The sequence below is a fragment of the Gordionus sp. m RMFG-2023 genome, chromosome 1 (genome assembly GCF_954871325.1).
Source record: "Gordionus sp. m RMFG-2023 chromosome 1, tfGorSpeb1-WG-v2, whole genome shotgun sequence".
Lineage (NCBI taxonomy): Eukaryota > Metazoa > Nematomorpha > Gordioida > Chordodea > Parachordodidae > Gordionus > Gordionus sp. m RMFG-2023.
Window position 1 is genome coordinate 38,278,113 of NC_088775.1, and position 144,179 is coordinate 38,422,291.

At 27.6% G+C, this 144,179-nt stretch overlaps 2 protein-coding genes across 3 annotated transcripts; one reads left to right on the forward strand and one right to left on the reverse strand.

The window, feature by feature from the left end:
• Positions 1-294: 294 nt before the first annotated feature.
• On the forward strand, positions 295-26,676 carry LOC135922766 (ATP-binding cassette sub-family F member 1-like). 2 transcript variants are annotated; one of them, XM_065457227.1, is made up of 19 exons: positions 295-870; positions 939-1,057; positions 5,917-6,036; positions 6,411-6,511; positions 11,274-11,359; positions 12,118-12,260; positions 15,079-15,227; positions 15,804-15,887; positions 16,178-16,302; positions 16,845-16,904; positions 18,942-19,054; positions 20,628-20,817; positions 21,373-21,447; positions 22,106-22,176; positions 22,492-22,524; positions 23,423-23,494; positions 25,056-25,217; positions 25,309-25,381; positions 25,701-26,676. In XM_065457227.1, the coding sequence occupies exons 1-19, from the start codon at positions 321-323 to the stop codon at positions 25,871-25,873; spliced, it is 2,499 nt and encodes an 832-aa protein (XP_065313299.1). In that variant the 5' UTR covers positions 295-320; the 3' UTR covers positions 25,874-26,676. The 2 variants fall into 2 exon arrangements, with proteins under 2 accessions (XP_065313299.1, XP_065313300.1); XM_065457228.1 differs by lacking the exon at positions 16,845-16,904 and having other exon boundaries at positions 25,701-26,675.
• An 891-nt stretch (positions 26,677-27,567) lies between these two features.
• Positions 27,568-41,794, reverse strand: LOC135925178 (protein Star-like). The gene is made up of 4 exons (XM_065460392.1): positions 41,613-41,794; positions 36,938-37,295; positions 28,089-28,283; positions 27,568-27,924 (listed from the first exon to the last, which is right to left on the reverse strand). The coding sequence occupies exons 1-4, from the start codon at positions 41,654-41,656 to the stop codon at positions 27,568-27,570; spliced, it is 954 nt and encodes a 317-aa protein (XP_065316464.1). The 5' UTR covers positions 41,657-41,794.
• Between the last annotated feature and the right edge of the window lie 102,385 nt (positions 41,795-144,179).

The following is a 144,179-nucleotide window of genomic DNA, read 5'->3' on the forward strand; positions in this document are numbered from 1 at the left end:
ACATTTGCTTCTATCACTTTGTTATAATATCCTCTCTTAAAAATACGTATTTATAAAATATACAATAAGACATCTATGAGATAAATACTCTTTTGTTTAAAATTCTTTTGCCTTTTTTCAATTTTTATTTGATAAATACGTCGCGATGACATAATAGTGAGGGTATGACATAGTGAGGATATCGGAAAATTATAATATAGTTAAAATTTATTTTGAATTTAAGTTATTTACCAACCCGACAGGATTTATCAGATTTAGCATTATTCATAATTTAATAAATTCACGAATCCATTTACAAATTTACACTTTCAGGTTTTGAAATGCCTAGAAAAAATCGTGGTATAGCCAAGCAAAAGTTTTTTGAAGATTTGGAAGCTGCCGAAGAGGAGAATAAAATTAATTCTAAGTTAGAAAAACTTGCTTTGAAAAATAAAGATTTGGAATTTGATCATAACCATTCAGATAAACCAATTAAAAATACTTTCTCAAAGTTTAATACTTTTTCAGATGAAGAAAACCATAAGGAAGAAGATTTTGAAAAAAATAAAGTTGATGAAAATTTGGTTGACTTGCTAAAAAAATTAAAAAATAAAAATCTTGTAAAACATGAAGAAATTAAGGATTTGGATCAATATACAAAAAAAAATAAAGTCGATAAATATTCAAATGAGGTTAAAAAAATAAATAGATCAAAAGACAGAATTAATATAAAAAATCAAGAAATTGAGGATTTGGATCAGAATAGTAAAAAAAAAGTTGATAAATATTCAAATGAGGTTGAAGAAATACAGAAATCAAAAGATAAAAAGGCAAAAAATGAAAATTTTATCAAACATGATGATAATGATTTAGACCAATATAATTATTCTGGTGAAAATATTTTTATTATCAAATATTTGTTAAAACATTTATTCTTAAAATGATATATTTAATAATAGATGAAAAAGAACTTATTGAAGGTCAAATTGATTACCAGGATGAGTGTGAAGATATAAATTTGAATGTTGAAAAGACAAAGCCTTTATCTAATAAAGAAAAAAAGAAATTAAAAAAGAAGGTAATTTATATATTAATTATACCTATTTAAAACTGAATTAATTGTTATTTAAATATAATATAAATAATTCATTTTAAAATTTTTATTTAGTAATTTCTTGTTTAGTTTAAAAATTTCAATTGGGCTATTAGACTAAAAAAGACAATCTTAGCCCAAAAATCAAGTATCATTCATAAAATCTCATTAATTTATATTAAATGGTATATTATTATTTATAAAGAGTTTTAATGTAGATAAAAGAAGATTTAACAATTTAGGCATTAAAAAAAATCTATTTTACTAACTATACCTATTTAATTTTAAGGATTAATAAAAGATATTTCTATATGTGTATATTACTTTAATAATAAAATCATAAAACCAAAATCATCATCATTATTGGTTATTTTTCCACAAGATATATTTCTGTATTTAATGGTTGTGCTGGGTTTGGAAATCTTAGTAAAAAATTGTGTGATTGGACTGGGCTAGGTACAAATTTGGATGTGCCGGGCAAAAACTAAATCACAACAAGGCCAGGCTGGGCTTGAGAATTTTGCTACCTATATACCTCTACTAATGGCTAGCCCTATTCAAAAACATAAATCAAATACTGAATTAAATATTTGATTTTCTTACAAATTGAATAATTTATATTAGTATTCAGGGGGCAAAAATACGCGTCCCCAGAAACTATGCGTCCCTGGTCAAACGGGTTATATAATATTAATATAGCTTTATAAGATGAGTAAAAAATGTTTTTTATGATTTAAAAAAAAATGATAAATTAGTAAAATTTTTAAAAAATTATTTTTTTAAATGAAAAACTACGCGTCCCTGGTCAAGATATATTTTTTTTAAAAAAAATAAAAGCAGATTCATATTTAGCTCATTAAATGGATACAGAAAATGTTTTTTTTTATTTAAAAAAAAAGTGGTAACTTATTAAAATTTTTAAAATACTAATTTTTTACATGAAAAAACTACGCGTCCCCGGTCAAGATACAATTTTTTAAAAAAATAAAAGCAGATTCATATTTATCTCATTAAATGGATACAGAAAATGTTTTTTTTGATTAAAAAACAAGTGGTAACTTAGTAAAATTTTGAAAAAACACTTTTTTTCTTCATTTTTTGACTAAAATACGCGTCCCCGGTCAAGATAGATTATTTTTATAAAAATGAATATAGAATCGTGTATAGTTTTTCAAGGAGATTCCGAAAATGTATTAATTATTTATTTTTTTAAATTTTCGAAAAATTTTTTTTTTTGACTAAACTACGCGTCCCGGTCAAGATACATTTTTTTTTAAAAAATAAAAGCAGATTCATATTTAGCTCATTAAATGGATACAGAAAATGTTTTTTTTATTTAAAAAAAAGTGGTAACTTAGTAAAATTTTTAAAATACAAATTTTTACATGAAAAAACTACTCGTCCCCGGTCATGATACAATTTTTTTTAAAAATAAAAGCAGATTCATATTTAGCTCATTAAATGGATAGAGATAAAAAAAAAGAGGTAACTTAGTAAAATTTTGAAAAAGCACTTTTTTCTTCATTTTTTGACTAAAATACGCGTCCCCGGTCAAGATAGATTATTTTTATAAAAATGAATATAGAATCGTGTATAGTTTTTCAAGGAGATTCCGAAAATGTATTAATTATTTATTTTTTTAAATGTTCGAAAAATTTTTTTTTTTGACTAAACTACGCGTCCCGGTCAAGATACATTTTTTTTTAAAAAATAAAAGCAGATTCATATTTAGCTCATTAAATGGATACAGAAAATGTCTTTTTTTGATTTAAAAAAAAGTGGTAACTTTGTAAAATTTTTAAAATACTAATTTTTTACATGGAAAAACTACTCGTCCCCGGTCAAGATACAATTTTTTTAAAAAATAAAAGCAGATTCATATTTAGCTCATTAAATGGATAGAGATAAAAAAAAGAGGTAACTTAGTAAAATTTTGAAAAAGCACTTTTTTCTTCATTTTTTGACTAAAATACGCGTCCCCGGTCAAGATAGATTATTTTTATAAAAATGAATATAGAATCGTGTATAGTTTTTCAAGGAGATTCCGAAAATGTATTAATTATTTATTTTTTTAAATTTTCGAAAAATTTTTTTTTTGACTAAACTACGCGTCCCGGTCAAGATACATTTTTTTTAAAAAAATAAAAGCAGATTCATATTTAGCTCATTAAATGGATACAGAAAATGTTTTTTTTATTTAAAAAAAAGTGGTAACTTAGTAAAATTTTTAAAATACAAATTTTTACATGAAAAAACTACTCGTCCCCGGTCAAGATACAATTTTTTTAAAAAATTAAAGCAGATTCATATTTAGCTCATTAAATGGATACTGAAAATGTTTTTTTTATTTAAAGAAAAGTGGTAACTTAGTAAAATTTTTAAAATACAAATTTTTACATGAAAAAACTACTCGTCCCCGGTCAAGATACAATTTTTTTTAAAAATAAAAGCAGATTCATATTTAGCTCATTAAATGGATACAGAAAATGTCTTTTTTTGATTTAAAAAAAAGTGGTAACTTTGTAAAATTTTTAAAATACTAATTTTTTACATGAAAAAACTACTCGTCCCCGGTCAAGATACAATTTTTTTAAAAAATAAAAGCAGATTCATATTTAGCTCATTAAATGGATAGAGATAAAAAAAAGAGGTAACTTAGTAAAATTTTGAAAAAGCACTTTTTTCTTCATTTTTTGACTAAAATACAAGTCCGGGTCAAGATAGATTATTTTTATAAAAATTAATATAGAATCGTGTATAGTTTTTCAAGGAGATTCCGTAAATGGTATTAATAATTTATTTTTTTTAGAAAAATTAATATAGAAAAAATTTTTTTTTGACTAAACTACGCGTCCCCGGTCAAGATACATTTGTTTTAAAAAAATAAAAGCAGATTCATATTTAGCTCATTGGATACAGAAAATGTTTTTTTTTATATAAAAAAAAGTAGTAACTTAGTAAAATTTTGAAAAAGCACTCTATTTTCTGTATCCATTTAATGAGCTAAATATGAATCTGCTTTTATTTTTAAAAAAAAATTGTATCTTGACTAGGGACGCGTAATTTTTTTCATGTAAAAAATTAGTATTTTAAAAATTTTACTAAGGTACCACTTTTTTTTTAAATAAAAAAAAAACATTTTCTGTATCCATTTAATGAGCTAAATATGAATCTGCTTAGATTTTTTAAAAAAAAATGTATCTTGACCGGGGACGCGTAGGGACGCGTAGTTTTTCATTTAAAAAAATAATTTTTTTAAAATTTTACTAAGTTATCATTTTTTTTAAATCATAAAAAAACATTTTCTGTATTCATTTAATGAGCTAAATATGAATCTGCTTTTATTTAAAAAAAAAATTGTATCTTGACCGGGGACGCGTAGTTTTTTCACGTAAAAAAATAATTTTTTAAAAATTTGACTAAGTTATCATTTTTTTTTAAATCATAAAAAACATTTTTTAACTCATCTTATAAAGCTAAATAAGATTTTTTATTAATATTATATAAATTAAACCCGTTTGACCGGTGACGCGTATTTTAGTCATACCCGTATTTGGGTCATTCCATGTCAAATGAGCAAGAAAATTTAGACTTTTGGTTGACTCTTTTCAATTTCTATAAAAATTCTTAAGCATGTTGTATATGTTCTAATTAATTCAAAAACTAAATTTTGGCTCATTATCAATTATAACCTGAGATAATGGGTATTAACCCCTTCTGGTGCAAAAAAAATCTGCATGAAAGTAAGTGGTTATGAATACCACATCTTCCCAGCCATATCAGGAGGCGTAGCAATTTAAAAGAATATTAAATAGAACATGGATTGACAGCATTTTCATAATCATATTCATTATCATTTCGTATTTCATATATATCTGTTGCTAAATTTATAAGTATTTTAAAATAAATTTTTTTATTATTGATTGATAATGAAATTAAAATGATATATAAAAAATCTATGAAAAGAATAAGAAAACTAATATTGATAAAAAAGAGGTTGTTAATTTGAATACTAGGCCAAAATTTGGGGCACCATTTTTATTAGATAATACTTAGCAATATTTAATCCACCTTTCATATGTATTTGTTTTAATTTTTAAATATATGCTTAAAATATAATTTTCTTTATAAAATTAATTAAAAGAAATATTTATTAAATATAACACAATATTACCCTCCTCTGCCCCCGTTGAACAATTATTTAGCTTTGCTAATATGGTTAACAGATCAAATCGTCAAAGATTAAACGATAATTTATTTGAAAAATTAATAATATTAAAAAACAATGCTGATTTATGATGCTGATGTATTAATATTTACTAATTATACAATTATTAAAAAAAATATTGCATTATCTTATATAATAAATTTGTTATTTTCTACAATTTATTTTCAAATTTTTTATAAATTTATATTATAAATAAGGAAATAAATCTTTATACATTTTGATTTTGATTAGTTTTTTTAAAAAGGTATCTTGTATATTAGATACTTTTTTAAAAAAGATACAAGTATCTTGTATCTTATATTTTATTGAAATTTTTCTAAAGTATCTTGTATCTTAAATACAAAATTTTATAAAGTATCTGTATCTGTATCCGAATACAATTTTCTAAAAATTTGCCCAACCCCCTGAAAGTTGACATTTATTTTAAATGAAGAATTTTTTATAGCATATAAAATTACATAATTTTGTTTGCATCAACATTGGATTAGTGCATCTCTATTCTAACAAATTTTTAAAAAGGAAACGTATTTCATTTGTTTATGTATTTCTACATCTTTTTATTTCATATATATCTATATAATACATTATATGCTTACATAAATTATATTTTGAATAGATGGAGTTCGACAAAGAAGTTGAGGCTATGGACCCTCAAGGCATAGATCAATTTTCTTTGACACAATTAGCAATGACAGATGCCAAACAGTTGTTGATGGAAAATTCTTTAGATATAAAGGTAATATATTCTTTAAAAGAAAATTTATACTACAAAATGGAGTAGTTATCATATTTCTTAGTATTTTGAGTTAAAAATTTGGTTTGATGGCATATTTTTTTAAAATTGAAAACAATACTAAATTATCTTAAGCCTTTTAATAAGACAAATTAAAATAATTTTGAAACTTATATTTTGTTTACCTTTGTCAGCTTCATCATTGAAAAATTAAATCCCTAAATTCAATGCAGGATATTTAATAATTAAAAAAATACATATAAATGTGCAAATCTAATATTTATATAACCTAGTTGTTATTTAATTATACATTAAAAATATAAAAATTTTTTGCATTTATATTTTTTCCTTTGTTGATAATTCCATGTTTATACTAGGTCGAAGGTTTTTCCATATCAGCAAAGGGCAAAGTTCTTTTTGATAATGCAACCCTAATTATTAGTCACAATAGAAGATACGGGCTAGTAGGACCTAATGGGTAGCTGTAATTTGTTTTGCTAATTTATATTTTTTATATAGAGAAAGGAAGAAAAGTTAAGGGAAGAAAGATAAGATTGATAAATTCTTTTTTAAATCAAAATTATCTAGTTTAAAAATATGAACATATTTTGAACATTTTATGGAAGGGTACCCATTTTCAAGCTAGACTTAAGTTTTTTTTAAAATTTGGTCATTGGTAACAAAAATTTTGTTTGTTTTTTTAGAGGGTTTCAAAGGAAAGGAAGGCTAAAATATCGATAGTGAATTTTTAATATAGTCTTAATTTTAAATATTTTTAGGCCTGTTTCCAGGCTTTTTATATCACATTTTATGAATTTTATTTAATGATAATGGTGTTAATCGAATTAGGGCTAACAGTTTAAAAAATTGAACAATAATATCAGGCTTGATCAATTTTTTTTATAATGATTTCACTGTAGTAGTATTTCACCCATATCCCGTATAAAAAATAGACCTGTGCACTGACGGCAATTTTATTCACGCCCAAACAGCCGCCAATTGAGATCATCGGCACGAACCGGCTCGCCACCAATTTTTTTTATGGTGGCAGTGCGGTGTATATAATTTTTAGAATGCTGTTTAATTAATATATTAAATTATTATAATTTAAATTTGAATATTAATATTAATAAAATTAACATTTGTATTCTATTGCTATATAATATAAAAAGCCTTGTCACAAAATCATGTCACACTTTATAATATATATTCAAAAAATCGTTAATTTTGAAAAGTGCCTATGGCCCAATCGGGCAAGAACTTAGCTTACGGATTATTGGACTTGGAACCCCGGCAAATGTTTTTTTTTCTTAATCTGGTAAAATATTTTTTTTCTTAATCTGACAAAATTAATCAAATAGACGATTCAAAGAGTATGAGATTTATTTAAATACTTTTTTAATTCTTGAATTTATGTATAATTTAAAATTTAAACCATTATATGGGGAATCAGAATTTTCTCTTTTATTTGATGAGGGATGAATCAGAAATTTTCCTATCTTATGAGGTGTTATTTAAAAATTTATATTTATTTAGGGTTATTCTAAAATTTTCCATTATTTTTATAAAATATGTTAATAAAGTATATATTTAGTAATTTTGATTTATGTGTACAATTAAAAAGTCTTTTAAAATAAATTTTTATTCATTTGTATTTTATAATCTAAAAATTTATTCTTGCAGATGAGAGTTTTATGTTAAAATCCTTAAGAAGGATCCATTCCACATTGAATTTTATACAACTTTATATCTCTTAATTAGGTAATTTTTATGTATAAGTAAATATTTGCATCTCTCTTATCTTTATGAAATTGACCTTTCTACATGCATTTCATAGTTTTGTTTATTTTCTCATAACTTCATAATTTAATTGTAGAATGTATATTTTTCATAACTTATTATAACATTTTCGATTAAATGTATAACTTTTTTGTTTAACTTATATATAATTTGACTATGATTAAAGTTAACCTCCTATTATTTGTTAACTTAGAATATCTTTTTATTTTTTCTATTGTAATTTAATAACAATGTCTTAAATTTATATTTTGTAACTAAGTAATAAATCATTTGGAAGGGTGGTGGTTTGTTTAAAATTTAAATTAGAATTAACATATTTTTAGCATGGTACTTTAATATGTATTCATAATTTTCATATAAATACCAGGCAGGAGCTAACCAGTAGAATGATAGGTAAATCAAATATTTCCCCTTCATTTGATCCTAATTTTGAAAAATTTTCCCAATAATATAAATGGCAAAATATATACATATTAGACAGATTTAATTCTTATAAACCCCTACATCTCACCTATTTTTCTGGATCCAAGGAAAAAATAAATTATTCTGGGGTTTCCTGGGTTTGGGAAATATTTTTCACAATTAATATGGACTTGGAAGTAGCTTATATAGTCTTAGATTCCTGAAAATTTTTTAATTTTAAATATGGGTTAGAAATTGGCCTGAAAATTTCTTTTGGAGACATAGCCAGGCCTGATCAAATACCAAGGCCCATGAAACTTTCATATTCTGATTGTATTTTTAAATGCATTGTGACTTTTTATATATTTTATTTCAGTTCTCAACTATCAAAATTATTATGGTCTTTTTGAGAAAATTTTACCAAGTGCGTGGACCTGGCTTGTGAATTTTTTTAATATTAGGCATAGGTGTAATATTTAACACAGAATATTTATATAGCCCTAAGGTAAAAGCTAATTTAAATATATTTTTATAAAAATAGTATTCATTCTCATTCTTAATGGGTTGGCCTTTGTCTGAAGTAGGGGTGAGCTGGGTTAAAATAGAATAAAAAATAGATATGGTTTTTAGAGATTTACCTATTTTCTGGGTTGGGAAAAAATTTTGAAAATTACTATGGGTTGGCCAGGCTTGGGAAAATTTTTTTTATAAAATTTTTATAGGTTGGGCTGGGTTTGAAAAATATTTTTATAAATTATATTAGGCTGGGCTTGGGAAAAATTTTTCAAAAATATTATGAGCTAGAAGGCTTGAGAATTTTTTTATTATTACCTATGAGTCAGACATTGGCCTAAAAAAATTTTATGCAGGCCTGGGCTCGGCCTGATCAAAAAACCTAGGCCCATGAAAATCTGATTTTGATTGTATTTTTATTATTTAAATATTTTATTTCAGTTCTCAACTACCAAAATTATTATATTCACTGGGCTTGGAAGAATTTTTCAAAATTATTATGGCTTTGTACTTTGCCTGGGAATTTTTTTAATATTAAATATTAGGGATAAATGATCAGTAATATTTAACAAATAATATTGGTATTATCAAGTAAAAGCTTTAAATTTAATTTTATCAAACCATAGTATTTACACTTAGTTTTAATGGATTAAACCTGGCATGAACGGGGGGGGGGAAAGGAGGAGGGATTAAAAGAATAATTGGATATTATTTTCAAATAAGAGGTAACAACTATCATAAAAGTAAGAAGAAAATTCTCATTCCCCGCCATTTTTGACAGGTTATCTTCTAGTATAATATAATAGTGTATGTCATTTACATATATTCATATATCGTATTTCCACTAACAGTACATATTAGTTATTTTTATGGACTTGCACGTTTTAAACTACCCTATATACAATTCTGAAATAACAACTCTCTCTACTAATTATAAATTAAGTTATGTCTGGAGGTAATTTGGAAATCTCTTTTGAAGAATGAAAATAAGAAAAGCACAATAATGCCTGATTATATTTATTGTGAACCTTGCTTAAATCCATTTTATTGATATTCTCATTAAAATAATTAGAGAAATTATTTCAGCCCTCAGATATCGAGAATGTGAAATTGAGGAAGAGCATTATAAATGTCTGCAGTCAATTTATGAGGCAGGTCATATATTGGATATTGATGATTCTGATCCATACTTTGATGACCATTTTGATATGTCTGATGAATCGGATAACAGAAATGGCATTGCACCAACCAATTTAATTAATACGAAAACTTTAAAATTAAATTGCCCTACCTGTTAGCACATTATATTAATTATGCTAGAGAGTGTTCGTAATTTAAACTAAATTCCTATAAATAATGTCCTAAATAAAATAGGAAAACAATCTTTAAAGCTCTTTAATAATGAATGTGATATGATTGATGAGCTTTACGCAGTATTAAATCCTCAAGAGTCGGTGGAATTTCTTTCCTCCCAAAAGGGATCGACAATAAACTTATGATTATTATTTCACAGTGAAATAGAAACCATACAAAGCAATAGATTTTGCTCAGATATTATTTGCTTAAAATAAAATATGAAAAAAAGCTTGACCATAGGTTTACCATTACTGAACTTTAAGTTATTTTATATTTTTATTAATAAAATTATATTTTAAACATTAGATATTAGCGACTCTATTATCCCAGCAAAATCTAAAAATTATTTCAGAATATTTAAATTCGTATTTTAAATCATTGCAATTTTTAATTAGACATTTAAAACTTTTAGAGCATGATAGAAATGCACAGAATGAGATTTAAGTTGAAGATAATAGGCAAGCATCCAGTTCTTATATAGCTAAAATAGCTCATTCCCTTCCAAGTAACGATTATAACAACATTAGTAATCTAGAACTAGAATGTCATGTTTTGCTCAACTAACATAATATCCCAGTAGAGGATGCACATTAACCTTTCGGAAGAAAAAGCGACGGGAACTTCATAGGCTTGCTAATTTAGCTAGGAATTTTTTCCATTGCTGGATTAATACTCAATGCAAAAAGACTTCTTTATGTCCCACGAATCTTGATAAAAATACTATTTATTCATGAAAATTAAAATTTTGATGAATCTGAATTCTGATTTATTATATTTCATGCTTTATATTTTGCTTGCATTCCAAATTTATATTTTAATTTGTTATAATAAAAATCAATAGAATATTACTAATATGTGTTGTTTATGTGACTCTGATCTGAGAGAATGAGAGAATACTTAAATTTAAATTGGAGTGAAACAGGAAATAATTTTAGAAATGAATTAAACTATGTTAATAATGTATTAGAAAAGAGCGCCCATAAATTATAAAAAAATGTAATACTTTGATTTATAAATTAATCGCGCCTCCTCCGCCGACAATTTAGCAGGCGGGCGAAATACGCCGATGAAAAAATTAAAAAATAATGCCGCCGTCGATTGAGACATCGGCGCACAGGTCTGATAAAAAATAACAAATACTTATTTCTAAAATTTACTTTACCATTAAGGATGGGCAAGACAACTTTGCTCAAGCACATAGCCTCGAAGGGTTTAGCTATCCCCAAACACATAGACGTACTTCTATGCGAACAAGGTTATAAAAACAACTCGTTTATATCCAAATATATCATCTATTCATGAACTTCTATTATTCTTCAACGTTAAATTTGTGACACTCTGGGAATTTACCTAAGAGTGTAAAAGAGAAAATAAAGGTGACGTAATTTGGAAGTGATTAACATTTTCCTTTTTTATATGACTAGTGTTATACGGACAACTAGTGATTTTAATTTAGTAAAAACAAATTATCAAAAAAAGTATATAAGGTTGTCTAATCCACATAAATTTCTTGTCATTTAGGGGACACAGAGTCTTAAATTAATATTTTCACCAAACGTCTTTTTTCATTCTTTGACCTTAAACCTAGCTACAAATTTGAAGGTTTTTATGCACCCACTTTTCCAAAAACCTGACAACAATCATTGCACTTCTCTTTCTTCTTTCAACTGCTGTTAAAAACTAATCTAATTAACAGTATTTTTAAAGCCATGGCTCGTCATTCAAAAATTAGAAAATATAGGTTTGCCGATATATTCCATTAAATATTTTAAAAACCTTCAAAACACTTTGAAATAATTGTTGAATATTGTTTTGCCAAATTAAGCTAGGTTTTATTCATAACTAAAATAAAGGATAGGTGGTATTTATAATTATATCATGTGCGATTTTCTAGATGCCACTAGGGTTTATTAAAAGATGTGCCTTATTTACAATGTTTATATATTGTGTGTTATATAAGGTTTTATTGGAAATTTAATCGTTAATTTCTTACATTCTTGATTTTATTTATAGAGGTGGTAGCGGACGACACTTTAGCCGTTGATGCAGTTTTGAACGCCGACAAAAAGAGGCTCGCCCTGCTAAAGGAAGAAAAAGAACTGTTAAGCCAGCTAGAAACCTCCCAAAACATGGCCTCTAACGACCGGCTCAAGATGGTTAATATAACCTAATATATTAGCCTTTTTTTATCACGAATGCTAAAAATTGTAATTTGATTTAGATGTGATGTCAATTAATAATGAAGCCTCTCATAAGATTAATTGAGATTCAACACTTTTTTTTAATACATTGTAGCATCTTTTTACAGGGAGGTTAAATGCCATAATTTCCCTAAAAAATTTCCTCGGAAATAAATACCCCATTTTTTCTATTCTAGAAAATATTAAGTAGTAAATAATTCCCCCAAAATTCCCTTAACTATTTTTTTTAAAATATTAAAATTAACCCCGTCACCAAAAAATGCAAATATTTCTAAAAATATTATCTCAATGAAAATGTACTATTTAAGTTGTTAAGTTGCAATTTTTTTTTCGAATTTAGCAAATTGGTAAGAATAAATATATATGTAATAATATATATTGAAGATGATGTAGAAAAATGACAATCATCATAATTATTATTCTTAAACTTTATTATGATATAAACATTTTTTGCATATTATGATTTCAATGAAAACAGGGTTTTTGATAAGGGGTCCTCATTATTTCCATAAAATAGTACAAAGAAGTGCAATTGAATATCTTGGCCAAAAAATAATTTTAATATTTATTATGTTTTAATCCTCAAAAAAATTTGAGCAAAAATCTTTTTTTAAATAAGATAAATTGATAAATTTTAACCTATATATTACAAATTTTTTATCAGTTCTTTTATATATAATTAAATCCTTTGCATTTTCTATTCATAAAAAATCTTTCAAGTTGAAATCACAATTTATATAAAAATATAATTCTCAAAAAAATTTTTTTTAACTCAACAGTTTTAAATTTAACAAATCAATAAGACACTACAAAACACATTTTCGCGAAATTTTTATAGCGAATGTTTATTACGAATTGATTTTATAGATAAACTTTTGTTGCGAATCCCCACATTCGTTTGCTATTCAGCGAAGACCATATCGAGAATTTTTTATAATCGAGATCTGTAGAGCTAATACATAACAGCGAAACTTTTATCGCTAATTTATAATAACAAAAATCTTATAGAAAAGCCGAAACCAAATCGCCAAGACAATTTAACGAAAAATATTTTGCGAATCATATATAATGAATTTATTAATGTGAAGTCAATATCGGGGAAAAAGCGCAAAAGCTATACCGCAAAAATTGCTAATAGCTAGTGACAACTTTCTTAAAATGAATAGAAAAATATATTTTATTTTTCCTGAATATCAGTTTTTTGGGCAATTCCGTTTTATATCTGAATATTAAGAAATAATTCCGGTTCAGTATTTTAAGTGTTTCAGTTTTAATTTTGAGTTATTAAATATAGGCCAATTTAAAATATGAAACTCGATAAATCTGGTGGTAACTTTGATACTTTTATCAGGGGACATGCAAGCCCGACGTATTTTAATTTTTTTAAATATACTCAAACCAGGTCTAAAATTTTTTTTAAAATGCCGAATATTTTAAATCGCTAATATTAGCTATAAAAATAAAAAATAAAGTAATGTATTTTATAAAAATCCGAACCAGACGAAAAATTTTTTTAAAAAAAAATTCGCAGGCCGTGCAAATGGTATTTCTGCAGGCCTCTGACTTTTATAATTTGGCATCGATAACATAAAAAGTATTTAAATAGATTTTCGACATTTTGGAAAGAAAATATGACGCCAAATTTAAATGGAGAGGCTACGATGAAAATGAAATAATTACAATAGTTATTTTAACAATGCTCAGATAAAAAATTATAGGGATAACAATTTTATAAACTAGAATTGAAAATATGAAAAGTAAAATTATGTTAAACGAATCCTTATTATTTTCCAGATGGAAAAAATTCTTATGACCAACCATTTTTGAAGGCAAGTAATTCTCATTTAAAATCCCCTAATGGATATTTAAAAAAAACTTCTTTTAAATGATAAATAATTTTATAATTTTTTTTTAAAATAACTAGGTTCTAAAAATTGTAAAAATAAATATTTTTTAAAAGAAAAAATTTATATGACGGTATTTTTTTTACTTCCAGTCTTTATTTAAAATTCGTTCCCGTAAATAACTAAAAGTTGGGAAAAATGTTTGTAGACCAACAAAAATTTTTAAAGTAGAGACCTAACGGTCAGTGTCAAAAAATAATATTATTTAAAAATCCGGGTTGATCTTAAAAAATTTAAAAAATAAAAAATCCTGATTAAATGTTAATTTATGATAATATTTTGCTTAATATCACTGAAACTAGGTATCTAGCAGGTAATTTAGGTTAGGGGTATGATATAGTTAACCATTATATTTTATAATCATTTTTTTGCTTAAATTTCACTAAAACTGGGTTTGTGATAAGGCCATAATGTTATATGGTTTAAGGCTAATCGATAATATTTTAATAATTAGATAAGTTTAGTTTAACATTAACTACTTTTTGTTTATAATTTTGGTTAACAATTTTATTTGGAAAATATTTTTCAGGGATATATTTTCCAAAAAATTTTTTTATTTTGTTGATTTTTTTCAAAATTTTTAAAATTTTATTTGGAGAATTTTATTTCTTGGATATATTTCTAGGTACTTTTTTCTCCATTTTTATTAATTTTCTAAAAAAAATATTTTTTAATATATAAAAAAACGGGGAATTTTTCCCTTAGATTCTTATAAAATATACCGAATTTCGTTGATAATTTTATTAATCTATTTTCATTTCATACTAATACAGTGCACTAATTTATTACTTACAGTATTAATGCGCGATGATTGTATTCATCCACAACAAATATAATGACCATTTATTACCATAAACGCAAAAATAAAGGTTTACGAAGAATTGAAATCTGTAGGGGCCGATTCAGCCGAGTCCAGGGCCAAAAGGATTTTAAGCGGTTTAGGATTTACGATCGAGATGCAAAAACGGGCTACTAAACACTTTTCGGGTGGTTGGAGGATGCGTGTATCTCTGGCTAGGTAACATCTTTCTTTTTTCCTTTTAAACTTTTATCGAAGAATTTTTTATGTAGAAATGAGGAAGAATATCATATTTTAGAATAAAATTTTAAGATAATACTCTTTTGGACATATGGTTTAATATTTTAGGTCAAGGCTTATTACCCCCATTTGGTCGGAAAAATAGCAATTTTTAAACTTTTTTTTAATATGAACTCTTATCCCGTATCTCTAACTTTTTTTTACCTTTCTAATTCTTAGCACACTTATGATGGAAATTGGTCACAGAAAAAAAGCTTATCATTTGCATTTGTAAATATTTTATTTGAATGGGAACAATAAGTTTGAACTTATAATATACACTTGAACTTGAATAATATTATTTTTATTGGGCTAATTAAATTTAGGGTAGATAAGATAAGCGGAATATTTTATTTTCGTAATTTATTTATTACTAATATAATTATTGACAACTAATATTTTATTGGCATTTTGGGATTTTTTTTGTTAATGTAACATATTTTTATTGCCTTAATCTACATTGAGAAAAGAGCTCCTTATGCTTTAAAAGTATATTTATGTGTCATTATTATTCAGAGCTCTATTCTTAGAACCTACGCTCTTGATTCTTGACGAACCTACCAATCATTTAGATCTTAATGCGGTCATATGGCTCGACAAGTAGATATTTTTTAAAATAATTTTACATAGTATATTTTTATCCATTCATTCACTCATTTATTGATATTATATTGATTTGCACTTGATTCAATAAGTAGCTAAAATGAAGGAACACGAAACACCACCTGATTCTTATTTGATGTTTTTTATTTTCCTTGTGCGACTCAAATTTTAATGATAATAATATAGACATTCACATGGCATTTTATCTACTACCCAATCAAAGAAATGTATTCATTCACATTTTATTTATATGCGCGTTTTGCCACTACTTATTTATATCACACAAGTTACCTGCAAAATTGGAAGAAAACTCTACTTGTGGTTTCCCACGATCAAAGCTTCTTAGATAACATATGCACTGATATCGTACATTTAGACTATCAAAAATTGAATTATTACAAAGGAAATTTTAGTATGTTATCAAATAATTTTTTGGAAAAATTTATTTACTATTTTATTAAATTATGGCTTGAAAAAAACCTTGTTATTTTTAAGGGATTTTTAGACGACGAGGATAAGGGACCTATATATAAAACATTTATCAATTTTAACTAGATTTTGGCATGGAGTACAGGGTTTGGCATAAAGTTGCAAATAGCCTTATATTATAGAAAGTTTTACGTTATAATTCTTCCGTTTTGAAAATGTAACGAAGAGCTACCATAACCATTATATATTTGTTTGGGTAATTTAACGTTTGTTTAGCATTTTTTTAAAAATAAAAATATTTAAAATGGAATTTCTTTGTATTAATTAACGGAAAATAAGGAATCCAATAAAAAGAGGGAATAGGATTTCTTCATTTTTATAATTTATTCATTGTGCGATTCATTTATTATTTATTTATTTTAAAATGAAGATATATAAACTAAAAATTATTTATTCCTATTTACTTAAAATTTAGAACTAGTGTTAAAAATCTCAATTTGGCCGATTTTTTAAATATAAAATCAGATAACTCAAGTGAGACCTGCCGGCCAGGATTTAAGCCCGACCTGGGTACACGGGCGTGCGGTATTATTAATTTTTTATATACCTGGGTCTGCCTAAGAAATTCTTTTTAAATATGTGAGCCAGGCTTAAAAAAAATTTTTTCAAAAATACCCAGGCCGGGCCTTATATTTATAAAATAAATATTTTAAATCGCCACTATTATATATAAAAATTAAAAATAAGTATAATATATTTTAAGATAATCGGGGCCGGGCTGAAATTTTAAAAAATTCCGGACCAGGCCATGTAAATAGTACCTCTGCGAGACTTTGATATATTCAATTTTTTATTATTATGATGGATAAATTCCTAATTAAATTTACATTCTACATATAAGTTGATAAATATTTTATGAGATCCTGTACCGGACCAGGGATGTGAACCCGGACCCTGAACCCTCGTATGCTGTACCCGAACCCGAATCCCTTTTAAAAGTGAAGAGTCCAAGGTGTCATAAAAAATTTATACATAAAAAATTTATAAAATAAAAATATTTTTTTAAAAAATAATAACATAAAAATATTTTTTTAAAAAATAATTTTTATTAACTTTTTTTCGTGGAATCATTTATTTTATCTTCGCGTTTTTCTTTCATTTTTATTTCTGGACATCCATTTTATTAAATTGATATCATAAATTATTTTCTAGTGTAGGTAATAATATTTTATTATGTAAATTTATTATAGATTTCCCCGCAAATATATATTGCTTCAGAAGTACCCATACTCTATAATTGGCTATTAATGATTCTTAAAAAATAATCACTTTAAACTATCATTGATAAAACAAGGGATGTTGCAAAATATTTAGGAACTCCCACAATTGTAATAATATTAAAATCAATGGAAAGGTCAATGGAATATTAGATTGCACAACACGTTGGAATTTGTATGATGCTAGAACGATTATTGAAAGATTTCTCTAATGATTTTATTATAGGAAAGTCATTTTACCGGAAGATGATTGATGCCAAATAAAGGACCTCACTAGTGTATTAGTCCTTTAAAAATAACAACATTAAGATTACAATCAGAACAGCTATGTTTATCTGATTTTTATGGCATATGGATTAGAGGCCGATTAAATTTAGAAAGGTTTACTAGTCCTTTTTTATACGAAATATTAGAAAACATGAAAATTCGAGAGAAACAATATTTGCAAAATAGTGTTGTATACGCTTCTATATATTTAAACCCTCGATATCAATTTTTATTGAGTATTGACCATCTTAAGGATTTATGGCATACGCAACAAAACTCCATTATTTACAATATATTGGCGACAATAATACCTATTGGTTGTAGTGATAATAATGATAATGATAGCAACATTGATGATCTTGAAATTTTACTTTTAGATAAAGAAAAAAAATCAAATTATCATCAGATAGAATGGAGGATCAAAAAATGCCTATTGCATCTTTAATAGAAAAGTTCTCAGAAGTTAAGAGAATAAATAAGTATACATATTTTAATTCTGGGAAGTAAATTCTTCAATATATCCATAATTATATATCTTGTCTAGAATCGTCATGGCTGTACCGCCGACACATGTACAATAATTTATGTATTTAAAGATAACTATCTATTTTAGGTAAGCACAGAATGTGGATTTTTATCTTTAAATTTACTTGGAAATCTCAAGGACGATATTATGATTGTGCGATTGAATAAAACATTTTAAATATAAATTATTTCATTTTTATTTGAAAATTATGAATGTGTATGAAGTATAATAATAAATGAAAGTTTTATTTTGAGTCATTTTTTCTATGTTCCCTAAACTCGGACCCTTTTTAAATTACTGTACTCTGACCTGGTCCTTTTTTTGTCGAAGGGTTCACATCCTATATCAGACCCGGCCGGCACTGTATTATGAAACATGCATTCTATCCAATAAAGATACCAGTGAAAATTGGATCCATTGCATCTAATTACAAGTAGTTGATTTTGATGGTTTAGAGATCCCTTCCCTCTAATTTACTATTTAAATAGGTTAAGTGTAAAAACTAAGAAATAATTTGAATATAATCGATTTAAAAAAATAAAATTCATCAAGGTTCTTTCAAAAAAATGTATGCGCAAAAACAGAAAGAATACCTGAAGGAATACGAAAAGCAAGAGAGAAGGCTTAGGGAATTAAAGAAATCCGGAAAATCTACTAAAGCTGCAGTAAAAAAATCTCGTTTTTATATGGAAAGATTGAAAACAATGTTTTTATATGGAAATAGTGCTGTAAACATTTTTAAAAAAATCGAACGCGTTCAACGTTTATTGACAAAAATCGAACGCGTTCACGTTCAAGTTCATGTTCAAAAAAAAGGAACGCGTTCACGTTCATAAAACCGTTCAAAATTTTATGATAAATTTTTTTAAAATTTAATTTAATATAAATAAACTTATATTCTTTAATGCAATATATTTTAGCCATGTTAAAAAATAATATAGTTTTATTTTGATAATATAATTATAAATATAATATAATATAGCAAATAAAAAGATATTTTTATTTATAAAAAATTTTTCTTATTAAATTTTAATAACAATTGTTTCAAAATATTTATCTGATAGACAGGAACACTTGGCAGTTAATACGGCATTAGCCATACTAAAACGCGCTCAGGGGCAGATGAGGGGATTGCGGTATTATACTTAATAAACAGCTCTTTTAACGTTGAGAATTAATTAAAAACATATTTTGTTATTTACAAAAAATTGAGATAAGTTATCCTCCTTCAATCCATTCTCCACTCTCGACGAAAAAAAGGATATCTCGAAATTAACAGTTCTCTAGGGGTTTCAAAGCATTTTTTTCAATAATGCTATAAGTTTATTTTTAATAGGTTCGTTCTGTGGAAGTTTTATCCATGGCCATTGAAGTTTGAATGCTGGATGTATAATTGCAGAAAGAAGATATGGATCCTTATATATATATATTCAAATCTTTAAAAAAAATATATGTAATTAATTGAGAGTGATAGGTTTAATACCTTTTATTAATCCCATTTAATACGGCGTCTATCAATGGTTGACCATATTTGAGGCCACTAATTTTTTTAATTTTAAAATAACTCGTTATTATTGGGGTCAAATATCCCAAATGCATTATTTCTTCAAATTTAATGATTTAACTTAGTTATATCATATAAAATCAAATAATTAATATTAAAATCAAATGTCGTTTTAAATTGGAACCTGAAGATTTTGACAATATAATACTTTTTGGCCACATTTTACACTTGGTAAGCATTGGATTAGTTCCTTCAATATAGGATGTTAATGTAAAACATTTATCATATTTGGCCATAGTAATGATAATTCATCTGATTTTAAATTTTCAGAATCAGATGATGAGGATTAAATAATAATATCCATGCTTATGCTATTAAATTAAAATATAAACAATAATATTCAAATTAATAAACTATGTGTTAAAAAAATTGAAATGTGAAAAGGAAATACACAGCCGATTAAAAAAAAATAAATAATACATTTTTTAAAAAAATTTGGAAATATTAAATTTTTCAAATAAATAAAAATAAAAATATTTTTAAAATTGAACGAACGTTCGTACGCGTTCGTCATAAAAAAAAGAACGCTTTCACGTTCAAAGTTCGTCAAAAATAAAAGAAACGCCGTTCATCATTTTTTTCAAAAAAACGAACTTCGTTCACGAACGCGTTCATACAACACTATATGAGATTGAAAACAATAATTTATCATAAATTTTTTTATATTCGCCCAGGAATCAGATCAAAAATCAATGATGAGTCGCAAAAAACACGGCCCCGCTAAAACCGGTGTTACTGGTCCCGATAATTTAGCCGACGATGCCGGAAAGCCTACCAAGTTACTAACGAGGCCCAAAGAATATTCCGTTAAATTTCGCATACCCCAACCCGCCCCGCTTAAACCACCCGTCCTTGGGGCTCACAGTTTATATTTTATGATCTTTTTGATTCTTAATTATGATAGATAGATGTTTTTATCTACCAGATTTGGAATTACTTTTTATTTGAAGTATCCATAATAATCATTTGGGCTGAATTTCTCAAAGGAAAATATAAACTTTGCATTGTAAAAATGTAACCTAATAACAAAGATCGAGATTTGGTTATAATTTATAATTTTTTGCTTGTATTTTTTTGAAGTATCGGTTTTTGTTAGAATTGAAATATGTTTATCGCCATGACACCTGAAAGTGGTCTTTTCGTGCTTAAATATTTTTTTGAATATTTGTATTTATGTTAAACTGTTAATCATGGTATATAGCTTGAGACGCCTACCCATCTAAAATAGCCTTATGTACGATCGAATTTATGAATTCCATTCCTCCTATCTTATCCAGTTTTAATCCAAATCGGATTGATTTTTATGATTTCACCCTGATCAAAGACTAGACTTTAACTGTTACTTAATCAGCTTCTATTTTATATCGTGCAATTTATAATCAGCAACTATTTTTTATTACTATTATGCTTGACTTATAGATGTTACCTTTGGATACCTTGGGCAAAAACCTCTGTTCAAAGACTTGGAGTTTGGTATCGACATGACTTCTAGAAGTAATTATACAAGGCATTGTTAAGTTTGCTATCAGATTTATACTTAATTATTAAAAAACACTAGTTATATAGTTTCAATAGCCAAAACACTTTATATTTAAATGTCCTATTAGGCCGATTTAAAAAAAATTTAAATAAGTATTTGTTCGTGTAATTTTATAGGGATATGCCTTACCTCTGGGTATTTCTTTCTTTAAAATTACTAACCACAACTATATCGGGCTAAAAATAAAAACTTAGTGGTCTGGTTTATAGTATCACATGATTGTTAATCATATTATTATATTTTGTTGTAAATATTAAAGGTGGGCGGGGAACTTTTTATTCACGGCTCGCCCGCTCACGAAAGATAATTTTTTCATCACACCCAAAAAATTCATGGTTTTAATTTTTTTCTAAATTTCTCAAAAATTTATTGTAACTTTTACGCTTTTTAAAATTTATTCTATCATAGTTTTTTATTTCTTTAATTAGTGATTAATAACAAACAAAATAAGTGCCATTTATAAATCAAAATCTAAAAGTTCAAGTGATCATATTTTTCATATGTAAAAATCGCCATTATTAAATTATTTTAAATTGGACCAATATGACTTATTATTATCAACCGAAATTTTTTAAAATACTTATATAATTCAAAACAAAAACAAAATAACAGTCACTATCGTAGGTCCCAATGGCGTCGGTAAATCAACGGTATTAAAACTGCTTCTGGGCAAATTGACCCCGGTAATAAAAAATTATCAACAAGGGTAGGCTGGATGCCTAGGGCTAAGATTTGAGTTTGGTTTACATAAAATACTTGCTGTCGTAATAAATAGAGAGATACGACATTTGATAAGGCAACGTAAAAAAAATACTATAACCATAATAATTTTTGTATCTTATCCTTGGTTTTTTTTAACAATTAGCCCAAATAAATGTCTCTGCAAACGAAATATTTAGGGTTTTTCATTATATTGTTACGAAATCGTCACTAGGTTAAAATATAGGATCTATTTATTAACCCTGCATGTTTTTATATTTTTATTAATATTTTAATAGCAAGCCGGCGAAATCAGGAAAAATCACCGACTGGTACGTTGTTATTATAATTTATTTATATATCTATCTTTTTCTTCCGATTTCATTGAAGGAAGGAATAAAATATATTTATCTTATTTGATTTACAAAAAATTTTAAATTTAAACAAATTAATGTTATTTATATATTTACAATTAATTTAAAGTTTTAAAATTTAATAAAAAAAAATTAATTTTATGTTTCTGCCTTATCCTCGAGACTCAATCCTATATTTTTGGCAAAACCTCGAGGTGGTGTTAGTCAGCCGATTTCCCATCACAATTTAATGATGTAAAGATGTAAAGGACGCCTTAACTAGCAATTCTTTTCCTTTACTCGTTAACTTTAATATCAAGCAGGGTTTCGAACCCTTAAGAATACTGGTTCAGTTCGTTCCGGTTTTTTAGTTAAAATTTTATAATTTTTTTCGAAAAAATTCATATCGGTTCGGTTTAGAATTTATAACGGCCCTTTTCTGTTCGTTTCGGTTTTTTTACATTTGTTTTTTTAAAATTAATTATGAACCTTATATATATTAATCTTAAAGAAAAATCTTTTTAATTTCTTTATTTAGTTTAACCATGAAGAATATCTCTTATCTAATTAACTAGTAATTTGCCTAATCTCTATTAAATTGAATATATAAAGTATCACGAATTTAAATTGCCCCCAAAGAAAATTAATTATTTTAAAACCATTATAACCCGGTTCAAAATATTTATAACAGTTCGGGTAGCTTTTTTAATATTTTTTTTATAACGGTTCTATTACGTTCCGGTTTCGCGGTTCAGTTCGAAGCCCTGTATCAAGTAACAGGAATGCGTTACTTTTTGGAAAATAAACGAGAAAAAATAAAAAAAGACAAAAATCAAAGATTTAATTAACACTTAATTTTACTAAATAAATATTTTAGCGGATCGGATATTTTGACCAACATTCCGGTGAACAGTTAACGGCTCAAGAAACACCTATCGAATATCTTCAGGTTTTTTCTTTTTATTCCTACAATTATCCATCACGATAATTTAGATATTTATATCAGAGACCTTCATGGGCCTTAATTTTTAGACCTCGCCCGGCCCAGGCCCGCAGTAAAAAATGTTTTTTGATCCAAGCCCGGCCCAGGCCCGCAATAAAAAAAATTTTTTGGCGTAAGCCCGGCCCGACGTACATTTAATGTTAAAAAAAATTCCCAAGTCCGGCCCAAGCCCATAATAAGTTTCACAAAAATTTCCCAAGCCCGGTCTAAGACCATATACAAAAATTTAATTTTTTTTATTTAATGAAAATAAACAATATTTAAATATATTTAGGCAATCATTTTGTTTACAATACTGAAATTTATTAATATTAGAAGAAAAAAGGCAATAATTCATTAAATTAGCAACTGTTTTAAATAATGCCCAGCACAAACCAATTAAATTTTTTTTAATAAACCCAGACATGGCTCAAACCCGCTAGAAAATATATAGGTTTTGGAGGAGTAAGCATCTAAAAAATTGATCATATTTAAATTTTACCCATGTACAAAGATCAGAGAACTGGTTTAAGGGTACTTTTATTTTTCAATGGTCAAAAGATATTTAATTTCAGGTTTGGGAACGTTTCGGGAGAATTTTATTTTATTAATTATAAATATAAATCAATTATTGCACCTAAGCCAACATATATTGGCCTTCAAATTGTGTTAAATACCACAGATCTATGCCCTCATAATATTGATTTTTTTTATATTATAAAATGTTTGCATTTATTTAGAAATTTAATGTTCATTTAATAGAAATGTAGATTTTAAATATCAACTTTTAACTCTTTAATTTTAAAGTGTATTTATTTTATATAATTTTTAATGAAGGAATGATGATATAAATTATATTCAATATTTTTAATATAATAATTTTCATTGATCGAAAAAATATTTTAATACTAAATAAAAGAAATAATTATTGCCTATGTATGAGCCATTGTACTATATTTATAATTATGTTAAATTAAAGTAAGATTTTCATTATTTTCTTAGAAACGTTCCAGAATCTCCGTTCTCCTTCCATATTTTCCCCAAATTCCATTCCACCTCCCTGTTTTAGACACAACTGTCCTTCATAAAATAAGAGGGAACTTACAATACCTCAAATTGATCATTGGTGTTTGGCGCTGTTTTTTTTAACGTTTACCAATTTACACATTACCATTTAATATATATCATTCGTGTGGATAATTGCATCCTAATACATCATCTAAAAAATAAAATCAGTTTTGGATATAGTGTTGAAATTCGATTTTATTTAAGACGGGTGAGATATGAATAGAGAAGGAAGTATACAAAAAATAGACGTCGGCAAAAAAAAGAAAAGTGTTAAATATGGAATGGAATAGGAAGAAGAAAAGTGTTAAATATGGAATGGAATAGGAAGAAAATAAAAAATGAAAACAATAATTAATAAATTATAATAGAGAAAGAGTATAGATATCAAGGAAAAATATAATTAATTTAAGAGATATATGGAAAAGAATACTAATATTTTTATTCACAAATTAAAACTCAGCGCCTCTTCAACTTAGATTACCAGAGCGCCCGCAAAAATCTGGGCATGGTCGGTCTCGTAAGTCACGCTCACACCGCTAAAAATTCCGAACTTTCAGGTGGCCAAAAAGCTCGCGTTGCCTTGGCACAACTCGCTTTAGCCAAGCCTGATTGTCTCATACTGGTATTTAAACAATTTTTTAAAAAACATTCTCTTACCAAGTTATAAATTTTCGAAAATATTTCAATAATTTAACATGATATTTATTGTACAGGACGAACCTACAAACAATCTCGATTTAGAATCCATAGACGCTCTTTCCGAAGCTATCAACGAATTCCAAGGAGGTTTTTTTTATATTGCTACTTATCTTTGCATTTTATAACCAATTGAGAGTTATGCTTGGATTATCTATATCTCTTATTGGCCCGAGATTAGCTCTATCTACCTTTTCTATCAGGTTCTCGAAACTTCCTTTCATAGCTTAATGAACCATGTTTTTTTAATACCAGTCACGATGAATCCCCAATAATGGCATTTTTGCAATATGTATATGGTTGTAGAAGATAATTTGATTAACAAATTGCGTTTTCCAAATAAACATTTAAATCCAATTTTGTTGATCATTTCGTTCTTTTTATTTTTCCATTTATTTTACATATATAGGTGTGGTCATTGTCAGTCATGACGAACGGCTCATACGGGATACCAGTTGCGATCTATGGATAGTAGAAGATAATCAGGTCAATAAAGTTTTGGGCGATTTCGATGATTACCGAAAGGAGATTTTAGAGGCATTAGGTGAGCAATTACAGCATCCTCAAGCAACTACGCACTGAAAAAAAATTCACAATTTTTTAGTAACTTTAAAAAAACTCGAAATTTAGCAATAATTTATTAAAAATACCATTATATTAATCATTTAAATTCACTAAGTTATCCTTAAGCCAATAAGGAATCAGATAAACAAAATTAACGGATCAATCTTACGGTCATTAACATTAATCCCCAACCTATTCATTAAAAAAAAATAGACTAAATTTCAATTTTTCGCATTTGATACATTTTTAAACAATATATCTATATACCTGTTAAAAATATTGTTACAACTACATATTAGTATATTTGAAAAATATTTTATCATATACTCAACCATAACGGGTTAATACAATCCTCCATAATTTCAAATTTACTATCCAAAATGTCGATTTCAAAGTTGGTAAAAGAAGATTATATTAGTTAAAAATAAGATTATTCGATAAAAACGTTTTTTCCTCTAAATAACATTAAAATTATAATAAAATATAAAAGTTCGAAATTTTTAAAAGTAGTGATTGATTTTAGATTTATTAAAAAGCCATCATCAAGGAACTTTTCCAAAATTCAAATTTAAAAGTATTCTATACTGGTATAAAGTTTCATTAATCGCCTTAAATCATAATTTTTTTTTAAAAAAAATAAATTATCTAAAAACATCCACCCAATTTTAACTCAATCAACAATTTATTCCTTTATTAATATTTTTTGTTATGACATATTCTTATAATAACTTCTCAATTGTTTGTTTTATTATCTATTTTTTGAATTATAATTTTTTCTATTTTTTTTTGTTATCTCAAAATACGAAATATAATTTGTTATGCTTAATATTCGGAATGGAATTTCTTATTAAACGATTTTATATAGAGTAAATATTTATCATAATATATTTACTTCAAAGATGTTAGAGATCTGCAGGCCTTGTTCTGTCCGGGTACACGGGGCGAGCCATATTTTAATATTTTTTTAATATATCCAGGCCGGGCTGGACTTAAAAAATTATTGGGCCGGGCCATATATTTTAGAACCAATTTTTTTTAAAAAAAATCTGAGCCGGGTAAAATTTATTTTTAGAAAATTCCAGGCTGTGCCGTACAAATGGTGCCTCTGCAGATCTCTGGTGATATTAAGAATATCCAAATTGTGAGCGCATTATTTAATTGCATATGCACATGTTTAACTGATGTGTAAATTGATGCTTGACTATGTTTAATTTGTAAAATCATAATGAACCGAAGAGTGGATCTGGTGAAGTACATATTTTTAGTCATATTATCGAATTGGACACTTTCATTTTAGGAAGAGGACTTTTTAAATAATTCACAATTTTCATTTTTTTAAAGATTGGTTTTGTTATAAACTTAAAAGGGCATACGTCCTTAAATTAACACAGAATTTAACCTAGCAATATTTATTAATAAAATCTTTTAAAAATGTAGCCTATAATTATTAACAGTAAATATATATATATATATACATAACATAAAAAAGATTATTTGTACATTTGATTTAGAAAAATATATCACGAATTATATAAGTTATTTATTCTGAGGTGGTTATATCATCACATTGCAGTAAAAATATTGAGCGTTGTTTTAGCAAAAAGTAAAAAAAACTGAATAAATATAATGTATTACATTTAAAAGGTTTTCCAGACTTTTGGAGAAAACAGAATGTTGATATTTCAAAGCCTAACTATAAATATATACCGCTTTCATTCCGTGCCATTTTTTTTGTAAAAAAAAATATCGAATATCATCTCCTTGTGCACCTCATAGCCCTGCAACATCATAAAATCTATCATCTCTTTTTTCACTTGAAGATTTACTGGATAAGGGCTGTGTCGGAATTCTATGCTCAGAACTTTGATATTAACCTTGTTCCATGGTATTGTTTTTAAGATTTCCAATTCTGGCCCATCCACGTCTAAGCTAAAATAATCGATTTCCACCATGGGTGGGTCTATTGCAAGCAAGATTGAATAAAGTGGTAAACATTGTACCAGGGAGTGGATCGAAATATCGGTTAGTTGAACATTTTTTTCAAAAATCTGGTGCCCGTTGAAATTGAACTGTGTAATTGATTTACAAATTATTTTTTTGTTAAACATTTCATTCATGATCAATAAAATTATTATTATAAAAAAAAGTATTTAGAAAATGCTCATAATTTTGAAATAATCTAATCATAAAACTCAAAGAATGAATATGTTAATTAAAACAATATGGCATAAACTTGAAGCGGGTGCTTTTGAGGGCTTAAGCATACGTTTGAGATATAACTATTTCGGTTTTTTGTTTTCAGTACTTTGTAATTTATAGGAGACGGTTCTACCAAGAGGCCTGTCCAACCTAAGTATCTTTCAAAGTAAAGAGTGTTAGATAAATACTCACCGTTTTGTGCTCCTGCTTCAATAAAAACACCGTTTCGCTAAAAATAAAAATATTAGTACTATAAACGCGTTATTGTTACCTTGCGGAAAAGATATTACTCGATATTTTTAAAGTAATGCTTTACTTAAAAATACTAATTATATATAAATTTTATTTATATTTATTTCTCCTAGAAATAAAAATAAGTTTATACAAAAATAATATATTAAGATCTTATTAGAATATTTTAATTTATTTTTAACAATTGATTTTCAAAATAATCAAGCAAAAATTTATTTATGAAATATTTAAAAACGCTTTCAATTTAGAAATAAAATGCAACATAAACGATATCAATATGAAATATATTTTAAAGAAACAAATGGGAATATATTAAATATAACTTTAAAAAAAGAAGGTACATATCACCCCTAAAGAGGAGTGAATGCTTACGAAAGTAGAATCTTCGTTGGGGCCGCTGCAATTTGTTTCCTTTTTTTGCCTATGGTTTTAATAAGTTAAGGGCCTCAGTTCCGAACATGCCTAAGGTGTTGGTAACGATTGATATGAAGATGAACACTATGTTTGTGAAACCAGAATATTTGCTTTTTTAAATGGACGTCTACCTTTTCATTGCCAAAAAATGAAAGGTTAGACTTCTGAATAACCGACACAAGTTAATCCGAGGTCAGCGGGAGATCATTCTTCCAGGTGATAAGGGATATAACACCCATGTATATAGCGTTTTCATTTAAAAGGCCCACTTCGAGAGCGAATAGGATATTAACTTTTATGGCAGCTGGGGGAGTTTGCCTGCGGGAGAACTTGCAGGGCAAGGGAATAGGCGTTTGATTTGATGGACATGAAGAGCTATGAATATTATGAGTGTTCACTAGTCATGAGGAGGCCGCGATTGGAACGGAACCGAGTTGCTTACAACCTTCATAGAGTGAGTTTTACGTATAATATTATGTTATTAAAGTTTTCCTCGAAGGGCCTGTTCGAAATGAGGCATTCAACGGAATGGAAGATCAAAAGAGCATTCTAATATTTTTAAATGCTGGAGGCTGGATGGCAAAAGGTAGTCAAGCTATTGCTATCCCAAAAGGTAAGAACCTGGGATAGTTCAGGTTCTATAGAATTAGATATATTATTGATGATAACTTGAGCCACTAGAAGAGATGAAATAAAGGCGAATAGAAAGTTGTAGAGGGGATCGGATACCGATGCCATTTCATTTGCTAGGGGGGTGTGGCCTGAGTCAGGATGAATATGAAATTATCTTCAAAATATTTTCGAGGGGACCTTGATTTGGATTTCTCTCAGGCATAGAGGATTTTGGGAATATTAAAATAGTTTTTAATTAAAAAAAAAGAATTGTTGTTCAGGAAGATAATTGAATAATATGCTTAATTTAGCCAAATTAATGAGGGATTTTTTTAATATAGTTTTGACATATCTCATCCTTGTTGATAACTTGGTAGGTAGTGTCGAATGGATTGGATATAGGATTTAGGAAACATATTTCACACAATGATTGAGCGAAAGACCTATAACATGTGTGAGTTTGTCGATTATGGGTGAGATAGACAGGATTGTGGAAGGGTCGTCAGCATCAATGCCATCATCGAAATACCAGGAATTTAAAGTGAGGTTGGAGTTAGATTTAATTTTCTGAATTATTTTGTGGATATCTATGCAAAAGAGGGCAGGGCCTAGGGGGGTCGCCGTGTTGAATTCCCCCTGGTATATTAAAAATAGTTAAAAAATGATCATAATTTTTAAATAAACTTATTAGATCTTATAAGTATCTTCATACGAATCCCCATTAATTTATTTTTATCAGAATTTAATTTGAATTTTTTTTTTTACCTTCATGTGTTTTTAGATTAGAGTTGCCGGAAATTGAGGTTGATATATTTGAACTAGATAACAATCTACACCTAGAAAGTGTAGACTTACTACCCTTAATTTTATTTATTGGTGAAATGTTTCATAATAAGGCCAGGGCAGTGTTATATCATATTCACCTGAAGAAATAAGTACTTTTAATATATATATTCTTTATAAAATAAACTATAATATTAGAGAATAATTAACATACCTTGATCGATTCATAATTAGATTAACAATTTTGATTGCATAAAATTCAACAACCAATGTAATAAATAAAATAAAATGTAGAACTTTGGTGGTTATCTGAATTGAAAACTTGGCTTAGATTGTTTATAGAATTTGATATGTATTATTAAAAGTAATTCTTGAAATATATTTTATTTTATTCGTTATCAAATAACATTTTCTTTTCTATCAAATTCATATAATAAATATAATATTCAAAATAAACATTTTACAAGAAAAAAATAACAAATTAATACACAACATTTATCCCCAATCTAATTGGTTTCGTTCGTACGGATATCGATCTTGACTTGTACTTTCTAACTTTTGTGTAATATTTCTTTCAGCTTCTTGACTTGTAGCATTTTCCTCCTCCTTTAGGTTTATTTCATCGTTGGTTCTCTCTTCTACTTTGCACTCTATATATTTTCGGTTCAATCAGTATGAGGTATAATCGTTTTAAGCTCTATACCTCATATCGTAGTGATTCGATCGTTATTATTGTAAATGCATGACCACACTTATTTTAAATTTATCTCTAATTTTTGCGTGTAGTATTTTAACTTCTCCTTTTTGTTCCCCCATCCGATTATTTGGTCTAACAATCTTCAAGGTTTAATTTTTAGTAGTTTTTTGGCGGGAATTTGTTCATTTTCTGCTCCTGGTGTACTTCGGTAATTGTAGAGAAAAATAGCTAAACTGGTTTTCTAAATCCTCATCATTTCTTTTATATGGTCCAGTGACGAAGCGTCAAGTTCACTACTAGTGAAGCAATCAAAAAAAATTCTTATTTTTATTTTAGTCAAACTCAAACTATAAAAACATTAAGATTTATAAGTGTTATTCGTCTTTGTTTTTGAGTAAAATTATCAAGTGCTGCATTATAAAAGTTATCGCTAGCTTTTAAAATTTTTAATAATTTTTTTTCAATCGAAATCAAAGATTCGATAATCTATTTTGGCTCATCCTGTTTCTGCAATAAGAATTGATTCTTTCTAAAGATGAAAGATTCCGTTCTGACTTGCTGTTGTTGAAGCCAGAGTTAAGATGAATTTGCATAATTTAAAAAACTCTTCAAAACTTTTCATCAAATCGGTGGATATTAAAAATTCAAGTATTTCTTTAACATTCTTTTTCTTTCTAAATTTATTATCTCGAAACACTACCTTAAATTCGGTTTTAAGCTTGTGTAAGTCGAAAAATTGAGAATAAGTGTCGTATAAATTATCTAATAAATATTTTGGGAAATTTTGATTAAATATTTGGAATTTACTAATATCTAACAATTCGACGAATTTTTATATATTATTTTAATTATCAAATTTTTATAAAATTCTTTTGTATTGGGCAATCCACTTTTAAGACAATAAGATATATCGTTAATTTTAGTTTAAAGTATATCAAATAATAAATAAATCAGAATCTAGAAAAATTCCTTGAAAAAAATAATTTTAAAATTAGAAAATCTATATTTAAATGGCCACGATATGTTATTAGAACATCTTTATCCCAAACAATATCAGATTCTCCATCAATCATACTTTCAAAAAAAATAACTAGATTCTTCAAATAATTGAAAACTGTTTGAACCAGCCGACCATTGTATTCCCATCTCGTTGGGGCTACTCGTGGTAATCTTTTTTTGACATATTTATCAAATTTTGCTGTTCGCTTAGATGATGTACTAAAAAAGCTGGCTAAACCAGATAAAGTTGCAAAAAACCTTATATTCTTTAATTTTGCTGTAAGATTTTGATAATATAAGATTTAACTTATGGGCAAAGTAATGAATATAAAGTGCTGAAGGATTGGCGTCTCTTATTATCGCCTGTAGTCCATGTGAATCGCCTGACATAACAGCTGCGCCATCGTAACTTTGACCTATTTTTTTCATAATTATTTTATCATTCAAGAATTTAATGACAAATTTTGATAAAGAATTAGCATTTCGAATAGTAACATCAAAGAATTCAATAAATCTTTCATACAATGTTTCGTTATTTAAAACATATCGAAGAACTACAGCCAGTTGAGATTTATTATTGATATCTGTTGTTTCATCTAATATTATTGATATAAATTCCGTTTCTTCTAATTCATTTAATATTTTTTGGTGTAAGACATATGAAATGGAATTTATTAAATCATTTTAAATCGCTTGATAGTCCAATAAAAACTGCACTATTTTCTAAATGATGTTTCAATAGTCAATTTTCTTCCGCCAGCAAATAAATTAATTCAATATAATTTACTCTATTTACTGAATTAGAAGATTCATCATCACCACGGAATGCGAGATCCTGAATTCCAAGAAAACATATAGAGTTGATCAATATTTTCAATATTTCTCTATTTGATTTTGACTTTCGAATTATGCTGTTCGATTGATATCAATCATATTTTCAATGCGATTTTAGCCAAATGTTTTTAATTGCATCATCAACTGCAAATGAGCGGTTGATTCTTTATGCCGTGTAACTACCTTTGAAAAATTATTCATATCTAAAAATCCTTTATCATTCCAAACATATTTTTCATTTGGGAATAATAGGCACGACCAACAATATAGAAAATTCGAAAAATCACATCCAGTGAGCCATTCATATTTATCGATGAAAATTTACGAATGCAAGTTTTGACTTCTTTTTTTAAGTTTTGTAAAATTGGTTTTGGTCTTCCTTTTTCAATAATCAATTTTTTAGCATCAATTTCTTGTGCTAAATGATAATGTTGATAAATTTTCAATAATACAATTATAATTATTAAACATTAATTAAGGATTTTGAAAACGAAAAAATTTTTTATTTTAAAAAAGTAAGAAAAAAAATATTTCATAAAAAAATTTCTTTCTTTTTTATTTATTAAAAAAAATAAGCATTTTTTATTTTCTTCCCTAATGCTTATTTTTTAATGGTAAAATTACACAATACCATGGCATGATTTCCTCTTTATTTATTTAGAATCCCTCATGTTTATTTTTTTTTAACGTAGTAAAAATAATAGTATTTCTTAATGGTAAAAATAATATTAATCAAAAATTATATTAATTTTTTAACGAAGTCAGTTTAGTTTATTTAACATAGTACAAAGAATATATTAAGTTTATTTAAGAATTTTGTAAGAAAAATTTCAAGAGAAGCAATGCTTCCCTTGCTTCTATGGAAGCTTCGTCACTGTCATGGTCTATTTAAATGTTTGAACTACACGTTCAGCCATGTCGTTAGTCTAAGAATGGTATGGACATCCCTGCACTAATTGTATTCCGTTTTTTTTCAAATAATTGAATACTACTGAATTGTGGCCCGTTATCATAAATTATTATCTTAGGAAATTTGAATCTGGGAAAGATATTTCTTAATATTTTTATCGTGCTTTCGGTTGTAGTACTAGTCATGTAACTATTTATAGCCAACAACTGCTAGCATCTATCACTACCAACAATTATGATTTTGAAATGGTCCAGCATTATCAATATGTACTCGGTGCCATGCATTTGATGGTTTTGGCCAATTTTGAATTGATGTCTTTTGAGGCATATCGTGTTGTTCCTGGCATTCTCTACTTTTTCGACCCATGTTTCTATATCTTGGTTTATATTAGGCCACCACGCGTATTGTCATGCTCTCATCTTCATTTTTACCATTCCAATATGTCCTTGATGTATCATGTCTAACACGTTGTTTCGGAATTGTTGTGGTATTAACATTTTAGTTCTCCGCATAAACAACCTCTCTCTGTTGTAATTTCCTTTCTCCTTTTTCTATACTCCTTTAAACATGCATCAGAGTTTATTGGCCATCCGTATACTTTAGAAAGTATATCCTCTCGCATTGTTTCTCTTACAATTTCGCTTGCATTTAAAGGTGTTTCTCCCACTTGTATTTGATCTAGCGTTTCTTCTTTTGATATTGGAGTTCCCTTTATAGGTAATCTAGATAGCATGCAGCATTTGCTATTTGTCTACTACTTTTGACTTCTATTTCATATTGGTAACCTGCTAATAAAGCCCATCTTTGTTCTATGTTGTTGGTATGTCTTTTCTTGGATGAAATAAACTCATTAATGGCTTGTAGTCTGTTTGCAATGTGAACTTTTTTCCATATATAAATTCTTTGAATTTTGTAACCCCAAATATGATGGCGAGAGCTTCTCTTTCTATTTGGCTATAATTTTTCTCAGCTGCATTTAGTGTTCTTAAGGCGAATGCAATTGGTCTCTCCTTACCCCTCTCTATATGTCATATTACTGCCCAATTCCTATAGCTGACGCATCTATTACTAATATAATGGGTAATTTTGGATCATAATGTTGTAATATTGGAGTACTACATTTCTTGCTTTATTTTTTTATACGCGTCTTTGCATTCACGAGTCCATCTCCAAGCAACTGCTTTTTCTAATAATTTGTATAATGGTTTGGCTTTGGTTGTAAAATTTGAAATAAATTTTGAATAGTATGTTGCTGACCCTAGAAATGACTGTAATTCTTTCAAGTTTTTGGTTCTGGTGCTTTTTTACTGTTTCAATATTATTTTCGGTAGTGGTAATTCCGTTTTTTGAAATCTTGTGTCCTAAGTACTCGACATTTTGTTTGAAAAATTTACATTTTTCTATTTTTAGCTTGATTCCATTTTCATCTAGACATTTTAGTACCTTTTTTAAATTTGTTTTGTGCTTCTCTCTATTCCGGTTATTATAATTTCATCTAAATAACAACTCTTTCCTTTTAATAAATTTTCGATGGCTCATTGAAATATTGCTGGAGAAGATGATATACCAAAAGGTAGCCTTGTATATTTAAATAATCTTCTATGCGTATTGATTACAAGATATTTTTGATACTCTTACCCCACTTTAATTTGAAAATAGGCATCTAAGAGATCCTATATTGAAAATTCCTCTCCTCCTAAACTGGCTAATAAAACTTGGATTCTTGGTATTAGGTATGAATCAATATTAATATTTTGATTTATAGTTGTTTTAAAATCCTTACCTCACAAATTCTTAATGTTTTATCTTTCTCTTGAACAATTATTATGGCTTTAGCAATCTGTCTAAATCTTCTTCCAACTTTTTTTTAATGCGTATGGTATGGGACATGATTTACAGAAATTTGTTTTTTCGTTTTTCATATATATTTGTGCCTTAAAATATTTCAAACAGCCCAATTCTTTGGTAAATAATTGAGGAAGCTTTTAAGTTTTAGCATGCAATTTGTTAATCCGGGAAGAATAAGTTTATTTTTCCAATCTAGTTTATTATGCTTATCTTAGGTCCAGTATCTAATTCCATTCTGATATCGCTGTTGTTTATTTTGATATCCACCCAAAATTCTGGATTATATTCATTTGATTATTAATAAAATTCAATATTTCTTTTACAGACTCGAGCAATGTGCCCAATTTTGTTGCATTTATAACAAGTGGCATTCTTGAAAAGATTCCCTTCGCCACATGAGTGGCAGGGATTTGGCTCATATTATAATTATTATATGATTTTGATTGTCTATCATTATCATTAATAACTTTTTTAATTATATTTTTATTATCATGTTCCTCTCCTAACTGATTAATTTTAGTTTAATCATTTTGTATTAAATTTGTAGCTGTTTCTACTGCAGTAGCTATTTGAATAGCCTTATTTATGTCTATATCATCCTCGAATAATAATTTTTTGTAAAATTTTAGGATTTTTTATTCCGAATTTGAAACTCTTAATGCAGTATTTAAATATTTCCCAAATTCACAAGTCTTTGCTAATTTTCGAAGATTTTGAATAGTATTAATTTTTCCTCATTTTTTGATTATATTGATAAAAATTATATCTCTCTACTATATTAGGTTTGGGATGAAAAAATTTGATTAAAATATTATGTATTTCTAATACCTCTTTGTTACTCGGATTATCAGATGCACATAAATTTACCAGTATTTTGCAAGTATCGCATCCTATTATTGTTTTCTTGTGATGATCTCAAACTTGGTTGTGTTTTTAAATTCTTTAAATAAGTCTTAACAATATTTGTAACACAGGTTTTAATCCGCTAGCTTATTATTGACTATGCCATTCTTGAAATGCATTATTAGAAGTTATTCTTAAAATATATTTTTATTTTATTCGTTATCAAATCGCATTTTTTTTTCTGTGCAAATTCATATAATAAATATAATAATCGAAATAAACATTTTACAAAAAATAAAAAAATAAACAATTTTATCATCTGCTATTCAAATAAAGTAACCTATGACCGGGAAAATTTTTTTATTACATAACAAAATTTAAAAAATATATAAAATATTTTTTCCCATATTTTCTGAGAAAAATTTTTAAGTAGCGAGTAACGTTTTGCGTTACCGTTACTTAAAAAAGTTCGTTACATTTTGAAACAAGTAACGAATGGCGTTCCTTTTTATCAAAAAAAAGTAACTTACTTTCATCGGCTTTAACTTACAGTTACAGCACTAAAAAATATAATTTGTTTCGTTATAAAATATAAATATACATTTTATAATTCTTAATTATAGAGTATAAAATGGTTTTGTAAAATCGGTTAAACATATTTAAAAAAAGGAACAAAAAAGGGTAAATATACTTTTCCCTTTAGTAAACGCTCTACCTCCTTGTCCTGCCCTATTTGCGAATAATATCTAGTCGAATCATTACCTATCAAATTCAAATAGGTGGCCCCTGGACCTTTTCCCGCCCTTGTCCTGCTTTTGAGTGGCGGTAAATCTAAATAATTTTGTTTGATAAAAGAAACCAAGGTGGGTGAATGCATTGGAATTATGCCGTTTTTCAAGACGTCGTCTTTGATCATCCAACAGTCATCGGGTTTTTGTATAGCAGCAGTGGAATAAAATGGTGTTGTGTTATTGCTAATTGAGATATTGGCACTTTCGCAAATAATGTCGGGGTCACATCTGTCAATTTCCTCACATCCCTTAAATTGTCTATTAATTAAATTAGAATTGTGAAAATAAATTGGAGATGAATCATAAAAGGGATTAATAAATAATTCATTTTTTTTAAAAAAAATAATAGTGGCCGGGCACATAGCACAATATTTAATTAAATTGTTTCATTCTATCAAAGTGTGTGACAATAATTATGTGATTACAAAAATAACGTATTAGAGTATTTGACCGGTCAATTATACTTTTGACCAATTAACAGACTTTCCAATCTTAGTTTAAATGAATAAAACAATTTTAAAAAAATTTTTAAACAAATTAGAATATCTCATTACACGAAATATTTATTTAACTAATATATAAACCTAGCCTGATGTACTTATATATATTCTTAAAAATCAACTTTATATATTTATTTTTCACAAATTATTATTTTAAAATATAATATGCTTGTTTTTGAGGAGCTTTTAGTCCCTCTACCGTTTTTATAGAATTATCGTTTAAATAAGCCTTGGTCATTCAAAAAGTAAAAATGTAGTATAGAATGTTTTCTAATATAAACAAAAAATTAGAATATGATTAGCAAAGGCTGCTTTTGCAAGAAATTTAGCGTTGCCCATTTGTCCTTTTATTAATAAAGAGTTTTTGAAACGATTGACGAGGCTTATCTTAGATTTAGCTTTTATAAATATTTTGAATGATTAATCATATTTAATTCAAATAAATATAAATTTTTAAAAAAAATTTTTATGTAGCATTATTTTCCATAGAAATCAATTCACAATATTATTGACATTAATTACGATTAACGCAAAATGGGTTTCCTTTACAAAATGATGCAACTGTGCATTTGCAAAACTAAAAGTATCCGTCGTTGAAAAGAAATTGTTTCTGGTGAAATAAGTGCTAATATTTTAGACTATGGATTATAACTTTTCAAATATATTATTATTAGTCTCATGTCATTGTTAGGAATAGGGGCAATATCTTTCCACCAGAAAATAAATAATTAAAAACTTGTTTGAAATAAATAAGCTATTCACTTATTACATCCCTAATATCAAGGACAACTTATGAATAAAAAATTCAATGAAATTTGTTATATGAATCACCTGGAAACCCGGCCTGGAATGGGCCAAAATATGACATAATTTTAAAAATTCGAGCTTGGATTAAAAATTAAAAAAAAATTAAAAATATGTCAGACCGGGCCAGTTTAAAAAAATATTTGTTGATAGTATATATTTTATAATTAGATAACTTATTATTTTTTATTTCCATATATATTTTATAAATTTTTAATGGTGTACAAATAAGAATTTACCTCTTTTTTTTAATCATTTGAAAAATCATACAATTGAGCATTTACTATTCATTATCTGCTCATATTTTTTCAATTTCATTTTAAAACAATTTGCAAAATAATAAAGAAATTTCAAAAAATTCAGGCAGGGCGTAAAGAAATCATCCGAGCCGGGTCTGAAATTTTGACCTCTGCAGGTCTTAGGTAAAAACTGAGATTTTCCTAGGGTGGTGATAATCATGTCCTTTTAACTGATTTAAAAAATTTCCAATGTAAAAAAGATATCATCGATAAGAAAATATTGTGGAATAAGGGAGAAACTAAACATTAATCAGATGTCGACATCAGCTGGTGGAAGATACTGGCTTCCATTACCCTTTAAGGTAAGTGACAAATGTCACAGTAACCCTTCCAAGTTCAACTTATTGTTCCAAAAGATATTATTTCGCCCAGAATATAAACTGAAATGTTTAGACTTTTTTTTCCCTCTAATTGCTCAGAATTAAATTAACAAGTTAAATCTTTTTTACTGAATTTCACAGATATTTTTATTAAAGTCTAAGAAGATTTTGCAGTAAAAATTTTGATTTTCTCACGATTTTTTACATTAAATCGCTCAGAAATTTTTACTATTTTGAATGTTTTTTATTTTTAAATGCATTTAACTTAAGCATTTTTTTTCATTTACCTTACCTTGCATTATAATCATCCCTCTTGGTCCCCCGGTCTATGTCAATAGAAGGGGAGAGGGGTTAAAACCATTTTCCGCGCATGTAAATCAATTAAAAATATTTTTTAAATGCGATTAAAATTATTACATTGGCCTCGGTCTTTAGGTTATGTTATTTAAATGTTTTCAGAGACCAGCATAGCTAATAATTGCATGTCCGGGTCCGGGTTTTTAAAAACGGTGGGGATTTTTAAAAAAATTTATTTTGACCCCACCTAGGTTATGCCCTGCATATGAGTTTATAAAAAAAAATTTAAGGCCAGGGTTTTATATAATTTTTTTTTCTGCCCGGGTTTTAAAAAATATACCAATTGGGAATTTTACTGTGGTTTTTCAGGTAATATACAATCATTCAATATTTAATAACCTTCAAAATAATTTTCTTTATTCTAAAATGAAGATTATTTTTTATTTGATACCATATAAAAAGTAAACATTTGGTTTATTTTTGGCGAGATATACTTTATTATATAATGTTTTACGTTTAATTAACTAAAAATAAAAATTATTAATCTCTAAATAAATAACTAATTTTTTTTTACTTATATACAGTAGTATCCAAAAACAAATTAAAATAATGTGGCTAGTTATACTGTAAGTTATTTTCTAATAAATTATCAAATTTAATATCCTATATAATAAATTACCTGTAATATTAGTCGGATTTAGGTATTATATTATATTGTAAATATTTTAATAGTAACTATTCCTTTCTTTCAATTTTAATTATTGACTAATAATTATGATAATCAGTCTCTAAATTAGATATATCCAATGCCTGACTCGGTACCAGGAGCGGCCTATAGGCAGCGTAACATTTAAATTTGAGCCGGGCTAGGAAAAAAATTAACGGGCCGAGCGTGCAAAAAGTAGAGATGCCCGACGCGCTTATTAAATAGAAAAAAATTATTCAAAAGCCTCATTTTGTTTTGCTTATAATTTAAATGACTAAATGACCTGCTACTATCACTCATTTGTAAATACGATTTATTTTTCCATTTACTACATTTTGCGTTTATTATTATAATAAAAAAAAATCATGAAACCGAAATCCCCATCATTATAGGTTATATTTTTCCATGTTATATATTTCTGGGATGGCCGGGTACAAATTTTGCAGATCTGAAACGGACAAAAATTAAATTCCAACGGGCCGGGCTTAAATATTTTGACATTTGCAGACCTCTACTCTAATTAATAACTATTTTATTTGTCTAGTATGTAAAAATTTATAAGGATTAAATGACGCGGTTGGTTATATTGTAAGTTATTGTAAGTTATTTTATAATAATTTAATAATATTTAATAATCTATATGTAAAAAATTATCCTATATGGGAATAATGTTTATTTCAAAAATATTTATACATGGCTCGTATACCCGGCCGAGTTTTGTTGGTGGCATGCAGATCTCTGACTTTGACTATCACAAAATTTGATTATCAATTCAATTCAATTGGAGAACTATAAATTCTTTCTTTCTTTCTTTCTTTCTTTCTTTCTTTCTTTCTTTCTTTCTTTCTTTCTTTCTTTCTTTCTTTCTTTCTTTCTTTCTTTCTTTCTTTCTTTCTTTCTTTCTTTCTTTCTTTCTTTCTTTCTTTCTTTCTTTCTTTCTTTCTTTCTTTCTTTCTTTCTTTCTTTCTTTCTTTCTTTCTTTCTTTCTTTCTTTCTTTCTTTCTTTCTTTCTTTCTTTCTTTCTTTCTTTCTTTCTTTCTTTCTTTCTTTCTTTCTTTCTTTCTTTCTTTCTTTCTTTCTTTCTTTCTTTCTTTCTTTCTTTCTTTCTTTCTTTCTTTCTTTCTTTCTTTCTTTCTTTCTTTCTTTCTTTCTTTCTTTCTTTCCTTCTTTCTTTCTTTCTTTCTTTCTTTCAAATTTTATTAAATAATATATCGAACTCAATATTCTTAATATTTTTAAGACACTGATTGAATAGTTATTTTAGAAAATTATAACAAAGAATCCTAAAATTTGACAAAAAATAATCCAAGACTCAACTTACCTCTTAAAATGAGATGGGTTCCAATTATATTAGACTTTTCTTTCTCAGATGCCATTTATTCGTTTAGATACCAAGATTTAAAAATGTTAATCGCCAAATTATTATTTGTTTGAAAATTAAAAAAAAATTCGTGAAACATGCCCAGGAAACCACTTATAAAGATATTCTGCCTGGACACGGCTCTAAATTAAAAATAAGATTCTATTTCTTCAATTCATAATTTTTTAACAACTTTGGCATATGAATTTATTTTATAACAAGAATTTTCGCATATTCAAAAGATTGAAAAAAGTCTGAGAGAAAACTAAGAACTAGAGTTTTATATTACCTTATATCGTTGGCCGGAATTGGAATTTCCATCAAAGGAGCCATAATATAGTTTCTGGAAGCTGAACACGTTTCTTCGACAGGGCAATCCCGTGACAAATTCAAGATTATGAGAGTCAAAAATAAAAAGGTTACCCATATGGTTAAAATATATTTGAATGAACACACTGCATTATTTTTGAAATAATGATGATTGTATAACATAATAATTTTATTTTAAAGATAAATTTATTATCAATGAAATGATATCATTTTTAAAAAATTTGAATAAGCCTGCTAATTTACTTTTTTTAAATTTAAATGAATCAATTTTTATCAAAAAATGAATTTAAAACAAAAATGTACAATAAAAAAAAGATATATTACGATCATAAAAATACTTGAAGAAAAATATAAAAATAATTATTTTTAATGATATCTCTTTCTACCTGTAATTTGAAAGTTTCTTCATCCCTTTTATAAATATATAAATTAAATGTCTACTTTTTAAATTCCCATTAACATATCACCTTAGCTTAAATTATCATTAGAAAGTTATTACAATTTTAACTTTTTTTATCAATTAAAAGATGATGAGTCAAATACAGTTTCAGATCAGGATTTAGTTTAAAAAACAAGTTTTTTAAGAATTAATAAAATTACGAGAACGAAAATCTTAGTTTACATTTGGACCAAAACTGCTTGAAACACAAATTATTGGGCCCTTAATATATGCATTTTTGCAGCCTCAAAATCTTACTTCTTTAAAACTTAACCAGCGAACCGGAAGGGAATTTATATAAGTGCTATATAAAAAGTAGGAATACCGACTTTAAGCAAAATTTGTAAGGGGATTAATTTTTAGTGCTTATTTCGATAGCAACCAGAATTTGAATGTTGTACGGTTCATTTTGCTTTTCTTTCTTTTTTTGAATTTAAAAGACTAAAATGTTAAATGCCTGACTTTTATCTCCATTTTTTGAGAATTTTAGTCATAAATATTTTGGTAGAAAAAAAGTGTTTTTTAAAATAAAGTTTTTATAATATAAATTTTTTCCTGGAGATACTTAAAGGGCTTAAACTTTTCAATCCAATAATGTGCTTCCTCCTTATAAAAAATCCGTTAAGAATAAGAACATCACATTTTTATAGCAACCTTGTGTCAGTGATTTTGGTCAGGAATTTACCATTTACTGCATGATTAGAAACATTTCTTAAACATCTAAACGTGTTTAGATTATACATTTTATCATAATTCATAATAAAAATAATTTGACTATAAAACAAAACAAAAAATACGGCATGTTTGAAGAACATAATTTTACTATTTTTTTTATCAGAATTAAAATAGTTTTTTTATATATTATATAAATAATAAATCTTTCAAAAGAAAACAGCATTTAGTGTATGCGTTTGACCTTTGATATATATAAAAGATGATGGATTATTTAATGTAATTTCAGTATCATAATATTTTCTAAATTGCTTTCTAAAAATTGACCTCTTCTTTAAATAATAATTACTTGAAACAAAATTGAAAAAAATATAAGAATCGTTTAAATTAGTGTACTAAAAGGTGGATGAGTTGAATAAACTTAATTTTTTTAAAAATGATTTTAAAAAAGAAAAATCAAATTTAAATGGGGAGGGAATTTAGAGGCCCTTCCCCTTGAAGCTTTTGTTTGTAAAAATTTTTTTGTATATAAATTTCCCATTTAAAAAAAAGTAATATGCTTAATATTCCTTAATCCAGCCTACATTCATTGCGAAACGGGGGGCTAAGCCCTCGGCTAATTTTTTTTGATATTTAGTCCCCTTTCCAAAATTTGTGGAGGGACTGAGCAGCTTTGATTTATATTTTTAAAGTTGCTAATTATTAATCCCTTTTATTTTATTATTGTTGCAAAAATTAAAATTTTTATATAAAAAATAGAATTTTCCTTCTTTTTCATATTTTATTTATAGAAACAAAAGCTAGAAAAACAAAAAGTGGCTCGGATGATACATCCTTTATTATGGATGACGGTCTCCCACTGACCTGGGACTACATTTGTATCTATTTTGCAGCAAAAAACCTATCATTTTCTGCTATCGAAAAAGCAGAAGAAATACAAATATCTGGCCTCAAATCACAGTCTTCATACCAATAGTTACCAACACCTTAGGCATGTTCGGAAATGAGGTCCTTAATTTAACAAAACCGTTGGCAAAAAGGAGACAGATTTTATGAGACCCCAACGAAAGATTCTATTTTGTCTTCGAGAGAAATCTGCCGATCCAATTTCCTAAACATTAACTCCTCTCTAGGGAGTTGCTGTTTTTTTATAAAATTTATGTTTTTTCATATATATTTTAATATATTTTAATATTTTTTAATATATTTTAATATTTTTTAATATATTCTTATTTGTTTTTTTTAAAGACATTTTATTTTGATATCGTTTTATATTGTATTTTATTTTTAAATCGAACCGTTTTTTTAATAAAATACTATTTAAAATATATTTTAAAATTTTTTTTATTCAAATTAGACCGTAATTTATGGTATCTCGACGATGGCTCTTTTGACGGTTCTTTATCCAATGTTATGTCAGCCATAGAGTACGTTGAAATGGAAGTAAAATTGGTCTTTCCCTAAATAAGAAAAAGTGTAAAATTTCCTCCCTCAACAATAAGGATTTTATCCTTCCCTTAGATTTTACAATCATTCCGCACGAGGAACTCTGTCTTTTAGGTTCCCCTATCGGTTCTTCAACTTCCTTTTGTCAAAAAACTTTTGACGATTTGATCCAGTCCCTTTCCAATTCACTCAAGAATCTTCCTCATCTCCCCAAGCATCAGTTCTTCTTTCTCACCAAAAAATGTCTTTTTCTACCGAAATTCTTACATTTATTTAAATCTTCCCCCGTTTTCCAGTACAATACTCACCTTAAGGTCTTCGAATTAAAATTTAAACATTTTATCGAATCCCTTTTAGTCTTAAATTTTTCCGATTTCAATTGGTCCCTTGCTTCTATGCCCGCTTACCGGGGTGGACTGGGATTTTCACCCCCCTTCCTAATGGCAATTGCGTGCTTTCTTTCATCTCGAATATCCTTTACCGATTCTATTTCCTCGCTTATCGAGTTGGATGATCCCCTTTTCAGCTAAACAAGAGTGGCTTACTCTAGTCACCCAAGGCTCCGAGCAGCCAGTTTCCAGTCATCTAAAGAGCTTCCTGGTCCCTATGCTTCAATGCGCGTTTGAAAAACTTTGTATGCATCCCGATCTAACTAACCTTCAACTGCTCAGAAACGCAAAAAAAAACTCTAACGGCCATGAATGGCTAGACGCGATTCCGAGTAGTAAAAAGGAAACGTTACTCACAGACGATGAGTTTCAAACTGCCATTGGCCATAGGCTTGGTTGCCCTATCCCTTCTGTGGACACCTGTGCTGCCTGTTACAAACAGGTTGATCCTTTCTCTATAAATTGTTTCTCGTGCCTCAAAGTCAGTGGCCGTTTCCTGAGGCACGACAACCTTAATAGGTTAATCGGCAAAGCCTTGATTTCGGCAGGTTTCCCCAATAGTTTGGAGCCATTAGGTCCCCTAAATGCGGACGGTAAGCGCCCCGACGGCATGTCTTCAACATCTTGGCACGGCGGCAAAAGACTTGTCTGGGACGTCTTTTGTGTTACCTCCTTTCCGGCTAACGGAAATACCGACCCCTTGGAACAAGAAACCAATAAGTGTAATAAATATAGATTCCTCCCTAATTCTTTTATATTTATTCCCCTAATTTTTAGCGTCCTTGGAAACCCCGGTCCCCAATCCCTAAAGTTCTTAAATCAATTGGGTAGAAGAATTTTGTTAAGGACAGGGGCCAAAAACGAGTCCCTATCTCTTAAACAAAAAATCCAATTTGAAATCCTAAAGGGGAACTACAAATGTTTCTTCAAAACACTCCCATTTCCCTCCTAGTTCATCAAATATAGTTATTTATTATATATTAAAAACTGTTTTGTTAATTTTATTTATATTTTGCATTGCAACTATATTTAGAATTTAACCACAAAAAAATATTTTTCGTTATAATTAAATAAATTATGTTTAAATATTTAATATATATATTTCGATAATGTATATATGAAAATATTAAATTTAATTAATAAGAAATGATATAATTTAATATTTTTTATTTTATAATATATTATGAAAATGAATATTTATTTATATATTTTATAAATTTATTTTTGCTTATTTCAATTCCATATCCAACAATAAACATTTTATTATCAAATATAGAAATTTTGATTTCTCTTATTTCAACAATTTTTTTTATGGATATTAGAAAAAAACTTAAGGTTAATTAAAGGTAAAAAAAAATATTTTTTGAAAAAATTATAATATTCTATATCAAATTAAAGGCTTATAAAAATGGTACTATAGCTGGAGAACAAAATGCAATAACAATCGACAGTGATGACAGGTTTTTAAATTTTTGCATTATTTTAATGTCATTAAGTCCACGGGGCTTCGGGACTCTCAACCCACTGAAATATTATTTTACATCAAATCTTTGAAAAAATTTATTACCCCCATATAAATTTTCATAAATTCCCGCCTCTTATTCTTTATTTAAATCAGAGACCTGCAGGCCCGGCCCTAAGCCCGGCCCGGTTTTTAAATATACCCGGGCCGGGCCTAAAAAATTTTTTTTTAAATATATCCGGGCCGGGCCTAAGATTGTTAAACCCGGGCCGGGCCTTAATATTTTTTATATAAATTTTTACATTATGAGTTAATGGTTATAAGATTATATCTAATATATATAATCTCCATAATCACATGATGATCGTTTTCGTATCTCCTTAATGTATTTAAAATTTAATAGTGTAATGTTAATTTTTTTTTAAAATTTTTTTTTTGCCATCCCCGGGATTCGAACTAGCGACTTCACGATTGGAAGGCAAACGTTCTTTTAACACAGCCCCCCTTAACTTTTTATTTTACGATAATTCTTCATATATATTTAATTTAAATTAACAATCATTTTATGCACCAATTTCAACATGATGTTGAAGGGTAATTATTTAGTTTTATACTTTATTAATCAATTTTATATTGTGAGCATGTATTATAAATATCAAATTAAAAATGTGATGGAAATCATATTGAATAAAATTTAAAATAGAGGTGCTAAGATTTTTGAATTTTAAATATGTATAGATTGGTCTGAAATTTTTTTTGCAAACAGCCAGAACTGATCAAAAAACCATGTGTTGAAGGGTAATTATTTAGTTTGTGTGTATGGTATTAAATATACTTTATTAATAAATTTTATATAAATATTAAAATTTAAGAGTAAAAGAGATAAAATTGTTCAATGTATACTGTGAGGATGTATTAGAAATATCAAAATTTAAAAATGTGATGGAAATCATATTGAATAAAATTTAAAATAGAGGTGCTAAGATTTTTGAATTTTATATATGGGTTATAGATTGGTCTGAAACTTTTTTGCAGACAGCCAGAACTGATCAAAAAACCATGTGTTGAAGAGTAATTATTTAGTTGTTGTGTATGGTTTAAATATACTTTATTAATAAATTTTATATATATATTAAAATTTAAGAGTAAAAGAGGTAAAATTGTTGCAATGTGTACTGTGAGCATGTATTGGAAATATCAAAATTTAAAATGGTTTGTTTAAAATTTAAATTAGGATGAACATATTTTCAGAATGGTACTTTAATATGTATTCATGAATTTCATATAAATACCAGGAGCTCACCAGTAGAATCATAGGTAAATCAGAAATTTACCCTTCATTTGATTATAATTTTGAAATTAGACAGATTTAATTCTTATAAGCCCCTTACATCAGACCTATTTTTCTGGATCAAATAAATTATTTGGGATTTCCTGGGCTTGGGAAATATTTTTTACCATTAATATGGACTTGGACCTAGCTTGAGAAACATTTTTCATAATTATTATAGTCTAAGATTCATGTGAATTTTTTAATTTTAAATATGGACTAGAAATTGGCCTGAAAATTTCTTTTGAAGACATGGCAAGGCCTGATCAAAAACCAAGGCTCATGCAAATTTCATATTCTGATTGTATTTTTAAATGCATTGTGACTTTTTATATATTTTATTTCAGTCCTCAACTATCAAAATTATTATGGTCTTTTGCGGGTTTAAGAAAACCAAGTGCGAGGACCTGGCTTGGGATTTTTTTAAATATTAGGCATAGGTGTAATATTTAACACAGAATATTTATATGGCCCTCAGGTAAAATCTAATTTAAATATATTTTTATTCAAAAAAATAGTATTCATCTTAGTCTTAATGGATTGGCCTTGGTTGGAGTGAGCTAGGTTAAAATAGACTAAAAAATAGATATGGTTTTTAGAGATTTACCTATCTCCAGACTTGGAAAATTACTATCGGTTAGCCAGGTTAGAGAAATTTTTTTTATAAAATTTTTATGGGTTGGGCTGGGCTTGGAAAATATTTTTATAAATTATATTGGGCTGGGCTTGGGGAAAATTTTTCAAAATTATTATAAGCTTGGACGCTTGAGAATTTTTTTATTATTAATTATAGGTCAGACATTGGCCCAAAACAAATTATTTTGCAGGCCTGAGCTTGACCTGATCAAAAAATTAAGGCCCATGAAAATCTGAATTTTGATTGTATTTTTAAATTCATTATGATTATTTAAATATTTTATTTCAGTTCTCAAGTACCAAAATTATTATGATCTTTCATTGAGCTTGGAAGAATTTTCATAATTAATATGGCTTTTGACTTTGCCTGGAAATTTTTTTTAATATTAAATATTAGGTATAAGTAATCAGTAATATTTAACAAATAATATTGGTATTATCAAGTAAATGCTTTAAATTTATTTTTACTCAAACCATAGCACTTAGTTTTAATGGATTATACCTGGCCTAAAGGGATGAGGGGGTAAGAAGAATAAAAATTGGATATTATTTTCAAATAACAGGTAACATGCATAAAAGTAAGAAGAAAATTTTCATTTCCCGTCATTTTTGACGGGCTATTTACTAGTTATATTATAGTTATGATTAATATAATATTGGGTGAGGGTTAACACTACCTAACACCCACAGATCGATCTAATTATTAATTTTCTGCAAATTTATTCAAAGTATTAATATATTTTTTTATAATTCATATCTAAATTTTTAGAATATATTTTACCAAAACAATCAAATAAAGGAATATCACTTCTTGAAGTTTGTAATACCTTTCAAAGCGAAAAAGGAGAAATAAAATTGATTTTACTTAATATAAAGCATTTTTTAATTGAAAAATTTGTTTTACACAAGTATCATTTTATTTCTCGTTTTCTCTGTCCCAAATTCAAGCAATTACGTATATAGTCAGGGACAGATCGCAAGATGACGGAAAACTATATAAAAGATTATATTAAATTACAAGAGGCTCAGGAAGTAAATGAAATACCATCGACCAGTCAAATTACGACTGTTGTTAAACAAACTGAATCGTTTTATGACAAATGGGGCGATGGTAATTCTGGTAATATGTCAATACCCGATGATGAATATTATAATTACATAAATAAAAAAATAGAAGAAACATTTAAGGTGGATAATTTGTTAGAGTGGTGGGCGGCTCATCAAAGCGAATTTCCAATTTTAGCAAAATTGGCAATTCCTGCTTCAAGTGCAAGCTGTGAGCGGAATTTTTTCACTACGAGAATTCTTGAAGAAAGAAGAAGTAATCTTCAACCTGAAAAGGTAGATATGCTTCTCTTTCTTCATGATAATTTGTGAATTTTTAATATCTTTCTTGAGTATAGGGTTTCGTCAATCATGCTGGTTTTTTACTTTGCAAACTGTCAAATATTTATTGCATTTATTATATTTACCTTGAGTATTATATTTATCTTCTTTTGTTAAAAATTTATATTATAAAATAAATTATATTAATATTGTGCAATTAGATTATATTTTCAAAATACTATTTATTATACATGCATTTTTTTAAATAGCGATTTATTTTTATTTTATAAATTAAATAGTAAATTAAATACAATATATTATATTTTCAAAATATTTTCCATTTTTATAAATTAAATATTAGTTTTATTATTTTTAAATGCAATATAAAATATAGTATATGCTCAAAATATTATTACCATTTTTATGAATATTAGTTTTATTTTTATAAATGCAATATAAAATATAGTATATGCTCAAAATATTATTACCATTTTTATGAATATTAATATAATATATGCTCAAAATATCCATTTTTATAAATAACAGTTTTATAATTTTTATAAATTCAATATAATATTCTCAATATTAGCTTTTTACATGTATTTTTTAAATAATAAGCGATAATACTCGCTGAAAAATATGGTAAAATAACTCATAGGTGAATTTTTGTATATACCAGGTCGAATATAATTTTAAAAATTTCCAAGCCGGGCCTGAAATTTTTAAATCCGGACCGGGCCGGGCCGTAAAAATTTTTTTTTTAAAAATATATCCGGGCCCGGGCCTTAAATTTTTAAATCCGGGCCGTAAAAATTTAAAACCGGGCCGGGCCGTGCAAATGGTACCTCTGCAGGTCTCTGATTTAAATGGTTCGTCACAAATAATGGTTATGGCTCTATTTTCCAGGGTTAAGCTAACTCTAAAAAGGTTAAAACAAATTTTTGGGCGAAAACCATCATCGTAGCCTCGATCGAGGTTTAAACTTAAGATAACTCAATCTTGAAAAAAATATGCTCTTGCCTCATGGATTGGTGAATTTTTTTGGTTGAGTTTTCGCAGATTTAACAACACTACAGGCAAGAATGGTTCAATTTTAACAAGATAATTTAAGTGTTTACATAGAAATTAAAAATTTTCTAGGTAGGTTGTTAGTTGTTAAGATTAATCAATCTACTTTGAAATAATAAATTAGGATATTTCTTTATTCTACGGGATCCTTTTGCCAATGAACCATTTTTTTTTGATTGACTGATATTAATTAAATCATTAGGAACAGATTGTAATATTTGAATATTATGCAGGTGAATATTTACAGATGCCGCTTGATTAAGAAATTAAACTCTTATTCAAAAATATACCATTAAAAAAAATCCAAAACTAATAAGATTAAAAATAAACCAACTTAATATTATCTCTAAAAAGCCCGTCTAATTGATAGCTAGCTAAAACTGAATAAATTAAAATAAAATTATTTTTTTGATTTAGAAATTCTTTCATTCTATATTCAAAAATAAAATTGCCCTTAGAATCTAGATAATCGATTTGGCGATAAGCATATAAGAATTTGCCAAAGATTCTTCAAATTTAAATTTGAAACGATTTCTGGGCTTCAACAATATATTGAATGTGAAAGGGGCTTTCATCTTATGAATTTGATCATGGTAGATAATCTAGCGAGTTTAAGAGTAAATAATTTGACTTAATATTCATAATTGTTAACGAGCCTTCGATATCGAAGGGGATTCAAGACCATATATCAAAATATTTTTAAAAAAATCATCGTGGGCGAATAAAATCCTTTCAAAAAATACAGTCCAAATAAAACGAAGAAATCAAATAGGAATTTTTAAAATTCATATTTATATATATTTTTAATTTGTATAGATATCTCAGTTATTAAATTCATGACATTATTTTTAAAATATTACATAAATAAAAAACTTATTCATATTCAAATAAAGAATTCGATTTATAAAAGTTGTAGCCCCCCTCCCTTTAAATTTTTGAAGAATATATAACTCAGCCGCGAACCAAGATGGGGGAGGGAATTCCCCTCCCCATCGCAAATTTGCATGTACTCGTAAATATCATTTTAAGCCAATGTAATTTTCCCCATACACCCCTCCCCCCTCATCTTCCTCTTTCCCAAATATGCATACAATTATCACTACAAGGAAGAATTTGAAGGAAAAATTAATAAAGGTTAATTACTTTTTAAAATAACGATTATAATTCAAAATTTTTAGAAAATTATTTATTCATAAAAAAATGGAAACCCCAAATTATTTTTATAAAAATCTAATATAGCCAAAGACCTATAATAAGTTGACCTAAAGACCCCCAATATAAAATTTTGGGTAAAAACCTACCTATTAGATCTCTCTCCCTAGCAAAACCCTTGTTACGTCTATGACACTGATTTGCATAAATTTTCCTTAATTTATATTCCGGGCGGTCATTTCAAAAACGTAAAACCTATGATTAATATCATATTGGAAAAATTATTATATAATGAATATGAAAGAAAATATAGAACGTTTATCCCTTCCTCGAGGATAATGCAAAAAAAAATTTTTATTTTATAAAGTGAGGTCTTATTTGCAACAGTCTTTTTCAGGCTATTCTGCAACTTCACTAAGATCACTTATAATAAAATTCTCAAAATAAAATCAGGGGCTGGCGTAGGCCTATTTTTTTGATAAAATATTTGAATTCTTGATCTAGGTGGTGGGTGAATGTATAGGAATGCACAAAATATAATCTTTCGTTGGGGTCGCATGTAATTTTTCTCCTTGTTACCAACGGTATTGTTAAAATTAAGGGCCTCATTTCCGAACATGCCTAAACTGTTGGTAACTATTGGTATGAAGACTGTGTTTTTGAGGCCAAATATTTGTTTTTTTAAGTGTTTCTGCCTTTTCGATGGCAGAAAATGAGAGGTTAGCCTGCTGGATATTTTTAATAATAAAGTGATATAAATTATTCATGATATTTTATTTAATAATATTAAATACTTTATTAGAGTTAGGAATGGGCCTAATTTTTTATTCATGACCGGCCCCTCAGGTTAGCACCAAAAAACGAACGTCTGTTCATATCTCATATTAAAATTATTTGGCCCGGCCACTCGCGCAAAAGAAAATTTTATCATGCCCGTTATGCCCAAAAAATTCATGGATTATTTTTAAAAATATTATAATTCTGCCTTATTTCCATAATTTTATATAATATAAAATCGTCTTATACATATTGCGGTAATTAAGAATTCACTAATCAAGTCACATTTAATGACAATATTTTCTTTATTTTGGAGTTCGTCTTTCTTCTAGTAAACGATTATTGGCTATAAAAAATAATTATTCACTGGAAATCGAATTAGCTGTGGCTGGCAAAATTTAACTGGCTAAAATTTTTTTTAAAAGAAAAGATTAAAAATTGATAAAATTAGAAAACTGTAATAAAAATAATGAAATATGCTTTTCCTATGAAATAAAAGAAAATGTTAGAAATTTTGAAAAATTTTAATAGCTTATTCAATATTTTTATTAATTTTATTAAGATATAGTCTCATAAAATACATAAAAAATATGATCTTGTTAAAAAAATGTATAAGGAAAGAGGTCAGGTTTTTAACGAACTACTTTTTAAAATTTTCTATGATACACGCAAAATTTCCAATTACGCTTAATTACGCCTGGCGATTTTTTGTAAAAACCAGTCACGCCCATTCACCGTTCGAAATTCAAAATTTATTAAACTTACGGCATAACCTATCATGACCCGATGTGTCACAGGATTTATACAGCCCGCGTCCACCTTTTAATTACATTGAAAATAATTAGAAAAGAAAATAGGTAATTAATATTTATTTCACAAGATGGTACATTTTCTGTAATTTTTTAAAACATTTTAATTTTTTTTTGCTCGCATATTAGGTAGTGATGCAAAATTGTTTTTTTAACGGCTAACTCAATATTTTATCCAGAAAAATATTACGTAGGCATGAATGTTTTGCTCATAGATGGCAAAAAGGTTTGGACATTTATTGACGACATCTCGATACTTAGTCAATATTTTTCTGACTAAAATATTGAGTTTCGTTTCATATTGGCACAAATGGAGCGAATTTGTATCAATAATATTAGTTGTTAAACTATTTTAGGAGGCGAATTTATATTATGTTCTATATTAAAATTAAATTATATTATCTCTTATATTTAAAAATTGGGCAAAATAAATTTGAATAAACATTTGTAAAATAAAATAAGGAAAAAAAATATTAAATAAATAAATATTACAAAAATATAAGTGAAAATTGACGCAAATAATAAGAATAAGAATACGATATGGACATTTGATTTTGAATATTCAGAAAGTATTAATATTTAAATATACGATATAATTATTTAAATTAATATATAATTTGATCTTTTTGATCTTTGAAATATTATTATTTATATATGCTTTTTTGCATTCCTGTTTTGTTCCAGTTCCAGGTAAAATGTATTCTTTGTTCCTAGAAAAATATCGAACTTAACAGATTTTAAATCAACATTATTCCTTAATCTTTATTACCATTAATAGGAATAAATTATAAGATCGAAGCAATAAGATAAATTTATATTTCTCTCTCTCTTAATTTAACAATTAAATTATTAACAATAATATAACTTAAAATCTTAGCTAAAATCAGTAATTTTAAACCCCTTATTTAATTTCATGATATCCTAGAAAGATCCATCCACCACAGCCTCTAATATAAGTTTATACCTCATCGATATTTCGCCCCATATTATATTGGCCGATTGTCTTATCATGTCCGATTTGGCTTTGGTTACAAGAAGAACCTTTATGAGTATTTAGAGGGATTATAAAGGTGAATGTGGAGTGCGGCCATTATGAAGGAAGGTTGAGGCAATGCCAGATGCAACAGCTATTGCAATTTTATCTTGAAATCTTAATCCGTATAGTATTGTGTTTGAAAGAAAAGAAAGATTTTCCAGACCACAAGACCATCTATGAGGAATACATTATGAGATGTAATAGAGAGTAAGGACATAATTTTGGCATATATAATATTTTGATCACGATTAAACAAATTATAGTTGCCAGATATTTTTTACGCATATCATTGGTATCTTATGAAGTTTCCTTCCAAATAAGGCGACACCTAATATAAACTGCAGCCGATGAAGATAGAATGGATAATAAAGGATAGGCATGCCAAAGAAATCTTTAAGATATTTACCATTTTGAAGCAAAATTTGGATGTGGAAAAAACGAGATTTTCGCTTATAATGCTATCAGGGAGTGGTGATCATTTTTGGATAACTTCACAAAAAAGATTTTTTAAAGTACGCCATAGAATAACAGGATCTCTAAGCTCAAAATGTAATAAGATAACAGCAAACAACTGACGCAATTGATAAGACATCTTAAAGGAGAGGCCCTCCTCTAAACAATTTTTTCATTTAACATCATTTGATAACATCAAATACATGCATTTTTAATCGTATTGCGGACAATTCGATTAAAGAGGCGTATATCGTAAAAAACAAAGCATGTTACTCCAGCTACACAATTAAGTAGAGTCTTAAATAAAACGCTTAAGGAGAAACTGTACGTATTCGACTATGGAATTTCAATTACCGGAGCGAGAATTGGATAAAGTAATATTTATTTAACTCCTAGTGAAGTGAATGATAGTGAAGAATTAAAATGCATAGATATTTTATTAGTTCATATGTATATGTAGTTCCTATGCAAATGAATAGCTCTATTTTGTCGAGATAGAAGTATTTCTTGTATCATAATATATGGCATGGTTTATTTTGTTGACTTATGCTCCATTTTTCTTTTTGCTTGTTTATGAGAGATAATCAATATTGGTAGAATTATAAGAGTTGTTAAGGAATAGCTTTCCCAAAAATAATTAATATAATAGATATTGGCAAAGGATTTAAAGAAGATATAACCCAAAATGTTGGGTAAAAAATAATGAATTCATAAATATAAATAAATCTTATGATCTATTATTTGATATAACTATATAGTTTTTATATAATAATAGGATTCAAGTTAGAATGATATAAAGGAAAACGAACTATTGTGAAAGTGAATTTAAATATAAATAACCTCATTTGCTAATGGATTTAAATATAGATAATTTTGAAAATACATATTTGATTCTACCTCCTTGTCATAATATGTTCTTTCTTTTTTAAATAGTTAGGAAAACCTGATGCTGCATTTGATCATGTATTAAATCTGATCTTTCTAAAAATATGTATTTATAAAATATGTATCATACACCTATGAGATAATTAATCTTTCGTATTGAATTGGGTTCACTTTTTATTTGTTTATTTATTTTTATATTTTTTATTATTATTTTTTTTAAAAATAGATAAATGTACCGATGATATGATGTCACGATGATATTGCGTAGTGAGTACATGGCATCACGATGACCTGACATAACGAGGACATTGTAAATTAATAATATATATAATACATCCATTAATAGACAAAATAATTTTTATAGATTTTTAAGAATATTTTTCAAATTATCAAATTAAATGATGAGATATATATATATAATCAAGTATTTTAATAATAATTTTATCATTCTTAACAAAATAGGCAAGTTAGACTTGTATTTTTTTGCCTAGTGGCACTTTATCACTACGACACTTTATCACAACGATTTATTTTTCGGTCATTTGATAACTCGACACTTTATGACGTGTCACTGACGACATTTTCAGGCAACACTTTGTCACATGATTATATTGATTTATTTATCTTTTTTTCAAAAAATTATATGATGTTGAAAATTAAAAAAATATGATTAATAATATATTAAATATAAATATAAATATAAAAAAATACAAAAATTTAAAAATATTATAGAGGCCTAAATTTGTGAATGGATTTGCAATTGGATCTTTCCCTAAAGTTTTTAGGAAAAGCGATGCTTCAATGTTAAATTTACCTAGAGTGTGTAAGTGACAAAATATAAAATTTGAAGTTTCGGCGGACGTGATTGTTAAGATTTGTTGATTTAATTTAGCGAATGAGTCATATGTAAGAATGATAACCGTAAAGTAAATACATTATATATTTTATTATATAATTCAAATTTTAAGAACTAAAACAATTATCACCAGCCGCACTTTCGAGGAAGATATTGGTGGATTTTGAATAGGCACCGATAAATGCTATTTTTACTAAAATAGAGCGTGAATATAAAAATAAAGATTTTGGGACTAAAAGAATTCTACGAGTCTAAGGATAAATTTCCATCGTATAGCAGGGTGTATATCGGTCCTTGCATATGTCCCAGAGAATGATCTGAAAATGCATTAGAAACCTAGGCAAAAATATTAAGAGAAATTAATGGCTCCTCTGAGCTAATTTCCTATTGAGAAGACCTATATCCGAAAACAAGAAATCCTAATAAATATTATATTTTTTGTTATAAATATAAGGTAACTAAGTAATATTGCAGCTCCTCTCTATAATGTTAAATTGTAACAAACACCCTTAAATGATGTCTCAATAAATTGTGTTGAAGGCTGGCGTTATGGAATTAAATCCCTTTGACAATGTTCTCACCTGAAGTTTTGAAAATTTTTAAGGGGGTCATAAAAATGCACAAACATCAGGCCCTATATCTTCAAGTCGTAATGTGAAAAACGCTCAGAGAAATATGTAGATATTAAAAAAAGAGTTCATTGATGTGTTTTAAAATATGGAATTTCGAACTTCACCTTTTTAAAAGTGATTGTCAATATTTCCTGAAATTATATTTTTTATTTGTAATTTATATTTTATATTTGTGATTTATTAATTTATGATTACTTACTAATAAAGGGTATATAAATTAAATGGTCTTATTGCATGTTATAAGAGAAGATGATAATTAATTAAAAATCTGGGCATTTACTATCCCCAGAAGAACTACGGATCTCAATTGGCCTCCATCCATCTGCAGTTTATGCAAGTTTAGCTCAATAATTAAGGATACCATTCACTATATTGAAGATACTCAAAAGGCATACATTAGTTACATCTTGCAGTAAAAGCTTTCACACCATCTACTAATCTATTAATACTAGAGAGGATACTTATGAAAATTAAAATATCAGTTTCTTTCAATAAAAAAATAAATGTTAAATTTTTCTAGATATCAAAATTTAAACGGAAAAGTCAAAAAATTAAATATTATCGAAATATAACTTTTCAAATATATTAAATTCAGTTTTAAGTATATTATGATAAAGTGTGGCGTGTTCAAGTGGCGTTATCAAATGGCTAAGTGATAAAGTATTGTCACAATAAAGGTCGTCGTCAGGCGCGTAACCAATCGCAAATTTGACTATTTTTATAAATATCATTTTAAGCTAATAAAAATTTTACCCCCACCCCCACCCCCTACCCCCCCCCCCCCACCAATCAAAATTTTACAAATATTTGAATATCAATTTTCCAACATATTATTCAAAAATATTAATAAAATGGAAAAATATTTAATCAAAGAGATTGAAATCAAACGATAATTTATAAATAAGGCTGAGCATGAAAAAATGTAATGTGTCGTCAGCAGCGATATCATTATTGAATTCAATTGATCAATCAGAGTTTATCATTGCTGCTAGTTGCATCAATAAATTATTTTTAGCTAACTACTTTGTAGAAATTCACAAAAACCAAATTTAGATTTGGTTCAGGTTATTGATTTGGTGGAAAATATACATGAACAGGTAGATACAATAAGAATGAATGTAGATCGTTGAATGGAAGGCTAAATTTTATGATATAACACTAATTAAACCTCGTCTAGCACCTAGGCCATTATTGAGATGAAAATAAATATTGGCTCAACTGAAGAATATTATAATATACCATTTTCATCCCATTCTTAGATACTTTTTTATCGCAAATAAAAGTACGGGTTTTAGATAAAAAACAAGTCTTTAGCAATCTTCAAGTTTTATTACCCAAAGATCCTTCTTCATTTTCTAATGCCACTATTGGTAAAATTAAATATTTAGAAAAATGTTATTCCTATGAGATTGATACTGAAATAAATTTAATCAGTGAATTCGAATTGTGGTATAAATTTATACGTTTAGCTATTTTACCTGAGCATGCTATTGATGCGCTCAATCGGTGTAAAGAAACCTCGGGTCAATTTCCTAATATTTCGAAGTTGTTTTATATTCTTGCATGTTTGCCTATTACAACATGTACGAATGAAAGGACTTTTTCCAACTTGAGAAGGTTGAAAACATATTTACGAATTACTTAATCTCGGCTAAATGGGTTAGCTCTGTTAAATATACACAGAGATTTGGTTCCAACGACAAACGAAATAATTAAAAATCTTGTATTTGATAAGAAGTTAAAAAAACTTGTTAATTTAATTATTTTCTAGTCAATATTTTAAACACATTACTATTAGTATTTTCAATAAAAAAATTATATTCTACTTATATTGTATGAGAATTTAAGCTGAGGCTAGTTTTTAAAGCAAATTTTATAAAAAAAATGACATTACACTTTATTTAAACTTTACATTTAAAACCTTTACATTTAAAACCTTTACATTTAAAAATACTTTATTAAATATAATATACCTAACTTGAAATAATAAAAAGAGGCTTGTAATATCCTATCCATAAGCACGAATTAGTAAATAATAGTTAAAAATAGAAATATAATTATTATTAAATTATGAATAATTTAATAGAATAGCTAAATAAGACCCAAGGCCGGGAGAAAGCTGGCCGAAGGCCAGGTAAAAGGGGTTTGGGGGCGAAGCCCCCAAAAATTTTTTTCCCCACCTATAAGAAAATCCTGGATACGCCACTGGTCGTCGTAATAAAGTGTTATCGTGATAAAGTGCCACGTGTGTCTCCAAACCTATTTTTTATGTATAAGGAGTATTTTAAAAATTGATTTATTATTAGTGTATTTTTTTTAGAGGTAATTTTAAAAATAACATGTAAACTATTTAAAACATAACATATATAAAATATGCGTTAATTGTAACCCTAAAAATCACTTAAATAAATGAGTTTAGGTAGTTATTTCGATACATCAATGGAGAATATAAAACTAATTTAGTTGGGTCGATTTATACTAATTTACTAATTATTCTTTGAATAAGTTAAAAGCTTTCTTTATATATTCGGTATTCTATGTAATGAGATGGCAGATCCTTGAAGAAGACTAAATCGGGCGTGACAAAATGGCAGATCCTTGAAGAAGACTAAATCGGCCGTGACAAAAGAAACTAGCGTTGTAGCAATTATTAGTATGAATAAAGAAACATTTCTTGGACAAACCATCCGGACGTTTAACATCTGCGTTACAAGGTCCAGTCTTCTCAAGGGTTGAATGAATTTGTATATTTTAAGGCACTATGTATGTCTTAGAAATCTAACTCAACATCGTTTGAATCCAGGGAGTGTCGACTTTTTGAGTCAACAGAAATGAAAAGTGAACATGAATATAATATAACCATATCTTAACTGCTGAGTCCGAATGCAGCTCATCGCTTGTAAGCAGTAAATCAAGATAATTTGAGGGATGGCAACAAGAAATTCATAAGCGTTTCTATGGAGTTAATAAGAAAAGGAAATGTTCCACAGGTGAACTCAAAGACCTGCAGGTCTGGCCCTAAGCCCGGCCCGGCCATACCAGGGCCGGGCCGTATTTTAAAATTTAAAATATACCCGGGCTTACCCTGAAAATTTTTTTTAAAAAAACTGGGCCGGGCCGGGCCTGAAATTTTTTTTAAAAAATATCCGGGTCGGGCCGTATTTTTTTAAAAAATTTATACAACATGAATTATTATATTCGTCAATTAAATATGGTTATAATGATTATATATAGTTATGATTAATATAATGTTTGGTGAAAGTTAACACTAGCTACACTCATAGTATCTATTACACAATATAATTATAGTTTTCCTGCCGTGGAATAAATACGCAAAGGATTAAATACATTATTATATAATATATGTTATATTTTTTATTAATTAAAATATCAGTTTTATTTTTTTTATAAATACAATTAATATAGTATATTCTTAAAATATTCAAATTTTTTATAGTATCAATTTGTAATATACTAAATATCTGTTTAGAATTAAAAAAAATAAAAATATACTTGCTTATTAAATGATAATACTCGCCGAAAAATATGATAAAATACGAAATAGATAAATTTTTTGTATATAAGATCGAATATAATTTTAAAAAATTCCGAGCCGGGCCTACAAAATCTTTTTTTTAAATATCCGGGCCGGGCCTAAAATTTTTAAACCTGAGCCGGGCCGGGCCGTAAAAAATTTTTGAAAAAAAAATCCGAGCCGTGAAAATGGTTCCTCTGCAGGTCTCTGGGTTGACTATTATAACACACATAATATATAAAATTATTCAAAAATTCTTATTTATTAATAAAGAATAGGAAACTAATGCAGTTAGATCGAATTATATTAATTGTCATTCTTCTTTGTCTAAGGTAAAAGCTTCCATTTGCATTATCGAACTACGATATAATGCTATGCCCTAGGTCGTTGAAAGTTAAGGTATGAATGCCAAAAGAAGTTAGACTTAGAAATTATTGGTATGAATAAATGGTTAGGAGGCAAAACAGAAGAATAATTGGCAGATTTACTTCGTTCTGCGTCTACAATAGCATCATGGTTTGAGTTGGAGGGCGCGAGTGGATCTACACAAGAAAAATTCCAGGTACTTTACATAAATCAACAGGACGCCATTTACGTTACGTCCAGTCGGCTCAAGGATTGAAAGAATTTAAGCAGATTTTAAGGCATGAGATATAGTGTCACTACATTTTGTGTTAGGAATCTACCTCTATATCGTTTGCAATGTAGGTAGAGGCGACCTTTTGAGTCAACTGGAATCTGACAAAGTGAGCATGAGTACAGTATGACCATATCGTAACTAAGGAGTCCGTTGGCATGCCGTAGCTCATCGTTTGTGAGTAATTTACTTGAAGATCTAACTTCAAGATAACCGTTTCCCGATGAATTTAAAAAGAAAAAGTAATATTCTACAGGTTGACTTCTCGATTTAAGAAATGCGACGGAGTTGCCAACCAAGGGTAGATCCCAATCTATCTGCAATGAGGAGGATCGACTAGGGAAGAGGGCTTCCAAAAATCGATGGCCTGAAAGAGTATAAAATTTTGGTGAGTCGTTAATTTGCTGATGATTTTGTCACATGATAAATGCGAAGATATGAAGGAACTGACGGAGAGTAAGAAAGGTCATCGTATTTCTATCTCACCTGCTATGGTGGGTAGAGTGACCTATAGCCAAGATAATTTCCCATACTTTATTTTGATGATTTGTTCGGTCAATATTTTGATATCTTGTTTATAGATAGCAAGAATGGCAGGATATTGGTCGTGTGATTGTCAAGTGTAAACAATCTTCGGAAATTTCAAGGTAATTCTTTATCAGAAAAAAGACTGGTGCGCTGGGAGATGCAATAAGATCCCATGCATTTTCTTAAGATCCATTGAAGTATCTGCAAAAAATTTAGTGAAGGGGTGTTTATTGCCTAAGGGTGCCCCTAGATATGTAAGGTACTCTTTTTCAGGAAGGTTAAGCCTGAAATTATTTGAACATCTTTTTTAGGGGCTAGTATTCACTCTTGAGGATTTATTGTTAGGCCTATGTTTTCATATAATTTTATTATGCCTATTGCCATGTTGGCTTGGTTGAGGCCGGCTATTATTACATCATCAATACACCTAGAATGAAATTAAATTTGCATTGGTTATTGATGTCCCATATCATTTTTTATATTCCTAGACAAAAGAAAATTGGTCTAAGTGGTTCACCCTATTGGATATTTTTTAATGATAAAATTAGCTTATCTCCAAATATCAGGTGTGTTGGTCTGGAGTGGCATTTCTGAAGGAACTGGGAATATTCAGGTTAATTAAAATGAGCATACTTCAGAAATTTACTGTATTGTAAGTCATTAAAGCATTGGTAATATACAAGGGCGTAACTAACCCCCTATTTTGCGGGCCTTCGAGCCGCTTTTATCCGGCCTTCGGCCGGGTTTAATATTAATATATCATTTTAATTGAATTGCAAACTCTGAACAATTATTATGAATTTCATATTTTGTCATTTATTATGCATACAAATAATGAAAGTAAAACATACAAGACATTTCTAAAGATAATATTTTTTAATACAAAATATTTATCCATTTATTACAATATTAAATATTTTCGATTGCAAATGTAAAAATTTTTTATCTAATGAATTACAAGTCATAAAAAATGTTAACCTCAATTCATAACGGTTTTTAAAAACCACCTAAGGCAATATATTTCTTAGCAACCTACATTGACAAAGGGTCATTAAACTAATATAACGTTGTGTTACTATTTTAGACAATGTTTTATAGAAGTGACTAATAAGGAAAAATTTGGAGGCCTAATTAAATCAATAATTCATGAAGAAGAGAATATAAACGATTAATCCAAATCATTAAACTATATGGTGGTTGTAGCTTCCTCTTAGATGACATTATGGAAGCTAGATAAGTAATCGATAAAATAATTGTGAGTTATTAAATTTCTAAAAGATTATTGTTACGATCGGTGTTATCGTAATATATTTATTTTATGGCTTAAGAAAAATTTGACTGATATTCCAAGAGAAATTGCAGAGATTATTAGCAGTGTAATATGTTGAAGAATTTAAATCTAAAAATAAAAATAAAAATTTAAATAATTTTGTAAAAATTGTAAAAATTGCCCACTTACAATATTTTACCATTAACTAAATAATTCAGCACCAAATTTTTACGACTTATTTAATTCTAAAAAAAACTACACCAAAAATTATCGAAAAAAAATAATAATCATGATTTTATAAAAGTTTTCGTTTTTATATAATTTCTAAATATTATAAGAATGAATATTCAAAAATTACAACCTTCGAAGTTCGTAATATAATAATTTAATCTAAAAAAAATTAAATATTTAAATACATAATTATAATAAAATATATATCTAATAAAATTACTATACAATAATAATCAAAAATTTAAATAACACAACTATTCAAATTATTTAACTATACAAAACAAATAAAATCCTATTCCAATATTCAAATAACTATTTAAATATACAACAATTATCTTCCATTTTTAATGATATATAAACGATTAGATAGTTGACCATTTGCCCATCTAAATTATGCAATCAAATGCTCTCAGTAGCAAGAGTAATAATCTTATATTATAATAGCCACACAAATAATAGATGCTGGTTAATTTTCATAGCCATAACACCCACGATGTAAACTCGTATAAGAATTTATTATTTTAGATAATTGATAAAACGATAACACTAAAAATCTTTAGAAGAAATTATGCAAATATATTGAACCCTTGAGTTATTTACACAGTAAGGATGCCATATTAGAAATGAATCATATAGTAACTAGAAAATAAGGACCAGAGTGATATGATGAAAGCAATTAAGATTTTATATATTATTGTTGCACCACCTCTAGTTGGTATATTATGTCTTAAAATAATATTAGTTTGTAATAATATCAAAATATCCTATTAAAAATTAAACTCAAAACTGTTTTTCAAAGGAGAAAATTATAGCTTTCCTAAAACTAAAAAAAAGAGAAGGAAAAAAATGTGGGATGAATTATAACATGTTTAATTTTTAATAATATATTTTTATTAAATACAAATAGATGGCGTTAAATAATTGAATGTAAATTGTTACTTATATTTATTATAAAAAACATTGATTTGTAAAGTTTATTAAATTATTAACTGTACTATATTCTATAACTTCAATTATTACTGTAAAAGTGGCATTTTACCTAATATTATAACCAATATATAATAGAGAATTGTCAACTATATGTCTACTTACTTTTTATAAAGAAATTTCTTATACTTGTTTGAACCTTGGGAATAATTTTAGGAAAAGGCATGGTAATGAAAATGAATAATATAGTTGATTAGTGATATCGAACTCGGCTAATTATAAAATTTGTTAATTTTCAATTAATAAATGATTATATTTATTTAATTAGGGTTATAAAATAATTTAATTAATAAAAATTAATTAAGCTTTAACTGTTAATGCTAAATTGATATTTAGACATTATGAGTTATATTGATATTCCATTTTTAAAACAGAATTTTGATTATTAACTGACATAGTGAAAATATAATTTATATGCTGTAGCACTCATTTAATAAAAATTTAGATAGTCTTATTAATTTTTAAATAATAAAATCAAATCTATATATAATGTTGAATAGAATTATAAAAGAAATCGTTCAGGGGGGGGGGGGGCTATCAAAAAATTTATTTTTAGTTGAGGTGGATATTAGGGAGCCATTAAAAAGAAATTTCCGTTTCAGAAGGCTATTCAAATTTTTCAGGGAAGCCCCTGTACCCCCCCCCACTAGTGACGCTACTGAGGAAATCAATATTTTTCCCTATAGATAGTCTTGGAAATATCTGAAGATGTCCCTTAAAAGAATATAGTTGATAACCTGGGTTATTTTTGAAAGAATACCAGTTTGTTGAATGATAGCAGGAATAGTCAGATCCTGAAGAAATATGGGATAAATTTGGTTAATCAAAGGTGAAGAATCGTGTCTAAGAAATAGGATCGCTTTCCTAAAATCTGTAATCGCAAATGTGGTAGTGCAAATCCTAGGGTCAGAAAAAATTGGATTATCGTTATCTATGTTATTAGATTGGTGTTTTTGAAGTAAGGCCAAGTGTGTATCAATGTAATATGGAGCCAAATTATCTTTGGATGCGGTACGGCTCTTGGAAATCGAATATTTAAATTAACTAGTTTGTTAGATAAAAGTTTTACTCTCGTTTTAAGGGCGTTCATTTTTGTTGCAATTTTTGCCATTTCTTAAGTGTGTAGGCCTTCGATCTAAAGGAAAGGAAATTTCGAATGCATCTTTTGCCTGTTGAGTAAGACATTTTTGCTAAAAGGACAGGTGCTTATTAGGTACGGAAAGAGTACGATGAAAAATCAAGTCAATGGCTGATTGATGAGAAATTATTAAGCAAAGATGTTAGATTCTTTGAATAAGATCTTACTATTAGAAGTCTTTCATCTTTGAGGGTGTGGTTTGGGGGAAATGAGAAATGACTCTATCATTGAAGTCATGGTTTGCACTGTTTGTAAAGTTGTGATGAGGATTATCTGAAACGGGTATTAAGAGTGCACATGAAGGCTCGTGGTTGTGAGTTCTATGATTAAAATGGGCATAGGTGGGATAGATACAGACATTCTCATTTGGGAGCATTTAATATTTCTAGTACTATGGGGTGGCAGGAAGTTGTTGTTATTTGAACAGTTTCATTGCACAATGGGCAACTATGTCGAATGAACATGTGATTAGTGTTGCGTAATCGGCTAAAAACTACACCTACGCCTAATAAGGCTAAGCCTAAAAATCGGCTAAGCCAAAAAATCGGGTAAGCCAAAAAATCGGCTGAGCCAAAAAATCAGCTAAGCCAAAAATTCGGCTAAGCCTAAAATTCGGCTAAGCCTAAAATTCGGCTAAGCCTAAAAATCGGCTAAACCTAAAAATTGGCTAAAATAAATTAGTCAAAAATTCTGTATCGATGCCTAACATTAATTAATATTTATGTAAATTATTTTCTATTATATATCTTGCCGCGAAAAATTTACTTTTCTTTATATAATACATTACCAAAAATTATGGTTGTAACGCGGAATCAAGATATTGCAGGGAGTAGTCAGCCCCCAGACAATCTCCTTACTCCAGACAACTCGTTATCAGTGGCTACAGATAACATGACAACAATTACCCAGGCCATTCAAGCCATCTCTGAACAAATGCAAAATATGTCAACACGTATGCAAGCAATCGAGGGAGCGCGCCGCGAAAGATTGCCTTCGGCCAGGAGTAATATGACATCTACGCCCTACGTCCCGCCGGGCAGGAGCAGACCGCAGTCACTCGTTCAGCAAACACCAGCAAGACTGCCCCCGTTCCGCTCACCATCGAGGAAAAAGTGGCTAAATTGCATAGAAATTGGGCCGGAGTCTGCACCGACCTCCTCGAACCTCGATGTAAAGCTAGCGAACGAGACAGACACGAACTCAAGCACATAAAAGAAGTCGTGGACCAGATCACCGTTAACACAGAACCTGGGATAGTAGATTCAATGACCAAAAGTGTTAGAATACTAGGCCTCGCTATTCACTGGGGCTGGGATACCGCGCGGTTGAATGACATGTCATATCAAGAAAAATTCATTGATTCAGAAGAAATCAAGCTAGCAAAAGAGCCCTTTCGTTCAAGGGCCCGCGCAGGGCCCACAACGTCATACCAAAGGCGGCCAATCAGGAAGGAGACGACCTCCTCCCGGGGTAAGAAAAGGAAATAAGTACCCTAGTCCTCCTGATGACGTTCTTTCTCTTCCTTCTTCTTTCTCCCCTTTCCCCCCCCAATACCCAAAGGCCCTTTTTAGGGCCACCCAATCATGATCAAACGGAAGTCATGCAACCGGACTACGGATCGCCGGTCCGAAGAGATGAGACAGCGCAATTCCCAGACTGGCTAAAAATGGTAAATCGTTACCTTAGGAAATTGAGTCATCAGCTATTCTCACCTGATGAAGGTATTAGTTCGGACGATGAAAATAACAATAACAATAATAACAATATTCCGTCCCTACCCGAACTATCACCTGCCGGTCAACCTACTGCCCCGGAGTCCGATACTCCATCCTTAATATCGGAAGATTCAGGTGTTCCTGAATGGTGGATTCCCAATGCATCTTCAGCATCATGGAATTCTAGCAGCAGCGGAGCCTCCGAGGAAGCCTCCATCATCTCCGGTCTCGTCGATTCTATCTTCAGTGACGGTGGTGATTCTGGTATGCCCCAGGTGGGGTCCACAGCCGTGCCATACTTACCTGGTATTCTCAACGGAATTGCCAACGTTAACACACATGTGACCTTCACGGATGAACAGCTTCAGGAGCTTCCGCAACTTGACATTAACACCGCTAGGCTCGCCCCTGGACCGCTGATGTCAAATTTTACAAGACGTGTTGCAAATCGCGGCTTTAGACCACGACTAGATACCCTCAAAATAGCCAACAATGAAGGGCATTACTTCACGCATAGACACAGCCACGCAATTTCCAGCCGATATAGAGACATAGTACAACAAATGCTGGCAGCTGATGTCATTATAGAAACTGATTCCTCTCAATTATGTTCACCTCTATACATAATTCCTAAAGCCAACGGATCCCCGAGGGTCATTAGCGACTTTTCCGAAACATCTAAAAACTTCCTGCACTATCCATTTAAGCTGAAATCTATTCCACTTATGTCAATCAACCTCTACAAGGCAAAATTTGCGTGCAAGATAGATATCAAATCAGCATTTTTCTCAATTCCGTTGGCTCACCAAGTGAGGAAATTCTTTGGGTTTAAAATCGATAATACATACTACGCCTATAAAGTATTACCCATGGGGGCCTCATTTAGCCCATACTGTCTACAATCAATCATCCTTGGCTTGCGCTAAGACCGTTAGAAAAGCTTATTACAACGTCTACTTAGATGACATTTTAATTTACGGAGACTCCGAATTTGACGTAAAATGGTCTACAAGGTCCCTTATGTGCACCCTCGAAGGATGGGGCCTTGAAATATCGACCGAGAAATCCGTATAAAATCCTACACCGCAAATAACCTATCTAGGTGTTCCTATTGATAGAAGTTATATCATTTTTTTGCTGAAACGAATTTGATATAAGGAGCGGATTTACCTTTGTTTATCAAATTTTTGTTATTTCAAATTCCTGACTTGCTAAGTTTGAAGCATTGAAGGAGGGTAAACGATCAATAAACAACTATTTTAAAAGCAATTATATGTTAATTCCGTGATGTATTTTCCGCGAAATGTATTCCATTACTTAATCACGAAAACTTGGCGAATGCTCAGAAGTAAAATCAACTGTAACAATGTGTCAAAAACGCATTTGATGGGTCTTTAAAAAAATGGTCAATAAAAGGCCGATGCGGCTTTAAGTTATAAGTTTTTTTATCTGGAAATTGGGACTGAGATTCTGGTTCCGATAGTCGCAGGCTCAGGTTTTACAACTCTTAGAATAATTATATAATATATAAATCAAATTATTCGCTAAAATACCATTATTTAAAAAATATTTAATTATATAACTAAATAATCTTAAACTTTTAATATATTTGATCAATGAATGTATGGATTATAATTAACTTCAATATTTAAAACGTTATTTTATTTATAAATTATTTATTTTATTTAAAAATAATTTTGTAAAAATATAATTATAAAAAAACAATATTAAATATAAAAAATACATTGGGTTGGGCAGCATCGCGAATACTTGTATTAAACTATCAAATACAAATGTTTTTTTAAAAATTTGTATTCTGCTTTATCTTATATGAGTGATGATTATACTGAAAGAGAAAACTAAAATCTGGAAAAGCCTCCAAATTCTCTACATATTTTTTAACCAATTATATATGTAAGTTTCTTTAAAATATATACAAAATAAATATTTGAATTGTTTTATGTTTGATTTATTATAATAACAATTTGAAATTACCTCTAGGATTTTTTAAATTTATTGTTATCAAATAAATATACATTATATAACCTTTTTATCAATTCACAAAAATAAATTCTAATTACAAACAAAATGAGAAGAAAATATAGAAATAATATTATTATAATTAAATTATAATCATTATTTTAAAAAAATCCAAAGATTGAGTATTAAGAGTTTGGTTGAATGGGCCCAGTGGATCGATACAAGAATAGGTTAGAAATCTAATACCAAGACCACCATTTTTTGTGAGGCCTAGGCCATGTAGATTTTTTTAATTTCAGGTTCAAGATATTTATTGTTTGTTTTTTCTCTCATTTTTATAAATGACAAGAGAGATGGGATATTTGGAATGGAAGTTGAGTGCAAGGCATAGAGATTGCGTGAAATGTTGAAAATGTTCTTAAGGGTGGGGGGGGGGGGGGTGGATAGTTTATACGAACCAAGGACATCAGCGCAAGAAGATAACCAAGCTTAAGGAAGATATCAAACGTTGAATGCGGGAGGACTGATTGCGATAGATCCGTCTACAGAGGAACCTAAGTGTGTCAGTTATTTTTAGGTAGTTATTTTGAATTTGTGGTGATTTAAATCGTTATAGATTAGAATACATTTAGGTTTGATAAGGCTGAAAATATGAGTAACACCGGATGATCCCTTTTCCCAGACTATGTCTACTTCCTTGTTGACTTCGTTTTGTTGTTAACTTATGATACCATCGTAATACACTAGATGTAAGCAAAAGGTAACAGGAATTAAGGATTCGGATTATCTCATTGATTATAATAGAAAATAGAAGGGGCCCAAGGAATACTTTTTGGTTACTTAGTTTGGAATGTTTTGCGAGAGTTGAATTAAATAAAAGGAGATTGGTAAACAAGAATACAAGATTTTGGTGTATATATAGAAGGATGGGCTTGTGAATTGTAAAAATTTAAGGACGAGGGTTTTAAAGGCATTTGTGAAATTAATGTTGGTTGGTGAGTATTTTATTTTGGGATTACTTTCCAGACGATGTCGTGTGAAGTGTCAACTTCATATTTATCAATCTCTCCCTCCTAATTGAAACAAGATGAGAAGATGAGATGTAGTCTCATATTTAATCCTAGAAGAAATTATTTTGGCGACTAGATAACGGAATTTAGAACTAATGACTAATGGTTGAATGTCATCGTTTGGCATCTGTAAGGCGATAAGCTTGGCTCTAAAAAAATAGGGAAGATAAATTTGGGCCCATATATTGTTACACAAGTTCATGATTTTGGGTAGGAATATTTATTATCTGATCAAAGGAGAAGCTTTTTCTTCTAAAGAAAGAAAAAGTAAGAAAGAAAATAAGTAAGAAAGAAAAAAAGTAAGAAAGAAAAAAAGTAAGAAAGAAAAAAAAAAGTAAGAAAGAAAAAAAGTAAGAAAGAAAAAAAAAGTAAGAAAGAAAAAAAGTAAGAAAGAAAAAAAGTAAGAAAGAAAAAAAGTAAGAAAGAAAAAAAGTAAGAAAGAAAAAAAGTAAGAAAGAAAAAAAGTAAGAAAGAAAAAAAGTAATAAAGAAAAAAAGTAATAAAGAAAAAAAGTAAGAAAGGAAGAAAGAGGATATGTTTCCATTAAGTTTTGTGTTAATCACGTCAAATAGGATTCCCTTCCTCGCCTAGTCCTAAGTGAATCGGAAAGCCGATGAGAGTATGGTTGTTGAGTGATTGAAGTTGAAGTGAGTGAGGGATATTAGAAAGAAATTTCAACTTTCATTAGTGGACTTCGCGAGTGAATGGATAGTGGAAGCCCATTTAAAGGCACCTTTCATACTGAGGCTGTCGATTTTCTTTTAAACAAGTGACTTTAAGCTCGAGAGGAGAAACTATTTTCTTGTTATAAAAAAATAATGGGACCTTTGTCTTCTTAGAGGTGAGGAGAATATTTGCTGTATAGACCCTTAATTTGATGGGTTAAAGAAATTGTTAGGAAGAATTATCAGGTAATCTGAAGATGTTGCAACCAAAGGATAGGGATTTTAACCATTCCTCGTTGTTATTAAAAATTTGTGGCATAGAGGAGATGTAGATAGAAAGATATAGTCATTTGTATCATGACTCCTTTAGGGATTCTTGACATGATTTTTGGGTTTGTTGCGTCGAGGAACATGTTTACAATAGTTTATTAATGAGATGACAGAGTTCTGTTATTGGGTTAGTATATGAACTGGTGTCGTGAAAGAATGACAAGAATCAAGAAATAACAGGTACATGAACCCAAATTTAAGTATATATATTTCAGGCGATAATAGATTTTAGCCTCAAAGGGGAAATAAATTTATATTCAGATGAAAACAAATCCTTTGTTAAAATTAGCTTACATAATATTAAATTAATCACAGGTGGAAATATCCTGGAAAACCCAGACAAAAGGATACTGTAAATACCCACAGGCCAAAAGACACCAGACATACACCAGTTTTCAAAATTTACATACTGGAATATTAATAAAATTACCCCTTCACCATTTAAACAAATTTATAAAATTGGGATATTTGTGATCAGAGTTGTTAAAATATCTAGATACAAGTATCTAGATATAAAAATCTGGTATCTGTATTTAGATTGATTTTTAATTAAAGTATCTGTATCTAGATATTATTTTAGAGGTATCGGTATCTGTTTTAGATACTTTTTAAGATACATTTTGATATACTTCTATTTAACGCTTTTTTATATTATAAATAAAAATACTTGAATGTAAAATTTATTTTATTTCATATGAGCATATAACTTAATATTAAAATATATATTAAAAAATTATATATTAATTAAATATTATGTCCGAGTTATCAATAACAAGCAAATTCTGATATTACAATCCATCTCAAGGAATTTGCCATTTTTAATTGAAATGGAATTGGTATATTATTTTATTTCTATTATATTCATTTTTAAGATTAATATTGATGACGAAAATGACGACATTCCATGGCCAATTTATAGACCATATTTTAAAATAATATCTCAAAATAAAGAAAACAAATCTCTGTTAGTAAAATGTTTGCCATGTCTACCAAAAAATATACAAATTTCAGTTAGCATTAGCTCAACTTGCAACATTGTAAAACATTAAGGGTATAGATACTAAATAAATGTTTACAATTTTAATTTTAAATTTTAAGAGAAAACATCAGACACTCTTAATCCAAATAAATAAGGGGAAGGAGAAAAAATCTATTAAAGAAAATAGGCTCATCGTCCGTTGATTTTTTTCCAAGAGACTTCAGACTTTAACCCAAACCACTTTAGATGATTTAATAACTGATTTTATTATAGATAGCATTCAGCCATTTTCAGTTGTTGAAAATCCATCATTTATAAAAATGATCAAAACATTAGCTCCACAAAAAAATATAATTTGCAGACAGACAGTGGTTGCTAGAATTTCCCAAAGATGGGAGAATGAAAAGAAAGAAATCATTAAAAGTCTAATAGAACCATCGTTAATATGCACAACAGCAGATTGTTGGAGTGCCTATCGCGGTATAGCTAACATTTAAATTTGTATAATAATTTAATTACAAACAAATTATTTGAGCTGTTTTAAGAAATGTTAATTTTTATTCATACATAGGATTCAGTTCACAGCTTATTACTATGCAACTATTTCCCAGCTTATTAATAAATTGAAAAATTTTAAACAATGAACCTGAAATTTGTTTACCACTCTTAAATGCCTTACTTAGGGAATGAAGATAGGTAAATTAATCAATATTTAATAATTCTAGGTTTATTGGGACAATTTTTGAAGATGAAAATATTTTGGCAACTATGCTTCATCCTTTTTTAAAGCTGGGCAAAAGCAGGCTGAAAGCTCGAAAAATGAAGAATATGAGGGTAAAGCGCCCCCCTCCATAAAATGTGGCCGCTAGAAAAAATATGCCACGAGGCCGCAGCAATTAGCCCCTGACTAAAATCACAATAAAAAAATTAATAATGCAAGTGCCAGAAATATAAATATTTGATTAGTGTGGCATTAATTAAAAAAATAATCTTTGTAGATAATTTTTAAATCGAGAATAATTCGAATCAAGGTTGAACGTTTTACTAAGAATTTAATATTTATTTAATAACAAATATAAATTAAACTTATAAAATTCATTGATGACCAGAGTTGTTTAAAGATACTTTTCAAATCAATCTAGACAAAGATATATCGTCTAAAAATGAATTTGAAACCCGATAAATCTGTATAAATGAATCTAAAATTTTTATTACAATTAAGTAAGGTGTGCATAATGCTTTATTTAGGATTCAATTGTTAAAACTAAAATTTTGAAGTGGGCTAAAAAGTTTTTATTAAACTGATATCTTCATCTACATGCAAAATATAAAATTAAATGATAAATATTAATTGTTAAGTTTTAATAATACATTATATATAAAATATATAATTGATTTTAAATAATAATTGTTACATTTTATTTAACAATAAATATACTAAATATATAATTACATGGTTATTATTGTCCCTCATATCCAAGAATACAGGAAGCCATCTCTCGTCAAAAAAAATAAAACCCTCACTGATTGAGTTGATGGCCAATTTTATCTTAAAGAAATTGACAATCTCAACATAAGAGGTGAACTAAGATTGGTATCAACATATGAATACCTGGCTGAGCCTTCCTAAGATACATATATTAAACTCTGTCAAAAACACCCTACTGCAACTATTGCCCCAATATCCTTTTAATCTCACTCAACATGGGCTTCTCTATTTACTTCTGAAGAAGTGAGGATGGCTATTCTTTCCTTTCATTGAGATTCAACTCATGGTCATCATGTGCCCTATTTTCCTCCAGGACATCAAAGCCACAAACTCCCATTCTTACTAAAATAAAAAAAACCTTTGCAATAAAATTTTAAAAGGTGAAGTACCTATCTTAGCTTCTCCAATCCTCTTCGGTATTAGGTTAATTTCACTTCAAAAGCCCATTGATGATATTAGATTAATTGCAATAGGTTTTACCTTCGCCGCTTGGTAGCTAAGATGATAATTCTTTAATAAAGCATGAAGCTTCATTTCTTCTAACTTTCCAACTAGGTATTGGGATCCCAGGTGGCTGTAAAACTGTTGAACATTTAACTAGAATTAATTTAGGAAATCAGTCTACCAATGAGTCTTTAGTCAAAATTGACTTCCCCAATGCCTATAATACACTTACTGGGAATTCCTTCCTAAGCTCCTCTTGTACTTTTAACCCCGGTTACACTAATTTTTTTCATTCTTGTTATCATCTGCCTTCTACCCTGCAATTCGATATTTATAAAATTCCATGCACTGATGACATACAACAGGGAGATTCTCTTGTATCTTTATTTTTCTTTTGGTTATCAACGACATCGTTTAATCCATTAACTCAACGCGTGTATTATCCTTGCATGCCTGGTATATTGATGGGATATCCTTGGTGGATCCAATAACGATGTCAATAGCTGTGAATTTAATCAAGAAGGATGGGACTGCTATTGGACTCTCTATCAAAGAGAGATCCAAATTCATTCCTATCAAATCAATTGAATCTAATTAACACAACTTCAAACTGGCCACCCTATAGGAACTAAATCATTTAGGCTCTCCTGTTGGGGGTTACGCATCAATACCTTCTTTCCTTCATTCAACTCTTGACATGTTTTTAAGTTTGCTGATTTATTTTCCCTACTCCCCTCTCGTAAAGCCTTTTTACTCTTAAAAAATTTCTTTAATATTCCTCGTATCCTATATACGCTACGATCAACTCCAATTTTTAAATATCTCATACCTCTGGGGGTTTATGAAAATAGGATTTAAGTCATAATTAAAAATATTTTAAACCTTAAATTTAATGAAATTGCTTGGACCCAAGCCTCTTTACCCACCAAGAGGGTGGACTAGGTTTCAGATCTCCTTCTGATCTTGACTTAACACCTTTCATATCCAGTTGCCTATTAACAAAATTATTGTAAATTCCCGTTTGTTAAAATCTGACCTGTCCTATTATGGTGCTATTAGCGAGTGGAAATCACGAATCAAAGCTATCACCCATTTCCAGAAACGAATAGGCAGAAGGACTGGGATAGGTCTATAATTGCAAGCTACGTTGAATCACTCCTTTGAATGCAATTATCTGACATTATTCTCCTATGGATATGGCCATGAGTTCTTTGAAGCATTCCTTCAGTTAATTTACAATTACAACTACACCAAAATGAGTTCACTCAAGCCATTGATATTCGCTTAAACTGCTTAATAACCCAGCCCCACACTTATTGTGGTTGCAATTCTGCTGTTGAGGGTAATGGTAGACATAGCCATCATTGTCGTTCTTGTAAAGGTCGAATTGTTAGACATAATTTATTAAATTCGATTATCCGTAGAGCTTTGAGATCAGCTCAAATTCCATATATTCCTGAATCTTCTGGTCTTTTCAGATCTGATGGGAAACGTACATCTGAAATTCCTTGATAGCGAGGTCAATTCCTGGCCTGGGATTACTCGTGCATTAATCCATCGACTCCGTCCATTCAAATACCTAACATTTTTGAGAAAAAGAAGCAATTAAAAATAGCGTAAAATTTCACAAGAATACATATTGATTCCATAATTTCCACTACCTTAGCAACCTTTGGGAATCACGCTTTATTTGGCACTCACATTCGTAAACTTACAGTGAACCTCGCGAAGGCTTTTTCTTAACAAGGATTCACCATAGCTATTCACAAGGTTGATTACATTAGCTTCATGGGTAGCCTCAGCCCAGGATGATTATTTATAACATTAAAATATGTAGGAGTGGTATTATTTTATGAATAGCAACCTTATATTGGCATAATCTTTAAATATACTGCGACACTCATTTTTTTAATAAAAATTATCAAAATTTGATGATATTTAATTATTTTTCATATGTTATCTGTTTACAATATATTGAAAACTTTAATAGATTATCAGCTAAAATGTCATCCATTACGTAAAACAAAATTTGTCTGATTTGTTTTTGTAATGAAATAAATTTGGACATAATAATTAATGAATGTTTTGTTCTTTTGAGTAAATGTTCTGTGACCGTTCCTAACAAGCTGTTATGCATTCTTCGCCTTAATAAAAAAATACTATTCCAATAACTGGGACAAAATTAGTGCTGTTAAAAGGCAGTCAAATGGACTCAGAAACTACTTAAGTTGAATTTAAAATCTAAGAATTCCTTCTCGAGCTGTCTTAATTATTCATATAAGCCAGCCTACTCTTTTCAGTTCGAAGTCAACTCCGTTTTACACCTGAACTAATTCATCATTTTGATTCCCTTACCGATTCATGATTGCTTCAAGATTACTCGTGAGTTTGACTCATTTTATCTTTCGGTCACAAAAATGCGATAATATTTACTATTATAATTATTCATGACTATTAATAATATTATCAATTGATTCTTCATATTATTACAGTTGATAAAATAAGCCTACTATCCAACATCAAATTATATCATTACTGCTCATGGTCTTTCCAAAATATTTGTCCATATGTTTTCATAATATCTAACGCATCGTTTATTGCATTCTTTGTCTTTCCATCTCCATACTCTTTTGTCCTTGTTTGTACATTTGTTGTCCGTTATAGCTTCCGTCTGTCATTACGTAAACTTTCACATGTTACTTATTGACTACAATTAATAAGATCTAAAAGTTTGCAATGGACTGGTTTTTACCAACCCCTCCCCTACCCTCCGCCCCTTTATTTAAAAATTGATTTTTTGGATTGGCTATTTATTATATTTTAATTAATTTTATTGTTTTCTTATAAAGCAATATTATAATAATTTTTTTTATTAAATATAAGCCCGTTCTGCTCATTTTGTCCAAAAAAATTTAAAATTTTTAACCCCCCCCCCTTCCCAATAAGATCCTCCTAATTTTTTTATGATACAGATTTTGTTTCTTCTTTAAATTTCAATGATTCAATATTAAAAAATTTCCATATTATCTTTAGTAACTATGCCCTTCTTCAATGGCATATTGACTTTTCAGCTTTCAGCAGGTTCTACACTTAATTTAAGATAGTTTTTAATTTCAATTATATCTTCGAAACACAATTTCTTTGTATACCACCTCCTGAAAAAATTAATTTATTAATCGTTATATTTAATCAATGCCGATTAGTATCATTTTTTTCTATCTTACTCTTGAATTTCTCAAAAAACACTATTGAAAAACAAACATAGATAAATTCTTCCTAATTATTTTTTCCACAATCTACTATAGAAATCTATACAACTACTCTTAAATAGGAAATCCGATAGTGATCTTATGTTAACACTAAGGAATATAATTAGTGGCTCAATCGTTATATTACTACTAAATATAGAGCTTAAAATATTGTACACCATCTCATAGATGTTCCTTAAAGTCATATCTATAAAATAAAATTTATCGGGAGTTTATAGCTAAACTAGAAGTCATGCAATAACGATTTACACAATATATATCACTCTGGGTTACTATGGGTAAAACGGTTAAAAGGTTCTGTCTGATTTAAGCTGTAAAAAGATAATTTTTAAATATTAAAAGCTACAATATATAAAAAGATAGTGCAAAAATAAACAATAAATAGTTTGTATTATTTGGAATAAAATTTTATGAGTAGTGGCAAAGGGGAAGAATAATTGCGATGTAAGATGTGCTTTAAATGGGCAAAATCAAAATGTACAATTTTTGATATAATTATTTACATTCCGGTATTGTGTTGATTAGTTTATACTAAGAATGATGATTAGATGTCAAAATAGCCTTATTTTGTTCAATTAAACAATATAGTTATGTTAAATTACATTTTAACTACTTTACCCTGATGCTTAGCCACTTTACCCTCGCCATGGGGTAAAATGGCAAAAATGACACACTTTACATAATTAATCACAGCTCTTAAAGTGTTATAGATAGAGAGCTACACTTTTTATATTTTGTGGATGATGAATTTGACTACATATAAATATATAATTGCTCTGTTTTGTTTATATTTCAAAATTTTATGACAAAAAATGCAAAATATCAATCGATTTACCCCGGTCTCTCTTATAGAGCAGAATACGTGATACGTGATTTATAGGGCTTTTGTCCTCTATCGTTGAAGGTTAAACAGAGCTACGCTAAGCATACCTCATTTCCATCTAACTGCAATAAATTAAGTTGGGTGAAAAATTAACAATGAGAGCCCTCTACACGTTTGCGGGCTAACCGCACGTACTTGTAGACACAATAATCCGAATACAGTAGTTTAAACGAACATGGACTAAGATAAAAAAGAGTTGGACAAAGAAAAAGCCTATACCCTTGAATTGTCCAAATATTTAATTACTTTATAGGGTAGGGGAAGGTCGGATTTTAATTTAGAATGTCTATGTGAAGTAAGTAAATTCTGTTGGTGTTGATGTTAGTATCATAAATAAATTAAAAATTGTGTTGACCATCTAAAACATATATAATTAAATAAAAAATTAATTATCTGCTATTCCATTTAAGTTCACAAATCATTTTATAACTAATCAATCTTGCTATGCCATTGAAATTCCCAATTCATATTTTTCACTGGTACCACCGAACTTCGATATTTTATAAAAGAAAATATCCTAGGATAGAATAAATAAATGAAAAATAAGGATTTGTTATTTTATTGATAATGAGTCAGTAATTCTTTATGCCCTTCAAATCATGAATCTTCACCTGAACTCCAACTTTTTATTGTCGAAGGGTTCATATCCCTGGCTCAGAGAGTTAGAAATCTAGCTATCCCCGTCAAATACTTTGTAACCAACCTATAGATGAGGTTAGGGCAAGTAAGATTAATAGGTTAGGTAGATATGGTGTAGTGTTAAAAATATAGGGTCTGACTCTTAAAATTGCACATTAATTATACAGATAAAATTATTTATTCACTCTATTAATTGAGTTTTAATTATTTTAACGCTATAAACAGCCATTTTAATAATATAGATTAATAATTGTATTTCGTTTAACCTAATAATATAGATGGTTAAAATAGTCTATTCAGGGGCGGACTGGCGACGCTATGGCCTCGTGGACATTTATTTTATAGCGGCCTCATTTTTATGGGGGCTTCGCCCCATACTTCCATTTTTGCGGGCCTTCGGCCCGCTTTCCTTCATGGCTTTTTCGATTTACATTATTTTTATTTGAAAATAAGTTGAGATGATTTTCATTTTTAGTAAAAATTCATATATTTTATTTTTAAAAAATGCACATTTAAAATCATATTTATTACCTATATAAAATAATATTCATTGCACATTTTATATTAGATTTACAACAATATTGCACTTTAAAATCAAATCATACATCGCATGTTAAATATAAAAAAATACATTTTCAATATATCAAATCAATTAATTATACATATAAAATTATTGCAGTTATACAATATTACAGAGAATAAAATTGCTGCACTTACAAAATCAGGCACCGATCATATTTTAAATAGATATTAATAAGATTCAAATAAAAGATGAAAATATATAATTTTTACATTAATAAATCTCTCATTAACTTTGAACCTTTGCGCAAATATACAAGAATATCTTCTAGTTAAATCTGCGCTAATACTCGTTCAACTGACATCAAAAAACGCTTCTAATTTTTCCTGGTCGATATTAGCTCTCAGCCTATTTTTATAATTTTTAATTTACTAAATGTTTACTCGCAATTAAGCTGCGTAAATGACAAAGTTAAAAAGTATTCATATGCCAAAAATAATTAGGTGTCACTGGTATGCATATTGTATCTTTTAAGAATTTCATACACGCATATTAAACACTTGTTACATTTATTATCACACACTGAGTTATTGTCATATTGTAATATTCCATCTTCTTCATTTGACTCCACACTTGTGCATACGATATCATCGTACGTTTCATTTTACTCTGCTATCAAATCTTTGAATACACTGGCAAATGAACATAATTCGTTACGTAATTTAACAGTCAATATATTTGCTAGTTGCGCCAGTTTTTCCAAGGCCTTTTCAGAAATACCTTTACTATTTATTTCATTAAAATGCCTTGGATGCAAATATTGCACATTTAAAATAAGCTCTCAATTCGCAGAAAGCCGTTCCCACAAGCTGTTTATAATTTGATCAATTATAGGACGAAATACCGAACCTATAAAGGTCAATCAATTCTTGAGGACGTTCATCTTGGCATTTGACACTATATATATTCTCTTCGCTCATCCTATTTTATTTTTTTGCAGAGCATTCTGTACCCTGATACTCTCCGGGAGCTTTAAATATGAAATTGTTTCATTTTATTTAGAAGCCATTTTATTGCTTTATTTTGAATACTTAGCATCTTCTATTATTTTCCATGTTCACAAAGCACCTAAATTTTTAGTTTGAAAATATGACAGTGGCCCCATTATTTCAAAAATTTCCAATTATGTTATAGCTGTACTTAGAGTCTTCATTTTACATAAATTATCAAGTTTTTATCTCAAATGATTTATTATCTATTATAAAATGAAGTGCATTTATCGTTATTCAGAGCAAGCTCTCTTTACCATATATCCATCTAAAGGCTTTTTCACGTGCCCACTCTCACTTATTTTTTGCAGCCTTCTCAACTTATTTTGGTCAGATGAATTATTTAGTTTTACCCAAGCATCCATCTCTTTATCTGATTCACCGACCTGGATTTTATTTGATTTCAATGAATTTAGAACAAGAAATGTTGGCTATATTATTTCTACAATAAATCAATGTATAAAAATATAATATAATAAATTAATCAAAACTTAGCTATCACTCTACTCAAAAGGAGCGTTTTCACTTCAATTGAAAAAAAACAAAGAAAAGAACCTGGTAATGATGTATAGCGTCAAGCGACGTTATTGATATTTTATGCATTAAAATATAGTAAACGACATGACAATTCTCAAGAAATGTGATATTAAAATCGTTGAGATATCATTAAATATAAATAAATGATAAGAGAATAATGTGAATATAATAATATAATAATATATTTTTTTTCAAATCGGCCTCTTTTTGGATATTTTCCTCTGATCGGCCTCAAAAATGGACATTTTCTCGCGGCCTCGTGGGCAAAATGCCCAACTGGTATTATGGCCAGTCCGCCCCTGACTCTATTGTAATTAGCCGAACATATCTAATTTAGGCGCCGTTATGACCTCAAAATATTAGTCAAATTAAGGAGTTTCCCAAATTATCAAGAGCTCAAATTAGACAGGTTATTAAAAACAATTAAAATAAGAAAATATAATTTTATAATATTTAATCCATAAGGGGGCGTTCATCGTCATTTATTGTTATGATATAAAATAATATTATAAGTTAAATATTAGATTAAATTTAGATATTTTATGGTATATTTATGATTTATAATTTCAAATATCAAAAATATTATAATTTAAATATATTAATTATCAATGAATTTATTTAATGGTAATTTAATTTTAAGAAAGTATTTATTTTAGCTGTAATATAATTAAAATAAGAGAAAAAAAATATGTTTACTGATAAATCAATTAAAATACCGAAAAAAATACAAATACTATTAAATCTGGAAAAGATATTCTTCTGAATTTTACACACAACTCTAAGATGCTAAACATATTCTTATGTATACTGATAAAATTAACAAAAATATAGGCAATTTTCTTATTATATTGAAAATTTTTTTTTTAAATGTAATGGTAATTTCGAATAAAATACGGGAGATTTAAAAAAATAACTTCCTTTATAATGTAATTGATTTCTTTAATATTTTCCAAAGTGTTCTGTCAGCCAGGCTCTCCCCTACCTGCCAGCCTTGATCTGCCCATATAATATTAATAAATATCATTTTCTTTAAAATTAACGAATTCTAAAATATAAAATTAGGAATTTTTTTTATAAAATCTATTAAAATTTGATTAGTTTGTAAATTAAACTGGCAGTTTAATATCTCAATTTAACTTATTAAACTAGTTAAACGTTTGGCTACTCGTTAGCTAGTTCAAATAGATCATAGCTCTCTACACCGCTTAAGATAATGAAGCTGAGATCCCTCTCATAAATAAAATAATTAAATTATAGATGTATTCTAAGTATTTTGACCAAGGGTACCTACCTGAATTTTAATGAATCAATTGATCCCCCCACCCGAGAAAGACCCTAGCTGTCTGTAATATAAGTATTTCAGTTTTAAAACTAGCTTGTGCATTCGTTATATATAAGAAAAATTGCGGCGAATGTTTATAAAATAAATGTCATATTAGGGGAGAAAGTGACACAACACCGATGCGTTTACCTGGAGGAATATATTATATACGGCGAAGCCCTTAAAAGCGAATACGCATAATGATTAGCTTAAATTATATTTTAATCAATCTGATTCATTATACAATTAGTATCTTTTACAAAGCCACGTTTCGTTTGATTATAGTTTAAGAATACACGAAGATGATTTTACTAAAACCTAAATAAAACTTTAGCCATCAAAAATGTTTTTATTAACACAGAATCTTTTTGATTTGTATTCAATCAAATACAAAATTACTAAAACAACTAAAAAATATTATAAAAACATAATTTAATAATATTCTTATTTTTGTAACAGAAAATATACTAAAAAAAACAAGAAAAGGAAAGGAAATGAAATAATAGAATTAACATGAACATTTGCTAGGTAATTCATCATTCTTTTTGTAAGAGATAATAAGTTTATTTAAACAAACAAAAATATTACTTCTAATTTAAGATCTTTTTAAAGAAGATTTTACAAATCTGGAACAACAAAAAATAATCACAAAACATTTTACAACAATTTTATTTATGAATGGGAGAAATAATTTTTTTATATTTCAAAAATTTAAATATATTATTTTTACGGGGAAATATAATATTAATAATATGTCTTAACGGGGATATGGAATCCATGAGGACGAGAAAAGAAACATTAAAAAACAAAAATATAATAATATTAGAGCAAAACTAAAGTTAAAAAGTCTTTAATTAAAAATGGAGATATTCGGTGAAAAAAGAATAAAAAATTAAGCTAAAATATTAATTGTTATTATAAAGCGAAGTAAAACATCTCTGAGAAAATATATAAATTACCCTAGCTATCAGAAATTGGAACTCCTCTGTTCACTTCGCTACAGGTGAGAGAGATCAGAAAAATATTAGCAAAATAATTCGGAATAACCTTCTATTTAGTTTGTAACTAATTTTTAAAGTTAAATCCATCTTTAGAACTATTTTCTCATAAATGAGCATAGAGATGAGTATATATTTGTTTTTTCAACATGTTTTTATTATAAACCTAAAAATAAATTTTATCTTTTTTAATCACTTTACACATAAACCAATTTTAACTAATGATTTTTAGGCAATTCTTTACCCCCCCCCACTAATTATGATATTATCCCCAACCACTATCAACCTAAATAAAAATTAATTCAAGAAAATTAGCAAAAACAAGAAATTCAAATCAAAATTAGCAAAAAAGGAAGGATTTTAAAATCAAAACTCGTATCCTACCCCCCCCCCCTCCAATTTTATTAAAATGATGACAAAAAGTATTCAAAATCTTAACCCTCCCCCCCTCCTGCAATTTTAATGAAAGTCTTACAACAACCCCCTCCCTGCTACTCCATGTGGTAGAATTCCCTAGTCTGAGGGAAATACAATAACAAAATGAAAAGTACTTAGTTTGTAAAATATTCGGAAAAGTATTTAATTTATTTTGGAAAAATTTAAAAAAAAACATTTTTATGTATCCAGTGTTACAAGGCTAAAATTTTATGGTAGAATTGTTTATTATATATTTTTATATGGGGTTGTGCCCCCATGTTCCCAAATATCGGCCCTTTGGTCTCGCATTTGGCAAGCCTTTGGCCATCCTTCTGGTGATGATAACATTCAATTTTGGTTTATTTTTATACATCAAAGAAAAGAGTTCAACTATATTGTATTTTGGATTCCTTGTTTTTTAATCGATAAGTAGTCGATTTATTTCTCAAATAGTAATCAAATATAACAAATATTTAAAGAATACTAATAAGTGGTAAGTCAATCATTTTAAATGTGACCCTGTTATTGTATTCTATTAAAAAAAATAAAATATTTATAAATTCTTCAAAGAATGACTTTACATTATATTACTTATATATAAAAAAACAGATAAATCTAATAGAAAGGGAGATTTTGTGGTAGATTTTGGGGCGTATTTAGGAAATTTAAAAAATGTGGTAGAATTATGGTAGATGAGTGGGGTAGATTTCGACTTTTAAAAAAATACTATACTAGCCAATGTGGTAGACCTGGCAATCTTTGTACCCTTCTTAATTAGAGAACTACGTCATAAAAATTCTGTCATAATCAAGATACCTCTTACCCACTAAGATATTCTTGACGTGGTCGTTTCTGACCCTCATCGTTGTAGGGATGGGAGTTGGCTTAAGACTACGACATTTTTTTTTGGTAAGAATTTCCAAAAGTTGTATTTCAAAATAATCAATGGTGAATGAAGTTTATTAATAAAAATTTGATCCCCGAAAACGCAACTAACTTCAAGTCACGTCATTACCGAAAATTTTTTTCCGCGAAAGGTATTATTGCGAATGCATTTCCGCAAGGTTTTACTGTGAAGGTTCCATTGCGAAGGTGTTAATGTGAAAGTTTTACCGCTAATGTGTTACTGAGAGAGCATTTCAGCAAATATTTTATCGCGAAATTATTATTGCAAATATATGCAATGAAAATCTGATTGCCAAAGCATTTTAGCGAAAATATTATGGCGAAAACATTATTGTGAATTCATTTAAGTGAATGTATTATCACGATATAATTATAACGAATGCTGTATTATAACGAATATATTTCCCTGAAACAATACTGCGAATGCATTCTAAACTAATATGTGAGATGGAGTTAGTAGGTAGCTATTGAGAAGTTATTATATATATATATTAATCCTAATCCCTATAACGTTTTACCCTAACCTCACCGAAGAGGTCGATTTCATAAATATATTAGTCCCAGCGGGGATCGAGCAAAAAAAAGTGTAAAATTTATATGGTTCAATAGGTACCATATCTGACTCCTGATTCAAGCTAGAGGCTGGTGTGGGCTTTTAATAAATATAAATTTTTGTTTAATTTTATTGAAACAAAGACTAAATATGGTCTAAAGCCTGATAGTTACCCGTCATATAGTCATTAAATACTTATGACTGAACCATACATACAATTATATAGATATTTATGACTTCTCCTTTCGGGAAATTATACGCTAAAACGCTTCGCTATAATATTTATACTCTTATAATTTGCGGTAATGTTTAATGAGGTAATAAATTAGTGGATATGCATTAGTGAGAATCTTTTGGGTATAATATAGTTGCGGTGCGATTGCATTTCCGCAAATATGCGAATTTGTAAGAATATTTTACTATCACCGCGAAAGGATATTTCCGTGAATATACCGCAAATATATTTTCTCAAATATATTACAGCATCAATTTTGTCTCGAATTCATTTTTACAAATGAATTATACTAAAAATATTACCGCGAATGCATTGCAGTAAAAATATTAGCTCGAATACATTTTCCCGACCCGCAAAAAGTAGCTATAAATATCTATCTGCAATTGCGTTCATCACTAATGTCAGAAATAGGCTACGCTAATATTATAAAAAGGTGTTAATCATGTATTTTATATTAATATAAATCTTGTTTCTTGTATGTTTCAAAATTTTTGATTTCTTTATATAAAATGCCAAACGGTAATTAATAATTTATTTTGGGAAATAAAAACTTAAATCTTTGTTGTATTGATTTATTCACAAGATGTTTTGCATTATTATATTGTGCTTCTTTAAACGAATTTATGACATACTTAGGATCAAGAAAAAATATGTTGGCAATATATATAATACTTTAAAATCGATCATCAATCTAATATAGTTAATATCGATATATGCAATATAAATATAGACTTTTTCATATTTTAGTTAACTCTGGAACTCTTAACAAAGTTCATCAATGATTCTTCTGTCAAGTCCTTTTTTCTTTAACACTTGGCCAAATATTCAGCTTTAATTTTTAATACAAAAAATATTTCTTAAACCTTTTACAAAATTAACAAATGTTTTGGAATATTTACAGGCTTTCTTCACATATATTCGGAGATTTACTGTAATGTTAGAATTTTTTATAAAGGTAAAATTTTCCATTATATTTCTAACAGCTTTTGCTTCCTCGCTTTCTCCTTTCTTTTAGCCATAAAGATTTATTACTATCATTATTGATGTATAATTATATCGAACTGAAAATATCATGTAATACCTAGATGATTATCTTGTCGGGCAGAAATTCATGATGTTTTAAGTGAATATTTTCAAAAAGTTTAAAACTTGTCAGTTTTTTATATTTCTCCTCAAAAAGCTAATATATTTTTTATTTGATATTATAAAAGCTTCTGATTTTGATCACTTGTTTTAGATAACTAGTAATTAGTTATAGTTACTACAATACTAAACTAATACTAATCCCAGTAGACTCAAGCTTTAGTCCACTATAAATTTCAATGAAATTAATAATATGTTTAATATTATCTAACCTTAGCCACATCAGATTTTTTTCGAGGCCTGGCAGAAACATCTTAGGACGAGTTTACTTACAAAAATAAGTGACCTTTTGTAATGAACAAAAAAATGCTCTAATAATAAATAAAAGGATAATTTTTTTTAAACTATTTTTCTATTTCAGGTAAAAATAGATGAACAATAAAATCCCTCCCATTCCCAAACAATATCAATATATATTAACCACTCCCCCCCCCCTCCTTCCCGAAAAGCCTAATTACTGTTTCTTTTCTTCCTCAATAAAAATATTTTTGAAAAGTCTTTCAAAATAACCGAGGGCATACATGAATGTATAAGAAGTGTATTGGCAATTGAGAGATGGGGCAAATCCTTGTCAAGATAATACGTTTTTTTTATTCTATCAAAGGTAGATCAGTCGGGTGTTCTGAAAAGATATAACCAGAAAAGGGCTTTAAAATTTAAAAAAAATCAATACTACATAATTACCCCAAATTCTTTTGTTTTGGATATTATTATTTTTTTAGAATAAACTATACTATATAACAAGAGCGGCTTTTATTTTTAGTTTTTAATTTTTAATATATATTATATTTTTTTTTTAAAATTCAATAATAATAAAAAAAATAATATAATAATAATTTAAAATTTTCTTTTAATATTATTAAAATAAAATATTTCTCTTATAAAATTAAAAAATATTATATACCATGCATCATTTAATACGCTGTTCCCATCCCAATTGATTTGTTATTTTAAGATTTTCTATAAAAAAAAGAGGCGATCTTTTCTTTATTTTCAAAATTTCATTTATTATCAATGGGATTTTTATCCTTCGAAATTTCTTTCGATTTTTTCATATACCTTGGATTTCTACGAAGGTAAAAAAAAATGTAATGCATTAAATCGTTAAAATGGACAGGATAAATTCAAATGATCATACAAAAGAACCTCGCCATACATCTCCCGGATTTGACCACCACGAATACTCAATTTGGCCTCAACGCCTCGCCTTCGCCTCCTATGTTCTAAATCCCAAATTCTTTACCATTTTTCCACGTCGTAATTATAGGGAAAAATCTTCTGTCACCAACAATCACCTTAATACTCTAAGTCCCCTACACCAGTTAATTCGGTAAATTAAACATACTAAATGTATAAATTTATTTTTTAAAATTCTTAATTAAAAAGTTTTAAATATGAAAAGATAAAATATATTTAATTTTAAAAATAAATATAAATATAACAAAAAAATTATAAAAATGTTAAATATGTCAATTTTCCCCTTCTATATTTCTTTTTATTTTAGACATCCCTTCCAATTTCCAGTTATATCCTGTTTATTTTTTTAAAAAAATGGAAGTGATCCTATGTGCCATTATTGAAATAAATATTGTTAAAAAACATTTCCCTCCATATATAATAACTTATATATTTTTTTAAACTCAAAAATTTATAAATATTTTTCATTTTGTAAGACAGTCTTTGTTTTTGATGTCACCACTCATTACTAATTAGTAATTAACTATAGTAATAAAATTATATATTTTTGTTAATTTTTTTTTAATTACAAGAAAATTCCCTTTTCAATAATTTCGTTACATTTATTAACTAATAATGTTTTTGAAAGGTTTTTATTTCTAAAAACAAATTATGAAATCAGTATTATTATTATTATATAATTAAGTTTTATTTGGCAATTTTAATTCTTTCTTATATTAGAATTTGGCCGGTTTTAAATTCCTTTTTTGAAGTTTATTATTTTTTTCAAAAAAAAATTCCTTAATATTATATTATATTTGTAAACTCATACACCATACGACCCCTTATAGAATGAGGCTCCAAAAAGAAGTCCGGCTGCGGGACTCGTTAGACGAATATCAATTGTTACTCAATCACCCATTAACGCATAAATCCCTTCGTTCGACTCATCTTTCACTCGAATATCATCACAAATTACCAAATAAAATTTTTGCCAGCAATTTCGTTCCATTCTCCTCAATAACTTACTTTAACCGTTTTCATCGACGAGAAGATCAGCGAGGATTGGCAGATTATCAAAGGGTTTACAAAGCCCGTGCTAAAAATAAATTTAATAAGCTCAATAAATCAATCACATCGATTCCATCAAACAATTTTAACAGGGTAAAAACTTCGCATAACACACCCATTTTAGAACGCATTTCATTCGTTGCCCTCGTAGACCCCTCTCCTGATATAAAACAACCTTCGGCACATTTTTTCGCACATCGAAACAAATGCCCCATTAATTTGAAGAGACAATCTTACTCTTCTTTAAACCCTGTAAACCTTTTGTATTGTGGACCAACATCACCCCATTTATTTAATTGTTATCACTTCACACTTATTTTGCCCGTTTTGTTCCTATTCTTCCTTCTATTCTTCCGTTATTCGTTTTCCTTAGATCGCGGCAGCGAATTTCGCCCCGATATGTCTCACGCCGACTCGTTCCGTTTTTTTTCGCGTTTCAAATCTAGGACAACTTACGACTTCTCGAATTTCAAGTTCCAGCCCCAAAAGAAAAATTATTACAAAATTCTTCATGACTTCGATGAGGTTGACATAAATCACGCGACAAATGATTCAAAACAAAAATCTAAATTCTCTATTTTGAGGCGATTGGCCATTTTTTTATACAAAATACGGAAATTTTTCCACCGCCTAAAAATAAACGAACCTGAACCAAAATACTCCGATATTTCTGATTATCTGGCCACTAATGATTCATTCCTTGATTCAGATTTATCATACTCCACTCCTAACCTTTTGAAATTCCCTCTCGTTCATCCTTCACATAGGCGAAAAAGAAGTCTTTTGCACGACTTCCGCCTAAATAACTATTCATTCTCTTCAGAAGACAAAATAGAAAAGCAAGCCCCACTGATTATAAAACACTCTCTCAAGGGCTATTTCAGTTCCAAGAGATCACTTTCAGCCCGAGATCATCCTTATTTTTCGGGGTCTTTATCCTCGAGCTATCGCGATTCCACTATAAACGAGCCCGACTCTGAAGAATACGATACGGGTGAAAATTACGAAGATATTGAAGAGTATTCCAATTTCGTCAAAAATGTACGCCTCCCTTCATATATTAATTCCCGATATACACACAATGCGAATATTTCAAAAGAGGGAAATTCGGAATCCGCCTTAGCTAAAATTTTGCCATCGTCGTTGACTTACGCCGACCTTCACGCTTACCTCCTTTCGTTGACCACAAAAAAGTTCCACAAATTCCATTGTAGGAATTCCTATATTCTCCAGGTCTGTTCGGATGGCACTGTGAACGGAACGTTGGATCAATCCAGTGAATTAAGTTTAAAACTTTAAGAATTAAATTCATATTTCTTTTTTGGTAAATTTTTTTAATGAGTATATGAATGAAGGTAAAAAAAAGACATTTTTACACAAAAACCAATTTTTTAAAATTGTTCTGTTAATCTGACACCAGGCCTATACTATCTTATATTTCAAAATAGTGTAAGAAAAGGATCTAGATCCATCATATGATTAACTACTAACCTGCCGAATTGATGTAATTTAAATTTATTCAAAATGTCCGGCCCGGTTTTAAAATATTTAATTTTATTTTAGAATCATCATTTCTTAACATACTTAAATAATATCATTTTTATTTTATTTTGACAAATATGTCAATTTTAACTTTTCTGCCGAATTGATGTGATTTAAATTTATTCAAAATGTCCGGCCCGGTTTCAAAATATTTAATTTCATTTTAGAATTATCATTTCTTAACATACTTAAATATGTAATATCATTTTTATTTTATTTTGACAAATATGTCAACTTTTAACTTTTGTTTTTATATTGATATATAAAATAATTAATTACATTTTCCGGTTATCAAAAATATTAACAAAAATATTTTTTGACTTTTTTAAAAAAAATATTAATTTTGAAAAAATTCATGTTAAGATAATTTGTAAATAAATATTTTATATTGTTGATATTATATACCCAAATGTTTCAAATTTAAATTACAATATATTTTTATAAAAATGATCTTTTTAATTCTAAATTTAAACAGAAGAAGATGTTCAAAAGGACAATATTTAATAATAAGTTTCTTTTGTACAAATTTAGATTATTGCTAGGTGTTATTGTTATAGAAACTGAATAATTTAATGATTAGCCAAAATTTTACTAAACTACTTTTTAAAATATATAATTAACCCTACTTCATTTGGCCATTAGTACCTTCAGAATCTCGCCGAAAATCGCATTATCGACTTGCTTGCCCTTCACTTATTGATATCGTTCATATTTTTAAACCCCCTGAAAAACACATTTTGTATATTTAATAAATTTTTATAATTTTTCCCATAATGACAATTCATTCAACGGTTCTTTCTTTTGTAGTCTCAAATTGATTATCATTACAATTTTAAGGAGGAAGGAAGTTAACGTTAATGTTGTTAAACGCTTCTTGGCTAATTTTAAAATAAAACCTTAGTGCGCAAGCCTCGAATTTCGCTAATATATGTCCAAACATTTTTATCATTTATGACAAAATTACCAGGCTTGCGTAATATGTGGCAGAAATATTGGGTTAGCCGTTTATGAAAATAAGAATATTTAGCATTTGATTTTTCATAGTAGGGGAAATACTACTATAGCAATAGAAGGATAACATTTAAAATATAATTATGCATAGCCTGAAAAAATAACAAAAATAAGACCTTGACTATCGCGATTTTATTCAGAAATATATAATTGAGAATGTATACAATAATGCAACTAATTTTTTTATATTATATTTGACAATATTATGCAATATATTTTTAAACAATATACATTATTATAGTAAACCCTTAGACTTGAAAAGAAAAGAAATTCTATTCTACCTAAATTATATCTTTTTCTGCATAAAGTTCCAATAAAATTTGTAATGAGGGTTTTAAGGGCTACTTTTATTATGGTTAAAACAAGCTAATAATACCTAAAATTTTAAAATTTGTAATATAATGATGATTATATTATAAATAATTAATTTGTTTATAAATAATAGACAAAAAATTTTATTTTCAACTTCGGCCTTGATTGTTTTTTCTGGAAACCTTTTTCCGGCTCGGATTTTTGACCATTTTTATACATTGTCTCTAAGAGCTATTGAAAATATGCGCAGTAAATGAATATACTCTCCATTATATGATTTTTCAATTGGCGGATGGGGCTTATAAAAAAAAAGAAGTTTTTTAGCCTCCGTTGGGCTTTGGTCCGGGCCTGCAGATCTCTGAATAATATATAATTTTTATATGTAAAAATGATAATTTTTTGGTTTTCACAACATTTCCATGCACTCAACCTCGTTTATGGCTCATGTTTCAAAACAAATCATAAAAATATTTAAAAGTATTTTTTTTTTATAATAGAACGTTCAAATACATTTATTTAAATTAAAATTTTTCAAATTATTTAATCCTATTAAAATAAGTGTGAGGAAACAAATGACGTACCTTTTATTAAAATGTTCAATTAAATTTTTAACTTTATGACCTTTTCCTGAGGCTCGTTCATTAACTCTACTTACAAAAGGATATGCTACAAAGGTATCTAGATGCATATACCTGCTATAAAAAGCTATTTAGATATGCATATTTACTCTTAAATTTAGATATAGATAAATTTACTATGCAATTTTATTTGTGTAAAAATCATATATGATGTTCATAATATTGTCAAAATTCTGAATCACTAAGATTCAAATGTGCACCATTATCTATATCCTTAAAAAAATTTTTTTTATAAAATGTGAAAACCCAAATTATTTTAAAAAAATGTACCATAGCCTAGGGCCTGCAACCATTGATTACGGCTTTACGATATTTGATGATAGATGCAAACTTTCCTTTAATGTAATATTAATAATACTATAATAATTATAAAGAGATTTCTTTAAAGTTTTAAACCAGTCACCCAATATGAACCCGAAAACCAGTTATGCGGTGCTAAATCTGACAAAATCCGTGAACAGCAAAAAAATTGATATTTATGACTTGTAAAACTAATTATATATTTTTAAAAAAAAAATTATAATTTTATAAATTAATCAATGAAGAATCATTAAAAATCGTGAAATCCGAAAAAGCCAGGTAAAATAAGTCGAACTTTTGTTATATCAAAAAAATTTATTATCAACATCAATATTATATCAAACCAGCAATACATTTTGTAAAAATTACCCCAAAAATTATCATGTCTGAAGGCAAAGCTTCTTCAGACATGTGATCATTTTCCTCCCATAATCATCCACCAATAAAAAACTAACCTTAAAAGATCAATTTTGATTGACATTTTATTGTATATAAATATATAACAAAAACACAAAACTACAACACCAGGAAATTTTACTACCTCGATGCATATTTCTAATTGCTAGTTCTCGAAACAATTTCACTTCTATTCACTACGCTATAGGATAATTATCATTTTTATTTCTTCTCTTAAACATCATTTTTTTAATTCCGTTATTTTTTTAAAAAATTATTAGAGGTGAAATTTAAAAAGGTCGATTTTTAAAAATTTTGATCCAGACTTTTTTAAAGGTAAAATTTTATACAACCAATTGTTTATAATTGGATATTTTCCTTCTATTTCATTAATCGAAATAATATATATTTATTAGATTAAACTCAAAATTAAAAGAAATAATTGTTCATTTTTTATTATTATGAATTCTATAAATGTATTGAAATTAAAAAAAAAAATTTTTATAGAAATTTTAATAGTAACTGTTTTTTCAAAGCTCAGCACTGCTCTAAAGTTTTCTAAAGATGTATTTTTAAACCTAGTGTTCTTAAAAAACACGATTAGATTGATTTTTAAAAACGGCGCCTGGAGATCTTGCTCATATGTAGAAAGGTTTGGACCTCTATCTGCCAAATCTCGAGGCTTACATAATATTATTTTGACTAAAATCGACCTGTTTTAAAAATCGACTCAAATCGAAATTTTTAACAAAGCTATTTGAACCTAAACATTAAAAATAATAAATAAAAATGATTAAAATATCATAATAAAATATAAAATAATGCGTTACTATAATTCGTTACTTTTTAAAATAGTAACTCCATTGCAACACATTTCTATATATTATATATATTAGAGCTCATTTAAAAATATTTTAACGAAACTTAGTCTTGTAATTATTTTTTTAGGTTGCTTAAAATAAATTGTTGGCATCGAGTCTAGTGTGAATTAAAATCGGGGTCCATTAAATTAGATTTTATTTACTAGAAGTTCGTTATTATTTTATTTCTTTATTTATTCATATTTTAATGTTATCAAAATACGATAATCATCTTTTTCTATCAATGACTATAATATATTTTGTTGAAGGTTAAAAAAGGTATTACTAGTTTATGAATTTAATACATATTTTTCGAAGGTTATTTAAAAAATATATTATAAAAAATTTAAAAGATAAACGAAAACGGTACACAATAAGACTGACTAATTATTTAAATTGAATACAATAAGATTGGTATTTGAGTATTATCCAATATAAAATAATGCAGATACGAGGTTATTCTTTCCAACAGAGATATCAAATAGTTTACTTTAAAACAATTTTATTATATTTGAGCTCTGCGTGAGAAGAAAAATTTTGCCCTGCCCATTAAATCCGAATATTTTTCCTTCAAAGGATCCTAGTCTGATCCTAAATTCAATTTTCTTTATTGGACGACGACTAAAAAACGGGAGATATTTTAACGAAAACTGAAAAATTATATGTTGAAAGGAAAATTAAAAAAAATTAGCCTTATTCTTGAAAACAATTCATAAAAATATTAATAAAGCTAAATAATATAAAATCTTATCGAGTTCCTGTCCTGTTCGAAATAGGTTTAAAATCGTGGTCTAAATCCTACAGAGCCTTAGAGAAAGTCAATCCAAGTCTCACCATCCCATCAAAAATATTTTTAAATTCGTTTTTGGCTCTATCTGGGTTTATTTATTATAAAATCCGATTCGTTTAAAATTTTGATTACTTTTCTATCCGACTCAGATTTTTCAAATATATTTTAATTTTAAATAATCTTTATTTCTAAAGTGTTTCAAAGAGAAAAGATATGCACCTAACAAAAATTTTTTTACCCGGCCCGATCTTCAATAGAGGTGGGTTAATAGATTTTAAACATTTGGTGGGCGAGTTAAAAATATCTTTAAAACAATGGGTGGGCATATGAATATATTTTTCCGGGCGGAATGGGCAGAACTGGTTAATATTTATTAAAATAATATTTTTATTTCATTAATATTATATATTTTATAAGTTTAAATAAAAAAATTTTAGGATAAAATAAGTAAAGAGCCAAACCAACTAATCAAATAATTTGTAAACATTGAGCGGGACGTGTTAAACAAATATTTTAATGGGGGCTCTGATGGGTGGGCCCCTAAGCGGATGGGTTAAAAACCTGCCCATTAATGACCTCGAATAACAACAACGGTTATATTTATTTTTATAAATTTAAAAAGCTAATTTTCAAAATAAACTCAATTTGATGAATAATAAAGAGGTCACAAAAAAATTAAAAAATAGGAAAATATTATAGGTGTTATAAGTTACTTCTGAAAGTAAATAGGGATGCATCCTTAAAAAGGTAACTAGTTACAGTTACAGTTACTGGTTACATTGTATATATTTTTATATAATCATTTAATAAGAATTTTTTATTATATAAAATTTTTACTAATTAAAGGAAAAATGAAGGCACGATTTAAATAAATACTGTACCAAAAAAATATGTAAATGACACAATATAATATTTATCTTTCTTAAAAAAATTTGAACTTCATAAATTTTAATTTGACTTTAACGATGAACTATTTTCATAATTTATGTCAAGACTAAAGGTGTCTAATTTTTCTCAAAAAATTTTCCCTAGACCAGGGATTTTACCACGGGGGGGGGGGGGTATATAACTCAAGATCGTCTTGAAATTGAAGGGAAGCAAGGATTTGAGAAGACGAGCCATTTGAATAAAATTAAAGTTTTGTAAATTTAATTTTTCTTGCTAATTTTGATTTGGCAGGAGGGAGGTAAAATTTAGAGGGGGTAGGAAGAAAATTTTGAAATGGGCAGTGTGGGAATAAAAATTTTGTGGGGGTAATATCGTCATTAATTTGGGGGGGGGGGTATAGAAGTCCCTGCTCTAGACTAAACACCAATGCATTATGTATGTTAGACATTATATTGAATAAAAGTAGCTTATAATTTGGAAAATCATCACATAAAGATAATAAACAGGGATGAACCCGAATCCTCGGAACCCAAATGTATTAGCTAAACCAGAACCCTAATCCGAACTATTTTAAAAAGTTGAGGGTTCTAGGTATTAAAATTATATTTGGAAAAATTTCTTTAAATCATTTATTATATAACAAATTCATGAGAAATAAATAAAAGAAAATTTTTTCATCATTTTCCATTTTCCATTTTCTTCGCATTCAAAATTTCCAATTTTTGCAACCATTTTATAGGTAAAAGTATAAAGCTATTTTATTTTATTATAAAAATGATAATTTAATATGCTAATAATAAGGATACGTTGATTATCTCGTTGTTTTTTTATCAATTTTAGTATTGGGACAAAAACATAAAATCAAAGAAAATAAAATCCAGTATTTCTAGATAATCAATTTTTAAATTAAATTTAATTAAAATATAAGCAATTATGTAAATATAAAGTTTGTCAATAATTTGTTTGATTATGCTTGATGGGTCCTTTTTGGTTTAAATAATATAAAAAGTATAAATGATTGTAAAGATAAATGATTTTTAAATTTTTTGCTAGTAAATTAGTAAGTTTATACTGAGTAAAATAAAAAATAAATAAATTTTAAAAAATATTGAGTCAATATTTCTTTATACTCTCCAAATTCAGAAACTGAAACCTTTTGAAATTTTTTAACTCTGAATCCTGACCCTCTTTTTTGTCCAGGGGATCACATTCCTGGTAACAAATAAAATATATATTATTTATTGTATTTTAAAAAGTAACGATGTTTTTATCGTTACATTTAAAAAAATGTAACTAGCAACAGTTAGATATATTTCTAAAGTAATTAATTTAGTTATTTTTTAAAAAAATATAAATATATATGTTAACAAGTAACAACACTATAAAATATTTAATTATGATGACATCTTTTGAATAAGTATTTTTAAGCCATTACGGTACTATATATAAATACATGATATCATTCTGCAATTATTAATAAAATAAAGTGGCCCATTTGTTGTAGATGATTTGATGACAAATAAATTGATGATTATAAAGAGTAAATTAACTATCTGCCATTTTTGAAAAATAAGAAAACCCAGAATTAGATGGAATTATAAACTTCTTTCTATCTTTATGCTAATAAAAAAATTAGGGCGAAATATTAACTATATTTGTTCATAGCGTTACATCCATTTTGAAATAAGAAAATTTAAATTAATGCAAATATTTGCATAATTCCAAAATTAACAAATTTTTCGAATATTTGATAATATTTACCATTTACGAATAATTTAATAAAAATTATTATTCATCTAAGAATTTATTTATATTCTTATTCTATTTGAACTTTTCGAATCTAATAATTTTGTTATTAGTAAAAAAAATTCTGACTGAGCCTGACTCACTCGGCAAAATATTAATTTTTTAAATATTCTTTTGGAGGATAAACTAAGCGATTTATTATTTTTCCTTAAAAATCATACTTTTTCTTTATTTTATTAGAATCAGACTTAGACTTTAATCTTAAATTAAAATGTGGATTGGACTTGAACCTTTAAAAAAATTAATCGGATCTATTTTGAATAAGTATTTAATTATAATGATTAGTTTTTCCCTAAATGTTAGGCCAAATCCTAAACTCCATAAAGAATGCTGTAGAATAGATGGTTCACTTTAACGGTTTACAATGGGTAATTTTAACCTACTTGCCCGCCTGCCTAATCTATTTGATTGGTTGGTTTGCTTTTTATTTATTTTATTTTTTAAAATAACATTGTTTACTTAAATTATTTGATACTATATCCTGCAAACCTTTAAATTCTAAACCGATCCGACCGAACTGGGGTTGATCGAATCCGATAGTCCCTGGACTTGGTCAGATTCTGACCTTGTTTAAAGTTTATTTCGAATCGGACTCAGACCTTGACAAAAAATTGAGTTATTTTGTTTTCCCATTTTTATGAATATTATTAATAATGACAAAATTTTTTAATAAAAAAAGAGCAATTCTAATATTTTCGATATCGTTAAAATATCGTACTTTTTAACAAGTTACTACTTCAATACCTCTAGGGATAATAATTAAATGATAAAATTTAATATTCCACAACCCGCTCTAGTGTCCTATGGGTAGATAGACCTGTGCACCTATGTAAAAACTGGTGACGACGTTTCACTTTAAAGATTTCTACGATGCCCCGAATTTTTTATTACCTTAAAAAACTATTTTCCCTTTTTTTACCTAATATTTAAAAAATTTGGTGAACATTAAATTTAATAAGCTATTTTTATTCTAATATCATAGTGAATCTGCTTAAGTTTAAGGTTAGTCAAGTAACAGGAAAACACGCTTACTTGGGAATGCTTGTAGCTGGAACACTCAAAATATTTTTTGGCTAAAACGGAATGTCTAGGCAGCTACAATTTTCTCTTTTTCCAAAGGGATAAAACATTATCCACCTATGAAGAGAAAGGAGAAAATATAAACATTCTTGTTCCAAATCATTCATGATATCTTTTTGCGGAGGACAATTAATTCTTTAATTTTTCATCTCATTCACATTCTATTATTTGGTCCATCTCCTTGTAAAGCAATAGCGCGTTAGCTTAATTACATAAAAATTTCCCATAAGTAAAATATCTAAAAATGCAACCGATATTGTAAAAAATAAAATAATTTATATAAAAAAAAATAATCTGAAGATCAGTGATAGGGAATATCTATGAACCAATTTATTGATCAAATTTTGTTTAAGGAGAGATATATTAATATTATCTTTCTCATTAACGATCAAGTGATCGGCTATTTCACTGCGAAATAGTAAAGCTAAGTTTATGGTGCATTCTTTTTGAGATGTTAAAATATCCACGATATTTTTTAATGATACTAGGAATTGAGTAGTTTTTTCACTAAATTCCAATCAGAACTAAACAATTTAAGGTCGTGTTTTCCATTCTATTTAACATAATATTTACTAGAACTTTCTTTATGTCATTCACACTTTCATCAAAATGCGATGCCAAAGTGTAGGTACATTTAATTTTTGAAGATGTCCTGATTATATTATTATCGTAATTATCTGATTCAAAACACTCTGATCTAATATATCAGATGTAAGATTTATTGCCTCTAGACATTTTCTGTTCTCCGAATTAATTAAATCATCGAATCGGATGTCTTGAATCTTAATGCAACTATGATTTCTCTAATTTTTTGAATAAGATTTTCAATTCTACTCACTTGCTATATTTCACCACAGTTACGAGATTATATAATCCATGTCCCAAACATAGGTGATATTCATATTCACCTAACTGGACACGTCTCTTGACATTAGAGCTTGCATCCATGACATTTCTAATTTCCTTAGACCTTAAATTGTATTCAACTTGATCAATTTCTGAAAGAATTTTTTCCCCAGTATGTTATCGATTTACCTGATGGGTTTCCAATATATAATATTCAATACTGAACATATCATCTATTTGATGTATACTTACAAAAATACGAGAATATTTGCATTATTCGTGTTCGTAAGAATCTAAAAATTCCTTTGTATTCGTATGAATAATAATATTATTCGATTTGATATGTCGAATATTCGATTCGAAAATTAAATTCCTTAAAAATATTTTCAAAAATGGAAAAATCTTAAATTTTTTTGTAGGATATTTTTTTTAAAAATTTGTGATTTCATTTTGAAAGTTTTCTCATGCATGAAAATTATAAAAGATTTTTTTCTCGATTGGATAAAAATATTCGACGAATAATATTTTTTCCTTAATCGAATAATTTTGTTATTCTTATTCATAAAATACTAATCGAAAATTGAATCAAATATCGAATAATGTTTTAGGTATAATTTGATGCAATGGAGTTTTAACAAATCCCATACTTTCTTAATTGCTTAAAATAAATAAATTAATAAAATAACATTTCCATAAAATTTAATATTAGATTTATTAAGAAAGATTTATATTTATAGTATTTTAAATTGTAAATATTAATATAAAGCGATAAAATTACTTTTTACCGGACCGCCACCGATTTAAAAGTCAGTGGCTGCGAGCTCGCCGATATATTTTTCATAGGCTGCGTCGTATGACTAAAATGACCTGGCGATGGCGCAAAGGTCTACCTATGAACTAGCTTTGTGGGGTAGGATATATGATTTTTAAGAAAATCCTCCAAATTTTACTGAACGGTTCAGAGTACGAAAGTTTTATTCAACTGTAACAATATTTCGATGTAATTTATATATCAACCTTTATTATTCTAAACAATATAAACACTGATTAAAATTATTTATTTTAAAATAATCACAAAAAAAATTAATATAGTTTTTGGTCTAGACTGGCAAATTTTTCTTGTTTTACTGATAAATTAAATGTCATAAATTGTCAAATTATTAATAAAACGTTAATCTCTTCTAATTCCAAGTATTCTTGATAATTAACGAGGCCCATGATAGTCATAATTTATATATGTATGTTATCATTTTCATTTTTTGTATAATTTTTTTTTAAATGAAAATCTAAAAATAAAGCAACCAATATTAAAATTGCCTGATTAAATATATTATAATTTTGGTGGAATTACACTTCTCATTTTTCTTAGTTTTTTAATAATTATAATAATCTCATAATAATCATCATAACTTGTAAATGATTCCCAAGAATCTCGCATATGGTTCTATTCTTTTATTTAAAAATTTTTGAAATATAAAAGAATATAAAAAATTTAACACTTTTTTGATGAATTGTAAAAATTTATGTTAGTTTCAATTGCCGAAAAAAAACATAAATTTATATTAATAAATTTTCAATTTTTTTTATAAAAATTATATAATTTTTTTAAGTTGGAGAAAGAAATTCTTGGAAAAATTATAAACCAAAAACTCCTCCTATAATATCGATCGGAATTATATATATATTAGTCTTTGATAAAAATAATTTAATTGAAATACGATAAAGTTAGATAAACAAATTATATAAATTTAAAATAATACACAAATAAATTTTTATTTCATGTTCCCTTAAAAAATACCATAACCTAATTATTAAAGCTTAATTTTTTTTATATAAAATCTGCCCTCCCTAAAATTTCAATAAGGTCCTGATAGTCTGGTTATACAAAAGTTCGGAAGGGTAAGAATATGTTTCAAGTATTAACGAATGGCCATGATATATAAATAATTTTTACTTAACATGACTATAAATGTTAATTTATACTAATAATATAAAACTATCGTAACATATTATGAAATCGATTCTCCGATTTTATCGGGCCTCAAAATTGAAAAACGGATCATGCGAGCTGGAACTTGTTGAATATTTTTTGGAAGAACAAAATATCTGAAATTTGTCTGGCCAGACTTCAATGCTGGGCTTTAATTTAAACTGTTTAAAAAATAAGAAAGTAAAGAAAGAAGGGATTATGAAGCAGCATCATAATGATGAGTAATACTAATTCACGATTAAATGACCTTCTCAAAATATTTATTTGTCATTTATATGTGATTTTATTATATTGATAAGAAACTCCCAGTTTCAAGTATTATTAATTGTCACATTTACACGTGCAATTTTAAATTGCCAAATTTTTTGAATAATAATAACAAGTAGGATTATGTAACCTATATGGCTATTTTTTTAAATTTATTATGTCACATTATATATTTAGAAAGTTTGCCATATCTTTATACATAAAAATGTCTGGTGGATCGCTGACTCCGTGCAATGCTGTTTTAATATATTTTTAGGGTTAATTATGTAGATGGTCCCTGATGGGTTAGCAGCAGGATTAGTGCTAAACCGACATGATTGATTTGATTGTCCAGAAAAAAAATTTAGTTGAAATAAAAGGCCAATGGATGAATAATGTTCTATATTCTTAACTTTTGTATTCAAACTAATTTAACATTCTTACTATTTAAAAATTTTTATAATCTTTGTTTTTTATCCTCTTAGCTTAGGTAAGGAGCATAGTTTTAATTATTTTTTGCTTGTTAATTGGCTATTTACCTTTTGGTAATTTTATTTTTAGTAAACAAAGTGGCCCATTACAAAAAAGATAGAAATGTTAGACTAATTTATATGGCTTTTAATGCTTTGATGTAAATTTTTTTGTCCTTAAAATTTTTTGGTGGTACTATTTTGTACCATGCGCATAATACTTATAGTTTGTTTGGAATTTAAAATAATTGCATTTGTCTGCTGATTTTATTCACTAAGTGGGTACATTAAGAAATAAGGCATTTCCTTATTCATAAACTAGAAATTATTCATTATGACTTTTATTATATATTTTAAGTGAAGTTCCGATGCTATCCAATCTTGTCTTAACTACGTGTCTAATAGGCATGCCCAGAATAAACTTTTTAAACTTATCGAACCCCTAAATATTTTATTAATGCATTGGATCTCAATCAGTGGAAAATCTTTCTTGTTTATTCAATTTATTTCGATACACAGATATTTGTAAGGAGAAACGAATGGAACTGGCACTAAGATTCGTTAAATAATTGTGATACCAGACACAGCCAATTGGAACAATTCGATACACTGTTTTAGTTCAATTAGGACCCAGTTGGGATTTGGCATTTTCCTTCGGAGAAGGTAAAATGCACCTATACGATGCTAAATTATTATCTTCTGGGCCCACCTTATTCCGAAATAAACTAGCAGACGTCCTGGAATTAAGAAATTCTCTGGAAAAGGGATACTAATACATACATTTTAAATAATTAATGCCTCCCAACTCCACATAAAGGACTAGATAATGTAGAAGACAGAGTTGTTAAAGATACTTTTTAAATGGATCTAGATACAAATATAGGTACCTAGTCTAAAAACGTATCTAGATACAGATACATGTTTACAAATGTATCTTGATAGAAATACAACTTTTATTATCTTATATAAGGTGTAAATAATGCGTAATTTTGGATTCTATTATTAAAATTATTTAGAAGTGAGCTAAAAAATTTATTGCTGTTATCACATTTACAGGATGGTCCGTTGAAGCGACACCCTTACTTAATCATAACTCCGTCAGTTTTTATGATGCTTTTACAAAATTTTGCATGATAAAATAACTCATACTCAACACTTCTGCAAAGTTTAATTATTAATAGGTTTAGAAAATATGTAACTTTATCTAAAAATAAAAATAAATAAGAAAACCAAACAAATTACATATTTCAATTTATTAAAGTTTAGATTTAATATAAAAAATAAAGAACATTATTACGAAAAATAATTAAGTATCCAAAAAATGGCTTCCTTTAGCTTGTACACATGCGTGAAGACGATTTCTCAATCTTCCTATGGCAATGGTTATGATTACTTGGTCAAAATTTTCCCTTTCTTCCAAAATCTTGCCTTAAGTTGGTTAACATTATTAATTTTAGTACACTTTCCTGCAGAATACCCCAAATAGAATGATCCACTGGGTTGAGGTCAGACTTGTTTGGGGACCATAACGATGGAGGAATAATGTAGTCTGTTTCTCGCGTTCTAGCAAATTTATGGTTTCAAGGATTATTTTTAGCTAATATTTTGTCCATAATAAAATTGAATGAATCCTAGACCACAGTTTTTGAAATTTTATTAACATTCTAATATTTGGTTACTATGCTTTATGCTCTTATATAATTGATTAATTGACATAACATGAATCTCTGTTATGAAGATAATTTCAAATATTCCACGAAACACTTCTGATTCTAAAACAAGATGTCATGCTTATTTCTTAAATGATCCGTTCACAGTGGATTGTTATTCCAAGCTACTGTATCAAGAAGCATCACTTCTTAAAATTGTCCTCATGTGCCGTCAGCATGACATACTACTTAAATAATCAACTAATAAAATATTGAATAGAGTCTTATTAAAAAACTCTAATTTTAACAATTTTTTATAAAGTTAGCTTGATTTGTGCATAAATCCCCCGGCCTTCCCATAAAGAGTTCTTTATTTTGTAAATTTATTAAAATAATGATCAAAATAAAGAACTAAACCAACCAATCATATTAAATTTAAACGGCAATCGGGCGGCGGGCGTATAGAACAATTCACTTTACTAAATGTAAATTTATTTGACCATGGGAATCTCTTAAGTCTCAATTATAATTTCTTCATATTTTTTTCTTCTTTCGCTAATTATATCCATTTTCTTCAAAAACATTAAACTTATTTTTTTGTGTTGAAATTAAAAAATATAATATAAGGATAGATGTATTTCTCTTTAATGAGGTATTAATATTATATCGAAAAATATTTCTCTATATTTTTTATCGTTTAAATAATTCATTTGTGCTATATTTTATATCATGAAAATATTTTGTACTTTAAAAACTTTTCAGATTTAGAAGCGGAAAATCTTATCTTAATTGGAATCCTATATTGTACTGTAAGGAATATTTACCTTTTTGAGAAATTTTATTTTATAATATGAATTTTTAATTTAAATTATATGATAATATTGACTCAAATTCAAACCGATTAATTTTTTTTATACAAAGCATTATTACAGGTCACTAACATAGGATCTCACAGTGCTATCCAAATATTAGGGATGAAGGCGAAAAGGTTCATTTGTGTTAATCAAGAGGGACGTTTATATTCTACCATCAACGTAAATAAACTCATTTTTAAAATATAAGATATTGTTTATATTATATTTATCATATATATTTATTTAAGAGTTTACAAAAATTCTGCGTAATATATAACATCATGGGATCAGAAATTCAAAATCTTTTTAACCGAGAAAGATTGTAAAATGATAAGATTTTTGGGACCCGAGATCAAAACCTTATATAAAAATGGAAATATTATAAGCGGTAACCGGAATGAATATAACATTTATAATTTTTCTGAACTTGTTTAAACCCATTTTTTTTAATTTATCGTAATTTTATTGATCTACTAACTCAGGACTATAATTTCCTTTTGTAAAACCAATCAAATTACTATTCATTACATGTATATTTTAATAACAATGATTTATGAACTTCTAAAATTATCTAAACCGAACCCTAACCCTTATAATTTCTTGCTATTTAACAGAACCGTAACCGTTATATATAATGGTTAACATCCCTTAAGAGCGTCAATTATAAACTTTTAACTATTTCCTTTTCCACTATAATTCACCTAAATATAACATTATTATGGAATTTAAAACCAAAATATAACTATATGTAAGTTTTGTATTATTTATAACCTTACCTAGTTGGATATATTTTTGTTTTTCTTAAAATTTAAAAAAAGATATTATCATTCATGTTATATTATAATACAAGTATTTAATTTTAAATAATATTTGGTATTCTTTATAAATTTTTGTTGTTTATTATATAATTTATTGGTCTTTATTTCCCTTTTCAGCTGTTAGTTACTTTCTTTTGCCCTTTGATTATAGAATTGCATTTTATTTTATGAATCAATGTGTTAAAACAATAATATACATGTTATACTTTATACAATATCAATGCTTTAAAAAAATGAATTGATATGTTAATAAGATATATTTCCGACATTATATATCTTACCTGACGTATTGGGACTCTTTGCTACCTCATTTTAGGGAATTTTTAGTTCAGAAAATGCTTATAAAAAAGTTAAGCCTAAAACAGGTCATTGGGACAAATAGTTAGGACATTGAATAGAATTCTAACCATAATTTTTGTTCCTCGTGATTTATAATGGGTTTTTAGACATTGCAAGAATTTTATATAATTTGTAGGAAGACAGGTAATAATTTTAAATAAATAAGAAATTATATATTTTGCGCATCATATCTGTTCTGAATTAGAATAAGTGAATTCGTTTTCAGGTAACTATTTGGAGGATATTTTAGAACAAAATCTTATTAATCTAATTTCAAAAAAATAAATTCCTTTCCATCAAAAGCCTTTATATCATTAAAAACTTTTTAAATATTCAAATTTAATTTTACTTCTCCTCTGCTAAATTTAACAAAAATAGCTAGCTACACTCTCCCAAAATACGAAGGATTTGGTTTAGGATCACCATTACCCCTATCAACAGTTTCTTTTACTTCCTCATTCTTTACTAACATTTTAAATTAATATAATTATTTGATGACATTTCAACTCTGTTTTGTCAAGCTGATCTGCTAATATTCCCAATGTTATAATTCACAAACTATCCTGTTTACAAATGCACTAGAATTGTGCTACAGTCATGTCACACTCCATTAATTTTCTACTCACGAACATACCTAGCATTGTTCCAATTTTTGTTCACTAGTTAAGGATAAAAAATCTCATGTATGGTTTATAGCATTGAATTAGAAAATGGGCAAAATCTTTTATCAAATTTATCGGCCAAAAGAGCCCTAAAACAATAATTTTGATCAAACAAAAGATAATGCTACTCCTTTAAATTATTAAAAATACCTGGCCATCTTGGAAGAATAATAATAATAATAAATATTCTTTAAATATTTATTTATATATTGTCCTGCTGATATATATTTTAAATATAACCTTCATATTCTTTTAAATTTGGAATTAAAAATGTTATTTAAAAAAAAGAATAAGTGAAAACGATGAAATATTTTTATTTTTAAACTTATATAATAGGTCAAAGCAAAAAATGTTCTATTATCACTCAATTGTAAATTCATTGAATTCAGGCGAAAATAATAATAGGCCTGTTAAATATTCTCCCATCCACGGTTTTGTAAAAAATACGTCCGTTCCTACATTGGTTTTGTTCTATACGCCTGCCCCCCTTTTAAATTTAATTTGATTGTTTATTTAATTGTGCAAAATTTTGTAATTAACATTAAATTTTCTTATACCCATCCAGTCCTCAAAATATTTTAAATTAACACTTAAACGCGCTCGCAAGGCTATCATCAGAGCACTTCAAATTCGATTTTTTTTTCCGTACAAGCCAGACCCAGCTCATAATTTTTTAATTAAAACATAAATTTTACGCATTTTTATAAAAATAAATGAAGTAAAAATCATTAATTGCTTTGTCCTTAATTATCATTTTATTTTGAGATAACTAGAGAAGACATCATATCTGTAATTTTTTAGATTGCATATTTTAAAGCCCTAGTCCGGCCTGGCATTTTTTAAATAAAATTATTTCGGGCGGAATTGTAGGGCTCTACTACCACCAATATATCGTCAAATCGTATATACTGTTCTACTTTATAAAATCACATTTCTTATATTATCCTGACAGGGTAAAATGAAACATAATTGCATTTTCATTAAATCGAGATATGGACACCACTATTTCACGTTGCACTCCATAGGGCCACAATTAAATCACCATAATGAACCCGAGTCACTAATCACGAATCCAGTCAAATATTTTTATATAGCTCTTAGTAAGGATGGTCAGCCCAAACCTGGATCCAATAGTCACAATTCGAAATCTTCGCAATTTTTCGCTAGTTATCATTGATATCACATAAAATAAAAGTTATAATAATAAATTTATGAATTAAAGTTATTTCTAATGTACACTACATTGATAAATATAGGGATTGAATTAGACAGGAGGAAAAAGGAAGCCGAATAAACTGGATAGTGTAAGAAATAAAAAGGCAATTGAAAGAAGAAAAGGAAGGAGGGAGGAAGGAAGGAAGGGGGAAGGAAGAAAGAATGATGGAAGAAAGACAGACAGGCAGATGAAAGGAATAATAATGATACAAAAAAGATTGTGATGTAAAAAATTTAATAGCAATAAAATTACCAGTTATATCTATAAATCAACTAATAATGTTGCAAGCAAAATGAGAATATGATATAATTCTTGATTGTTTAATTTGAAAATTATTTAAGTTCTTATAATATTATAATTTTTAATTGGTTATAATCACATGATTTTAATTATTTCTTAGATCTTCTACGTCGATCAAATTGTTTTCGCGGAAATGCAGGATACGATGATAAAAATTTGTTTATATCTGAATACTCAAAATCAAACCATTTATATGATAAAAAATATTAGAAATATATATTATATACGTTATGATAATTTATTGTTTTATAAAAAAATATACTTTTTATATATAATCTAATTTTTTTTTTTTAAAACAGTCGAAATCATAGAAAAAACTATAACCAAAAAATGAAAACTTTTGATATTTCGTCGGTGATCCATAAAATATTTATTACCATATTATAACGCCTTTTACCCCGACAGATTATTTTTATATCTAATTGTTATATTATAAATATTTTTTTGTTATGATTAATATTTTATATTTTTAAAAATTAAAATTTGCAATTTCGATATTTTGTGTAACGAACTAAAATCTAATTATATAGATAGTATGACATAGGATCATTCCATGAGCGCAATTATTCCTGTTATCCACAAAAGAAACAGTAATAAAAAGTCTTGAAAAATGTAAATTATGTTTTAAGTCGTCACACGCTAAAGTCTTTTCCTCAAAGAGATAATTTCGCTTATTTCTCCATTTCTTTCCTACTTTTATTTCATTTTAAAAACCCTATTTATACAAAAGATTTCAATCCTACCTCAAATTATAGATTTATTTATTTACTTATTAACCTTCCTACCCCCTCCTTCCCTCCCCTTTCATTTATTCCTTCTTTTTTGAATATGTCCAGCCTTTTCCCAATTTAGTATATTATATACAATATATCTATCTACACCTGTTTGTAATTATTTTGCTCATTTCTAAATATAATTTATCCATTTTTAAATAAAGTAAATGTATACCTTGTTTTTAACCTGATTTATGTCCTTTAAATATAGTTAGTATTCACCCAACCTAATTTTGTGCCTTTTTAAAATAGTGTTTAAAGACCGGGTTACTTAGGTAAACGTATAAAATGGTGCAGTTATAGACGGTTAGCATTGGTCTTTCTAAGGACCTAATCCAGTCTATCGGACAGCGTACTTAACACCAGTAAAAAAGGAACACTTATTAATAATGTATTTGATGTCTCTCTCATTTAATTCCAATCAAGATGGTTGTTCTTGTTCCAATCTTTACAAAATATTTATAATTTTTCCCTCCTTTTAGAAAATTATAAATCTTTGTATATCTTGTAAATGCAAACTGTGATACATATTTTCACACCTTTATAGATTCTTCGTATTATATATATGCCAAAAAGATATTTTTTTTTAAATTCATTATTTTTCTTTACAAATTAGATGGAGGGGCCCTTTATTAATTATTTTTATAATAAACATTTTTAGTATTTTAAACAAATATTTTTTAGTATGATTATTATTATTTTTTATATATCATTTACTTATAATTTATAAATGTTGTTAATCTTTATCGAAAATTTATCATTCAATTATAATATTAAAGGATAAATAAAATGTTTTAATACTTTTTTTTTATTTTTATATAATATAAATAGAAAGAAAGAAGAAGAAAAAAGAAAATATCTAATGTAAATAATCGAATGTTATTTTTGGTTTATTTAATATAGTCTACAGTTCTTATTGGCTAATTACCATATTGATGAACCTGGCAGAGTATTTGATGAGTTTAAGAAACTCCGCGTTATACAAGTATTTATAAAAAAAGTGGTTTCAGTTCCTAAAATTTTAAGAAGTGGAATCTAGTTTCTGTTTTTAAATTTGAGGCAGTTTCGAAAGTTTCAAATTCTGTTTCCGGCTTCAAACTTTGTTAAAACAAATTTAAACAATATAAATCCTCTAAAAAGAATCACATAACATTCTAAACTATACCACTCTACATCAGCAAAAAACACGACCACCTTCAATTTCTCTTGACACATAAGTTTTGAAATTAAAAAAAAACACATGAACGACAATTTTTTAAAATGAGCTTTTAGGACATTATAGTAGAATTCTTTACATGTATAAAAATCTTCTAAACATTTATTTCCCCTTTAGCCATAAGAATTATCAGGACAATAAAAAGTTGGATGCGATTCAACGAAAAACCACCGCATACTTTGGTCAATTATCCAAACCATTTTTTTGGCGGATTTTGATATATATCATGGAACCCTATTTTTTGGGAGGCATATTTCTCCTAGAAAAATAGCATATTTGTTGATTATATTAAACTATTAAAAAGGTATTTCTTGGGTTTTAGGTATAAAAAAATCATCGGTATAACATAACCCCCTTATACCTTTTCTCCGTGATGTTAAAGAGCAGCGCCCTTACATTTTTACACCTGGGCCTATTTTTTAAGTATCGGAAGCGGGAGCTAGCTCCTAAAGTAGAATTTGCGCTCTTTCTCTCCTTTAATTTTTGTTGTATAAATTGTTTAAAAAATAATCTTAAATATAATGTTTGTTGAAGAATACAATAAAATAATATATATTTATAAAAATTTACACTAATTAATTATAATAAATTTTGAGCCAAACATTTATTTTTATTCCAACACATTTTCAAACTCAAATTATAAAACGTAAAAACCATGGAAGACAATATACCATTAACAGATACAGAAGTTGAAATCAGGGGTTAACAAAAATCTCAATGAAGATTTATCAACTAAATTTAAAATTTCTTTAAAATCAAAATTTTTCTTTTACTAAAATGTCTGATATCATCATGAAATATTTTTTATATGCATATATAAAAGATTTCTTACAGAAACTATTTGGAATTTTAGGTGAAATTTGATCAAAAATCTCTTTTGAGCATTCTCAAAAAGAAACTCTGATTGAAATGGATTAAATAAAAAGTCTATTTACATTGTATAAGAGACATTTTTCTTCTAAAGGATATGAAATATTTAAGAGTAAAAGATCTGAAATAGATATAGATTTTGGATATATATGATATCTTGAACCTAATTTACAGAGCAGAAAGTTATGATTTTCTACCACCACAGTTAAGCTGTGTCTGCCTCCATATTAATTTAGTGGCCATAGTTAATACCGAGAAAGATTTAGATAATAGAAGATTTAAAATTATATCCCAAAGCTCATTTCAAAAGTGTCAGACTTTGAATAAACAAAATATGTCACTCTGGCTGCTTATATAATGAAAAAAAAATTGAAATATTATCAAAAAACTACAACATGGAATTTATATTATGATTCATGACATTAATAACTAGCCATGCCCAAAAATATTGCTAATTCCTGTTATGTTTTAGGTTCTGGCATGTTTGTAATAGCTCTTATATTAGGATGTATACCATTTGCATCGACATGCCCCAAAAAACGAAAATCATTTTTTGAAAAATATACTTTTGGCAAAAATATTTTTATGTTGTTCAAATGAGCTTCATCATTACCACCAGTAATAAGCAAATGATCGATGTAAAATATGACATCTTTCATATCACCAAATATTTTGTCCATAGTCTGTTGAAAAATAGCTGATGCAGTTTTTAATCCAAAAGGAAGTCTTGTAAATCTGTAGTATCCCTTGTGCGTAGATATCGTGAGTATATCCTTAGATTCTTTATGTATAGATACTTGAAGAAAAGCGTTTTTGAAATCAATCTTTGTAAATCTCTTGCCTTTTGATAATTTTGAAATTAAATCATTATTATTTGGTATTGGATATTTGAAATCTTTTAAAGATGGATTTATAATATTTTTGAAATCTGCACAGAGTCTTAGTGAGTTATCACTCTTAAAAATGGGACTCGCCTAGCGAACATCTTTAACAGGTTCAATAATTTTATCATCTATCAATTTTTGCAATTCTTTTACTATTAAATCAAATCTTGAATATGGAACACCCCTTGGTGGTATGATTTTTGGTTTTGCATTTTGTTTTAAATGTAGTTCGACGTAGCTATGAAATATTGGCTTTTTGTTATGTTTTAATTGCATTGTTTAGTTAATTTTTTTATAGCATCATCATAATCCTCTATTAAATTCACGAATTTTAATATATTCCCAAAAACATTTATCCAGGTCCTTCCCAGAAGTGCAATCTTGTCACTTTGGACCACATAAGCATTTAAATGTTGAGTGTTGTCTTCTTATCTCACTTTAACTTGTATCGTGCCTAATACTTTTATCGTTCTCTCATCATATCCTATCAATTTTATGTCTGATTTGTTTAAAATTTTAACTCCAATCTTTTTCGCAGTTTCAATTGGTAATACGTAAATCTTCAACTATCTATTCGTTGGCACATCATTTAGGTATATCGTGACTTTATACGAATTGTGAGCTCTTTTACCTTGGTCTGCGTCCATATTATTCACATCTATGTATAAATTATATCTTTTTTTCTAATTTATCATTATTGTCCTCTTTTATTTCCTATGTTAACGGTATTAATCTTGTTCGAATATCGAGGTTGGTTACTTTCATTGTTTTGATATCCGTTTGCTATATGATTGATTGAAATTTTGACTATTGTTGTATGATATAAATCTCGAATCATTATACTACCTATTATATCTGTAATTATTATCATGATTATATCTAGTTATTGTAATTTTTATTATAATTAGCCCTTTATTAAATCTCGGAAAATTATTATACGATCTTGGCCCGTACTATCCTTTGTCATTATTATAAAATTTTGAAGTGTAGTTGTTTTAATATTTGGGGTTGTAATTGTTTCCTTGATGATTATTCCTTTGATCGTTGTTATACGTCAGTGTCCACTGTTGTCTGTTATAGTAATTTGATTGCGTATATTGTCTTCTGTTGTTCTCATACCTAACCATTTGTCGGTCTGTTTCCATCTTTTTACTTCTCTGCTCATCTATGATGATGTTTCACTATTTTTTCATTTACAGATATATTTTCTACTTTAGCAATTATATTACATTCCCTATACTCAAAACTTCTCTTATTGTAATGTTATCTTTACGAGAAATTTTCTGGCAAATATTTTTATCAATAGATGATACTTTTACCTTTCTATTACTCTACTATAATCAGCGAACTTATATTTATTACTTAACATACATATACGGCTTATCCAATTGCTATACGTTTCATTTTTATCTTGAACGGCCGCGTTAAATACAGTTAAATAAGAAGCATATTACCTTTATGGGGGAAGTAATCTCAATTTCAATCAGAATCGTTGGATTGATGTAGTCCGTCGATGAGCAACACAGTCTCCGGCTTTATGTATTCGACGCCGGATAACTTCGTAGTAAACGCGTTTGCTTTTTCAATATCAGTTAGTTGTGAGTCCCCAAATATGGCCTCAAATTTTCTTATAAATAACTGCACATTGCTTGAAATTGTAGGGTATTCTATAATATTATTTTTAATTTTTACTAATGGTTTCATTTTTAAAATATAAGTTTTAAAATAAATATGATTAATAAATAATACAATTTTTATTTTCTTAATAATGTTTAGAAAAACGAAAATGTATATAAAATGTTCATGAAAAGTGCAATATATATTTTTATTTTAGAAAATAAAGAATGCTTATAAAAAAATTATAAAATTCGATAACTGGAAGAATAATTTTAAAACAACGACTATGTAAAACTAAAATATAAAAAAACTAAATATATTTTATTTTTGATGCAGAGATGTATTATAGAAAATGACTAAAGTAAAATAATTTAAAAAATTGCATCTTTAACAGATTTAAGTGAAAAATTAGACAATTTATTATTAATATATGAAGATTTGACAAAACTCTGAAGATCCTTGAAGGGAGCTTCATATGATTATTTCGCAGATTTAAAATTTTGACAATCTCTTGTAGAGTCTCTTATAAGTAGTATTGATTAAAGGTATATTATAAAATAAATTATATATTTTTACATAATTTTATTGCAGATTTCCAACTGTTTATAATTATGATATTATTACCGCTGCTATTATTCAGCCTGCATTCAAATTGAGAATAGATAATCAGGGATCTAAATAGAGAATTTAAAGATGAATATATTAAATTTTATAAGAGAACAAATTTCTAACACAAATATCTTAAATTACAGCGAAAATACTCTCCAATGATTTGGAAGATTTTTTAGAATCAATCAAATTGATTATCAATAAGGCTTTTAATTTTTATAATATAAGCGTAAAGTATACAAAATAATATCAAATTTTTATATTTATATAATTTACTGTATCATAAAGATTTTTTATTTTCTTTTAAAAGTAGAAAATTTATACATTTGAACCTAAACAGCTAGTGTTGTTATTTTGCTTGGTCGTAAAATTTGCCACCCTTTTATGTGCCCAGGCCGACCAGGGGTTCATACCCACCTATGGATTACACCCGGGGCTCGGATAAATGAAAAGTAAGAAAATATAAAGCTCATTATTTAATCATAAATTTATACATTCTAAATTAATAAAGCTTTTAATCTCATTTTCTTACCATTTAAATATTTGTTTAAATTTGGGGTGCTTTTGATTAAAGGGTTTTCCGGCCCGAACCCGATTTTTTTTTAAAAAAAAATTACCGACACGGCCAGAACCTATTTAAATATAATTAATTTTTATTTTACTTTCTTTTAACTATGTATATTTTTTTTATACAAATTTCTCCCCCACATAATTTCAGTGAAGTGAAAGTGAAACGAGTAATATTATTATATTTTTTTTAAAATATACAATAAAAGGGGTAAAAAAGTAAAATTTTATTTTAATACATATTGTAATTAAATATGGACAAAAAATAAAGATTAAACGTCATGCATATTTAAATAATAAAAAGAAATTATGTTGTAAATTTATCAATGACATATAATAATACCTAGACTGACGATTCATTCATTAAAATGCATTTTTAAGCGTCGTTAAAAGCAAATCAGCTGGACCCGCCATTTTGGTAACCTTTATAATAATTATTTTCATGTTAAACTAATATTAAATTGATAACTTACTTTCTTATTATCTCGATGATCAGGCAATTCTTTAATAAAGTTTGCATCAGATATAATATAAAATTAGGCTCTCGTTTAAAATTTTAGTATTTATTACAGTAACCAAGATGGCGTCTCTAGCTGATTTGTATTGATGCACACTTTTAATGAATGAATCGTCAGTCTAGGTATTATTATATGTCATTGAAATTTATAATAATTTGTGATGAAAAATGGCAAAGTCCTATCATGATGCGTTTTTTTAATATTTTTGAAGTTGTTTATTAATTATTATTTTTTTAGTTATTTACTTAGATAATTTTTTTTAAGAAATTATTAATTTAAAATTAAAATTAAGTAAGTTTTTTTTATATTTTTGAAGTTGTTTATTAATTTTTTTTTTCAGTTATTTACTTGATTAAGGAAATAATAATTTTAAAATTAAAATTAAGTAAGTTTTTTTTATATTTTTGAAGTTGTTTATTAATTTTTTTTTACAGTTATTTAATTAGATGGAAATAATAATTTTAAAATTAAAATTAAGTAAGTTTTTTTTATATTTTTGAAGTTGTTTATTAATTATTTTTTTTTCAGTTATTTACTTAGATAATTTTTTTTAAGGAAATAATAATTTTAAAATTAAGTAAGTTTTTTTTATATTTTTGAAGTTGTTTATTAATTATTTTTTTTTCAGTTATTTACTTAGATAATATTTTTTAAGAAAATAATAATTTTAAAATTAAAATTAAGTAAGTTTTTTTATATTTTTGAAGTTAAGTATTGTTTTTTTAATTATTTACTTAGATAATTTTTTTTAAGAAAATAGTAATTTTAAAATTAAAATTAAGTATGTTTTTTTATATTTTTGAAGTTGTTTATTAATTATTATTTTTTTAGTTAATTACTTAGATAATTTTTTTTAAGAAAATATTAATTTTAAAATTAAAATTAAGTAAGTTTTTTTTAATATTTTTGGAGTTAAGTTTATTAAATTACTTTTTTATAAAAAGTGTAAATTGAACATTTCATAAGGTCCGTGATGAAGTTCCCCCCCCCCTTTAGGATTTTAATAGTTTATCAGTTGGACTGATTTGTACCGTTTTCAATGATTTGTACCATCACGGTTTTTGAGATATTCAAAGAACAAAATGGGAGGCCAACTTCACGACAGCCCCCCAAATTTTGAATTTAAAAATAAAAAGTGTTATAGGTCGATAGAAAATGATTTGTACCGTTTTCAGTTTGTGTACCATTACTGTTTTCCAGCTAGTTAAAAATATGGCGCCAAAAATAAAAAACACTCAAAATTTAAAAAAAAAATTTACTTAACGTACAACGATAGAGAATTTTCTCTTCCTAATGATGCCTCGGGGGGGGGGGGTCCCAAGCAGCTGCTTTTGAAAATTTGAGTGGGGGTACTTTTTTTATTTTTAATTTTTTAAATTTTTTATTTTAAAATTTTGAGTGGGGGTACTTTTTTAAAAAAATTTTTTACTTTACATTTTTTATTTTAAATTCTTTGTTTAAATATTTTAAAAAAAATTTTTTAATTTAATTCTTTGTTTTGCTACATCTATTCATATCGAATTGATTTCTGGTTGATGTATGTAATAATATGATCCCCCCCCCCTCTAAATTATTATTTAATTTAATATGTATTGACGGAAATTTTGGTCGATGTTTAATAAATTAGGTTGTTATCCAAGATTTCTTCTCATAAATTATTTTCTTAATTTCAAAATATGCCCAAAAATATTACCAAAAAAAAATGTGTTAGAAGAAAATATAATATTTGACTCTTTTAATGATCATGAAATTTAATCGTTATATTATTGTGCATGAATCTTCACAGGCAAATATGATGACCGATTATGGAAGGCTTTCACACAACAAAAATTGCATATTACAATTTATAATACCCCAGAAAGAATGTGTGGATAATAAGCGTTCTATCATAAGAATAATAATAAAATATCTAGGTTATTTAATATCTCGTTACCAAGCCTTCTGGGGGAACAGAAAACAAGAAGGCAATATGATGGGCCTTATTGAACTCATTGCAGATTCTGAACCTGTACTGGGAGAAAAAAAAATAAGGGATTAAAAACGAAATTATATACAAATCTATTATCATATAATAACATCAATATTCTCATTGAAATCATGAATATGGTTATAAAAAAAATCAAAATGAGATTGAATTTAACAGGTACCTTTCAATCATAGTTGATGGCACATATGATGTTTCGAAATCAGAAGCAATAGCTTTGATAGTAATATATGAAAATAGTGAGACGCCTAAGCCCACTGAAAGATAGATATACATAGTATAGGAAATACAAATGGTCTCGATATTAAAAAAAATATAATGTCCAATCTTGACTCCATGAATTTACCTCTTGAAGTCCTAGTTGGGCAAAGCTATGATGGCGTCTCAAACATGAGTGGAAGAATCAATGGAGTGCAGGCTTTGATTATAGCGGAGGCGCCAAAGGCAGCTTTATTTGGTGCTATTGTCATCGATTAAATTTAATCATTGTTCAATTATGTCAATCAATAAATGAATTACGAAATGTTTTAGGAATATTAGACGAGATTATATATTTTTTAATGGTGTTAAAAGGTATGAGGTGCTCAAAGCATGTCAGAGTAATGCACTGACAAAATCGCAACAATTTCTACACATCAAGAATACCACTCGGTAATATTATCTTATTTGTTTAGATAGAAGCTGGCTATCGTCTTATTCTTATGAAGCTATTGTAAATTTCTTTCTACTTTATGATGCCTTGAAGGCAGCTTTAACAAATTTAAAGGATTCTGAAGATTTGCGACTTCCACTATAGCTAGTTCTATAGTCTTTAGAATAGAAAAAATTGATTTTATTTTATCACTTTGTGTTTTGGATAAAATATTGTTGATAACAAGTTTGGTTTGTACAAAATTGCAAACCATTTCGAAGGATATAGGATTTGCTATAAATCATATTCAATTGGCAAAAGATTGCTTGATTAATTTGAGAAGTATAATATAAATTATTGTCTTAATTATTTTTTAATCTTTATAGATAATAGCACTGAATTTTTGGATGTTTTTTCAAAGGCACAAGATTTTATGAAGGAGAGAAATCTACCTTTTGATTTTGAAAGTTCTAGACTTCAAACATTACAATCCAAAAAGGAGAGGTATATATATATACTTTCATCATTAAATATAATAATTTTTTTAGCTTTAAAATAGGTGTGTTTTATGCTGCACTTGATTTGATTATTATGCAGTTTAATGAAAGATTTAATGATGAACTGATGAAATTTTTAAATCAAACATAATTTTTTACACCAAAGGGAATGGCGGAAAAGTCAATTAAGAAGATATCAAAGATATCTGTGAATTTTACCATTTAAATTCAAATCAAATTTTCGAAGAAATGTTGAAGTTTAGAAATATTTATAAGATGGCCAAAATGGATGGGGGATGTAATTATTACTCATGACCTATAGGTTCAAGAATCTAAAGATTTGTCAGATTCTGAGAATTATAAATTTATTTAATTAAAATATTTTTACCAATACATTATTTAGCTTCTTCTGATGTTGATGATAATTCAGGGACTTATGATTTAGATTGGAAAAACTATTCATTTATTTTACCTTATCGTCTACTTTAAAAATTTTCTGCTTTCCATAATTTAACAATTTCATATAAATATTTATTAACCATTCCTTCGAAAGAATCATGAGTAAAATTAAATATTAAACAAGACTTCGTAATACCATGAAAGATCCATTTCTCAATAATTTAACCATTTTATCAATGGAAAAAAATTTATTTAAACAATTAAATATTGATGAAATTATAAATTCTTTCGCTTTCTCTTCACCTAATTTATCAAAATTATTAATTGTAAAATAATATTTTTAAAGTATATATTTTTTGCATTTTATTTATAATATATATTAAAAATTGATGCAATAAAAATTATTTTTGAAATTTATGGGTGTCACAAAATAATTACCATTTTTTCGAGGAGGGGGGGAGGTACTTTTCAGGGGGCTATTCTGCTTCGTTCGCTCAGAAAGTCTAGGGGCCACTGATGCCTCAAATTGAGTTTTATCTTCATTATTTATTTCGAAAATCAAATTTTAAACCTTATATTATAGCGTGAAGTTAGCCCTCCCCCCTCCGATATTGAAATTTTGACATTCGGAATTGATTTGTGCCTGATATGTACCTTTTCAAACTTGATTAGTACCATTACCGCTTTCCAGCTATTGACCTTTAATAATATGGCGCCAAAAATAAAAAACACTCAAATTTTTTTAAAATTTTTTATCGTACAACGATAGAGAATTTATTTCTCTTCCTAATCATACCTCAAATTTTATCCCCATTATTTATTTCGGAAATCAAATTTTAAACCTTATATTATAGCGTGAAGTTAGCCCCCCGATATTGAAATTTTGACATTTTTCAAATTTTTAAATAGGGATTGATTTGTACCTATTTGTAACGTTTCAAACTCGATTTGTACCATTCCGTTTTCCAGCTATTGACTGTTAAATAAATGGCGCCAAAAATAAAAATCACTCAAATTTTTTTAAAAAATAATTTCTTAACGTACAACGATAGAGAATTTTTTTCTCTTCCTAATGATATCTCAAATTTTATCTCCATTATTTATTTCGGAAATCAAATTTTAAACCTTATATTATAGCGTGAAGTTAGCCCCCCGATATTCAAATTTTGACATTTTTCAAATTTTTAAACGGTATCGTTTCAAACTCGATTTGTACCATTACCGTTCAGTTAAAAATATGGTGCCAAAAATAAAAAACACTCAAATTTTTTTAAAAAATTTCTTAACGTACAACAATAGTGTTTTAAAAATTTGAAAAATGTCAAAATTTCAATATCGGGGGAGGGGGGGGGCTAACTTAACGCTATATTATAAGGTTTAAAATTTGATTTCCGAAATAAATAATGGAGATAAAACTTCATTTCATTAGGAATAGAAAAAAATTCTCTATCGTTGTACGTTAAGAAATTTTTTTTTTAAATTTGAGTGTTTTTTATTTTATGCCGCCATATTTTTAACAGTCAATAGCTGGAAAACGGTAATGGTACTAATCGAGTTTGAAACGGTGCAAATCGGTACAAATCAGGCACAAATCGGTACAAATCAGGCACAAATCAATCCCGTTTTAAAAATTTGAAAAATGTCAAAATTTCAATATCGGGGGGGGGGGGCTAATTCACGCTATAATATAAGGTTTAATATTTGATTTCTGAAATAAATAATGAAGATAAAACTTAATTTGAGGTATCATTAGTAAGAGAAAAAAATTCTCTATCGTTACGTTGAGGCTTTTTTCGTTTATAACTAACTACCCCGCCTCCTAAGAACGTTCCAAAAAATTCTAAATATCTCATTCAGTTTAATCTTAGGGAAATAAACAAATGTTATGAAATGTACTTGTCTAACATAAAAAAATAGCGATGAAATTAAACAAATCCGGCCAGAAAGTACGTATCTAATTCTGAACTAGGATGGTATAGCTGGAATTAATCGCTAGGCCTACCAACATAATAATTCATTTTAATCCTATTTTTTTGGTATTTCTAAGCCCTAATTGGTCCCGATTAAAAAAATTTAACCCTAAGCTGAGTTACTTGCAGGATTTTACTATCTAACCATAGAAAATGCCATGTTTTTATTTTTTATTTGAACTATTTGGAATAACATTATTCATCTGGACTCCGGGTTTGGACCCCGGGTCTGTGCTCGGGGTTCGTTCTCAGAGCTAATTTGGTCGATTTTTAAGACCCAAGGTCTGGTTTTACACAACCAACCAATTAACAACACTACAAACAGCAATGCCTCTTGCCTAAAACCTTTATGGCGATACTAACAAGCTCTCAACAGGAGCACAAGAGGGAAGAAAGGAATTTTTGCATTATAGAAAAATTTTATCGTTATAATTATCAAATATATTCATTGTGGTATTGTTTGTTCTGGCTCGCTCTTTAAAATTTCGATCGGGAGCGCCCTCCTTTTAAAAACTCAATAAGTGGGAGTTAGCTTCTTTTAAAAAGGAGCGTTAACAACTGCCTTTTCTAATCAAGTATTCCTAGGTAATTGCATAATCATTTTTCGTCCTCAATTTATAAGATTAATCGCGAAATACTAATTGATTCCAAATATCGAAAGTCGAATTTAGTGTTTAATTGTCCAGTCAAATTTTTATTTTATAGGAGGCTATTCTGATTGCAAAAATTGTTGAATATAAATTAAAGTTTTTATTTTATAAAAATGATTAGATAGGGACTTTGAGGCAATTTTCTGGAGAGTCGAATTACACTCATTTGAGATATCTCTGAGTCTTCTAAGCCGTTTTTATGACTTTTTAACTGGATCCAATTATATTTTATGGTCCTTTTTTCTATTTTACTCGTAACTCTCCTCGACAATGAGTAACTGATATTTGATTAATATCCTTATCTCTATATCTACATGTGTTTAGAATAATAGCTATTTTTTATTTACTATATCCCTTATTTATGTGCATTAATAGCTACTTAATGAGCATTCGTTTTTTAGGATGTGTTCTGTTCGACTTATTACTATCAATCAACAAAGTAAAAAGCAATTAAGATTTTAAGCATACCAATAATGTAATTTTCTTATTAAAGATTGTTTATATCAATATAGAAAACGAGGTTAATATATATAAATATAATTTATTATACAACAAGCTCAACACGATGCACACACAATATTAGTATGGGTGATATTCGTTTCAATTTCTTCCTCATTATTCAAAATTTTTGGCTAATTATGCCAAATGCTCTTTCAATATATTGCCATGGTTCTTTAAAATATGGATTATATCTTATTTCATCCTCATTATTATAAAATATTGACCTTTTCATATTTCATTTATTTGAGATCTTTCTTGTGAATCAACATAGGCTGCTAGAGAATAAATATATAGCGGTAATGTTTACATGGAAGTTATTTCACCTATTTTAAGTTATAAGAAAATGTGCCAGTGAGAGTAAAGTTAGAGAAATTGAGAATTTAAACAAAATTATAATATATTACAAATAAGGTAAACGATAAAATTATATTATATTACAAATAAGGTAAGCGATAAAATTACAAATAGTAAGCAAACAATAAAATATATAGCAACGCTCGATTTTCTATATCTCTTCAAACCCCATTCACGTAAGTGGGAGGGAGGGGGGAGGGGTTAAAATATTTTTAAAAAACATTACTGTTTATAATTATTCATTTATATTTTATAATAATTATATATTTTTTACCATTTTTTTTCATTCATTTATATTTGAATTTAATAGAAATTGTCAATATGTTATAGTCACTAGTCCTAATAAATTTCTGAAACTTTAGGTATTCTCAAATAATTTTAGAATAATTCTAATTTTTTTTAATTATCCCCCCCTTCACAGCAGATTCCTAACTAATCATCTATTCTAAACCTTATGAACTTGAATTATCTGTTATGGTCAGTTAATTTTATGTTTAAAGTCTCCTCTTTTTTCAATTTACAATAAAAAATATTTAAAAATCTTTAAATATTATTATTAAAAATAAATGTTACAATCAAGATAGGCAAGGAAGTGTCACATCGGTTAAGCATCTCTGTAACAAATAATATTTATTTAAATATGTATACAATAAATTTTATTAGACTATAACTAAAAGATATGCTTAATTTTATCTAAAAATAAATAGAATTGTATATAATTGAGTGTAATATTTAATTTGGGATATTTATATTATGAATGAAATATATTTAATTAGTAACTTGAAAAGTAACGAGTTAATTCGGTTGTTAAATTTTTAAAAAATGCAAATAATTTATAGTTTCTATGCGCATTTTATCAAATTTAAAAATAACTATAATATTTAATTTAAAAAAATTATACAGTTCCCATATTATTTTAATATTTTGCATCAAATTAATTTTTTAAAAAAAACAAAAAATATATGGTCTATCAAGATTTAGACCTCAGACTTCAGGTTGCTAGGCAAACATGAATAGTTGTGGATTAGGTGAGCTATTAAGATAAAGTGGTTTTAATTTTAATATATTATAAATAATCAAATAAATTGGTTGTTAATCTATTTGTTATACCATTATTATATCTGGTATTGTAGACACTTTTATATAAAATAAATACTTATATATATTTAAGTAGAAATTAAATATATTATAAAAATGTATATTATATACTCTACATCAGTGGCGTCGCTAAGGGGGGAGAGGGGAGGCGCAGGGGCTCGAGCCCCTTGAAAAATTTGAATAGCCCCCTGAAGCAAAATTTTTTTTTTAATGGCTCCTTAATATCCCCTTGAACTAAAAATAAATTTTTTTGATTGCCCACTGAATGATTTCTTTTATAATTCTATTGAGTAATATATAGATTTAATTTTATAATTTAAAAATTAATAAGTCTATCTAAATTATTCTTAAATGAATACTATATTAATTATTAGATTGAATTTAAACAATATAGTAATAGAATGATAATTTACAAAAACGATTAAGTAATTTCCACAATATTACTTCAAATGAATAATAAGTTACTTATAGAATTAGCAATCATATATGATGAAGCGTTAATAATTACAGAGGATATTGATAATAAAATCAATCTACCTAATGCAACATAACAGATGATAAAAATAAAATGGAAAAACATGCTTAGTCGAGGACAAACAAAGCCAGATCCCGATATCATCAGATAATGAAATTATGGTCGTCCAACCAGATATCTACGAACCAAAAGATAAGACTCTTCAAATCCCTAATTCTACCTATCTTAACATACGGAATAGAAACATGGCAAGACACTAAAAGCAATATCAACACATCCCAGACCTTTATAAACAAATGTCTAAGAAGAATCACTAAAACATACTACCCATACAACACCTCAAACACAACTCTCTGGAATAGGTGCGACATGCTACCTCCGTCTTATTTCCAACCTCTTCTCGCGGGTTGAATGACAATTTATGCATCGGCACGGGTTATATTGGAATTATAGATTGAATGAAATAGGATGAGGATGATGATAATTAGTATTTTATTAAAATCCCCCCCCCCTTTATAACTCCTTTCCCTGTCTTTTTCCTTTCCCTGTCTTTTTCCTTTCCCTGTCTTTTTCCTTTCCCTGTCTTTTTCCTTTCCCTGTCTTTTTCCTTTCCCTGTCTTTTTCCTTTCCCTGTCTTTTTCCTTTCCCTACTGGATAAACGATTTTGACGAAGGCAATGATGATCTCAAGACAGTGAATAATAATGATAACGATTCCGGAATAATGATAATGTGGTAAATAATGAGGATCCCGTGCATCGCTTGCTTAATACAAACAAGGATTTATGGGGACACTATTGACTCTAGAATGACAAAAATAATTGAAGGTAAAAAGAAGGAAAATATCAGACAAAGATAGTAAGCTCTTTAGGATAATGGGTTTCTGAATTGTGATTACAATTACAGGGAAATTGGATGCCTCCAGAATAGGACACGCTATATAGGCATAACGTTATCTTCCAAGGATATACTTACCTAACATAAGAATTACTTTTTTTCCATCTCTTAAATATCTAACTAGGCGTCAGGTACATTATTATTGCTATTGGTTACAATTTCTTAACACTATCTTGCCGGTAACGGAACTAATAGATCCCCCCTTTCTTACTCCTCTCTTCTTTACTATGCTAGCTGACTACATAGTGGTACCGTCCACTATAAGAAAACGGGCATACATCATGTATAGGATCTATATACTAGTGAATATACTTGGTGCACGCTACAACTCCTGGTGGGTGATGAAATTGCACTTCGCGCAATTTCTGGCATGGTAATGAATGAATGAATGCTGAAAAATAGTCTAATTCATATCGAAAAGATAATATAATTAGGAATAAAACTAATATGTATAAAGGTAATAAAAGGTAATATTCATAAAATCAAAATAAAAAATTAATAAAACATTGAAAGATGTAATACTAAGAAAGATGTAGATAAGCAAGACTCTTTTAGTATAAGATTTATACATTATATTATTATTGAAAATTCAATCTAAAACGATAATATATCAATATTATAATTTTCCGATGTCTTCACTACATCATCATCGCTACGTCATTCCTACATATTTATTTATTGTTATTTGTTTATTTTTATTATTTATTTCATTCCACTCTTGATTGTATATATCTACATTATTTTGTAATCTATAAGTTTGCACAATTAGATACATAGAATATCTTTATTCTTTATAAGAATTAAAAGACATGCAATTTTATATTGAAAATATTTTATTCCACTCAGTAAATATAAAATAACCATACAATTAGATTTATTATAATATTCTACACTTCCTTTTACAATTATAAGTTTACTTACACATATACCTTCTAAACTGGAATGTACACATATACCTTCTAAACTGGAATGGTTACATATGATCTATTTTAAATTGTTGAGTATATTAAATCCAAAGTTAAGTGAAGGATCACACAATTAGATATATTGAATTCCTTATTCTTGTAAATATAAGAACCAAAAGATCACACAATTAGGTTATTGAACATTTCATTCCACTCTTGATTGTATATATCTACATCCTTTTGCAATTTATAAGAACAAAGGATCATCCAATTTTATGCTAAATATTTTTATCCCGCTCAATTCCCTTTGAAGCTGAAATGGTTACATTAAATTGAACATATACTATGATTACTGTATTGTATGGGTTGAATCATTAATTAAAAAATAACACTATATCTACTGTTCAGGCAAAAAAATTTTTTATCATAATCATATTTATTTACAGATTCTATGTACATTAAATCTCAATAGTGATAGTAATCATCAAAATTTACATTAAAGAATTTAAACTTAAAATCAGCCATCACTCACCTTTAAAGTAATTAAATTATACTGTAGTTCTCGGGTATATGCTCTTTTTTTTACCCCACTCCTTTTTACTAAGCCTATAGAGGTTTAAGCAACTTTTTTCGAAATGTTGCGCCTACAAGAACGTGCGGCTTGCCCATAAACGTGTGAATGGCTCCTCATTTTTCTTCCCCTAATTAACTATCCAGTTTGATGGACTTTGAGAAAAACCTAGTGTAGCTCTGTTGTACCCACAACCAGAGGGCGAAAACGCTTTTATCACGTATCATGTAATTATTAGATTAGATTAATACTTATAAATTATATTTTCACTATGTCAGCTTGCAATCAAATTCTGTGTTAAAAATAGAATATTAATATCACTAACTATATATTAATTTAGCATTAACAGTTGAAGCTTTATTGACTTTTATTATTTAAATTATTATATAATATATAATTAAATAAATATTAATTGAAAATTAACAAATTTAATATTGTAATTAGCCCGAGTTCAAAATCACAAATCAACTATATTATTGATATTTAAATTTAATTACCATGCCTCTTCTTAAAATTATTTTCAAGGTCCAAATCCAAATAAGTATAAGACAAATTTTTTTATAATCCTCATTAGATATAATTCGAATATTTTTTAAAATGATATAATTTTTAAATTACAATAATAAAATATAAAATGTATATCTAATATATCTAATATAACAAGTCATATATTAAAAATGAGTGTAAATTTTAAAAATATCGATGGCTCTAAAAAGAGCTTATAGTAAAAAAGTACCTAAAAAACATGTCAACTACTTCAATTAAACGATAAATATGGCGGATATGAATGGCTCGAGGCACTTCCTAGCCTAACCCTTGATAATCTCTTAACCAATGACCAACTGAGAGTTACCATAGGTTTAGACTAGGATGCTCGCTAACACATTCACACACTTGCCACCTTTGCAACCTACCCGTACAACCAAATGCAAGACACGGCCTAAACTGCTCCCGTAGCCAAGGTCGCCACCTCCGGCATAAAGCAATAAATAAAATCATCCATAATGCTCTCAATATAGCTAAAATTCCTAACATTCTAGAACCTACAAACCTATCTCTACAAGATGGCCTCAGACCTGACGGTCTAACCTGCATCCCTTGGTCCAATGGGAAATCCCTAATCTGGGACGCTACCTGTGTCTCTTCCTTTCCCTCATCAATTAATTCAAATCCTCTTACTAATGGCGAAAATAAAAAAATCAATAAATACTCAATATTATATAATTTTATTTTTCAACCCATAGTCATCTCAACTAATGGTAATTTCTCCCAATCAACATATTCATTTTTAAAAATTTTAGCACGTAAAATTTTTAACATAACAAACGAAAAACGCGAGTCAATCTTCCTAAAACAAAAAATACAATTAGAAATTTTTAAACATAATTATACATGTTTTTTAGGTACTTTTTTACTATAAGCTCTTTTTAGATATAATTGGTTATAAAAGATTAGGTTAAATACCACTTTTACAGACGTATTTGACAGTTATATAATATATTACAGTTAATATTTTAATAAATTTTACTAATAAATGCTTTTGATAATAAATATAAGTAATAAATTGTTTTTAAATATTTAACGCCATCTATTTATTTAGAATATTTTTATAAATTTAACATCTTATTATTTATCCCAGAATGGATGTAATAAATTAGATAACTTTTCTTCTCTTTTTTACATGTTCTTAGGAAAGCTATTTTTTTCTTATTTGGAAAACAGTTTTGAGTTAAATTTTTAATACTAGTATATTTTTGATATTATTACAAACTACTACTATTTTAAGAAATAATATACCAACTAGAGGTGATGCGACAATAATATATAAAATCTTAATTAATTTCTTTTATCATATCATATCACTCTGGTTCTCATTTTATAGTTATAAAATGTTTCATTTCTAATATCCCTGCCTTGTAAATAACTTAAGAATACATTTGCATAATTTCTTCTAGAGATTTTTAGTTTTTTTGTTTTATCAGTGTTGCGTTATATACTTTTTGTTTTTGAATTCTTTTTGTTTTTGAATTTTTTATAATCTAATTTTTATTATTTATATAATCTAATTTTTGTTATTTGTTATAATCTAATTTTATTTTATAAACGGCGTAACGTTACTTTTTTAATATTATTTTACTTTTTTGTATTTCGTTTATATCCTAATTTGGACTTATAAAAAATGTATATAATAGAAGTGTGAAATGGAAAAAATAGTATTAATAGTATTAATAAAGTTAAATATAAATAAACACCTTTTTACCTTTGTGCACATATTCATGTTACTCTACATGGTGCTCCAGTTTTGGCAAAAGAAACTCGCCTCATGGAAATTTTTTTTTAAAAATAAAATTTTTTTCCCTTTGTAAATATGGTTAATAAAAAAAATTATAAAATGGTACAAACAATTCTATATAAGATGGATAAAAAAAGGGTAAGTCATTTCAAAATTATTTTCATCAATTATGTTCGCCTTCAAAGTACTAAATGTACCCCATCAAATTTCCATCTACGATATTCTATTTGATTTAACTTATAATTGCGATGTCAACTTTTCTAGGATAAACGGTACGGAGGATGTGCTGTTTGAATTTATGAATTTAAGAGACATGATAAATTGCTTTGAATTATTAAACGGGAAACACTATATTTACAGCGATAGTGATTTCATTGAATTAATTTGTATATTCGTTTAAACATAAATAGTTATACCAAAACTTGAATTAATAAAATAATGAATGTTATAATTGCTTATTTATGTGTCTTATTAATTAAATATGGAAATTAAACAAGAATTTACACATAAGATCCCTAAGTTAGTGGGTCCTCTTACTGAAATTTATTTAGACAGAATATTAAATTACTTTTCGACCAGTACATTATCGGACTCTATTAAAATTAATACTTTGCTTAATAATTTATCAGACGAAGTTTTTGACGACATTAAGGCAATTTGTTCTGATACCGATATTTTAGATCTTAAAATTGTGATTAAAAAGTTAACCTATCTTTTACCAGCGCTAAATTTAAATACTTTAATTAATAAATTTAATCTTCTTCAACAAAACTCATCAGAGAGTTTTATGCTGTGGTACATTAGAGTATCGAAACTTCATAAGAAATGTAATTTTTTGGACGATAGTAGATTAAAAGAGAAATTACGGACATCTACCTTAAACGATAAGATTAAATACAAATTCTCCAAAAATTTTGACCTTACATTGAATCAGATGGTGGAATTAGGGTTGAAATTGGATTCTAGTAATATTAAGTCGGAGGATAATGATATAAGTTATATAAATAAGGATAAAAAGTCCGATAAAGATAAAAATTTTTGCAGTAGAAGTGATAATAATTTTAGAAATAATTTTAGAAATAATTATGATAATAGATATAGAAATGGGAATTACAATAATAATTTTAGATACAATTATGGTAATAATAATTCGCGATACCACATAATTATAACAATTATAACAATTATAACTATAACAATTATCGCTATAATAATAATAATCAATCGAATTATGGTAGAAATAATACATGGTATGATAATAATCAAAGAAAACAAATCCAATACGGTGACGGAAATCGTAACAATTACCAATCTTATTACAACAATTCAAATAATTATAGAGGTAATGATAATAATCAGAGAAAGCAAATACAATATAACAACAACTCAAATAATTATAGAGGTAATGATAATAATCAGAGAAAGCAAATACAATATAACAACAACTCAAATAATTATAGAAGTGGCGACGAAAATAATAGAAAGCAAATACAATACAATAATGATTACAACATGAATATTGAAGAAATTATTGAAGAAAAAGGCGACTCTACAAAGAACAAAGATGATAATGATTTTAATGTCAACAATTTATCTGGCGATATGATTAATGACAAAGATAACGCTTTTATGACTACTTTAAAAGTGAACGACATTGTTACTTGTATGCAAGTGGACACTGGATCCAAATACACTATTATACCTCATGGTCTGGCTAAAAAACTTGGTATTAGAGATCTTAAGAAATCCGAGCTACAACTCACTGCTTATGATGGGAAATTAATCAAAATCATAGGAACTACTCAAGTTAAAGTGACTTATGATGGTATTTCCAAATATTTACAAGCGGTAGTGGTTGAATCAAGTAAAAATGCCTTGTTGGGACGTATGTGGATCAATGCTTTCAAAAATATTTTAAATAAATTTATAGCAAATATTGACACTAATTATGAAGATGAAATAAAAAAATTAATTAAAGAGTGTGAATCGAAATTAACTAATGGGCCAATCAACAAAGCAAGTGTCAAGTTACATTTAAGAAGTGATGCCCAACCTAAAATTATACCGCCTAGACGTATCCCTTATTCAAAAATTGATCTAGTTAGTAATGAACTCAAAAAATGGATACATGATAAAATAATTGAGCCGGTGAATGATGTCCGATGGGCAAGTCCTGTTACCGCTGTCTACAAAGAAGATGGGAGCATTAGGCTTTGCGCTGATTTTAAGGATACTGTAAACCCAGCTCTAGAAGACTTTAGATACCCTCTACCACGAATTAATGATCTAATTGCTAAACTTTCGGAAGGAAAGATATTTACGAAGATTGACTTTAAAAATGCTTTCTTACAGATTCCAATTGATAAAAGTTGCAGAAATATTTTAACCATATCTACGCATAAGGGATATTACCAATTTACTAGACTTCCTTTTGGGCTTAAGACCTCATCTGCAATTTTTCAACAGATTATGGATCAAATCTTCGGTGACATGGATGACGTTATATTTTATATTGATGATTTACTTATAACTGGAAAAAACGATGAAGCCCACCTAAACAACATAAAAAAAGTATTTGATAGGATATCATCGTATGGGCTAATACCTAACTTTAATAAAAGTGCGTTCTTTAAAAACAAAGTGAGATTCCTGGGTCATGATATTGACGCTAAGGGGATTCATGCTAATCACGACAAAATTGAAGCAATAATTAATATGCCAGAACCAAAATCAGCTGCTGAACTATCAACATTTCTGGGAATGGATGGCTACTATAGAAAATTTTTGAACAATTTTGCGGAAATTGCCGATCCTCTTTATAAGATTGTCAATAAAGAAAAATGGGCTTGGAACCTAGAACACTCTAAAAGTTTTAATGATCTAAAGAAGTTAATTAGTCTTCCACCTGATTTGACATATTTTAACCCTGAATTACCTATAGTTATAGCCACTGACGCATCAAAATGTGGTTTAGGAGCTGTACTATTTCATATTGAAAAAGGTGGTAAAGAAAAACCTATAGCTTTTGCGTCGAGAACTTTATTAAAGTCTGAAATGAACTATACCAATATTGAGCGTGAGGCTCTCGCTATAATGTTCGCTATAAAGAGATTTCAGGAATATTTAATCGGCACAAAATTTACAATTATTACTGACCATAAGCCTCTAGTTCACATCTTCACCAAGGGTCTTAAGGATAATAGCACCATGTCGTTAAGACTCCAGAAGTGGAATATTACATTAGGAGGATATGATTTTAATATAAAGTATAAAGCCGGTAAATATAATGTTGTTCCTGATTGCCTTTCAAGATTACCACAAGAATGTCGTGATGAAACTATTGAAGATGTAACCATAATAAATGAATATGAGGATTTACCTATTAATTTTGATCAAATTCGTGATGAAACTTTGAAAGATACGGAATTAAAACAAGTCATAAATGATATTAATAACAACAGACCTAGAATAATATTTATAAAAACATTGAATTCGAATTAAGTATAATTAAGGATTGTCTTTACAAAAGCAATAAAATCATAATTCCGTCTTCTATGAGAAAAACTATACTACAGTCATTACATGAAGGTCACTTGGGAGCAGGAAAAATCAAATCCTTAGCCAAAGATTACATGTGGTGGCCTGGTATAAATAATGATATCGTTATGGAAGTGAAAAGTTGTGACGATTGTAATATATATCATAATAATCCTATAAAGATACAAAAATCATGGGTTTCGGCAACCAAACCGTTTGAAAGGATACATATAGATTATGCGGGTCCGTTTTTCACAAAAAATTGGTTGATAATAGTCGATGCCTACAGCAAATTTCCTATTATTATTCCTGTTAAAAATATTACGACTGATGTTACTTTAAAAGAAATCTTTAAAACTATTTCGCTATACGGAATACCTGAAACTATAGTTACTGATAACGGCACTAACTTTACGAGTAACGATTTTGAAAAATTTTGCAACAATTTTGGTATTAAACATGTGCTTACATCTGCTTATCACCAGCAATTTAATGGCCAGGTTGAACGCATGGTTAGAACGTTCAAAACACATATGAAAAGGAATATTAAAATAGACCCAGATATCGCACTTAGCAAATTTTTACTTAATTACAGAAATACGCGTAATGATACTACAGGAGTTACACCATCACAGAGAATGTTTAATCGAGATATTAGAATTAAATGGGACTTATTAAAGATGGAGGAGAAGGAGAATAAAATAAACGTTACTTTACCACGAAATAGAACTTTTAATGTAGGAGATTTTGTTTGGTATAAAATACAAGGTGATGATAAATGGTGCAAAGGCATGATCACACATAAAGAAAGTGATATGATGTTCCAAATTAAGACTGAGAAAGGTATTTTGAGGAGACATTTAGATCAAATAAGAATTAGAAACTGTTTTAACACAATTATTAACTATGACTCTAAGGATTATTTTAAAGAGGGAAGTATGGACAAAAATATAAAAATTACTGATAATAACACCTATCTCTAGACCTGTGCGAATTAAAAAAAACCTGCTTATTTAAAAGACTATGTAACTTAAAATATAAAATAAATGTTAAATTGCATAAACTAAATTAAATATTAAAACGCTTATATTAAAACGCAAAAAAATTAAAACGCTAAAAATATAACAATCTTATTGATTTATCATTCTTCATTTATTCTTATGATGAACTATTATTTCTTATTCGCAACTTATTTATGATATTAACAATTTCAAATGATAATAACAATTGAGTACTATCAAACAAGCTATGATTAATGGAGACAATTTACGATATGGATATCAAGCTTGTGATCAAACAAACCAACGTGCAAAATCGAATTGATCAAACCAACGATTGGGACAAGCCAACGTTATGATGATTTGTGATACAACTTGATTACAAAAATGATAAACCACTTGGACAACAAACTCTCTATGACTTCTCCGATGAAATTATCAGAAGAGACAGAATGTTGCGTTATATACTTTTTGTTTTTGAATTCTTTTTGTTTTTGAATTCTTTTTGTTTTTGAATTTTTTATAATCTAAATTTTATTATTTATATAATCTAATTTTTATTATTTATATAATCTAATTTTTGTTATTTGTTATAATCTAATTTTATTTTATAAACGGCGTAACCTTACTTTTTTAATATTATTTTACTTTTTTGTATTTCGTTTATATTCTAATTTGGACTTATAAAAAATGTATATAATAGAAGTGTAAAATGGGAAAAATAGTATTAATAAAAATAAATATAAATAAACACCTTTTTACCTTTGTGCACATATTCATGTTACTCTACAATCAGTTAATCTAGCATAATAAATTATGATATAAGTTAATATAGTGAGTGTCATGGCTATGACTGCAAATTAACCAGCATCTATTATCTGTGTGGCTAAGTAATTTAAGATTATTATTACAGCTGCTGAGAGCATGTGATTGCATATTTTATGAGCAATAATGGTTAACTGTGTAGTTGTTTATATATCATTAAAAATGTAAAATAATCTTTTAGAAATTTAATATCTCACAATTTTTTTCTCAATTACTTATCTAGCTTCCATCATGTCATTTAAGAGGAATCTCTAACCACCATATAGTTTTATGATTTGGATTGGTCGTTTATATTCTCTTCTCCAATAATTGCTGATTAGGTTAGGCCTATTAGTCCATTCTATAAAACATTGTCTAAAAATGGTAACAGAGTGTTATATTCAATGATATATATAACATTGGTTATATTAGTTTCTTGATCTTTTGTCAGTGTAAGTTGCTAATTCTATAATATGTAGTTTTTAAAAACCATTATCAATTGAGGCATATGTATGAATTAATTAACCTTTTTTATCACTTGTAATTCTTTAGACGCAAAATTTATATCAGCAATCGAAAATATTTTATACTGTAATAAATAGATTTTGTATTAAAAAATAATATTTTTAGAAATGTCTTATATTTATATGCTAGTTTATTTTGTATACATAATATAATAAATGACAAAATACGAAATTCAGAATAATTATTCAGAGTTAGCAAATTTTTTAAAAGTTAATTTATTAATATAAAACCCGGCCCAAGCCCCGCAAATAGAGGGTATGGGGGGCTTCGCCCTCCATAAAAATTTTTTTAGTTGAGCCCCCTGAGATTGTAAAGGCTAGCGACGCCCCTGCTGTACATATACAAATTACTAGAGAGGATAACATTTTTATTCTCTAAATATGTAATTTACTAAAAAATTTCGCCCTATTAGGATATAAAACAACAATTATGAACAATTAAGACATATCCAAAAAAAATTGACTTTCCGATGGCTTTTTAGGTAGGCTGAAAACGTTACATCAAAAAAAAACGCGGTTATTCGTTATCAAAAAAAATGTATACAAAAAGAATTAAGATAAGAACTTTTTATGAGAATTTTTTCTATATCATAAAAATCATTTATACACATATCAATATCATATTTTTTAATTAACACTATCTATGAACGACTTGTCAGTATCTGAAAATTTATGTAATTCAGATATATCACAAAATTTTTCAAAGTTATTAACCTTAATAAAACTATCTTAGAATTTCACGGCGCTATAAAAAGAGTTGCATCTTGATATAACCAGTTTAATCAGATATTTTCTCATTTTTTCCCTAAGAATGCTTACACAGTTCGGAAACTACCCATGTTTATTCTACAATTTAGGAAATATTTGAGTTATGACACAATTTCACAAAGTGTAGACTTTATAACCTTCATTTTCTTTATTGGTGTAAAAAAAGTTTTATATTGGGCAGGGTTAAACCAATTTCACCTGAAGAAATATGTAATTGACATAATATTCTTTATAAAATAGATTATATTATAAGATAATAAAAATAAAATTAGCATACCTTAATTGATTCAATATTAATGAGATTAACAATATTGACAGAAAATTTAACAATAAAAATTTTAAATAAAAATGAAGGAATTTGGTGGTTGACCTGACTTAAAAACTCAGCTTTTATTTATAAAATTTAAAAAATAAGTAAAAATAATGTTATAATACAATAAAATATGTTTTTTTCCATATTTTTTAAGAAAAAGAGTAATGTTTGCATTACCGTTACTCAAAAAAAACGCTTACTCGTTACCTTTAGAAGTGACAACACTACTTTTATGTTACATTTTTAAGAAAACAAGCATTTCCATACTTAAAACAAACCAAAATTAGATGTCCTAGTTCAAAAGCTTTTTAGCTTAGACTAAAAAGCAATTAAGTATCAAAATTAAGTCAAATCAGGACACAGACATTTCAATGGGGAAATAAAATATTTTATTGATGCGGAGTAGTATATGTGTATAAATGGGTATGACTAAATACTGTCTTGCTAAACTGTCTTGCTAAAAAGCAATTAATCATAATTAATCATAATTTGATGATATAATATCTTTAAAAAAAAATTTTTCAAAAACATTTTATTTATTTTACATAAATAAATTTTTAATTAATTAACAAATTGATAATAAATATCAAATAATTTAAAATTCTAATTTTACTTAATTTTATTGGAAAAAAAATATATTTACTAGCTTATTACAACTTATATTTTATTTTTCAATTACAAAATTTAACATTATATCCATAAGAGGGCGTTAAATACATAAATATGAAAATATATTCTTAGGTAACCAGAATAAATATTGGATAGCGCTTTTTTTGTATTTGGGTGTAAATACATGTGAAAAACCTAAAAAAAATTTTAAAAATAGAGGTTTCTTTGAGAATTAATTAATGAGTAGGTTTAGAAGCGAAAAATAGTAGAAAGTTTGTAAGGAACATATTGCTGGCGTTATTGATCAAAATCTCTTCATTTTTGGTTTATACTTGTATATTTAGGTGTTAAACATTATCCTAAAAAACATTTTGAAAATATTATGATTTGACCGAATGGCGAGCTCAAAACCGACCACTTACTAAATATTCGATCTTCCAAATTTGGTAGTAATATTATTTGGAAAATGTTCATTTTTGTTTAATATATCTATAAATACGTGCAAATCATTATCCCAAAAAATATTTTAAAAATATCGTGATTTGACCGATAACCAATTTGAAACCGAAATACTGTCTTGCTGGCGTTATACATAGAAAATCTCTTCATTTTTGGTTTATAGGAGTATATTTAGGTGTTAAACATTATCCTAAAAAACATTTTGAAAATATTATGATTTGACCGAATGGCGAGCTCAAAACCGACCACTTACTAAATATTCGATCTTCCAAATTTGGTAGTAATATTATTTGGAAAATGTTCATTTTTGGTTAATATATCTATAAATACGTGCAAATCATTATCCCAAAAAATATTTTAAAAATATCGTGATTTGACCGATAACCGATTTGAAACCGAAATACTGTCTTGCTGGCGTTATACATAGAAAATCTCTTCATTTTTGGTTTATAGGTGTATATTTAGGTGTTAAACATTATCCTAAAAAACATTTTGAAAATATTATGATTTGACCGAATGGCGAGCTCAAAACCGACCACTTACTAAATATTCGATCTTCCAAATTTGGTAGTAATATTATTTGGAAAATGTTCATTTTTGGTTAATATATCTATAAATACGTGCAAATCATTATCCCAAAAAATATTTTAAAAATATCGTGATTTGACCGATAACCGATTTGAAACCGGCCCAATGACTAAATACTGTCTTGCTTGCGTTATACATGGAAAATTCTTTATTTTTGGTTTATAAGTGAACAATAACGTGTTAAGCATTATCCTAATTAATTTTTTGAAAATATTATGATTTGACCGAATGCCGAGCTTAAAACCGACCAATTACTACATATTTGATCTACCAAATTTGGTAGTAAAATTATTTGGAAAATTCATTTTTGGTTAATTTAAAACCGAAATACTGCGTTGCTGGCGCTCTCCATGTAGAATTCTTCATTTTTGGTTTATAAGTTAACAATAAGGTTAAGTAAGCATTATCCTAAATTATTTTTTGAAAATATTAAGATATGACCGAATACCGAGCTCAGATAATCTTAATTACAATAAATTTTTAATCTCCAAAAAAAATAATTTCTATAAAAAATCATCCCTCCCCTCACCTCCATCGAAAATTCTCCATTTCCTGTTATTTTTTTATTTCATAAAAATTAAAAATATAAACAAAATTATAATTTTTTAAAAAAATAATTTTTTAAAAAATAATTTGGCATATTCCTAAAAAAAATAAAAATTAATGTGCATAAAAAAATAATAAACAAATAAATAAATAATTTTAAATATTTTCCGTTAAAATTTATTATTATTATATAATTATAAATATTCTTTTTGTGATAAAATGCCTGATTTCCTGCCCTATATGAATCGGTAAGTTCTATAAAATTATAAATATTAATTTTTTTTTATATTAGATTAATTGAGAAGCCATCTCCTGAGGTGGCTCTCAAAATTCTTAAAGAGATAAAAAGTGAAGATATTGTGCCTATGATGTATCATTCTTCAAATGGATTAGTCGGGTATGTTGATGTAATTACTAAGCATATATTAGAGAGAATTCAACCAACAATATTGTTGAAGTAAATATAAATATATATATATATTACAACTTTTATCCTTGGCCACGGGTATATGTAGCAGGCCATGTTTTAATTTTTTAAAATATAAAAAAGACAATGGCCGTACCGAAAAATTTTGTAAAATTAAAAAATTAAAACATGGCCTGCTACATATACCCGTGGCCAAGGATAAAAGTTGTAATATATATATATATATTTATATTTACTTCAACAATATTGTTGGTTGAATTCTCTCTAATATATGCTTAGTAATTACATCAACATACACGACTAATCCATTTGAAGAATGATACATCATAGGCACAATATCTTCACTTTTTATCTCTTTAAGAATTTTGAGAGCCACCTCAGGAGATGGCTTCTCAATTAATCTAATATAAAAAAAAATTAATATTTATAATTTTATAGAACTTACCGATTCATATAGGGCAGGAAATCAGGCATTTTATCACAAAAAGAATATTTATAATTATATAATAATAATAAATTTTAACGGAAAATATTTAAAATTATTTATTTATTTGTTTATTATTTTTTTATGCACATTAATTTTTATTTTTTTTAGGAATATGCCAAATTATTTTTTAAAAAATTATTTTTTTAAAAAATTATAATTTTGTATATATTTTTAATTTTTATGAAATAAAAAAATAACAGGAAATGGAGAATTTTCGATGGAGGTGAGGGGAGGGATGATTTTTTATAGAAATTATTTTTTTTGGAGATTAAAAATTTATTGTAATTAAGATTATCTGAGCTCGGTATTCGGTCATATCTTAATATTTTCAAAAAATAATTTAGGATAATGCTTACTTAACCTTATTATTAACTTATAAACCAAAAATGAAGAATTCTACATGGAGAGCGCCAGCAACGCAGTATTTCGGTTTTAAATTAACCAAAAATGAATTTTCCAAATAATATTACTACCAAATTTGGTAGATCAAATATGTAGTAATTGGTCGGTTTTAAGCTCGGCATTCGGTCAAATCATAATATTTTCAAAAAATTAATTAGGATAATGCTTAACACGTTATTGTTCACTTATAAACCAAAAATAAAGAATTTTCCATGTATAACGCAAGCAAGACAGTATTTAGTCATTGGGCCGGTTTCAAATCGGTTATCGGTCAAATCACGATATTTTTAAAATATTTTTTGGGATAATGATTTGCACGTATTTATAGATATATTAACCAAAAATGAACATTTTCCAAATAATATTACTACCAAATTTGGAAGATCGAATATTTAGTAAGTGGTCGGTTTTGAGCTCGCCATTCGGTCAAATCATAATATTTTCAAAATGTTTTTTAGGATAATGTTTAACACCTAAATATACACCTATAAACCAAAAATGAAGAGATTTTCTATGTATAACGCCAGCAAGACAGTATTTCGGTTTCAAATCGGTTATCGGTCAAATCACGATATTTTTAAAATATTTTTTGGGATAATGATTTGCACGTATTTATAGATATATTAGCCAAAAATGAACATTTTCCAAATAATATTACTACCAAATTTGGAAGATCGAATATTTAGTAAGTGGTCGGTTTTGAGCTCGCCATTCGGTCAAATCATAATATTTTCAAAATGTTTTTTAGGATAATGTTTAACACCTAAATATACACCTATAAACCAAAAATGAAGAGATTTTCTATGTATAACGCCAGCAAGACAGTATTTCGGTTTCAAATCGGTTATCGGTCAAATCACGATATTTTTAAAATATTTTTTGGGATAATGATTTGCACGTATTTATAGATATATTAACCAAAAATGAACATTTTCCAAATAATATTACTACCAAATTTGGAAGATCGAATATTTAGTAAGTGGTCGGTTTTGAGCTCGCCATTCGGTCAAATCATAATATTTTCAAAATGTTTTTTAGGATAATGTTTAACACCTAAATATACTCCTATAAACCAAAAATGAAGAGATTTTCTATGTATAACGCCAGCAAGACAGTATTTCGGTTTCAAATCGGTTATCGGTCAAATCACGATATTTTAAAAATATTTTTTGGGATAATGATTTGCACGTATTTATAGATATATTAACCAAAAATGAACATTTTCCAAATAATATTACTACCAAATTTGGAAGATCGAATATTTAGTAAGTGGTCGGTTTTGAGCTCGCCATTCGGTCAAATCATAATATTTTCAAAATGTTTTTTAGGATAATGTTTAACACCTAAATATACTCCTATAAACCAAAAATGAAGAGATTTTCTATGTATAACGCCAGCAAGACAGTATTTCGGTTTCAAATCGGTTATCGGTCAAATCACGATATTTTTAAAATATTTTTTGGGATAATGATTTGCACGTATTTATAGATATATTAACCAAAAATGAACATTTTCCAAATAATATTACTACCAAATTTGGAAGATCGAATATTTAGTAAGTGGTCGGTTTTGAGCTCGCCATTCGGTCAAATCATAATATTTTCAAAATGTTTTTTAGGATAATGTTTAACACCTAAATATACACCTATAAACCAAAAATGAAGAGATTTTCTATGTATAACGCCAGCAAGACAGTATTTCGGTTTCAAATCGGTTATCGGTCAAATCACGATATTTTTAAAATATTTTTTGGGATAATGATTTGCACGTATTTATAGATATATTAACCAAAAATGAACATTTTCCAAAAAATATTACTACCAAATTTGGAAGATCGAATATTTAGTAAGTGGTCGGTTTTGAGCTCGCCATTCGGTCAAATCATAATATTTTCAAAATGTTTTTTAGGATAATGTTTAACACCTAAATATACTCCTATAAACCAAAAATGAAGAGATTTTCTATGTATAACGCCAGCAAGACAGTATTTCGGTTTCAAATCGGTTATCGGTCAAATCACGATATTTTTAAAATATTTTTTGGGATAATGATTTGCACGTATTTATAGATATATTAACCAAAAATGAACATTTTCCAAATAATATTACTACCAAATTTGGAAGATCGAATATTTAGTAAGTGGTCGGTTTTGAGCTCGCCATTCGGTCAAATCATAATATTTTCAAAATGTTTTTTAGGATAATGTTTAACACCTAAATATACAAGTATAAACCAAAAATGAAGAGATTTTGATCAATAACGCCAGCAATATGTTCCTTACAAACTTTCTACTATTTTTCGCTTCTAAACCTACTCATTAATTAATTCTCAAAGAAACCTCTATTTTTAAATTTTTTTTTAGGTTTTTCACATGTATTTACACCCAAATACAAAAAAAGCGCTATCCAATATTTATTCTGGTTACCTAAGAATATATTTTCATATTTATGTATTTAACGCCCTCTTATGGATATAAATTTGTTAAATTTTGTAATTGAAAAATAAAATATAAATTGTAATAAGCTAGTAAATATATTTTTTTTCCAATAAAATTAAGTAAAATTAGAATTTTAAATTATTTGATATTTATTATCAATTTGTTAATTAATTAAAAATTTATTTATGTAAAATAAATAAAATGTTTTTGAAAAATTTTTTTTTAAAGATATTATATCATCAAATTATGATTAATTATGATTAATTATGATTAATTGCTTTTTAGCAAGACAGTTTAGCAAGACAGTTTAGCAAGACAGTATTTAGTCATACCAGTGTATAAATTACTTGAACTTTTCTCAAAACCTATTTCTAGAATTTTTAAATATATCTTAAAATAGTTACAGGTTCTGGTTCCTGTTTCTAGATATATCCCAGTCCCAAAAACCTCTGAGCAAGATGTCATTATTTATGTTGAAAGACGAATAGGATTTGATGCAAGAGATATCCCAAGATAACTCACCATTCCTATAGTTTATTACAGGAGGTAAGAAGTCTGATCGGCTCAGGAAGGTTAAAAATGTTTCGGTTGATTTTAAGGTGCGGATTTATGTAATGTTGCATTTAGTGTACCTGAGATAATTGCTTCTAGGTCTATAAGGCAGTAAGGAATAGCGATTTGAAAAAGCTTACAACTGTAATGGGTAACATTCTTGTAATTTATCGATGAGGTGGCTTAATTTATTTTTTTGGTAAGGTTTAAGTGTCTCTGGAAATGTTTGTTATTCCTTAAAATTCGTTCATTTACATCAAATTTTTTCATTATTTAAGGAAATTTTTTATCTTTTTTTTAAAGAAGCCTCAAAAATGGATATCCGTAAAATATTGAAAAGTCCTCCCTTGGATAACATTCAGCAATTTACGTATAAACATTTGCATAAAATGGTAACTTGATTCATTGCTAAATAATAACTGAATACTCCCCAGCTAATATTTTAAATGATTGCATATTACGAATTTGCATATGTGTTTTGAGATGGGGGGAAAAAATCGTTTATATTAAAATCTAGTCTTTTTGGATGTTTACTTATTTTAGAAAAGCTTTAAACAGCTTTAAAACTAGAACACCCTATTTTGGTTGTTTTAAGTATTTGGTGGTATTGTTATTTTTCATATTTATTTTCTCTTTTTTTTGTAGTTTTGATTTTGTTATTTTCGTATTTTTGCATAACCGGATAAACAGCTTATCTAGCAATATATCGAGCTAGCACATCCTCAAGACTTGAAGCCTCCGCTTTTTTTTGGTTTTTTTAAAGTTTGGTTTATTTTTTTTTTATAAAATATTTGAAAATGGAATTGGATCGGTCTAGATAAACTAAATAATTATATTCGTAGACCTTTTTTTATATGGGGGGGGGGGGGGGGGTGGGGTTAAAAATGTCTAAAATAGAGTAAATTACGGTATTCATAATTTTGAGACAATTATTATATTTAAAAGATTTTATAAAATCAATTTGTAAAATCTATTAAAAAATAAATTGTTTCAAAATAAATTTATTTTGTTCTTTCTCGACGTTTTTTTACTTTAATTTAAAATTTTATTGTTAAAATACCATATATATTCCCATATATAAATAATTAAAATTAATTCCTAAGGAAGGTGGGAGGGGGTAAAGAGCAAAAGCTCAGTTGACCCACACATTACGACATTTATATTGATATAGGTAATAATCATTATGTACCATAGAAAAATAATGTGAAATTAAAGCGTACCCGCAACTATTTTAGACTGGTGTTTGGGAAAGGATCTCAATTTTGAGATATGATTATTGATATGTAACAAAAATTTAGTAGGTACTCTATCGACTTTATTAAATAAACCATAGCAATCGTCACAATAAACCAAGAATTTTCATATCTTGTTCTTGATTTTTTCCCGTAAGAATGTAATTTAGAGATTTGCAAATAACGGGATTTTGACCTGGCCTTTATTCAAAAATACTTTTAGGCAAGCCGCATAAGGCTTATATTTTTAAATATGATATTACTCACACCTGTGTAATATATATACAGTTAAACCGTTTAATTGTATGTCGCTTAAGTCCAAACACTTTTAAAATTTTGATAAAAATTACTATAGCATAATGTTTTACGAATCGGTAAATTGCGAAATATCTGATAATTGAGAAATTTTTCAGGCCTCATTTACATGACAATAACGTTAATTTAATCGGATAAGTGTAAAAATAAAAAAAATTTAACGAAAAATTCGCGATTTTTTTTACATGATCTGCACCTTTAACTTTTTAAAAAGGCAATTTTATTCTATATTATAATCATGTTGAAATTATTTTTAGAATTAAACATCATTCCAAACGGTAACTCTTAAGGAAAAGAAGGAAATCATTGATAAATTAACCACTACTTCAAAAACACAATTAGCGCTAAATTATAAATGTCATGTTTCCACAATTTACAGATTGAAAGCTAATAAAGCAAGTATATGCTCACAATTTCTAAGGAATAAACCCTTTGCAACTAAAAGAGTTAGATTGAGTTGTTACTCGAAGACAGAAGCACCTTTATTGGTTTGGTTTACTCAAATGATTATTCTAGCTGTCATGTAATGCTGGATGATCAAGACATTTGTAATCATTGGAAGGTTTAATTACTTCAAAAAATTTAATTAATTTTATTTTTATAGAAGGTTATGAAAGCTTTGAGAATAACGAAGGGAATCTTGAGATATCTGATCATATTATTTTACTTTTCGTGAATATGCTCATGATAATCTAAGAGATCCTCGTGATTAAATAAATCTCTACTAGCGACACTTGGGGAGGCGAGCAGGAAAAATTAGAAGAGCCCCTCAAAATTTGAATTTTTTTTACCGCAATAAAAAGATGATTTTGGATAGTTAGCGAAACTAAAAAAAAGATAATTTTGGATAATGTCAGCTAAAAAACAAAGGTAATTTCAGATAATGTTAACTAAAAAATGGTAATTTTGATAATAATTTAAAAAGTTTTTTGAGCCCCCTGAGATTGTAAAGACTAGTGACGCCCCTGAAAATCTCCATATTTTACTTTAGTTTCAAATATTTATTGAAAGTTCTTATTGCATTCAGTTTTGTGATTTTTAATTCGTTCTTGCAGCTACAATTGTTTCCCACGGTTACGCTAAGGAATTTGATTTAAGTCACTGTTTTGTTTAAAAATGTATATTTTGTTTTGCTATTTAAATATAAATTGTTT

Coding starts and splice junctions, on each gene's coding strand:
- LOC135925178 (XM_065460392.1), bottom strand. CDS start 41,656: ATGGCTCCTTTGATGGAAATTCCAATTCCGGCCAACGATATAAG. Junction 37,296..41,612: donor ATTCCGGCCAACGATATAAG/GTAATATAAAAC, acceptor TTTAATTAATAG/ACAATTTAAGGGATGTGAGG. Junction 28,284..36,937: donor AGCGTTTACTAAAGGGAAAA/GTATATTTACCC, acceptor TTTTATTTTTAG/CGAAACGGTGTTTTTATTGA.
- LOC135922766 (XM_065457227.1), top strand. CDS start 321: ATGCCTAGAAAAAATCGTGGTATAGCCAAGCAAAAGTTTTTTGAAGAT. Junction 15,228..15,803: donor ATGCGTGTATCTCTGGCTAG/GTAACATCTTTC, acceptor ATTATTATTCAG/AGCTCTATTCTTAGAACCTA. Junction 23,495..25,055: donor CACCTATCGAATATCTTCAG/GTTTTTTCTTTT, acceptor ATTAAAACTCAG/CGCCTCTTCAACTTAGATTA.